Genomic DNA, 144,179 nt, shown 5'->3' with positions numbered 1-144,179 from the left:
TTTTTTTTTACTAATGTTTCGTTTCAAGCTTTGAATATTGTCAAGTTCCAACGTCGTGTACAATTGTAAATTACAACGACAAACCATATGGAAAAGTTGTTTCATTGATTCGCGCTTTTAAGGAGCGTTCTTTCTGTTGGTACAGATGTTCACGACTAGATAAAAGGTAGCGACATTCGAGACACCATGTCCTAACCATCGTGGGATATATATACATATATATAGATATAGAATTAAATTTATGTATATAAAAGCGACAAGTTACAACAGTGTTAAATTACTATTGAATTCCAAAAATTTTATCAACATTCGAAAAATTGTACTTCTAGGATAATAAAAAAATTTCTACATTTTTTGTAATTTTTAGGGGATTTCTTACACTCAAAGGATTTGTATTATTTATGATTAATTATTAAACATGATGGGTACGATGGAATTTGTTAAATAATTTATTGCCCCCCGCCCTTTTGTTCATTTATCGAAGTTCCAATACGGGACGTACGCTTATTCCCCCCTATGCTTCCAAGAAGTCCGTTTCATTAATCGGTGAATTAATCTACTGCGACCGTAAAAAAAACCCCTTTGAGATTTTGAAAAAGGAGTTCTCACTTTTCACTTTTGACCTTTTTAACGCAATTTATTTGACGACGCCTCTTTCATTTTTTTTTTGTATCGAAGAAGAGGAAAAAAATAGAAGAGGATTTATAATGGAGGGAAATATAGTTGAAGATGATGATCATGATGGTGGAAGAAAAGCTGGATATCCGGACTTGCAAGTATGCGTATATATGCTAAAGTAATAAAAAGAGAAAGTTTACATCGGCTGTGAATGCAACTTACCAGTTTGTACACTCTTTTATAATTGCGAAGGTGAATTTAACGAGGAATTCTTTTTGAGTAATTTTAGAATTAAAATTTTTCAAAAAACGCTAATTGAGCAGCAGCAGATTGTAACTCAGCAAAATCAACAACAACAACAAAGTGTAAATTCTCAAAATCAATAACTTTACCAATTTTTGAAACCTTAAAATTAACAGTAACAAAATAATAAATCCGCACAATCAAAATCAACAATCTGTAAATCCTTAAAATTAAAATCAACAATCTGTAAGCCTTAAAAATCAAAATCAACAACAATCTGTAAAACCTCCAAATCAAAATCAACAATTTTGTAAATTCTTCAAATAAAAATTCAAATTAACAATTTTTAAATCCACAAAATCAACGGCAACAATTTTCAAACCCTCAAAATCGTCATCAACAATTTGTAAACCCTCAAAACTAAAAATTTGTAAAATCTCAAAATCTATTAACTATAAACCTACATTTGACCTAGTTTTACCTACATTGGACCTACCTTGAACCTAAATAAAAAACCCTCTTTGACTCTCTACACAAAATTTACTTCAACGCAAAAGCAGTCTGACAAACAAACGGATAGAAAAAAAAATTATTACTGAACAACGAGAAAAATTTATAAATTTTCTTTCTTAATATTCTTTTCAAAGACATCACATTGAATTAATTTTCAAATCGATTTTGAACTTGGACACACGATCAATTTATTATAAAGACGAAATTTATTCTCAAGGTCATGCACGAGAATCGATCCACACCTCTTGGGGGTTCTCGATCTAAATGAAATTGGTACCATACATCATATAGCCAAAGGCGTGTAATCAAGCAAGAAACCTCCTGCGGTGTCAAATCGCTACTGCGTAGTAGCTTCCAATTAATTTATACTTTTTAAGGTCGTCTCCAATCTCAAAACAACAAAAATATAAAACATGAATTTATGTTATCGAGACCAACGTTTTTTTTAATCTTTTATTTTTTTTTTTTTGTAAGCAAACAAACAAAATTTATAGGATGAAATTTATAGGCTATTTTTAATTAAATATTCATGATTTTTGTTTATTTATTTTGTATTTGCATTAAAGTGTTTTTTATTTTAGATTTAAGTTTTCTTCAGTTTTTAGAAGTTTTAAATGTTATAAACAAAAAGACTTTCTGCTCTTTCTCATTTGTAATTAAAAATAAATTCAATATTTGAAAATATCTTGCTGTTCCAGTAGGTTCTAAGTCCTCGGGGTAAAAATGACCGAGTCTAGGGTTTATAGCTCAAAATTCTAAAAATAGCTTCTTTCTGCTTCTTCTCATCGCAAAATCTTCAAGTAAAAAATAACTAAAATATTTGAAAAGATTCTATAGCTTCAGTAGGTTCTAAATCTATAGGTCAAAATCACCTAGTCTAGGGTTTATGCCCCAATATTCTAAAAAACAGTTTTTTTTTGCTCATTCTTCTAGCAAAATCCTCTCATTCAAAGTACAAATTGTATTTCAATATTTCCTACAATTTTTTTTGGGGGGGGGGTTTAAAACTTGCGGTCAAAATGACCTAGTCTAGGGTTTATGGAACAAATTTTTCAAAAAATTCTAAAAAAAACCATCAAGATAGAAGAAATTGCATCGAAACCATTTTTAAACGTACTTTCTCAAACTAAAATAATTCTAGTTTTACGGACTTATCTATATTTTTTTGTATTTCAATCAGTAATTTTTGAAAAACTGGATCTCAATAAAAAAGCATAGTCTCTCTATTTCTCCTAATGCATTATATTTCCCCATAGTTTGTAAAGTGGAGACACTAAGTGCTATAGTACTTACAACTATAAACTACTATCACGTAATCTGGAGACAATGTTTAACGATAATCATTTTTCTCTCTTTCTCTCTCTCTCTCTCTCTCTCTCTCTCTCTCTCTCTCTCTCTCTCTCTCTCTCTCTCTCTAACTCTCTCTCTCTCTCAGTGTAAGGAATATCCAAACGACAGTTTACGCGTAGTCCGGTATGTCCAATCGTTGTATATATACGTATTTATTTCTGTCGCATTCACGACAGCTTAATAAATTCGTTTGGATATTATACACTATATGGTTCATGGTTTGAGAATTTTCACGCTTCGATGATCTCGAGCTTATTGTGTTTTATATCTACAAATACACATATACAAACACGTGCGCTTGATTCCTTTGTGCGTACACATATATGATCCAAAAAACAGGACTACCGTCTTGATTTCAATTTTTTTTTTTTTTTTTTTTTTTTTTTTTTGCTTTACAACTAAAACGCGATCCTCATGATTCAGTTCAATGTCTTTCATAAATTAAACTAACAATAGAGAGCAAGAGAGAGAGAGAGATGGAATTTATTTTAACAAATTTAATATCCCTTCATAAAAACAAAGTGCATTTAATGTTATGTTATAAATATTGATTCATTGCGAAGCAAGATAGAACATATTGGATAAGTGCAGATGAAGAATTTAAGGTTAGAAAAAGGTTATGATTTTTAAATAAAAAAAAAAATATTTAAACAAATAAAATACTAAAGAGAAAAAACTTTTTTAGGAAAAAATAATTCGCTCTTATACATGTAAAATTTAAAAAAAAAAAATATCCTACAGTTTCGGGAGCTTGGTTATCAAATCCACAGCATAGGGTCAAAAAGACCTAGTCTAGGGTTTATGGCTATAAATTTAAAAATAACTGTTTTTGCGGCTAATTCTTATTGCAAATTTCTATAATTAAAATTATTCACAAAGTTTAAAAATATCCCACAGTATCATGAGGTTCTATATATTAGGGTCCAAACGACCGAGTCTAGGGATTACGGCTCAAGATTGTAAAAATTGTTCGTTTCAGCTCATTATTGTCGAAAAATCCTCTAATTAAATGCAAACAATACACTTGAATATGTACTACACTTCCCGGAGGTTCAGACACTTAGGGTCAAAATGATCTATTCTAGGGTTTATGGACGAAAATAGAAAATCAGTTTTTTGGTTAATTGTAACTGCAAAATTTTGTAATAAATAGTATAGAAAATATTTTAAAACATTCTACAGTTTCGAGAGGTTCTAAAACTACGGGTCAAAAAGACCTAGTTTAGGGATAATGGCTTAATATTAAATAAACCCTGTATACAGTATATTCTGATTGTAAAATCCTGTAATTAAAAATACAAAAAGTATTTCAAAGTATCCTACAGTTTCACCGCAGGTTCTAAATCTAAGGGTCAAAATGACCTAGTCTAGAGTTTATGTCTCAAAATTCAAAAACAGTTTTTTTCCAGCTTCTATTATTTTTTTTTGCAAAATTCTCTACTTAAAAGTAAACGTAAATGTTGACAAACGGCCGATTTAAGTAAATAATAAGGAAAACATATTCTGCTATTTTTTTCGGCAACGAATTTTGTCAGGAAACGCAAGGAAGAGGGTTTTAACCTTGAAAGTGTGGGTCGTCGAACTACTGGACTTACAAGGGACCACTGTGCCGGGCACTTTAAAGTATTAAGATAGAGAGAGAGAGAGAGAGTCCCCTGCCCCCTTGAAACCTCTCTTTAAAGACTGGATTCACCAACTTGTTGAAGTGACTCTTCCATCTCTCGTTATACGTCTTGTAAAAAGTCAACTCTCAAAGTAAAAGAATTATTTAGATCAAGATAATCCAAGAAAAAAGATCAATAATTCTATTGAATTCTCCATATAGGGTCAAAAAGACCGAGTCTAGGGTTTATGGCTCAAAATTCAAAAACGTATTTTATTTTTGCCTATTCTCCTCTTTTCAATTGAATGTAGACACAATTTTCGAAACTATCTTACAGTTTCGAAAGTTTCTAAATCTTAGGGTCAATATGACCTAATCTAGGATTTATGGTTCGCAATTCAATAGCGGGTTCTATTTTTCCTTATTCTACTCGCAAAATTCTTCTAATTGAAAGTAGAAGCAATATTCGAAAATATCCTACAGTTGCGGGAATTGCTAAACCTCAGTGTCAAAATGACCTAGTCTAGGGTTTACGTTCCAAAATTCCCCAATCAAGAAGAAAGTTTCACAAGCTCCAAATGCACATGAAAATAAATTCTAATCCAGTCCAAATGGACAAAATTGAATATTTATTTTCTAGCATTGAATAAAATATATGAAAAAAGCCGGGAGTCAATCTGATAATTGGAAATGTTTTTGAAGATATTTGCTCACGAGTTGCGCGTTTTATATATATATATATATATATATATATATATATACACAGAATGAGATTGTATTTGCAATTGAATGTTGTGAGAGCCGGTTTCAAGCATTGCTACTGTACTAAAATATTGTTCACCGTGGGTGGTTTTATGGCCTTGGCTGATCTAAGACCCTTTTCCGATTCCTTCCCCTTGTCAGATAGGAACTTATCGATAGTCGTTCAGTCTCAACTCTTTTCAACTTGTTGGCTCTATAGCATGACTATTGCGGGTCCTGGGGTTTCGTTTCGCGATACCACCTCACATATAAAGAGAGATTCGATTCGACTCACGAATGGAACTGAATTTATCTCTCCCGCCATATGGTTTAGAAGAGAAGGAAAAAGAAGAAGAAGAAGAAGCCAAGTCGCGAAACCCGTCAAGGTGACTAGAATCGACTTCTTCTTCGTCGTTTTCTTCTTCTTCTTCTTCTTCTTCTTCTAAACTACGTCGTTCACTTGTGGGTATAAATGAATTCACATTATCTAATCTCGTCTTGACTGTCATTGATCTCTCTCGTTCTCTCTCTCTCTCTCTCTCTCTCTCTCTCTCTCTCTCTCTCTCTCTCTCTCTCGTTCTCTCTCTCTCTCTCTCTCCTTCTGATCTATGATGATAGTCGTAATTAGCATAGAACACTGATTCATGAATCATAGATGATGGGATACAATCTTTGAACCTACCACACGGTACTTAGGGGGTTTTATCTGAATTATTATAAAAGAAGAAAACTAATGACCTCATTACGTTATTTCCCCGCGGGAGAAATAACCAAAAAAAAAAAAATCAGAAATTTAATTTCCGGGATTATTTTTTTATTATAATGAGTTTATAATGATCGGTATATCAGTTTTTCCAGCTTGGCAAAAATATATTTTTATATTTAAAAAAAAAAATTGTTATTCCACAAGAGAGTGAGAGAGAGAAAGCTTCATAAATCAATGAAGTATCCCCCAGGAGCGAATTGAAGACTTATGTCATTTGGTCCCTTGTGCGCTCAGCTGCATACCACCGTCGAAAGTGAGAGTTTCTGGCGTAGGCGATTCTTGCGTAACTATATATATATATATATTTATTTATAACAGGATCGTTAAGCAAAAAGAAAGAATTTAAAAAACAGAAAAAATATATCTTTACAGTGCATATAATCAAGCCGCAGGGTAAACAAGATTGAAATCACCTTCTTTTATTTTCGACATCTAAAGTTGGCACATGCAGAAAAATAGGGAGCAATTAAATTAAATTATCCAATCATTTTCCCCAAAGTTGGTTTTGTTTTTAGTTCTCTAATTAAACAAGTTGGAGTCAAGAGAAAGAGTACATTAATTAATGAGATTACTATTTATGGTTTTTGTGTTAATTTGCAAACTCGAGGACCACAAATAGTATTATTAGATTAGTATTTAATAGTAATATAATCAAAAAAAAAAAACAATAAAAATTCGCATTTATTAATAGCAAATAACTTAACAATTGGATAAAAACAGTTTTGTGAAGTTTAAATTCAAATCCACAGCAAAAGTTCCAAAAGACCGAGTCTAGGGTTTATGACACAAAATTTAAAAAGTAGTTTTTCTTTTGACCTCAACATCGCTAAATTTTCAAATAAAAAATAGACATACTACAATTTCAGGAAGTTCCAAATCTTAGGGTCAAAATGACCGAATCTAGGGTTTATGTTCCAAAAAACTAAAACAGTTTTTTTCCTCCTTCTCATTGAAAAATCGTCTAATTAGAAGTACTGACAATATTTAAAAACATCCGCCAGCTTCCTGCGGTTCTAAATATTAGGATCAAAATGACCTAATTTAGGGTTTATGGCACAAAATTATAAAAATAGTATTTTTTGGCTCCTCGTCGCAAAATTTGTAAATCAAAAATAAACGTAATATTTGTAATAATACAACAGTTTTAGGAGGTTCCAAATCTAAGGGTTAAAATTACCGAATCTAGGGTTTATGTTCCAAAAAAAACGAAAACAGTTTTTTTTTCCTCCTTCTCATTGAAAAATCGTCTAATTAGAAGTACTGAAAATATTTAAAAAGCTTCCGTCAGCTTTCTGCGGTTCTAAATATTAGGATCAAAATGACCTAATTTAGGGTTTATGGCACAAAATTATAAAAATAGTATTTTTTGGCTCCTCGTCGCAAATTTTGTAAATTAAAAATAAACGTAATATTTGTAATAATACAAAAGTTTTAGGAGGTTCCAAATCTAAGGGTTAAAATGACTGAGTCTAGGGTTTATGGCTATAAATTATAAAAATTCTATTCAAATACCCTCTTATCGCTCTAATTACATACATCCTACAGTTTCGGGAGATCTAATTTCAAATCCACGGCATAGGATCTAAAAGACCTAATTTAGGATTTATGTCCCAAAATTCAAAAACGGGTTCTATTCTCATGGCAAAATCCTTCTAACTGAATGTTGACAATATTTAAAAATAACCTACAGTTTTGGGAGGTTCTAAATTTCAGGGTCAAAATGACCTAGTCTAGGATTTATGGCACAAAATTCTAAAAAACCCATTTTTTTGCGATTTATTCACATCGCGGAATCCTTTTAATTAAAACTACTCACAAATCCGAATGAACGACAAAAAGCATTAATTAATGAGAGTAATACGATACAGATTGATTTCCTAACTGTGTAAAACAAGAACTATTTACGGTTTTATTGCAATGTATCGCATGAAGAAAACTATTTGCATTACGTCTCCTGCACATATATATATATATATATATTGAACGTGTTTGCATTCACACACAACGAAGATTCCCATATCAGATATTCATCTATTTTTCTTTCTCCCTCTCTCTCTTTCTCTGTCTCTTTTGCCTTGTGACAACTTTTGCCCATCGAAACACGACACACCATTGTTGCTATTACCATTGTTGTTTATAACTTCGTGGGACCGTTTATTACGAAATGGTAACAGCTTGGCATACTCGACATTCTTTTCAAAAAAAAAAAAAAAAGAAACATTTCTAAACAGGAAGAAATCAATTTTTTTCATCCAAAACGACGTTATATATATATATAACTTATGATGATGATACTCTAATCGTAAAACTGTGTGAAAATTCTTTTTCCCTTTCACATATCGAGATTCTTTTACTTTTTTTTACATATAGTGAAAGTATTCTTCTCTCTCTAAAAAAAAAAATATTTAATTTTAATTTAATTTTTAAAAATTTTTCAAAATGAAAAACGGTAAACATTTTCCCGTAATCTTTCAGTAGTAGTAGTAGTAGTAGTAGTAGTATTTAGTATTCCATAAAAAATTCTAGTTCTAAAGTGTTAATTACAAAATGAATTCTCCTCACATAATGTAGGGGAAAATTATGATTAGGAAGTTGATCGATTCTTGAAGATTTTTTTTTTCTCATTTTGCAAAATCGACCTTTAACATTTATGACCTTGACATTGGCCTTATGTCTCAGGAAAAGAGATGTGCAACATTCGCATGTCTTTCAAAAAGCAAATGCAAGGGAGAGAGAGGAAGAGAGAGAGAGAGAGAGAGAGAGAGAGGGGTATCTATCGATATTAATGTTACCCGAACACGCGACGGTAGTTAGTGCGATCTCAAGTTACCGTTAACGATATGAAACCTGCAAATAAATGAAATTTATCCAACGATATACATTGTACATTTATACATATAGATATATATACGTTGTAGAATTTACAATTTTAGAAAATTTTTTTTATTTTTTTATCTTTATTTTTTTTTTTTTTACTTTTAATGTATAGAAAAAACTTTTTCATATTTTTACATTTTTCAAAAAATATTTTTTACAAAAAAAAATTTTAAGTTCTAAAAAAATTTTTTTTTATATTCAAACAAAGAGAAGAAAAATCTTTACATCCAGAACAAAGACGATACAAGAAATTGGAATAATGAGGGAAAATTCAACTTTTTTTTTCATCATATCAAGTTAATGACCAAGTTTCATAAATTACTTGACATCATTACAACACTTCCATAGTATATATTTTCATGAAATAAATGCCGCGAGAAACTTTCACGGGTCTAAACAATAAAAATGAATTGCAATTCTCGTGAAATTAGATAGAGAGAGAGAGAGAGAGAGAGAGAGAGAATCTTCTCTCTTATGCAATGTATACACACTTTTCGTTGCAAATAATAATAATAAAAGAAATAATGATTATCATAATAATATCAAAAAGGTTCTGCGTAAAATCGCGTTAGTTTTACGAGAACAATAAATGTAGGTCCAATATAGGTAAAATGTAGGTTCAAAAGTAAATCAAATATAGATTCAGTGAAGGTTGAAAGTAGGTCTATTTTGGTCTAAAGTAGGTTCAAAATAGGTATAATATTGTTTTAAAATAAATCCAAATTAGGTTTAAAGTAGGTTAAAAATATGTTAAAAATATGTCTAATATAGGTCCAAACTAGGTCCAAAGTTGTTCAAAATTGGTCTAATATAGGTCTAAAGTAGGTCCAAAGTAGGTCTGAAATAGGTCCGAACTATGATCCAAAAGGATCTAAAATAAGCCTAAAGTAGGTGTTTAATATAGTTCAAAACAAGTCCTAAAGTAGGTTCAAAGTAGGTCAAATATAGGTCTAAACTAGGCCCAATAAAGATTTAAAGTAGGTCTAATATAGTTACTAACTAGGTTTTAACTAAGTTTAAAGTAGGTTCAAAATATGTTTAAAATAGGTCTAATGTAGGTCCAAAGTAGGTCTAAAGTTGTTTAAAATTGGTCTAATAAAGGTCTAAAGTAGGTCCAAAGTTGTTTAAAATTGGTCTAATATAGGTCAAAAAAGTCCAAAGTAGGTCTAATGTAGGTCCAAAGTAGGTCCAAAGTTGTTTAAAATAGGTCTAAAGTAGGTTCAAAGTAGATCAAATATAGGTCAAAAAAGGTCCAAATTAGGTCTAATGTAGGTCTGAAATAGGTCCAAACTATGATCCAAAAGGATTTAAAATAAGCCTAAAGTAGGTGTTTAATATAGTTCGAAACAAGTTCTAAAGTAGGTTCAAAGTAGGTCAAATATAGGTCTAAACTAGGCCCAATAAGGATTTAAAGTAGGTCTAATATAGTTACTAACTAGGTTTCAACTAAGTTTAAAGTAGGTTCAAAATATGTTTAAAATAGGTCTAATATAGGTCCAAAGTAGGTCTAAAGTTGTTTAAAATTGGTCTAATAAAGGTCTAAAGTAGGTCCAAAGTTGTTTAAAACTGGTCTAATATAGGTCAAAAAAGTCCAAAGTAGGTCTAATGTAGGTCTGAAATAGGTCCGAACTATGATCCAAAAGGATTTAAAATAAGCCTAAAGTATTTAATATAGTTCGAAACAAGTTCTAAAGTAGGTTCAAAGTAGGTCAAATATAGGTCTAAACTAGACCCGATAAGGATATAAAGTAGGTCTAATATAGTTACTAACTAGGTTTCAACTAGGTTTAAAGTAGGTATAACATAGTTGCTAACTAGGTTTAAACTTGATCCAAAGTAGGTCCAACGTAGGTACAATATTGTCCCAAATTAGGTTCAAAAAGGGTTTAAAACGATGAAATGTAGGTCCAAACTATATCAAAATTAGATCTACAGTAGGTTTAAATTAGGTCTAATATAGTTCTAAATTAGGTGAAAATTAGGTCAAATATAGGTCTACTATAGGTTTAATATAGGTCAAAAGAAGGTTCAATTAGATTAAATATAGGTCCACGGTAGGTTGAAAGTATGTCCGCAAAGTAGATTGAAATTAGTATCAAAATTATAGTCTAATCAAAAGTAGGTTTAGATATAGGTCTTCAATGTCGTTCTCTACGAGATTAAAAAAAATCCAAAATGTCAGAAGGTATAACAAAGAGAAAAAAAAAACTGAAAATTTCTCCAAATGGAACTTAATAAATAAAGACAGGAAAACCAATGATTGCGAATATAAGAAGAGAATTCCTGACAATATGTCTTTGTCATGGCACACGTTACAGGTATATATATATATACGATATTTCCCCTATGTAATATGCGAACACTCATAATAAACTTTTTATTTCTATTAAAATCGCAATAAATCATATATATATATATATATATATATATATATATATATATATATATATATATATATATATACATCCAGGTATACTTGTATATGCAATTCCTGACAGTATGTCACTGTAGTCTAAACATTATGATCTTAATGTGTCCTACAGAAGGGATCAGAATGTATATATATATATGTATACACATCATCATAAGAATCTTTTTGCGTCTACGATACGCATATCCACACCCACACGACAAAATACTACATTTACTTTATACAAATCAACTGTTATGTCATTTTCTAATGTCTAGTTTCCCACGCGAGTTTATGAGTTTTTTTTCCTCTTTTTTTTTTTAATCAGACAAGGACATTAATTTTTGCCATCTAAACAAAATTTTATTAAAAATAAATATATATATATATATATATATATATATATATATATATTTTCAATTCTTAAGTTTGCAAAACTTGAACATAACCTTACTATTGTTTTTCATTGTCCTAACATAACCTATAGTAAATTACAAAAATATTCGCATAGAACCATAACAATCTAACTTAAAAAAAATCTTGTATATAATAATTTTTGTCCTAAAGCTACATTGAAAAGAAATTTATTATTGAATAAATATTTATTTTTAGCAAAATAATTATTAGTTTATATATATATATATATATATATATAATTCAAGTAAATATTTATTTGATAATAGTCAAGTAATCGATTATTTAAGTTAAATAAAGTTTTTTTCAGTGTATATTTTGGGAGGGCAAACATATAACCTCAATATAAAGTAAATATAAATCTCTGTGTGTGAGAGATGTAGGAGAGGGCACTAGAGAGTTTTCGAATCGTGCGATCTCGCCAACGAAGTGGCTTGTCCAACTCGATTCAAGCTACGTCTCTTCATTAGTTTCATGCAAACAATCGGAGGGAGCATCGGGCATCGGGCCGTTCCAGTGCCGATGTAACCTTCAATTACGTCAGTCAAGTTCAATCGATGGGTTTTCCTTAAGCCTTTCAAGGGCTATGGTTTAACGAACCGTTTACGAGATAGGCAAAAGGCAAACGTATATTTGTTAGGGTTTATATACACCTACATATATATATATATATATATATATATATATATAAGTATGTATATAGGTATATATGTAAGAGTATAAATATATATATATATATATACCACAAGTTCAATCGTGATGGAGGAAGCTTAACAGTAGCCAGCTGCAAACGCCATCAGTGAGCCTTTAACTCTCGTAACAGTCTAACTGGTATATATATATACACATACCTGTGATGCTGCAGCTTCTTCTTCTTCTTCTTCATCTCCTCCTTCTTCCTCTCTATCCGGGATCAGACGGGCAGGAAGAAGCTAACAGTACTACTCACTCTCCTGGTCTAGCTGGCCGTATAAATCTCAGGGTGCGAGCAAATTGTCCGGCCTGAAAATAGAACACAACAAACATCAACAACAACGGTAGAGAAAACCGAGGCAATAGAAAAAAACGAAACCCACAACTAACAGGAAACGTTGTAGTTTCCTCCTATAGGTTGTATCTGTTTCTCTCCCTCTCTCTCTCTCTCTCTCTCTCTTTGCTTTTCCAATCCTACACATCCATTCAGAAAAACAAAAAAAACTCAATTTTTTCTATCAAAATTAAGTTAATGACAAACTTTAGATTGTACAATGCGATCTTATTCTGTCGGACAGAAAAGTGTCACAATCAAAAATTTACTAATGGCGCAGTACTTGCACCCAATATTAGCGCCAGAGTTGGCGTAACTTTGGGATGATAACATTTTACCAGTATTGGCTACCAAAGTGGTCACCAGTATTGGTAACCACTACTGCTTCAGTACTGGCCGAGTACTGGCAGTTTTGTAATTTATTGTATACGAAAAGAAAACTTTAACTGTAACAGAGAGATAAGTTTCACTCCAGGTAATACTTTTTTTTTTGGTATACTTAGGAAAAAGTGTCTGAAATTTTTAGTAACCCAACATAAATTAAATATTAATTAAATTAGTCAACTATAACTAATTAATATTTTATTATATAAAATCGAAAACACAAATAATTTTCATTCCTTCTTCACTGCAAAAATAAGTGACATACTTGGTATTTTACAATAAGATGTAATATGGAAAAATGGTAATATTTCATCTTTTAAAAAAAGATATTTTGTAAAGTCTCTTATTAATATTTAAGATGCTTTTTGCGTTTTAACAAGAATTAAAATATTTCTTCCATTTTAAAATGTATGTTACGTCAATAAGTTTCTATAAGTAACTTGAATTAAGATATTTGTGGAGTCATAAGATATTTAGAAAAAAGATGATTGTAAATTCTAAGATAAGTCAAAATTTGAAGTTACTAAAATATATAAAATATACATTATAAGCATCTTACATAAGAGGCCATAGTTAACCTCAAAATTTTTTTCATCAAAAATATGTGAAGCACTTTGGTAAAGATACTATTAACATTATAAACTAAGATATTTCAAATAACTAAAAAGTTACTACTAAAACATCTTCAAAATTACTACCAAAACATCTTATATTATGATACTTCTTTTTGCAGTGTTATAATATATATTTCAAATTATTATTTTAAAACAATCAAAAAATAAATATAAAAATATTTTTTATTATAAAACCAAAGTTTTTATAATATATAAAAAAACAGTTTAGTAAAAATAAAAATGTTTATAAAATAATTATATAATGTATATAATTATGCAATTAACTATTTAATTATTTTATTATTCACTTTAATTAATATATTAATTATTATATCAAATATAAATAAATTAACATTGAATTCAATTGAAACATAAAACAAAATTAGTTTACAAATTAACTCATCACAAATATATAATGATTTAATAAATAATGAATAATAAATTCCTGAAATTAGGTAATAATTATTAAAAAAATTATCTAAATTATTTTTAAATTAACATGAAATTTTTGTTTATAATTCACTTTTGGTAAAAATCTGAAGAATAACATTCAGAAATAAATTACAATAATTTTATTGACCATTGAAATATATAAGTTTGTAGGTTTAACTATATTTTTTATAATTTCTATTAAGAAAGGTTAATTATATATTTTATATTATTCACTGTAAAAAGAAAGGTATTAATTTAATACCGACTTCAGGTATTAAATTGTCATTTGGTACATAAAATCGGTATACTGTTTTAGTACTTTTCGGTACTGTTTTAGTATTTTCTTTTTACAGTGTTGATAATATAACATTTGTGCAATTTTACTTGCGATTGTATTTAATTTTTTATAAACAAATTTATTTATTTTTAGTTTGATCGTTTAAATTTTTTTTTTTTTTTTTGATTTATTGCATATCTGAAAACGAAAACAAAAAGAAAATCTTGCAAAATGTTTTAGATTTGGTCTCAGGAAACTTTTTTTGTTTAAATAATTTTACCCACAGAAAAGCAAAATAAAGTACATTTTAATTTTGAAAAATAAAATCAATTTGAAAAAATTTTAATGAACAAAATATTTAAACAAAAAAATTCATCAGGGTTCAATCTAGAACTTTTTTTAAACTCGTATTAATCAAAAAGAAAAGCCAGTACTGGCTCAATATCGGCTCAGTACTGATTTGTCAGTACCGGTGGTACTGCACCAGTACGGATACAATGAAAATACCAGTACTGGGTCAGTACAGACTGACCAACCTCGGCAGCCAATATTGAACCAGTACTGCGCCAGTAGTCAACTGTGGTATAATACTGGAATTTTTGGTTGTGGTATTTTCTGTCTGGCAGAAAATGAATTAAATCTATTTTCCGCCCGACAGAATAAGGTTTTATTTATTAAATAAAACCGAAAAAAGGCAGAACTTTTATTGGACGGAAATATGATATTATTGAAATTATAAATACTATTTTCAATAATTTTTACTAGTTCTGTGCGTCCAATGAAATTTCTGCTCTACTCGGTATAATGGTAATATAGGAGTATGTATATATGTATAGGAGTATGCTTGGACAGAACTATAGGAGATTGTTGAAAAGTCATTTATTGGAAAAAATTAAAAAAAATACCGTAATGAGTAATATTAAAAAAAAAAAAGTTATAACTTATAACGGACTTGTAATTCCACGAATTAGAAAAAAACAAAGTCTTATACAATATACATATTGTTTATTATGTATATATATATACGGAATGACTGAGAAGAAGTATTTTTATTAAGAGTTCTTCAGTATTAAAAACAGGTAGGCTGATGATGATGATGAAAAGGCAGAAATTCTTTTTTGAGAAGGGAGCAGAGGGGGGCTTGATTGCTATTTCGTAGAATGATGATCATTACTAATCGATTGATTTTGATGATGTAATGTATATTATCACAAGAAATGTTTTAAACACACTAATGAGTTACAATGGCAAAACATAATTCTCTCTCTCTCTTTCTCTAAATAGCTGGTTGGTTTCTTTTGTAATTTTTCCGGTCATTCCGCCTACACGGGATGAACTTCAAGGATGTACGTATATGGGGTTCTGTAATTGTCTCCGTAGGTGCTTCGAGAAGAGGAGGACCATGGGACGTGTTCGGTGAACGTAGGACGTCCTCGCGCATTGGTCTCTCTCTCTCTCTCTCTCTTTTTCTACTTTATATTCCTCTTCCTTGATCTTCGCCCTCTTCATTCTCTGTTATCATATCTTGTTATATTCCCCTCTCTCCCTCTCTATCGTCGCCGAAAAGAAATATTCTTGTTTTTGAGAGGATTTCTCTTATTTCAAATTGAAAGAGATATAGAAAGAATAAGCAGCAAATATTGATAGAGACAGAAAAAAAATTGAAACAGACAGAAATAGTTAGAGACAGAAAGTGATAGGAAGAATAAAAAAAAATAGAAAGAGACAAAAAAAATTGAATGAGACAGAAACAGGCAGAAAGCGACCAAAAAAGACAGAAAAAAATTGAAAGAGACAGAAAGTCATATAAAAAAGGGACAGAAAGAGATAAAAAGGGATATTAAGAGACAGAAAGTTATAGAAAGACAGAAAATTATAGAAAGAAAGAAAGAAAATTGAAAGTGAAAAATGACGTTTAGGGCGTTAACATTTTTTTTCATTTTTTCCTAACCTAAAAATTATCAACTGAATTTAAAAAAAAAACGGTGTCCAGAACCAAATAATCAAGAAAAAAGCTAACAATTGCTACCGTTCGATAGTTACACCTAAAGTTGATAAAAAGCACCGTTTTTCGAGAATCTTGATAATCCTTAGGAAACATGTATTTATCGAAAAGGGGAAGTATTAAAGTATGTTAGAAATAAAAACATTCTAATCAGGTTGAGAGGGAGAGAGAGAAAGAGAGAGAGAGAGAGAGAGAGAGAGAGAGAGGAAAAATAGCGTTCCTTTGGCAAAGTGAAAACGTGATTGGCTCCCACGATCCTAACCTCCTCGTCAAACAGATCACCGCGCAAGAGGGAAGACATACACCCAACTACATTATTACCCATACAGTAGTAGGAGACTTGCTAATCAGTATACCATCGGTTGCGTAAATAGATCCACTATATAGTCGTGTATATAAGATATATCCTCACAATATATGCGATGCACTTAAATCTATCTTACAACTTGGAAATCTGTAAGTCCCACATGGAAAATGTGAAAGCTATATATATATATATATATATATATATATATATATATATATTTCTTCTTAATTGTAGGTGTTGCCAATCACCGTCACTTATATTCAAAGATATAAACAAATTTTTTTTATGCTTACTACTAAATGCAAAAAAATTTAGAATTTAGTTAAAAAAAATTTTCGGAACGTATAATAATAGAAATTCCAAATCTTAAAAATTTACCAAAATTTAAATCTTATTCAAAGGAAAAAAAAATTAAAATATGATTTATTGATTTTTTATATTATAAAAAAGACTTTTTTTTTTAAATTGAACAACTGAGTCCACAAAAAATTAATGAAATATTTTAATATAAATAGATAGTTAATTTAATATTTATTAGCGACAAATGGTAATTAATTTCATTAAATATTCTAATAATACAAATACATCAAGATAATTATAGAAAAAAAAATGTGATGTTAATAATGAATTGAAAATTTATGTAAATATTTCACTTTTCTAATATATATATATATATATATATATATATATAAATTTTCATTTTACTTATTTTACTTGCAGACAAATGTGAGGCGATTGTTTATAAGGTAATATGTGCTATTTAATTTGGGATTTAAAAAACATTTCTGCTAAAACTAAAGAGAGAGTTAGAATTATGGGGTAAGAAAGAAAGTAATTTTAATGCAGGGAATTAAAAGAGATAGAAAAAAAAATAGAAACAGACGGAAAAAGATAGAAACAGATAGAAAGAGATAGAAAGAAACAGAAAGAGAGAGAAAAAATTGAAAGAGACAGTAACAGACAGAAAGAGACAGAAAACGATAGAAAGAAACAGAAAGAGATAAAGAAGAAGAATCAGAAAAATTAGAAAGAAATAGAAAGAGACAGAAAATGACAGAAACAATAGAAAGAGACAAAAAATTAGCAAGAGACACAAAGAAAGAAAAAAATTAAAGAGACAGAAATAAACAGAAAGAGACAGTAATAGACGGAAAGAGGCAGAAATATACAGAAAGTGGTAAAGAGAGTCAGTAAGACGTAGGCAGAAAGAGTCAGAAAAAAATTGAAAGAGACAGAAAACGATAGAAAGAAACAGAAAGAGATAAAGAAGAAGAATCAGAAAAACTAGAAAGAGACAGAAAATGACAGAAACAAATAGAAAGAGACAAAAAATTAGCAAGAGACACAAAGAAACAAAAAAAATTAAAGAGACAGAAATAAACAGAAAGAGACAGTAATAGACGGAAAGAGGCAGAAATAGACAGAAAGTGGTAAAGAGAGTCAGTAAGACGTAGGCAGAAAGAGTCAGAAAAAAATTGAAAGAGACAGTAACAGACAGAAAGAGACAGAAAACGATAGAAAGAAACAGAAAGAGATAAAGAAGAAGAATCAGAAAAACTAGAAAGAAAGAGACAGAAAATGACAGAAACAATAGAAAGAGACAAAAAACTAGCAAGAGACACAAAGAAACAAAAAAAATTAAAGAGACAGAAATAAACAGAAAGAGGCAGTAATAGACGGAAAGAGGTAGAAATAGACAGAAAGTGGTAAAGAGAATCAGTAAGACGTAGGCAGAAAGAGTCAGAAAAAAATTTGAAAGAGACAGAAGGATATAGGCAGTATGAGGCAGAAAAGGATAGAAAGAGACAGAAAGAAGAGATAAAGTATGACAAAAAAAGATAGGAAGAATTCGAAAAACTAAAAAGAGACAGAAAAAGGCAGTAATAGGCTGAAAAAAGCAGAAAGATAAAAAGAATCAATAGGCAGAAAGAGTCAGAAAAAAAATTGTAAGAGACAGAAAGAGACCGAATTTTATTATTTCGTTAAATATAAAATAAAACAAAAATTTTACTATTTTCAGATTCGATGCCTCAAAATCTAAATTCAAAATACCACTCAAAATGGACAACACAATTTTAGCTCAACATTCACAAAATTTTCAATTTCTCACCGTTTGTCACTACATCACAGCATTTGGTATTTTTTTTCACAATAAAAATTTAATTACTCTAAACGAACGAAATCAATCTGTAATTGTAATCAACACACTCTTTGAATATCTTGAAAAATCCAACAACGAATACGAGACAAAACTTGATCTACTTAAAAATGTACTAAAAGGAAGTGATCTCTACGGTGGTAACTCTAATGAAACACTCGATGCAAAATACATCAATGAAACATATCAGTACATCATTAGCAATGCTCTATTTTCCCATTATATTAATATTAACGGATATTTAGCAAAAATAATCAATAATACAGAAAATATAACATATTTTGCCCTCAAAAAAAGTGTATTACAACATCTCGCGATGAATTACACAACAAACGATTATTGTTCCTCGGGAAATAAAAATGTGAAACTAACACAATTCACGATTGAAAAAATTTTTCACGAAAATATTTGGCCAATATTTCCCGCACCCGAGAAGGATATAAGTATAATTGACATTGATTATATATATGCAATGGTTGGTTTAAAAATTTTACGAACACTTCGTGGAAATGAAAATAATTCCTCGTTTCATGATTATATTCAATTATCACGAGAAATTGATTTACAAAAAATTTATACAAATGAAACATATAATATTGTTTTGCATTTTTATTCAATGCCTGCATTATTTGTTTACGTTCATAAGAAAAAATTGTCAAATATCGAAATTATACAAACCAATGATTTTTGGATTGAAGCGTATGAAAATTTATTTTCACACATTAATTCAACATTTAATAAAATTTCCCAGGAAATTTTTTTTAATCCATATTACAAATTTGAGCAAGAAATGGAAAAATTAAAAGATCGAACACATTTGGCAAGGGAATTACTTTTGAAATATTGTAATTTTCGCAAAAAAATAGTTCCTGAGCATTTTTTGACAGTATACATGTCCTACTATTATTGGTATGTAAAAAGGGCACTTAGAATTTGTCACAATCTTCCCGATTTGGAAACAATCTACGTGGATCAATTTACAAATATTGGAAATATATATCAAAAAATTGAGGAATCAAGACTTGAAAAAATTCTAACTGATAAATTAATCAATAGAATGAATTCAAATTCTGTTGTTAAATTGGCAAAACTTCCTGATTATCCAATGTATATGTCGACAATTCCACCAATGGCAAGAAAACAAAATTCGAATGTTTATTTAATTTTTGCCATTGTGGATAGAAGAACTGATTTTTATGCCTTTCGACAAAATAATGGTGTTTTGGATTTATTTACAGAAAGTGGTGAAAATTTTTCAAGAGCAATTGGAAATGATTCGTCATTAAAAATGGAAATTAATGAAATAGCCGAGAATCTTAAAAATGCTAATGAAAATTCAGAAGATTTTATCAAAAGAATTGCTAAGATTCGAACAAAACATTTTGTGGGTAGTTTAATGACTACCCTTAGGAATACAACTACAGTGGAAAAAATCTTTAATATTGTCAAAGGATTTATTCCATTTTACGCTTGCATTGAAAGTGTAAGAGCAGATGATAAAATAGGTGCCACAATTAGTTGTTCTCTAGAAGTTCTAAATTTTCTTCCACTAACAGGTTTAGCTGCAAAATATTCAGGAAAATTTAGCGCAATTTTTGGAAAATTAACCGAAAATTACTTTATTTATGCTTCTAGATATTCTGGTGGTTCCTTGTACCACATTTCAAAAATTATCTTCCATACCGTGGCAAGGGAAATCAACAGAGATTTACTGAAAGATATCTTATTCACCTCCCTACGTATCGTGGATCCTGGATTTGAATTAACTTTTCAATTAAGTCGATACGGTTATGAATCATTTGGAAAAATATATCGTAATCTGCTTCGAAATATTCCAAATACTGAGAACAGCCTTTCAATGCTACTAAAATCAATTACAAAGACTCTAGAAATAAAAGTTTCGAGCATCTATAAAGGATTGGTGGAAAAATTTTTTGATAAAGGAAATTATCAAATGGTCCGATACTATTATCCAGGTGGGGAAACTTTTTTTGGACCCATTTGTGTGGAATCTTTTGGAGCAGTTGCAGAAATGAGAAGCGTTAAGGGAAAATTATTTCCGGTTCCAGTTGTTTTTGGAGGTGACATGAAATATCGAAAATTAAGTTTAAAAACCGGAGAAACGAGGGAGAAATTCCAAATGGGTGACAATGGAATTTTGGAAAGAATTGCCGACTATATTGATTTAGCAGTAGGTGAGGGAAGAAGTATGGAAGTGATACGGAATTACAATGTTTATCATAATACAATTGAATGGAAGAAAACAAAAATGAAAAATGAAAATCAGAATTTGCCATTGGAATCCGATACTCCTGGAACATCACAAGGAAGTGAAAATTCTGAAGAAAGTAGCAAAATCATTAGCAGTGGCAGCATCAGTAGCATCAGCAACAGTTACAGAATTATTTTTCCAGAAACCTACAATCAGTTTTTAGAGAATTTACAAAAATTCCACCAAAACGGAATATCAGTTCTAAAACAGGATAAACAAAACCTACTTCGAAGCAATTTGGAAAAATTATCCAATTACCAAACTAAAAATACTTTATTTAATCAACCAAAAGAATTATGGTTCATTCAAACACTAAACAGACCATCTTTTGTTACAGCTTTGGCCAACCTTAAGGGAAAAGATTTCTATTTTAACGATCTTACCTTTTTGTCCAAAGAACCACCGCCTGAAATCACCATCCGAAAATCTCCAAAAATTGCCCTAAAAACCGAAATTCGTTACCAAATAAAAATCACTTCTCAATATGGTCTTATCGATCTCAGTGAATTGGATTTAAAAAATCACTACCTCGTTTTTCCAGAAGCGGAATTTTTCACAATTGACACAAAATACATTAATGGAAAAGAAATTTTACTTTTACAACTGGAACAAAAAGCAGTGAGTAAAGAAAAATGGTTGGAAATTAGAGAAAGGAGAGAAGACGAAAAAGGAGGAAATGAACGATTCAAAAGTATTGAAAATGCTGCCTATTTGATAAACACCCCTCTAAATAGATTTAGTGACTCAAAAAAATTTTTACAAGAATATATTCTAGGTACCAAAACAGATACTGTACCTACCTATGATATGCTCGCACAAGATTTTCTCCTAAAGGAAAAGTACGTTTCATGGAAAATAAAAAATCACGCCTTCATCAACGATATAATCTTTCAAAATCAGGTTCACCGTATTCAAAATTTACCCCAAGCTCAAGAAACAATTGACAAAATTTTTGGAATTTATCTTCAGGATGTAAAACCAGTTTTTGAAAATTATGAAAAACTTCCTAATAGCATCAGATTTGAAGATTACTATGTTTTACACTCACATTTTTCAAATACCCTCCTTGCTAATGTACACGCACAAAGACGAATTGTTTCATCAGTATACAGATTGGCTCTAAAACAATGTGATGAAAATTTCCCTAAAAATACACTAACCCTCTATACTGCTTTTAATTTACCTCCATTTGCTTTCAGCAAATTATTGTCATTGCAGAATGGTGCAAATGTCAGATTTCATGAACTAGTTTCAAGTTTTACAAATCGTGATAAATTGATAAAAGATTGGCCTGCCAGTCATCCTACACAAAAATTGGTACTCTATCAAATGGAAATTAAAAATCCAAATGGAATAGCTGATATTGGTCGTATTTTTAATAGTCCAAATGCATTTTATGGTATTCCGGAAAATATGGATTTTGTCAAATGTAGCATGAGAATGGAACAAATTGAAGGGCGAGATGTTTTTATAGTGGTAATTCAGGATATGGAGGTATCAACGGAACGACGTATGGTGAAAATTGTTCATTCGCTAAATCGTTTATATTCAACAAATACTAATTTTTACATTAATATTGTCTAAATTCTAAATAAAATTCTGATAAAAATTTTTCTAGAAATTGTTGTTCTTTCAATTTACAATAATCTAAGATTTACTAGTAGTAAAACGGTAGCAGGTCTTAATCGATCAGTAATAGTTTTTTGCAGAACTATAATCTTATCGTTGAGATCGAATTCTACATTTCCTATATGTATATACCGATAAAGGGGGACAAGGGTGTTTCTCATGGTAGCGATGTGAATCTCGAGATGGATATCCAAGAAGTTGCAGGTGTGTCGATTGGTCGAATATGTCACTTTAACTTATAGGAAGGGGGAAAAACCCTTCGTAGTAACATTTCTAGCGCCTATCTATAGAAGAAACGGGCCCATTATCGCTATTAGTGTAATACATATACACACACCAGAGAGGCCCCCTAATGTCGTCGTCGTCGTCGCTCTGGTCTCCCTCTCGAAGCAAACTCGATTTTACCGTTTCATCTCTCACGACGCCGCGACCTTATCTAACTTTTTCAGAGAGAGAGAGAGAGAATTCCAACGTATACGATCTTAGATCATTAAACACATGCCAGATCTTCACATAGTACACACACAAAAATCCTGAATGTGTCGGGAGAAATCGTTATTGCATCACTCGATAATAATTAGAGATTATTCAATGTTATCTCACTTATTACAATATATACCAATTACAGTTTTAAACTTATTCTGAACTTTAAGTGGTCAACATCAATTTTTATTATTATTATTGAGACTTTAAATTTTAATTATTAATGTTAACGAAATTATTTAGAAATAAAAAAATTCACTATTATAGTCCAAAATCGTCTTTAAGTAATTAATTGCTTTGATTGGTCCTGCGGATGCTGAGCAAGACAAGAAAACTTTGGGAATTCTTAAAACTTCGAGATAATCGGCCCGGAATACCACCAAAGTCTTAAAACGGAAGTTGTCTACAAAAAATGTATGGGGCACTATTTTATTGATACAGCGCATTCCGAGCTAGGTTAAAATGAAATTTGTGATTTTTTTAAATTTCAAATTAATCGATCCGGAACGATTTCTAAAGTTTTAAGCCGGAAATTGACTACCAAAAATGTATGGAGCACTTTTTGATTGGTCCAGCGGATCCTGAGCTACACTCAAAAAGATTTTGGAAAAATTTTCAAAAAATTAAATTTGCGAGATAATTGATCGGGAATAACGACAAATTCTTTAGCAAAAAGTAGCGAACAAAAAATGTATGGCGCACTTTTTGATTGGTCCAGCAGATGCTGAGCTATACTCAGATAAATTTTTTAAAAAATTATAAAAAATTAAATTTGCGAGATAATTGATCGGGAATCCCTCTAAAGTCTTAACCCGGGAGTCTCGAACAAAAAATGTATGGCGCACTTCTTGATTGGTCCAGCGGATCCTGAGCTACACTCAAAAAGATTTTGGAAAAATTTTCGAAAAATTAAATTTGCGAGATAATTGATCGGGAATAACGACAAATTCTTTAGCAAAAAGTAGCGAACAAAAAATGTATGGCGCACTTTTTGATTGGTCCAGCGGATGCTGAGCTATACTCAGATAAATTTTTTAAAAAATTATAAAAAATTAAATTTGCGAGATAATTGATCGGGAATAACGACAAATTCTTTAGCAAAAAGTAGCGAACAAAAAATGTATGGCGCACTTTTTGATTGGTCCAGCGGATGCTGAGCTATACTCAGATAAATTTTTTAAAAAATTATAAAAAATTAAATTTGCGAGATAATTGATCGGGAATCCCTCTAAAGTCTTAACCCGGGAGTCTCGAACAAAAAATGTATGGCGCACTTCTTGATTGGTCCAGCGGATCCTAAGCTACACTCAAAAAGATTTTGGAAAAATTTTCGAAAAATTAAATTTGCGAGATAATTGATCGGGAATAACGACAAATTCTTTAGCAAAAAGTAGCGAACAAAAAATGTATGGCGCACTTCTTGATTGGTCCAGCGGATCCTGAGCTACACTCAAAAAGATTTTGGAAAAATTTTCGAAAAATTAAATTTGCGAGATAATTGATTGGGAATAACGACAAATTCTTTAGCAAAAAGTAGCGAACAAAAAATGTATGGCGCACTTTTTGATTGGTCCAGCGGATGCTGAGCTATACTCAGATAAATTTTTTAAAAAATTATAAAAAATTAAATTTGCGAGATAATTGATCGGGAATCCCTCTAAAGTCTTAACCCGGGAGTCTCGAACAAAAAATGTATGGCGCACTTCTTGATTGGTCCAGCGGATGCTGAGCTACACTCAGATAAATTTTTTAAAAAATTACAAAAAATTAAATTTGCGAGATAATTGATCGGGAATACCAACAAAGTCATTAGAAGAAAGTTCTGAACAAAAAATGTAGGGCGCACTTTTTGATTGGTCCAGCGGATGCTGAGCTACACTCAGATAAATTTTTTAAAAAATTTCGAAAAATTAAATTTGCGATATAATTGATCGGGAATACCAACAAAGTCATTAGAAGAAAGTTCTGAACAAAAAATGTATGGCGCACTTCTTGATTGGTCCAGCGGATGCTGAGCTAAACTAGAAAACAAATTCGGAAAAATTTTAGAAAAATTAAATTTGCGAGATAACTGCTCCGGAATACCAACAAAAAAATAGTCAAAAAGTTCCGAACAAAAAATGTATGGCGCACTTTTTGATTGGTCCAGCGGATGCTGAGCTAAACCAGAAAACAAATTCGGAAAAATTTTGGGAAAATTAAATTTGCGAGATAATTGATCAGGAATACCGCCAAAGTCTTAACCCGGGAGTCTCGAACAAAAAATGTATGGCGCACTTTTTGATTGGTCCAGCGGATGCTGAGCTAAACTAGAAAACAAATTCGGAAAAATTTTCGAAAAATTAAATTTGCGAGATAATTGATCAAGAATACCATCAAAGTCTTAACCCGGGAGTCTCGAACAAAAAATGTATGGCGCACTTTTTGATTGGTCCAGCGGATGCTGAGCTACACTCAGATAAATTTTTTAAAAAATTATAAAAAATTAAATTTGCGAGATAATTGATCGGGAATACCAACAAAAAAATAGTCAAAAAGGTCCGAACAAAAAATGTATGGCGCACTTTTTGATTGGTCCAGCGGATGCTGAGCTAAACTAGAAAACAAATTCGGAAAAATTTTGGGAAAATTAAATTTGCGACATAACTGTTCCGGAATACCGCCAAAGTCTTAACCCGGAAGTCTCGAACAAAAAAAGTATGGCGCACTTTTTGATTGGTCTAGCGGATGCTGAGCTACACTCAGATAAATTTTTTAAAAAATTTCGAAAAATTAAATTTGCGAGATAATTGATCGGGAATACCGTCAAAGTCTTAACCCGGGAGTCTCGAACAAAAAATGTATGGCGCACTTCTTGATTGGTCCAGCGGATGCTGAGCTACACTCAGATAAATTTTTTAAAAAATTACAAAAAATTAAATTTGCGAGATAATTGATCGGGAATACCAACAAAAAAATAGTCAAAAAGTTCCGAACAAAAAATGTATGGCGCACTTTTTGATTGGTCCAGCGGATGCTGAGCTAAACTAGAAAACAAATTCGGAAAAATTTTGGGAAAATTAAATTTGCGAGATAATTGATCGGGAATACCATCAAAGTCTTAACCCGGGAGTCAAGAACAAAAAATGTATGGCGCACTTTTTTGATTGGTCCAGCGGATGCTGAGCTACACTCAGATAAATTTTTTAAAAAATTACAAAAAATTAAATTTGCGAGATAATTGATCGGGAATACTAACAAAGTCATTAGAAGAAAGTTCTGAACAAAAAATGTATGGCGCACTTTTTGATTGGTCCAGCGGATGCTGAGCTAAACTAGAAAACAAATTCGGAAAAATTTTCGAAAAATTAAATTTGCGAGATAATTGATCAAGAATACCATCAAAGTCTTAACCCGGGAATCTCGAACAAAAAATGTATGGCGCACTTTTTGATTGGTCCAGCGGATGCTGAGCTACACTCAGATAAATTTTTTAAAAAATTACAAAAAATTAAATTTGCGAGATAATTGATCGGGAATACCAACAAAAAAATAGTCAAAAAGTTCCGAACAAAAAATGTATGGCGCACTTTTTGATTGGTCCAGCGGATGCTGAGCTAAACTAGAAAACAAATTCGGAAAAATTTTGGGAAAATTAAATTTGCGAGATAACTGCTCCGGAATACCGCCAAAGTCTTAACCCGGGAGTCTCGAACAAAAAATGTATGGCGCACTTCTTGATTGGTCCAGCGGATGCTGAGCTACACACAGATAAATTTTTTAAAAAATTACAAAAAATAACGACAAATTCTTTAGCAAAAAGTAGCGAACAAAAAATGTATGGCGCACTTTTTGATTGGTCCAGCAGATGCTGAGCTATACTCAGATAAATTTTTTAAAAAATTATAAAAAATTAAATTTGCGAGATAATTGATCGGGAATCCCTCTAAAGTCTTAACCCGGGAGTCTCGAACAAAAAATGTATGGCGCACTTCTTGATTGGTCCAGCGGATCCTGAGCTACACTCAAAAAGATTTTGGAAAAATTTTCGAAAAATTAAATTTGCGAGATAATTGATCGGGAATAACAACAAATTCTTTAGCAAAAAGTAGCGAACAAAAAATGTATGGCGCACTTTTTGATTGGTCCAGCGGATGCTGAGCTATACTCAGATAAATTTTTTAAAAAATTATAAAAAATTAAATTTGCGAGATAATTGATCGGGAATAACGACAAATTCTTTAGCAAAAAGTAGCGAACAAAAAATGTATGGCGCACTTTTTGATTGGTCCAGCGGATGCTGAGCTATACTCAGATAAATTTTTTAAAAAATTATAAAAAATTAAATTTGCGAGATAATTGATCGGGAATCCCTCTAAAGTCTTAACCCGGGAGTCTCGAACAAAAAATGTATGGCGCACTTCTTGATTGGTCCAGCGGATCCTAAGCTACACTCAAAAAGATTTTGGAAAAATTTTCGAAAAATTAAATTTGCGAGATAGTTGATCGGGAATAACGACAAATTCTTTAGCAAAAAGTAGCGAACAAAAAATGTATGGCGCACTTCTTGATTGGTCCAGCGGATCCTGAGCTACACTCAAAAAGATTTTGGAAAAATTTTCGAAAAATTAAATTTGCGAGATAATTGATTGGGAATAACGACAAATTCTTTAGCAAAAAGTAGCGAACAAAAAATGTATGGCGCACTTTTTGATTGGTCCAGCGGATGCTGAGCTAAACTAGAAAACAAATTCGGAAAAATTATGGGTAAATTAAATTTGCGAGATAATTGATCGGGAATACCAACAAAAAAATAGTCAAAAAGTTCCGAACAAAAAATGTATGGCGCACTTTTTGATTGGTCCAGCGGATGCTGAGCTAAACTAGAAAACAAATTCGGAAAAATTTTGGGAAAATTAAATTTGCGAGATAACTGCTCCGGAATACCGCCAAAGTCTTAACCCGGGAGTCTCGAACAAAAAATGTATGGCGCACTTCTTGATTGGTCCAGCGGATGCTGAGCTACACTCAGATAAATTTTTTAAAAAATTACAAAAAATTAAATTTGCGAGATAATTGATCGGGAATACCAACAAAGTCATTAGAAGAAAGTTCTGAACAAAAAATGTATGGCGCACTTTTTGATTGGTCCAGCGGATGCTGAGCTAAACTAGAAAACAAATTCGGAAAAATTATGGGAAAATTAAATTTGCGAGATAATTGATCGGGAATACCATCAAAGTCTTAACCCGGGAGTCTCGAACAAAAAATGTATGGCGCACTTTTTGATTGGTCCAGCGGATGCTGAGCTACACTCAGATAAATTTTTTAAAAAATTACAAAAAATTAAATTTGCGAGATAATGATCGGGAATACCAACAAAAAAATAGTCAAAAAGTTCCGAACAAAAAATGTATGGCGCACTTTTTGATTGGTCCAGCGGATGCTGAGCTACACTCAGATAAATTTTTTAAAAAATTACAAAAAATTAAATTTGCGAGATAACTGCTCCGGAATACCAACAAAAAAATAGTCAAAAAGTTCCGAACAAAAAATGTATGGCGCACTTTTCGATTGTTCCAGCGGATGCTGAGCTAAACTAGAAAACAAATTCGGAAAAATTTTCGAAAAATTAAATTTGCGAGATAATTGATCGGGAATACCAACAAAGTCATTAGAAGAAAATTCTGAACAAAAAATGTATGGCACACTTTTTGATTGGTCCAGCGGATGCTGAGCTAAACTAGAAAACGAATTCGGAAAAATTTTCGAAAAATTAAATTTGCGAGATAATTGATCGGGAATACCATCAAAGTCTTAACCCGGGAGTCTCGAACAAAAAATGTATGGCGCACTTTTTGATTGGTCCAGCGGATGCTGAGCTACACTCAGATAAATTTTTTAAAAAATTACAAAAAATTAAATTTGCGAGATAATTGATCGGGAATACCAACAAAAAAATAGTCAAAAAGTTCCGAACAAAAAATGTATGGCGCACTTTTTGATTGGTCCAGCGGATGCTGAGCTAAACTAGAAAACAAATTCGGAAAAATTTTGGGAAAATTAAATTTGCGAGATAACTGCTCCGGAATACCGCCAAAGTCTTAACCCGGGAGTCTCGAACAAAAAATGTATGGCGCACTTCTTGATTGGTCCAGCGGATGCTGAGCTACACTCAGATAAATTTTTTAAAAAATTACAAAAAATTAAATTTGCGAGATAATTGATCGGGAATACCAACAAAGTCATTAGAAGAAAGTTCTGAACAAAAAATGTATGGCGCACTTTTTGATTGGTCCAGCGGATGCTGAGCTAAACTAGAAAACAAATTCGGAAAAATTATGGGAAAATTAAATTTGCGAGATAATTGATCGGGAATACCATCAAAGTCTTAACCCGGGAGTCTCGAACAAAAAATGTATGGCGCACTTTTTGATTGGTCCAGCGGATGCTGAGCTACACTCAGATAAATTTTTTAAAAAATTACAAAAAATTAAATTTGCGAGATAATTGATCGGGAATACCAACAAAAAAATAGTCAAAAAGTTCCGAACAAAAAATGTATGGCGCACTTTTTGATTGGTCCAGCGGATGCTGAGCTACACTCAGATAAATTTTTTAAAAAATTACAAAAAATTAAATTTGCGAGATAACTGCTCCGGAATACCAACAAAAAAATAGTCAAAAAGTTCCGAACAAAAAATGTATGGCGCACTTTTCGATTGTTCCAGCGGATGCTGAGCTAAACTAGAAAACAAATTCGGAAAAATTTTCGAAAAATTAAATTTGCGAGATAATTGATCGGGAATACCAACAAAGTCATTAGAAGAAAGTTCTGAACAAAAAATGTATGGCGCACTTTTTGATTGGTCCAGCGGATGCTGAGCTACACTCAGATAAATTTTTTAAAAAATTATAAAAAATTAAATTTGCGAGATAATTGATCGGGAATACCAACAAAAAAATAGTCAAAAAGGTCCGAACAAAAAATGTATGGCGCACTTTTTGATTGGTCCAGCGGATGCTGAGCTAAACTAGAAAACAAATTCGGAAAAATTTTCGAAAAATTAAATTTGCGAGATAATTGATCAAGAATACCATCAAAGTCTTAACCCGGGAGTCTCGAACAAAAAATGTATGGCGCACTTTTTGATTGGTCCAGCGGATGCTGAGCTAAACTAGAAAACAAATTCGGAAAAATTTTGGGAAAATTAAATTTGCGAGATAACTGCTCCGGAATACCGCCAAAGTCTTAACCCGGGAGTCTCGAACAAAAAATGTATGGCGCACTTCTTGATTGGTCCAGCGGATGCTGAGCTACACTCAGATAAATTTTTTAAAAAATTACAAAAAATTAAATTTGCGAGATAATTGATCGGGAATACCAACAAAGTCATTAGAAGAAAGTTCTGAACAAAAAATGTATGGCGCACTTTTTGATTGGTCCAGCGGATGCTGAGCTAAACTAGAAAACAAATTCGGAAAAATTATGGGAAAATTAAATTTGCGAGATAATTGATCGGGAATACCATCAAAGTCTTAACCCGGGAGTCTCGAACAAAAAATGTATGGCGCACTTTTTGATTGGTCCAGCGGATGCTGAGCTACACTCAGATAAATTTTTTAAAAAATTACAAAAAATTAAATTTGCGAGATAATTGATCGGGAATACCAACAAAAAAATAGTCAAAAAGTTCCGAACAAAAAATGTATGGCGCACTTTTTGATTGGTCCAGCGGATGCTGAGCTACACTCAGATAAATTTTTTAAAAAATTACAAAAAATTAAATTTGCGAGATAACTGCTCCGGAATACCAACAAAAAAATAGTCAAAAAGTTCCGAACAAAAAATGTATGGCGCACTTTTCGATTGTTCCAGCGGATGCTGAGCTAAACTAGAAAACAAATTCGGAAAAATTTTCGAAAAATTAAATTTGCGAGATAATTGATCGGGAATACCAACAAAGTCATTAGAAGAAAGTTCTGAACAAAAAATGTATGGCGCACTTTTTGATTGGTCCAGCGGATGCTGAGCTACACTCAGATAAATTTTTTAAAAAATTATAAAAAATTAAATTTGCGAGATAATTGATCGGGAATACCAACAAAAAAATAGTCAAAAAGGTCCGAACAAAAAATGTATGGCGCACTTTTTGATTGGTCCAGCGGATGCTGAGCTAAACTAGAAAACAAATTCGGAAAAATTTTCGAAAAATTAAATTTGCGAGATAATTGATCAAGAATACCATCAAAGTCTTAACCCGGGAGTCTCGAACAAAAAATGTATGGCGCACTTTTTGATTGGTCCAGCGGATGCTGAGCTACACTCAGATAAATTTTTTAAAAAATTACAAAAAATTAAATTTGCGAGATAATTGATCGGGAATACCAACAAAAAAATAGTCAAAAAGTTCCGAACAAAAAATGTATGGCGCACTTTTTGATTGGTCCAGCGGATGCTGAGCTACACTCAGATAAATTTTTTAAAAAATTACAAAAAATTAAATTTGCGAGATAATTGATCGGGAATACCAACAAAGTCATTAGAAGAAAGTTCTGAACAAAAAATGTATGGCGCACTTTTTGATTGGTCCAGCGGATGCTGAGCTAAACTAGAAAACAAATTCGGAAAAATTTTGGGAAAATTAAATTTGCGAGATAACTGTTCCGGAATACCGCCAAAGTCTTAACCCGGAAGTCTCGAACAAAAAATGTATGGCGCACTTTTTGATTGGTCCAGCGGATGCTGAGCTGCACTCAGATAAATTTTTTAAAAAATTTCGAAAAATTAAATTTGAGAGATAATTGATCGGGAATACCGTCAAAGTCTTAACCCGGGAGTCTCGAACAAAAAATGTATGGCGCACTTCTTGATTGGTCCAGCGGATGCTGAGCTACACTCAGATAAATTTTTTAAAAAATTACAAAAAATTAAATTTGCGAGATAATTGATCGGGAATACCAACAAAGTCATTAGAAGAAAGTTCTGAACAAAAAAAGGATAGCGCACTTTTTGATTGGTCCAGCGGATGCTGAGCTAAACTAGAAAACAAATTCGGAAAAATTTTCGAAAAATTAAATTTGCGAGATAATTGATCAAGAATACCATCAAAGTCTTAACCCGGGAGTCTCGAACAAAAAATGTATGGCGCACTTTTTGATTGGTCCAGCGGATGCTGAGCTACACTCAGATAAATTTTTTAAAAAATTACAAAAAATTAAATTTGCGAGATAATTGATCGGGAATACCAACAAAAAAATAGTCAAAAAGTTCCGAACAAAAAATGTATGGCGCACTTTTTGATTGGTCCAGCGGATGCTGAGCTACACTCAGATAAATTTTTTAAAAAATTACAAAAAATTAAATTTGCGAGATAATTGATCGGGAATACCAACAAAGTCATTAGAAGAAAGTTCTGAACAAAAAATGTATGGCGCACTTTTTGATTGGTCCAGCGGATGCTGAGCTAAACTAGAAAACAAATTCGGAAAAATTTTGGAAAAATTAATTTTGCGAGATAACTGCTCCGGAATACCAACAAAAAAATAGTCAAAAAGTTCCGAACAAAAAATGTATGGCGCACTTTTTGATTGGTCCAGCGGATGCTGAGCTAAACCAGAAAACAAATTCGGAAAAATTTTGGGAAAATTAAATTTGCGAGATAATTGATCAGGAATACCGCCAAAGTCTTAACCCGGGAGTCTCGAACAAAAAATGTATGGCGCACTTTTTGATTGGTCCAGCGGATGCTGAGCTAAACTAGAAAACAAATTCGGAAAAATTTTGAAAAAATTAAATTTGCGAGATAACTGCTCCGGAATACCAACAAAAAAATAGTCAAAAAGTTCCGAACAAAAAATGTATGGCGCACTTTTCGATTGGTCCAGCGGATGCTGAGCTAAACTAGAAAACAAATTCTGAAAAATTTTCGAAAAATTAAATTTCGAGATAATTGATCGGGAATACCAACAAAGTCATTAGAAGAAAGTTCTGAACAAAAAATGTATGGCGCACTTTTTGATTGGTCCAGCGGATGCTGAGCTACACTCAGATTAATTTTTTAAAAAATTATAAAAAATTAAATTTGCGAGATAATTGATCGGGAATACCAACAAAAAAATAGTCAAAAAGGTCCGAACAAAAAATGTATGGCGCACTTTTTGATTGGTCCAGCGGATGCTGAGCTAAACTAGAAAACAAATTCGGAAAAATTTTGGGAAAATTAAATTTGCGAGATAACTGTTCCGGAATACCGCCAAAGTCTTAACCCGGAAGTCTCGAACAAAAAATGTATGGCGCACTTTTTGATTGGTCCAGCGGATGCTGAGCTGCACTCAGATAAATTTTTTAAAAAATTTCGAAAAATTAAATTTGAGAGATAATTGATCGGGAATACCGTCAAAGTCTTAACCCGGGAGTCTCGAACAAAAAATGTATGGCGCACTTCTTGATTGGTCCAGCGGATGCTGAGCTACACTCAGATAAATTTTTTAAAAAATTACAAAAAATTAAATTTGCGAGATAATTGATCGGGAATACCAACAAAAAAATAGTCAAAAAGTTCCGAACAAAAAATGTATGGCGCACTTTTTGATTGGTCCAGCGGATGCTGAGCTAAACTAGAAAACAAATTCGGAAAAATTTTGGGAAAATTAAATTTGCGAGATAATTGATCGGGAATACCATCAAAGTCTTAACCCGGGAGTCTCGAACAAAAAATGTATGGCGCACTTTTTGATTGGTCCAGCGGATGCTGAGCTACACTCAGATAAATTTTTTAAAAAATTACAAAAAATTAAATTTGCGAGATAATTGATCGGGAATACTAACAAAGTCATTAGAAGAAAGTTCTGAACAAAAAATGTATGGCGCACTTTTTGATTGGTCCAGCGGATGCTGAGCTAAACTAGAAAACAAATTCGGAAAAATTTTCGAAAAATTAAATTTGCGAGATAATTGATCAAGAATACCATCAAAGTCTTAACCCGGGAATCTCGAACAAAAAATGTATGGCGCACTTTTTGATTGGTCCAGCGGATGCTGAGCTACACTCAGATAAATTTTTTAAAAAATTACAAAAAATTAAATTTGCGAGATAATTGATCGGGAATACCAACAAAAAAATAGTCAAAAAGTTCCGAACAAAAAATGTATGGCGCACTTTTTGATTGGTCCAGCGGATGCTGAGCTAAACTAGAAAACAAATTCGGAAAAATTATGGGAAAATTAAATTTGCGAGATAATTGATCGGGAATACCATCAAAGTCTTAACCCGGGAGTCTCGAACAAAAAATGTATGGCGCACTTTTTGATTGGTCCAGCGGATGCTGAGCTACACTCAGATAAATTTTTTAAAAAATTACAAAAAATTAAATTTGCGAGATAATTGATAGGGAATACCAACAAAAAAATAGTCAAAAAGTTCCGAACAAAAAATGTATGGCGCACTTTTTGATTGGTCCAGCGGATGCTGAGCTACACTCAGATAAATTTTTTAAAAAATTACAAAAAATTAAATTTGCGAGATAACTGCTCCGGAATACCAACAAAAAAATAGTCAAAAAGTTCCGAACAAAAAATGTATGGCGCACTTTTCGATTGTTCCAGCGGATGCTGAGCTAAACTAGAAAACAAATTCGGAAAAATTTTCGAAAAATTAAATTTGCGAGATAATTGATCGGGAATACCAACAAAGTCATTAGAAGAAAGTTCTGAACAAAAAATGTATGGCACACTTTTTGATTGGTCCAGCGGATGCTGAGCTAAACTAGAAAACGAATTCGGAAAAATTTTCGAAAAATTAAATTTGCGAGATAATTGATCGGGAATACCATCAAAGTCTTAACCCGGGAGTCTCGAACAAAAAATGTATAGCGCACTTTTTGATTGGTCCAGCGGATGCTGAGCTACACTCAGATAAATTTTTTAAAAAATTACAAAAAATTAAATTTGCGAGATAATTGATCGGGAATACCAACAAAAAAATAGTCAAAAAGTTCCGAACAAAAAATGTATGGCGCACTTTTTGATTGGTCCAGCGGATGCTGAGCTAAACTAGAAAACAAATTCGGAAAAATTATGGGAAAATTAAATTTGCGAGATAATTGATCGGGAATACCATCAAAGTCTTAACCCGGGAGTCTCGAACAAAAAATGTATGGCGCACTTTTTGATTGGTCCAGCGGATGCTGAGCTACACTCAGATAAATTTTTTAAAAAATTACAAAAAATTAAATTTGCGAGATAATTGATCGGGAATACCAACAAAAAAATAGTCAAAAAGTTCCGAACAAAAAATGTATGGCGCACTTTTTGATTGGTCCAGCGGATGCTGAGCTACACTCAGATAAATTTTTTAAAAAATTACAAAAAATTAAATTTGCGAGATAACTGCTCCGGAATACCAACAAAAAAATAGTCAAAAAGTTCCGAACAAAAAATGTATGGCGCACTTTTCGATTGTTCCAGCGGATGCTGAGCTAAACTAGAAAACAAATTCGGAAAAATTTTCGAAAAATTAAATTTGCGAGATAATTGATCGGGAATACCAACAAAGTCATTAGAAGAAAGTTCTGAACAAAAAATGTATGGCACACTTTTTGATTGGTCCAGCGGATGCTGAGCTAAACTAGAAAACGAATTCGGAAAAATTTTCGAAAAATTAAATTTGCGAGATAATTGATCGGGAATACCATCAAAGTCTTAACCCGGGAGTCTCGAACAAAAAATGTATGGCGCACTTTTTGATTGGTCCAGCGGATGCTGAGCTACACTCAGATAAATTTTTTAAAAAATTACAAAAAATTAAATTTGCGAGATAATTGATCGGGAATACCAACAAAAAAATAGTCAAAAAGTTCCGAACAAAAAATGTATGGCGCACTTTTTGATTGGTCCAGCGGATGCTGAGCTAAACTAGAAAACAAATTCGGAAAAATTTTGGGAAAATTAAATTTGCGAGATAACTGCTCCGGAATACCGCCAAAGTCTTAACCCGGGAGTCTCGAACAAAAAATGTATGGCGCACTTCTTGATTGGTCCAGCGGATGCTGAGCTACACTCAGATAAATTTTTTAAAAAATTACAAAAAATTAAATTTGCGAGATAATTGATCGGGAATACCAACAAAGTCATTAGAAGAAAGTTCTGAACAAAAAATGTATGGCGCACTTTTTGATTGGTCCAGCGGATGCTGAGCTAAACTAGAAAACAAATTCGGAAAAATTATGGGAAAATTAAATTTGCGAGATAATTGATCGGGAATACCATCAAAGTCTTAACCCGGGAGTCTCGAACAAAAAATGTATGGCGCACTTTTTGATTGGTCCAGCGGATGCTGAGCTACACTCAGATAAATTTTTTAAAAAATTACAAAAAATTAAATTTGCGAGATAATTGATCGGGAATACCAACAAAAAAATAGTCAAAAAGTTCCGAACAAAAAATGTATGGCGCACTTTTTGATTGGTCCAGCGGATGCTGAGCTACACTCAGATAAATTTTTTAAAAAATTACAAAAAATTAAATTTGCGAGATAACTGCTCCGGAATACCAACAAAAAAATAGACAAAAAGTTCCGAACAAAAAATGTATGGCGCACTTTTCGATTGTTCCAGCGGATGCTGAGCTAAACTAGAAAACAAATTCGGAAAAATTTTCGAAAAATTAAATTTGCGAGATAATTGATCGGGAATACCAACAAAGTCATTAGAAGAAAGTTCTGAACAAAAAATGTATGGCGCACTTTTTGATTGGTCCAGCTGATGCTGAGCTACACTCAGATAAATTTTTTAAAAAATTATAAAAAATTAAATTTGCGAGATAATTGATCGGGAATACCAACAAAAAAATAGTCAAAAAGGTCCGAACCAAAAATGTATGGCGCACTTTTTGATTGGTCCAGCGGATGCTGAGCTAAACTAGAAAACAAATTCGGAAAAATTTTCGAAAAATTAAATTTGCGAGATAATTGATCAAGAATACCATCAAAGTCTTAACCCGGGAGTCTCGAACAAAAAATGTATGGCGCACTTTTTGATTGGTCCAGCGGATGCTGAGCTACACTCAGATAAATTTTTTAAAAAATTACAAAAAATTAAATTTGCGAGATAATTGATCGGGAATACCAACAAAAAAATAGTCAAAAAGTTCCGAACAAAAAATGTATGGCGCACTTTTTGATTGGTCCAGCGGATGCTGAGCTACACTCAGATAAATTTTTTAAAAAATTACAAAAAATTAAATTTGCGAGATAATTGATCGGGAATACCAACAAAGTCATTAGAAGAAAGTTCTGAACAAAAAATGTATGGCGCACTTTTTGATTGGTCCAGCGGATGCTGAGCTAAACTAGAAAACAAATTCGGAAAAATTTTGGGAAAATTAAATTTGCGAGATAACTGTTCCGGAATACCGCCAAAGTCTTAACCCGGAAGTCTCGAACAAAAAATGTATGGCGCACTTTTTGATTGGTCCAGCGGATGCTGAGCTGCACTCAGATAAATTTTTTAAAAAATTTCGAAAAATTAAATTTGAGAGATAATTGATCGGGAATACCGTCAAAGTCTTAACCCGGGAGTCTCGAACAAAAAATGTATGGCGCACTTCTTGATTGGTCCAGCGGATGCTGAGCTACACTCAGATAAATTTTTTAAAAAATTACAAAAAATTAAATTTGCGAGATAATTGATCGGGAATACCAACAAAGTCATTAGAAGAAAGTTCTGAACAAAAAATGTATGACGCACTTTTTGATTTGTCCAGCGGATGCTGAGCTAAACTAGAAAACAAATTCGGAAAAATTTTCGAAAAATTAAATTTGCGAGATAATTGATCAAGAATACCATCAAAGTCTTAACCCGGGAGTCTCGAACAAAAAATGTATGGCGCACTTCTTGATTGGTCCAGCGGATGCTGAGCTACACTCAGATAAATTTTTTAAAAAATTACAAAAAATTAAATTTGCGAGATAATTGATCGGGAATACCAACAAAGTCATTAGAAGAAAGTTCTGAACAAAAAATGTATGGCGCACTTTTTGATTGGTCCAGCGGATGCTGAGCTAAACTAGAAAACAAATTCGGAAAAATTATGGGAAAATTAAATTTGCGAGATAATTGATCGGGAATACCATCAAAGTCTTAACCCGGGAGTCTCGAACAAAAAATGTATGGCGCACTTTTTGATTGGTCCAGCGGATGCTGAGCTACACTCAGATAAATTTTTTAAAAAATTACAAAAAATTAAATTTGCGAGATAATTGATCGGGAATACCAACAAAAAAATAGTCAAAAAGTTCCGAACAAAAAATGTATGGCGCACTTTTTGATTGGTCCAGCGGATGCTGAGCTACACTCAGATAAATTTTTTAAAAAATTACAAAAAATTAAATTTGCGAGATAACTGCTCCGGAATACCAACAAAAAAATAGACAAAAAGTTCCGAACAAAAAATGTATGGCGCACTTTTCGATTGTTCCAGCGGATGCTGAGCTAAACTAGAAAACAAATTCGGAAAAATTTTCGAAAAATTAAATTTGCGAGATAATTGATCGGGAATACCAACAAAGTCATTAGAAGAAAGTTCTGAACAAAAAATGTATGGCGCACTGTTTGATTGGTCCAGCGGATGCTGAGCTACACTCAGATTAATTTTTTAAAAAATTATAAAAAATTAAATTTGCGAGATAATTGATCGGGAATACCAACAAAAAAATAGTCAAAAAGGTCCGAACAAAAAATGTATGGCGCACTTTTTGATTGGTCCAGCGGATGCTGAGCTAAACTAGAAAACAAATTCGGAAAAATTTTGGGAAAATTAAATTTGCGAGATAACTGTTCCGGAATACCGCCAAAGTCTTAACCCGGAAGTCTCGAACAAAAAATGTATGGCGCACTTTTTGATTGGTCCAGCGGATGCTGAGCTGCACTCAGATAAATTTTTTAAAAAATTTCGAAAAATTAAATTTGAGAGATAATTGATCGGGAATACCGTCAAAGTCTTAACCCGGGAGTCTCGAACAAAAAATGTATGGCGCACTTTTTGATTGGTCCAGCGGATGCTGAGCTACACTCAGATAAATTTTTTAAAAAATTACAAAAAATTAAATTTGCGAGATAATTGATCGGGAATACCAACAAAGTCTTAACCCGGGAGTCTCGAACAAAAAATGTATGGCGCACTTTTTGATTGATCCAGCGGATGCTGAGCTACACTCAGATAAATTTTTTAAAAAATTACAAAAAATTAAATTTGCGAGATAATTGATCGGGAATACCAACAAAGTCATTAGAAGAAAGTTCTGAACAAAAAATGTATGGCGCACTTTTTGATTGGTCCAGCGGATGCTGAGCTAAACTAGAAAACAAATTCGGAAAAATTTTCGAAAAATTAAATTTGCGAGATAATTGATCTGAATACCATCAAAGTCTTAACCCGGGAGTCTCGAACAAAAAATGTATGGCGCACTTTTTGATTGGTCCAGCGGATGCTGAGCTACACTCAGATAAATTTTTTAAAAAATTACAAAAAATTAAATTTGCGAGATAATTGATCGGGAATACCAACAAAAAAATAGTCAAAAAGTTCCGAACAAAAAATGTATGGCGCACTTTTTGATTGGTCCAGCGGATGCTGAGCTAAACTAGAAAACAAATTCGGAAAAATTTTGGGAAAATTAAATTTGCGAGATAACTGCTCCGGAATACCGCCAAAGTCTTAACCCGGGAGTCTCGAACAAAAAATGTATGGCGCACTTCTTGATTGGTCCAGCGGATGCTGAGCTACACTCAGATAAATTTTTTAAAAAATTACAAAAAATTAAATTTGCGAGATAATTGATCGGGAATACCAACAAAGTCATTAGAAGAAAGTTCTGAACAAAAAATGTATGGCGCACTTTTTGATTGGTCCAGCGGATGCTGAGCTAAACTAGAAAACAAATTCGGAAAAATTATGGGAAAATTAAATTTGCGAGATAATTGATCGGGAATACCATCAAAGTCTTAACCCGGGAGTCTCGAACAAAAAATGTATGGCGCACTTTTTGATTGGTCCAGCGGATGCTGAGCTACACTCAGATAAATTTTTTAAAAAATTACAAAAAATTAAATTTGCGAGATAATTGATCGGGAATACCAACAAAAAAATAGTCAAAAAGTTCCGAACAAAAAATGTATGGCGCACTTTTTGATTGGTCCAGCGGATGCTGAGCTACACTCAGATAAATTTTTTAAAAAATTACAAAAAATTAAATTTGCGAGATAACTGCTCCGGAATACCAACAAAAAAATAGTCAAAAAGTTCCGAACAAAAAATGTATGGCGCACTTTTCGATTGTTCCAGCGGATGCTGAGCTAAACTAGAAAACAAATTCGGAAAAATTTTCGAAAAATTAAATTTGCGAGATAATTGATCGGGAATACCAACAAAGTCATTAGAAGAAAGTTCTGAACAAAAAATGTATGGCGCACTTTTTGATTGGTCCAGCGGATGCTGAGCTACACTCAGATAAATTTTTTAAAAAATTATAAAAAATTAAATTTGCGAGATAATTGATCGGGAATACCAACAAAAAATAGTCAAAAAGGTCCGAACAAAAAATGTATGGCGCACTTTTTGATTGGTCCAGCGGATGCTGAGCTAAACTAGAAAACAAATTCGGAAAAATTTTCGAAAAATTAAATTTGCGAGATAATTGATCAAGAATACCATCAAAGTCTTAACCCGGGAGTCTCGAACAAAAAATGTATGGCGCACTTTTTGATTGGTCCAGCGGATGCTGAGCTACACTCAGATAAATTTTTTAAAAAATTACAAAAAATTAAATTTGCGAGATAATTGATCGGGAATACCAACAAAAAAATAGTCAAAAAGTTCCGAACAAAAAATGTATGGCGCACTTTTTGATTGGTCCAGCGGATGCTGAGCTACACTCAGATAAATTTTTTAAAAAATTACAAAAAATTAAATTTGCGAGATAATTGATCGGGAATACCAACAAAGTCATTAGAAGAAAGTTCTGAACAAAAAATGTATGGCGCACTTTTTGATTGGTCCAGCGGATGCTGAGCTAAACTAGAAAACAAATTCGGAAAAATTTTGGGAAAATTAAATTTGCGAGATAACTGTTCCGGAATACCGCCAAAGTCTTAACCCGGAAGTCTCGAACAAAAAATGTATGGCGCACTTTTTGATTGGTCCAGCGGATGCTGAGCTGCACTCAGATAAATTTTTTAAAAAATTTCGAAAAATTAAATTTGAGAGATAATTGATCGGGAATACCGTCAAAGTCTTAACCCGGGAGTCTCGAACAAAAAATGTATGGCGCACTTCTTGATTGGTCCAGCGGATGCTGAGCTACACTCAGATAAATTTTTTAAAAAATTACAAAAAATTAAATTTGCGAGATAATTGATCGGGAATACCAACAAAGTCATTAGAAGAAAGTTCTGAACAAAAAATGTATGGCGCACTTTTTGATTGGTCCAGCGGATGCTGAGCTAAACTAGAAAACAAATTCGGAAAAATTTTCGAAAAATTAAATTTGCGAGATAATTGATCAAGAATACCATCAAAGTCTTAACCCGGGAGTCTCGAACAAAAAATGTATGGCGCACTTTTTGATTGGTCCAGCGGATGCTGAGCTACACTCAGATAAATTTTTTAAAAAATTACAAAAAATTAAATTTGCGAGATAATTGATCGGGAATACCAACAAAAAAATAGTCAAAAAGTTCCGAACAAAAAATGTATGGCGCACTTTTTGATTGGTCCAGCGGATGCTGAGCTACACTCAGATAAATTTTTTAAAAAATTACAAAAAATTAAATTTGCGAGATAATTGATCGGGAATACCAACAAAGTCATTAGAAGAAAGTTCTGAACAAAAAATGTATGGCGCACTTTTTGATTGGTCCAGCGGATGCTGAGCTAAACTAGAAAACAAATTCGGAAAAATTTTGGAAAAATTAATTTTGCGAGATAACTGCTCCGGAATACCAACAAAAAAATAGTCAAAAAGTTCCGAACAAAAAATGTATGGCGCACTTTTTGATTGGTCCAGCGGATGCTGAGCTAAACCAGAAAACAAATTCGGAAAAATTTTGGGAAAATTAAATTTGCGAAATAATTGATCAGGAATACCGCCAAAGTCTTAACCCGGGAGTCTCGAACAAAAAATGTATGGCGCACTTTTTGATTGGTCCAGCGGATGCTGAGCTAAACTAGAAAACAAATTCGGAAAAATTTTGAAAAAATTAAATTTGCGAGATAACTGATCCGGAATACCAACAAAAAAATAGTCAAAAAGTTCCGAACAAAAAATGTATGGCGCACTTTTCGATTGGTCCAGCGGATGCTGAGCTAAACTAGAAAACAAATTCTGAAAAATTTTCGAAAAATTAAATTTCGAGATAATTGATCGGGAATACCAACAAAGTCATTAGAAGAAAGTTCTGAACAAAAAATGTATGGCGCACTTTTTGATTGGTCCAGCGGATGCTGAGCTACACTCAGATTAATTTTTTAAAAAATTATAAAAAATTAAATTTGCGAGATAATTGATCGGGAATACCAACAAAAAAATAGTCAAAAAGGTCCGAACAAAAAATGTATGGCGCACTTTTTGATTGGTCCAGCGGATGCTGAGCTAAACTAGAAAACAAATTCGGAAAAATTTTGGGAAAATTAAATTTGCGAGATAACTGTTCCGGAATACCGCCAAAGTCTTAACCCGGAAGTCTCGAACAAAAAATGTATGGCGCACTTTTTGATTGGTCCAGCGGATGCTGAGCTGCACTCAGATAAATTTTTTAAAAAATTTCGAAAAATTAAATTTGAGAGATAATTGATCGGGAATACCGTCAAAGTCTTAACCCGGGAGTCTCGAACAAAAAATGTATGGCGCACTTCTTGATTGGTCCAGCGGATGCTGAGCTACACTCAGATAAATTTTTTAAAAAATTACAAAAAATTAAATTTGCGAGATAATTGATCGGGAATACCAACAAAAAAATAGTCAAAAAGTTCCGAACAAAAAATGTATGGCGCACTTTTTGATTGGTCCAGCGGATGCTGAGCTAAACTAGAAAACAAATTCGGAAAAATTTTGGGAAAATTAAATTTGCGAGATAATTGATCGGGAATACCATCAAAGTCTTAACCCGGGAGTCTCGAACAAAAAATGTATGGCGCACTTTTTTGATTGGTCCAGCGGATGCTGAGCTACACTCAGATAAATTTTTTAAAAAATTACAAAAAATTAAATTTGCGAGATAATTGATCGGGAATACTAACAAAGTCATTAGAAGAAAGTTCTGAACAAAAAATGTATGGCGCACTTTTTGATTGGTCCAGCGGATGCTGAGCTAAACTAGAAAACAAATTCGGAAAAATTTTCGAAAAATTAAATTTGCGAGATAATTGATCAAGAATACCATCAAAGTCTTAACCCGGGAATCTCGAACAAAAAATGTATGGCGCACTTTTTGATTGGTCCAGCGGATGCTGAGCTACACTCAGATAAATTTTTTAAAAAATTACAAAAAATTAAATTTGCGAGATAATTGATCGGGAATACCAACAAAAAAATAGTCAAAAAGTTCCGAACAAAAAATGTATGGCGCACTTTTTGATTGGTCCAGCGGATGCTGAGCTAAACTAGAAAACAAATTCGGAAAAATTATGGGAAAATTAAATTTGCGAGATAATTGATCGGGAATACCATCAAAGTCTTAACCCGGGAGTCTCGAACAAAAAATGTATGGCGCACTTTTTGATTGGTCCAGCGGATGCTGAGCTACACTCAGATAAATTTTTTAAAAAATTACAAAAAATTAAATTTGCGAGATAATTGATAGGGAATACCAACAAAAAAATAGTCAAAAAGTTCCGAACAAAAAATGTATGGCGCACTTTTTGATTGGTCCAGCGGATGCTGAGCTACACTCAGATAAATTTTTTAAAAAATTACAAAAAATTAAATTTGCGAGATAACTGCTCCGGAATACCAACAAAAAAATAGTCAAAAAGTTCCGAACAAAAAATGTATGGCGCACTTTTCGATTGTTCCAGCGGATGCTGAGCTAAACTAGAAAACAAATTCGGAAAAATTTTCGAAAAATTAAATTTGCGAGATAATTGATCGGGAATACCAACAAAGTCATTAGAAGAAAGTTCTGAACAAAAAATGTATGGCACACTTTTTGATTGGTCCAGCGGATGCTGAGCTAAACTAGAAAACGAATTCGGAAAAATTTTCGAAAAATTAAATTTGCGAGATAATTGATCGGGAATACCATCAAAGTCTTAACCCGGGAGTCTCGAACAAAAAATGTATAGCGCACTTTTTGATTGGTCCAGCGGATGCTGAGCTACACTCAGATAAATTTTTTAAAAAATTACAAAAAATTAAATTTGCGAGATAATTGATCGGGAATACCAACAAAAAAATAGTCAAAAAGTTCCGAACAAAAAATGTATGGCGCACTTTTTGATTGGTCCAGCGGATGCTGAGCTAAACTAGAAAACAAATTCGGAAAAATTTTGGGAAAATTAAATTTGCGAGATAACTGCTCCGGAATACCGCCAAAGTCTTAACCCGGGAGTCTCGAACAAAAAATGTATGGCGCACTTCTTGATTGGTCCAGCGGATGCTGAGCTACACTCAGATAAATTTTTTAAAAAATTACAAAAAATTAAATTTGCGAGATAATTGATCGGGAATACCAACAAAGTCATTAGAAGAAAGTTCTGAACAAAAAATGTATGGCGCACTTTTTGATTGGTCCAGCGGATGCTGAGCTAAACTAGAAAACAAATTCGGAAAAATTATGGGAAAATTAAATTTGCGAGATAATTGATCGGGAATACCATCAAAGTCTTAACCCGGGAGTCTCGAACAAAAAATGTATGGCGCACTTTTTGATTGGTCCAGCGGATGCTGAGCTACACTCAGATAAATTTTTTAAAAAATTACAAAAAATTAAATTTGCGAGATAATTGATCGGGAATACCAACAAAAAAATAGTCAAAAAGTTCCGAACAAAAAATGTATGGCGCACTTTTCGATTGTTCCAGCGGATGCTGAGCTAAACTAGAAAACAAATTCGGAAAAATTTTCGAAAAATTAAATTTGCGAGATAATTGATCGGGAATACCAACAAAGTCATTAGAAGAAAGTTCTGAACAAAAAATGTATGGCACACTTTTTGATTGGTCCAGCGGATGCTGAGCTAAACTAGAAAACGAATTCGGAAAAATTTTCGAAAAATTAAATTTGCGAGATAATTGATCGGGAATACCATCAAAGTCTTAACCCGGGAGTCTCGAACAAAAAATGTATGGCGCACTTTTTGATTGGTCCAGCGGATGCTGAGCTACACTCAGATAAATTTTTTAAAAAATTACAAAAAATTAAATTTGCGAGATAATTGATCGGGAATACCAACAAAAAAATAGTCAAAAAGTTCCGAACAAAAAATGTATGGCGCACTTTTTGATTGGTCCAGCGGATGCTGAGCTAAACTAGAAAACAAATTCGGAAAAATTTTGGGAAAATTAAATTTGCGAGATAACTGCTCCGGAATACCGCCAAAGTCTTAACCCGGGAGTCTCGAACAAAAAATGTATGGCGCACTTCTTGATTGGTCCAGCGGATGCTGAGCTACACTCAGATAAATTTTTTAAAAAATTACAAAAAATTAAATTTGCGAGATAATTGATCGGGAATACCAACAAAAAAATAGTCAAAAAGTTCCGAACAAAAAATGTATGGCGCACTTTTTGATTGGTCCAGCGGATGCTGAGCTAAACTAGAAAACAAATTCGGAAAAATTTTCGAAAAATTAAATTTGCGAGATAATTGATCGGGAATACCAACAAAGTCATTAGAAGAAAGTTCTGAACAAAAAATGTATGGCGCACTTTTTGATTGGTCCAGCTGATGCTGAGCTACACTCAGATAAATTTTTTAAAAAATTACAAAAAATTAAATTTGCGAGATAATTGATCGGGAATACCAACAAAAAAATAGTCAAAAAGTTCCGAACAAAAAATGTATGGCGCACTTTTTGATTGGTCCAGCGGATGCTGAGCTACACTCAGATAAATTTTTTAAAAAATTACAAAAAATTAAATTTGCGAGATAATTGATCGGGAATACCAACAAAGTCATTAGAAGAAAGTTCTGAACAAAAAATGTATGGCGCACTTTTTGATTGGTCCAGCGGATGCTGAGCTAAACTAGAAAACAAATTCGGAAAAATTTTGGGAAAATTAAATTTGCGAGATAACTGTTCCGGAATACCGCCAAAGTCTTAACCCGGAAGTCTCGAACAAAAAATGTATGGCGCACTTTTTGATTGGTCCAGCGGATGCTGAGCTGCACTCAGATAAATTTTTTAAAAAATTTCGAAAAATTAAATTTGAGAGATAATTGATCGGGAATACCGTCAAAGTCTTAACCCGGGAGTCTCGAACAAAAAATGTATGGCGCACTTCTTGATTGGTCCAGCGGATGCTGAGCTACACTCAGATAAATTTTTTAAAAAATTACAAAAAATTAAATTTGCGAGATAATTGATCGGGAATACCAACAAAGTCATTAGAAGAAAGTTCTGAACAAAAAATGTATGGCGCACTTTTTGATTTGTCCAGCGGATGCTGAGCTAAACTAGAAAACAAATTCGGAAAAATTTTCGAAAAATTAAATTTGCGAGATAATTGATCAAGAATACCATCAAAGTCTTAACCCGGGAGTCTCGAACAAAAAATGTATGGCGCACTTCTTGATTGGTCCAGCGGATGCTGAGCTACACTCAGATAAATTTTTTAAAAAATTACAAAAAATTAAATTTGCGAGATAATTGATCGGGAATACCAACAAAGTCATTAGAAGAAAGTTCTGAACAAAAAATGTATGGCGCACTTTTTGATTGGTCCAGCGGATGCTGAGCTAAACTAGAAAACAAATTCGGAAAAATTATGGGAAAATTAAATTTGCGAGATAATTGATCGGGAATACCATCAAAGTCTTAACCCGGGAGTCTCGAACAAAAAATGTATGGCGCACTTTTTGATTGGTCCAGCGGATGCTGAGCTACACTCAGATAAATTTTTTAAAAAATTACAAAAAATTAAATTTGCGAGATAATTGATCGGGAATACCAACAAAAAAATAGTCAAAAAGTTCCGAACAAAAAATGTATGGCGCACTTTTTGATTGGTCCAGCGGATGCTGAGCTACACTCAGATAAATTTTTTAAAAAATTACAAAAAATTAAATTTGCGAGATAACTGCTCCGGAATACCAACAAAAAAATAGACAAAAAGTTCCGAACAAAAAATGTATGGCGCACTTTTCGATTGTTCCAGCGGATGCTGAGCTAAACTAGAAAACAAATTCGGAAAAATTTTCGAAAAATTAAATTTGCGAGATAATTGATCGGGAATACCAACAAAGTCATTAGAAGAAAGTTCTGAACAAAAAATGTATGGCGCACTGTTTGATTGGTCCAGCGGATGCTGAGCTACACTCAGATTAATTTTTTAAAAAATTATAAAAAATTAAATTTGCGAGATAATTGATCGGGAATACCAACAAAAAAATAGTCAAAAAGGTCCGAACAAAAAATGTATGGCGCACTTTTTGATTGGTCCAGCGGATGCTGAGCTAAACTAGAAAACAAATTCGGAAAAATTTTGGGAAAATTAAATTTGCGAGATAACTGTTCCGGAATACCGCCAAAGTCTTAACCCGGAAGTCTCGAACAAAAAATGTATGGCGCACTTTTTGATTGGTCCAGCGGATGCTGAGCTGCACTCAGATAAATTTTTTAAAAAATTTCGAAAAATTAAATTTGAGAGATAATTGATCGGGAATACCGTCAAAGTCTTAACCCGGGAGTCTCGAACAAAAAATGTATGGCGCACTTCTTGATTGGTCCAGCGGATGCTGAGCTACACTCAGATAAATTTTTTAAAAAATTACAAAAAATTAAATTTGCGAGATAATTGATCGGGAATACCAACAAAGTCTTAACCCGGGAGTCTCGAACAAAAAATGTATGGCGCACTTTTTGATTGATCCAGCGGATGCTGAGCTACACTCAGATAAATTTTTTAAAAAATTACAAAAAATTAAATTTGCGAGATAATTGATCGGGAATACCAACAAAGTCATTAGAAGAAAGTTCTGAACAAAAAATGTATGGCGCACTTTTTGATTGGTCCAGCGGATGCTGAGCTAAACTAGAAAACAAATTCGGAAAAATTTTCGAAAAATTAAATTTGCGAGATAATTGATCTGAATACCATCAAAGTCTTAACCCGGGAGTCTCGAACAAAAAATGTATGGCGCACTTTTTGATTGGTCCAGCGGATGCTGAGCTACACTCAGATAAATTTTTTAAAAAATTACAAAAAATTAAATTTGCATGATAATTGATCGGGAATACCAACAAAAAAATAGTCAAAAAGTTCCGAACAAAAAATGTATGGCGCACTTTTTGATTGGTCCAGCGGATGCTGAGCTAAACTAGAAAACAAATTTGAAAAATTTTGGGAAAATTAAATTTGCGAGATAACTGTTCCGGAATACCGCCAAAGTCTTAACCCGGGAGTCTCGAACAAAAAATGTATGGCGCACTTTTTGATTGGTCCAGCGGATGCTGAGCTACACTCAGATAAATTTTTTAAAAAATTTCAAAAATTAAATTTGCGAGATAATTGATCGGGAATACCGTCAAAGTCTTAACCCGGGAGTCTCGAACAAAAAATGTATGGCGCACTTCTTGATTGGTCCAGCGGATGCTGAGCTACACTCAGATAAATTTTTTTAAAAATTACAAAAAATTAAATTTGCGAGATAATTGATCGGGAATACCAACAAAGTCATTAGAAGAAAGTTCTGAACAAAAAATGTATGGCGCACTTCTTGATTGGTCCAGCGGATGCTGAGCTACACTCAGATAAATTTTTTAAAAAATTATAAAAAATTAAATTTGCGAGATAATTGATCGGGAATACCAACAAAAAAAAAAAGTCAAAAAGTTCCGAACAAAAAATGTATGGCGCACTTTTTGATTGGTCCAGCGGATGATGAGCTAAACTAGAAAACAAATTCGGAAAAATTTTGGAAAAATTAAATTTGCGAGATAACTGCTCCGGAATACCACCAAAAAAATAGTCAAAAAGTTCCGAACTAAAAATGTATGGCGCACTTTTTGATTGGTCCAGCGGATGCTGAGGTAGAAAATATAAATAAATAATAAATATTTTTTTTAAAATTCGAATTGTGGATTTAGAAAAATTGTATTTATTTATTGTTATTATAAAATAGAAAATTTATCCCGTGCTCTTAGTACCACCTGAGTCTCGTGATTTATCGGTCAACGATTGATGGGATGAAATTCATCAGACATTAGTGATCTATGCGCATAGATTCTCACATTACTAATGAGCTCTGAACTTGAACCAAGCACACTCTCTGCACGTGTGAACTGCTTCTGGATAAGTGCCTTATGATTACACTTTCCAACTGCACTTTAATTTGCATTTATATGTGTGTTTGAATTTAGGTTTTTTTTTCTTTTTTTTTAGTCTGGCGAAAAAGACTCATGATTTATGCACACGCTTCTTATATATATATATATATATACACACACACATATTTTTTTTCCTTTTCTCTGTGTATATATTATAGCAGAAAAACCGAAAGAGAGAGAGAGAAATGACTGGAAAAGCATATATATACACTCTAATGAACTGGGAATGATTGTGATATATCCCAGGTAACATTTTATTATAATCATCATCTGTCAACATTTACAACTTGACACTCTAAGACCGGAATTAGTTATTTTTTTACTTAATTTATTTTTTTCGAAGGAAAAAAATATTTCTTCCGCAATGTATGGACCTAATAATCCTGATATTAGGCCACATGTTGTATACCTAACTGTAAGATTTACTATATTTATAGGCAAAAATTATTTTCTCAACGTAAATCATTATGTTTAACTATTTTATGTATTTAGATGTATTTTTACCGTTTTATCGACAGATGTTTGCACATATAGCGAACTACTGTAATTTCACCTGACCTAACCCAAGATAATTTAGAAGAAAAAATTATTTTATCTTGTATCTTTAATCTCAAACGATGGGAAAAAAGGATGGGCGGTAAAGACTTGTCAACATGTTTTATATACGAGTATAACTATAATCTAAACCCTAATCTAATTTGATGTATTAAAGGTAACTTTAACCTAACCTAATTTGGAACTTATTTATAATTTCATATTATCTAAGTTATAGGAAAATTTTGATTATATTAAAAATCAGTACGGATGAGCAAGAAAAATGACATTTGAAATTTCCTAATCACACAGGTAAAGAGAACGCTTAAAGCCAATAACAAATCGTATTATTAGAAACAATAATGTTTTTGCAAGAAAAAAAAAATAATGACATGACGTTTCATTTGGATGAAGTTAATTTATCACCAGGAAGTGAAAAAGGAGGACCCTGATTAATGAAGGTCAAATGCGGTATTGGAGAGTCTTTTTCCAAACCGTTCAATGGGGGTCTAGACCTTTCGATCGAACAACGTTCGCAACTCGCTCTGATGAAGAGAGTCGTGCGGACCTCGTACTAGTAACCAACACTATCTTCATATTCTCGCAACTCCTTCACTTGAGAGCCATACCACACGATAATATCCTTTAAGTTCATTTCATACATATAATAACGTTATTTCAATGACCCCTAGAAGAGACCAAACCGGGCGTTGGCTTTTATAAAACGTGTCCATCTTCAAAGAGAGTTACTCTCTCTCTCTCTCTCTTGCGCCTGTCCTGTAGCGGTTTCAAGTTCACGGGTGTGTGTATTTAATTTCCCCTCAGGGTGGTGCCATTCCACAAGGCTTGCCACACCGCCTTCGGCAAAGGCCGCGTGGGACAGTTATTTACCATAGATAACTCTAACGGATTCATCTTAACCTTCGCGCAAGAGAGCGCTCACAAACAAAAGTGGTTATAGCAATTTTCATTATTCAACATTAGGTTGAATGTATCTCTTGACTCTGGTGGTGTGTTCATTCCACTTAACACACTTATACAAGTTCTGATATTGCGCCTTGAATTATGTAATATGCGCGGCAAAAGCTTCTCTTAATGTGAAGGGGGGAGGGAGAGAAAAATTTCTGACACACCTTTATATAGCTGAGAGCAAAGCTTTTTTTCGATGAAAATTAAAAATAATAAGATAAGTTGACCTTAATCCTTTTTGACCTAGTGTACACGAATTTGGAACAAAGTGAATTGTATTCGTTCTATAATCTAAGTCAAGTTAACGTAATCAGGATAAGTTAACTTGAATTAACCCGAATCAATCTGCTATAGGTACTTACACTAACTTCACCGAAAAAAAAAATATTCTTGTATTCAGAGGAAAATTCCTCTTACAGAATCCTCTTTGAATTTTATTCTTAAAACAAGAGTATTATTACTCTTTAAATGAGAATATTTTCCTCTAATTTCAAGAGAATCGAAACAAAAGGACTATTCTAGAGCATTCCTCTTATATTCAGAATAATCTTTTTAGAATAAAAATATAATACTCTTAGAATTTAGAATAATCTTCTATGTTTAAGAATATTTCTCTAAATTCTAAGAGGATTTCCCATAGAAAGTTGCTCATGCGCAAAGATGATTGCGTCATATCATTTACGTCGCGTCATAAATTGCATATATCATACGTGAAAAAGTTTTAGTTTCTGTGTGAAAAAAGGGGGGGAATAAACAAAAATGGATAATAATCTTTTAAATATCTTGATAGAGTTGCAACTTACACAATACATGCCTATTTTTATAGGTAAAAGAAATTTTTAAAAGTAATTTTTAAGAAAATTTAAATAATTTTGAGGTTATGCTATTTTAAAATTTATTTTATTACGATTTTTATTTATTTTAATTTTATTCCTTTTAATTTTATAGATTATATCTATGACATACAAATTAGAAGATTGCATTTTTATTATTTTAGAGTTCTTTTTAAGATGATATTTTCCTCTTAAAATAAGAGTATATCCTCTTAAATTAAGAGGAATAATTTTACATAGAGGACAATCCTCTTAAACCTAGAGGACATCTTTTTGCAGCATATACTAGAGGAAAATATGCATTGAAATAAGAGGAATCCTCTTGAAACAAGAGGATTTTTTTTTCGGTGTTAACTTCAAACTATAACTTGAAAGTAACATTACCTAAACTAACATAACCTAACCTATTTTATTAACTTGTGGTAACATTTTCAACCATCACCTGAGATTGGAAATTTTATTCCGTACTAAATCCCCCGAGTTACATAACCTCAAAATATTCACTTATACATAATTAGAAAAAGCAAGCACGGAATTAGTGAAAAAAAAAAATCAAAAACCAATCATCTGGGAAAAATTGATTATGTACAATACAAATTGCCCGAGGATATAAATGTACATAATGATTATTATTATTATTATTGTTTTGTGCGACGCAAAGAAGTAATTATCTTTGGACTAAGAATGAAACCACAACAACACTAGGCGTGTCCATGTGTACATATATATATATATACAATAAACGAAGAGCACTTTGCAGAGTCAGAGGTTTAACGAAGCTAGCCATAATTTTTACGTATTATTTTTGCTTATTATTATTATTATTCGCGAGCGCAAGGTTTGCAAATATTGTGCGCCTATAACACCTACGTGAATGGCACGCATAAAACAAAACCTCTTGAAGAGACATTAGCATAAAGCTTTCGTGTAATAAGCTTAACAGCTCACTTCTTTTTTTTTTATTTTCTACCCTCGAGACCTGCGCAATGGGAATTCTGCGCTGAGGCTATTAACAACTAATCTAGTATAAATGTACCCTAACGAAGTAAAATGCAACGCCTACTAATAATTTTTTTTTTTTATTTTCCATTATAAAATCACTATTTATTTAATTAGGGAAAAAAATTTATCTGGAACAGAGATATACGTTTCTTTAGAATAGGTAAAGTATTCCTGTTTTAGTAAAACATATCGCTATTCCAGTGAAATGTTTTTTTTTTATTAAAACCGTATTTGACATTTTTACAAATAGTTTTTGTAAATATTGTCAAATATTAAAAGCCTTGGCTAATTAAATTGTCTATAAACTATTCTTCTTTTTTTTTTTCCTTTGCTTTTTTCTTATTAAAAGAAAACAGTATTTTCACGGTTATTTTATGTTACACGGAACGAAAACGCAAAGTCAATTTGATAAACGAATATATATTTCGCAGGCATGACAGTAGAAAATTTTCATTGTCCAAATTTCTTTTGCTACTCGGCGCGTATCTAATCACCTGTGAAGAAGCTGAGCAAACGAAATTGCATCACGCGATTTCGAACTTGCGGAAATCTTTACTTATCATTAGAGAGAAAGAGAGAGAGAGAGAGAGAGAGAGAGAAATTAGAAAAAAAAAATTTCAACAAGAAACGGGGCATTAATCGTTCCTTTGAAAATAAAGATAACAGTTATTTTCCTGTTATCATTATTATTATTATTATTATTATTATTATTACTGAATGTTGTATTTTTAATCATTAGCAACAATTTACGTTTAGGTCTTTTTTTTCCGAAAAAAAAATTTCCAACGGTTTTTATTTTTTTTTTTATGTAATACATCTTCGTGTGCGATTTTCCTTATACAATAAAATCCAAAGTTATAAAAATGGCAAAATTATTGAGAAAAGAATATAAAATCGAATGAAAAAATTGAATTTAAAAATAATTTGTAATTTAAAAATTTTGGTAATTTAAAAAAATGGAATTTTTGTTAAAATTAAATTTAAAAATTTTGCAATCAGAATGAACTGAAGAAACTGTTTTTTTTTAATTTGGAGCCATAGTCTGTAAATATTTTCTGCACTTTTGATTAGAGGATTTGGCTATCAAAATGTGAGAAAAAAAAAATATTTTTTTAAATTTTCAGCCACAAACCATAGACTTGGTCATTTGGACCCTGAGATTCAGAACCTCCTGAAACTGTATAAATGTTTAAAAATATTTTTTCTACTGTTTATTATACATAAACCCTAGACTAGGTCATTTTGACCCTAAGTGTCTGAACCTCCGGAAACTGTAGTATACATTTAAGTGCATTGTTTGTATTTATTTAAGAAAACTTTAAGAACAATAATTAGCCGTAATAAATTGTTTTTTACAATTTTGGTCCGCAATCCCTAGACTCGGTCTTTTGGACCCTAAGTGTCTGAACCTCCGGAAACTGTAGTATACATTTAAGTGCATTGTTTGTATTTAATTAGAAAACTTTAAGAACAATAATTAGCCGTAATAAACTGTTTTTTACAATTTTGGTCCGTAATCCCTAGACTCGGTCTTTTGGACCCCCATTGCGAATTTACATTCAGACTTTCCTAAACTTTGAATATTTTAGTAAAAATCGTTACTAAAGCATTTTCTTTTTCTTCTTGAGAATTTTTACACAAATTCGAAGTAAAAATTATTAATTTCTCTATAAATTTTTCGCAAAAATTCTCCGCGACGTGTATATATATATATATTTATACGGGATACGATATATAAATTACATGTCTGATCCCTGAGGGCCTTGAGGAAGTAACGGGACAACGCGGACCTCTCGTATAGTCACCGATCTTGGCCGGGCAGGATCGATCTTGACTGCCTCCTCTCGTGACAGTAAAAAGGAGTAAGAGAGAAAGAGAGAGAAAGAGAGAGTCGATCGGCAGCTAAGATTGGTCAGCATCTTATTGGTGCGTATATATATATATATGATGCGGTCGATGAAAGGGACGCGACCTATAAGGGACAACTCGTTTAATGGTTGCATCAATAAATCCTCGAGAATAATCAGAAAAGCTCCCCAAAAACGGGAATCAATCGAAACTGCCCTCCCCCCCCCTACTTTTCAGAAAAAGAGGTGGGGTTTTTTTTTTTTATAATACATTACTACTACACTATACCATAGCAGACCGGTCATCTCCCAAGAGACCACTGATGGCATTTCTGCTTCCTCTTCCGCGTGAAATAAACGCAATACAGAAGCTAATTAAATGATGTCCCAAGGAGCTCATATACGCGTGCCGCATACGTATTGATTTTATCTTCAAATTAATGAGCATTTCAATTCAATTACATTCTCTCACATGAAAACTAATTGCCATAAATTATTATTATTATTATCATTATTATAAAATTTTTCCTTCTCGTCAAAAATCAATGTAAATGAATTTTGTTAGTGGATTTTTTTTTTGAAAGAATAGAAAAGAAAAGTGATAATTTGGACGAGAGGAATGAGAGCGAAAAAAGTTGGCAATTTTTTTTTTTTTTGAAAAAGGATAAAGACAAGTGGTAACTTTGGGAAAATTTGGAAAAAAAGAAAGACAACTGACAACTCTATATTTTGATAGGAAGAAAAAAAAGACAATTGACAACTCTGCTTTTATAGAAAGAAAACAATGTAATATCAATAAAGAAAAATAATAAAATCAGACCAGATTAAGAAACTGACGTCGGATTTTAAAAATTCAAAATGGCGGATTCAATATGGCAGAAACATTTTTCAAAAATCGATCCAACTTGTCTGAAACAGGTTACTTGGGGGTTTTCGGGTTCCCTGATTACGAATCCGAAGTCAGATTTTTGAAATTCAAAATGGCGGATCCAAAAATGGCAGACGACTTTTTTAAAAATTGTTCCAATTTGCCTGAAACTCGTTAGTCGGGGGTTTTCGGGGTCGCTGATTATAAATTTGTCATCGGTTTTTAAAAATACAAAATGGCGAATCCAATATGGTGGAAACTTTTTTTTAAAATTGATCCAATTTGCCTGAAACTATAGTTACTCGGAGGTTTTCAGGGTCGCTGATTACGAATCCAGAGTCAGATTTTAAAAATTCAAAATGGCGAATCCAATATGGTGGAAACTTTTTTTTAAAAATTGATCCAATTTGCCTGAAAGTAGTTACTCGGAGGTTTTCAGGGTCGCTGATTACGAATCCAGAGTCAGATTTTAAAAATTCAAAATGGCGGATCCAATATAGGGGATTTTTATTTTGAAAATTGATTGGAGTTGCCTAAAATTATTATTTTACACTAATTGTAAAGAGAAAGAAAATAAAAATCGATTTTTTTTGAACGTAGGTCCTTTTTAAGTATACATCCAAGGTATATATATATATATACGTAAACATATGTATATATAAATGAATACACATGAGAGCTATAAAGCAAATGACAAGTGGAATAATAACTTTATTCATCTGTTATGACGACCTATATGATTACAGCACGTAAAATGTTTCTCTCTCTCTCTCGTTCTCTCACTCGGTATAAGACCGCAAAACCCGCCAGCTCGTCTGTCTTCTTTTTCAGCGCGATTCATAAACATCGTCGTTTACGACACTATTGCCCTTGCCGACGCTTCTTTAAAAGGTGGATGCCGCGGAATATACATATATATATATATATATATGCCGGCTAGTGCGCGCGGTCGTTAATTCGGAATCGTTATAATTACAATGGATCGAGGGAAGGAAACCAAGCGCGACGGTGGGTAATGGGAGGGAGGAAAGGTACATTTATATATATATATATATAAATGTAACTCTCTGCTAATAAGGTACGCGACTCTTTCCTGCAATTATCATATTGCGTAGGGTAATTATTTTATTAACTGATGATCACAGAGAGAGAGAGAGAGAGAGAAGAGAGTGTATTTGGTTTATAGACCAGAATATGCGTTTAATACATTTCCGTGCGTTATACCAATGAAAGGGGGATTTAACCCGAGGAATGCCAACAACTATAAAATGAATTTCAATTAAGGAAAAATTATCAATTTTTTAAATTATATTTTATTTCAAAATTGTATTTTTAAATTATAAATAATAAATTATTATAAAATTCAAATTAATTTTGATAGAAGAAAATTAAGTACTACTACTATATTTTTTATAATTTTTTCCTATAAAACCAAAAATTGAAAAAATTTTTTAATCAACTTTCTTTTATTTTAAAAAAGATATAGTTGTCCAAAAAAAAAATTTCAACTTCCTTTATGAATTTACTAAAAAAAAATTACTTCTACGTTGGAGATCTTATATATATATGTGTATACTTGACTGCTGTCTGTCTGAGAGTTTGAGCGCGCGAAAAATTACAGAATCGCGTGTTCACACAATATAATTACCCATCAAAATTTGCCGTTATCCATATATGTTTCGATATAAAAACGGCAATAATCTTTTGAGTAAATATCACCTTTCCAGAGATTGGATAAGCCTTTTTTTTTTTAACGAAAATAATAATAATCATCATTTCTTTTACAAATATAAATAGATAAAAAAATATCTCGTTAAAATACAATAACTTAGTCTCTTTTGACCCTAAGATTATAAGAAACTTCCGAAACTGTAGGATGTTTTTAAATATTTTTTTTTTCACTTTTAGTTACAAAATTTTGCGATGGAGACAAAAAAATTGTTTTTTTGAATTTTGGAGCCATAAACCCTAGACTAGGTCATTTTTACCCCATGAATTAGAACCTTCAGAAACTGATGGATAATTTTTAATATTTTCTATACTTTTAGCTATACTAGATTTTGCAATCAGAATAAACCGAAAAAACTCTTTTTTTGTATTTGGAGCCATAATCCCTAGACTAGGTCATTGAATTAGAACCTTCCGAAACTAATGGATGTTTTTAAATATTTTTTTTTTTACTTTTAAATACAGAATTTTACGATATGAGGAGGCAAAAACAGTTTTTTTTGAATTTTGAGCCATAAACCCTAGACTAGGTCATTTTGACCTTAACATTTAGAACTTCCTCAAAATAATTCTAACTATATTGTTACAAGTTTCAGCTAAAATATTTATTAACCTTAAAAATGGAATTTTTAAGAGTTTAAAAAAATGCCAATGATAAATGATGCGTGAAAAATGTATTTCACGCAACAGAAATAATGGACATATTCTGAGAGTGAATTTTCCGAGTGAGGTTACATTGGCGAATCAACTTAAAGGTGTTTTTGTGTCTGTGTGTGTGTGTGTGTGTGTGTGCACTAAGTGCCGGAGGGTCTTGTGAAGCTTTTATATACGTCGCCATACCCCGTATAAGTTGGAACCACAAAGTCTAAAACTTCCATGGCTTAAGAGGTAGAGCATATATACAGCGCGCGCGCACGTAACGGACAATTTATGCCCGTACGTCTTAAGATGGCATGCCAAGGTTGCAAAAAAAACTTCTTTTCAAAAAAGTCCACTTTTTATTACTTTCGCGTATAACCCTCTCTCTCTCTCTCTCTTTTCATGCTTCTCTTTTGTTCAACGCCTTCAGCTTTGTTCCTTCGGGAGAGATTTACTCATAATTGGTGTATAAATCTTCCATATGTGTGTTAGTTGTGTATAGTATATAGAAAATTCTACTTGAAGGGCGAAAAGAAAATCATAAAAAAAAAGAAATGAAGAATGCTGTTCATTCTCTTTTTGAGACATTGATCCATAAATGTCAAGATACAAAAATTGCTGTGTGTGTGTGACTGGGTTACAATGTATAACTTATATATATATACTACATATCTGCTACTTTTACCCTTCATATAAAGTGAATACTCGATTACTAAAATTATTGTATGTTGCAAAATCGTTAAATAAAAATTATTTTTAAAAAAAATATATGTAAGCTCGCTACAAATAAAAATTATACAAAATAGTTAGGGGACGCCACCGCTAGATGGCGCCAAAAATTATCAGAAAGGAGCGCTAACTTTTGAAATAGTCTGCATCAGTTCAATTATACAAACGAGTAAATTTTGCAGTGTAAGCTTATTCCACAGACAAAAAATTGTGCCCAAATAGTTAGGGGACGCCACCACTAGATGGCACTGTTTTCAAAAAAAGCGCGCGTATTTTTGTAATTCAAAATCTACATTAATTTTATCAGTTTAATTTCTAATTAAAAAAATTTCTCCCTCTTTCTCTCTCTCTCTCTCTCTCTCTCTCTCTCTCTTTTCTTTCTCTCCAATGGATGCGGGTCAATTTTTAAAAATTCTACCTCGACAATTAAATGTTATTAGTGAAACATATAGATAATGGAGAGAAGAATTTTATGTAGTGCAATGTAGTAAAATTTATTATAACATATTGCTATTTTATACGCATAACTTACACTTACAAAGTAGCGTTTGTAAGAGCCTATCTTTTGCATCATTTTTGTCTCTCTCTCTCTTTCTCTCTTTTGCGGGTAGAAAAATTATAACCCGGTGAGTATGAGGCGATAAAAGTTTCACGCGCGGCCCTGCGCACCGCATATATATATATATATATATATATATATATATATATATATGTATAAGAGAGAAGAAGAAGAGTACCGAGAGAACGCGCAGCATACTTTTGGACCAGGCTATTAAAGTTAAGAATTTGCAACGCCCACTGCAATCATAGTGATTATCCTTGCGTATTACAATGCAAATGCTGGTTAATTCTTAAGGGCTCGCGTATAGGTCGTCCTCCCTCTTTCCGACATTTATGATCCAAAGCCCTTCTTCTTCTTCTTTGCCTCTTTCTCCTGTTTTTCGTCAGAGATTTTTTTTCTCCTTTCTTGCCTACCTTCGTTACTTATTTCGTCCATTATTCTTTATTCAAAAAAAAAAAAAATATATTTTAATTATAATTTTTTAAAAAATACACTTATTTTAACTATCGAAATGTTTTGACTTAAAAAAAAAATGTTTTTAACGTCTTAACCATTCGTTTAACGTTCGCTGAGAAGATAACGTGGACATTTTAAGATTTTTGTTCTTACGTTTTCTCTAAAGGTTGTGACAGCTTTTACGGGAGACGAGAAAGAGAGAGAGAGAGAGAGAGAAGTTAGAGATAGGCCCACCAGGATACCATATAATTTTACCTCAGATAGTCGCGGGAAATGTAGGAAGTAAAATAAACCCCGTGGGTCTCATAAAGTCTATCAAACACACATCTCTCTTTCTCATTGCCGTATATAAGTATCCCCCATCCCCCCTCCCTCTCTCTAAAGAGACAGAGAAAGAGATTACTCTTTTTTTTTTTGGTTGGGAAAAAAAATTTTCTTTTACAACTTTAGAGAAATGTTTATTTAAACTTTAATAGTTCCTATTTTGAAGAGGTATTAAATAAAACTTTTTTTTGCATTTGTAATGTTTTAAAAACTCCCACGTATTTTTCTTTAGAGGCTATAATAATATAAAATAAATTCTAAAAATTTTGATAAAAAAAAAAGTATTTAATTATTATTATTATTACACGAAAGAAATGTTTATCTGGAGCAGCAATAAGTTTTACTGCAATAGCGATATATGTTTCTTTAAAATAGAGAAAGTTTTAGCTATATTCTAGAGAAATATATCGCTGTTCCAGATAAAGTTTTTTTTATCCGTGCGCCAAAAATATGTGAGAAAAAGGGCACCAAATTTTATAATAGTCTGCATTAGTTTAGTATAAGTAAATTTTGCTCGCCATAAACAAAAATTATAAAAAAAAACTAGTTAGGCGACGCCACCGCTGGATGTCGCTAAAAATTCTAAGAAAAGCGCGCCAACTTTTTAAATACAGCCTAAATTAGTTAGTTTAGTACAAACTAGTAAATTTTGCAGTATAAGCATGCCACAAACAAAAAATTGTACCCAGATAGTTAAGGGACGCCACCAACAGATGGCGCTAATGCAAATGTTTAAAGAAAAGCGCACGTTTTTTTTTGAAATTCGAAACCTGCAATAATTTTGTCATTTAAATTTCATTTAATAATAATAATAATAATATATTATTATTATTTTATTGTTATTATTATTATTTAGTTATAGCCCTAAACTGTAGGGGGCAAAAACGCTTTTCCAAATTAAAAACGACAAAATTAACTAAAAATAATTTTTAAAGAATTATGAAGAAAAGACAAGGTTTTGCAATATTTTCCAATGAAAAGACAGTAGTGATTTTTCAAAAATGAGAATGATTCGTCTTGAAACATGCTTTACGCCTGATTACGCCGCATCGCATTGGCGTGACTGAATTCAGGATTAATTCTGTAACCGGCAATCAAGTTTTCCTGGTAACGCCTTCTCATACCCCCTCCTCTCATCAATAACCTATTACAATAGTGTCATACATGATGCATACTTCTCTTATGTCATAATTTTTTAATTAAAAAAAAAAAATTGGCAAAATTTGCCCCACAGCGATTAATATATATTTTTTTTTAATAAAAATAAATTAAAAATAAAAATTTTGCAAAAAAAAAGACGAAAATTTGAATGCACGGGGTAAAAGTGACATACAAAATTGCGCCATACGTTGACGAGAACTTTTTTTCAAAATCAAAAAGTATTATTAAAAAAAAAATCGAAATTGACAAAGAGAACTATTTTCCAAGTCATTCTATACATTAAAACCGTCTTTGAAAACAGAAAAAAAACGAAATTAGATTTTAGATTCTGAACTGTCTCTGCGTCGCAAACAGTTAGGTCACGAGTCATTTGAAAAGAGAGCCTTTATATATATACAATTTGCAATGGAACGTGGTCAGTTCGATAAAGTTTGACACACGAGAGAGAAGAGATCGTCGATGACCTGCAATTTATTACACACTATACCAGTATATACCATTCCTGAACTGAGAGCGCGCGAGCATAAGCTGAGAATATAACTATATATATATATATATATATATATATATATATATATATATATATATATATATATATATTAGAGGCACAAAGTATGCATGCAAATGCGCGTGTGCGGTGCTGATGCGACCACGTCCATTAGGATTGATCGGCAACATTAATACAAGTTAGTGCCGACATGCTTGGGACTCGAAACCCAAACGATCTCCGATCAACGATCCTATCCACAAGAAAAGAAAAAGTCCCCATCCCATAGACGTTATTTCGAGTCATACACATACACACACACAGTTGGCTATATCTTCAATCTTAAGTCTGCTTCCGACAAGTCCAAGATAGCATTTTCTCCACCGAAGAACAGCCTAATCAATGCTTTCAAAAATCATAGCTCATAAATAATTAAATGATCAATTCGATTCTATTTTATTGTCAAAAAGAAAAAAAAAATTTTTCCCAAAATATCAATAATGTGACTAAACAGTCGATACCTAAATGTAAGGGAGATTCAATAGCTAAAACTTTGGAAAAAGTAGTTAGGGGACGCCACCGCTAGATGGCGCAGAAAGTTGTCAGAAAAGTGCGCGAATTTCGAAATAGTCTATGCATTAGTTCAATATAAGACAATAAATTTATTTAAAAATAGACGAATTTGGCAGTGTAAGCTCGCCATAAACAAAAATTATACAAAATAGTTAGAGACGCCACCGCTAGATGGCGCCAATAATTCTGAGAAAAGCGCGCTCACATTCGAAATATAATCTGCATTAGTTACTTTTTTATAGAGTAGTAAATTTTGTAGTGTAAGCTCGGCACAAACAAAAATTATTTTAAAAAAATAGTTAGAGACGCCACCGCTAGATGGCGCAAATAATTCTGAGAAAAGCGCGCTCACATTCGAAATATAATCTGCATTAGTTACTTTTTTATAGAGTAGTAAATTTTGTAGTGTAAGATCGGTACAAACAAAAATTATTTTAAAAAAATAGTTAGGGGACGCCACCGCTAGATGGCGCCAATGTAAATCATCGAAATAGCGCGCGTATTTTTAAAATTTAAAAATTTGTGTACTAATCTACTAATTTTTCGAAATTACAATTGTTTAAATAAATATGGGAACGTATTTTTAAAAAAATAGAACAGAACTTTTAATTTCAAAATTGAGCGCACTTTTTCAGTTATCAGCGCCATCTGACGGTAGCGTCCCCTAACTATTTCAACTTTTGTTTTACAACGTAGATGAACTTTTTTGACAAAAGGAGATAATTTTTTTTTTATATTATATATTGTTTGGATAAGAATTTTTTTTCCCCTCCTTTTTCGTTGAAGTGTAGGCTGACCAGTTTTTACAGAACGAGTATAGGAGACAGGCAAACGAGATGCTTTTTCTTTTTCTTCGCATTCTCTCAATTTTTCTCTCGCTTCACCGCACCGCGGTTAGGGTTCATTGGCAGGTAGATGAGAATGAGGAATGTTTTTTTTTTTTAAAAAAAGATTTCGTTAAAAATTTTTGAAAATAGGCGCTTTTTTATTAACGCCACCTGGTGGTAGCGTCCTCTAACTAATCTGCAAAATTAAAAAAAATGACTATTCTCACGATAGATTCACGGCACAAAAAAAGACTATATCGTAGAAAATATTATATCTTATCATGTTCCCTTGATTAGTGCGTGTGTCATAAAAAATATCAATGTTGGATAAACTGAATGATTACCTAATCAAAATAAGTGAATACAAGTTTTGTAAAATGAACAAGATAAAAGCAAACAACTTCTGGTTGTGTTCATATTTTCTCGATACAAATTAAAACAATAAGAAAAGTGCAATAAGAACTATATATATATATATATATAGTATATAAGCGAAGAAGAATGTATAAAGAAGGCAGAATAACCGTTTGGAATGAAATAGACACTCAACACATTCAGAGAAAATGGATTAGATTGCTTGCATTATATATACACTCTATACCTTCAACTATGAGTCACTTACATTCAAAGGAATGAGATTCTAAAACAAACTGAAATGGGCGACCTTTACTAAAGAGGAGAGGCTCGTTTTCCTGGGTTAAGGTTATCTTTATTGAGAAAAGATTTTCTTTTTTCTCCCCCTAAAAAAAAAAAATAAATAAATAAATAAAATCTTTACCAGTCTCATATAGGCGCTACCAAGACACTTTTGCAGTACCGTTTTCTTCCACATTTGCATGAACGTCCGCATAGACTCAGATAAGGTACATTTCAACGATCGAATCCCCCCTCATCCGCGAAAAAAAAGAACAGAAGATTCCCGAGAATTTTGCTATAGAGAACCGTAAGATGCAATTATTTCTCTTATTTGGTTTTTCATGTATGGATATATAATTATTTTACAACTCGCAGGCCATGTTGAGGGGGAAAAAAAAAGAAAATCACCGAGGGGACGAGATTTTACTTTCGTTTATGTCAGAAGAACATGATGTAAAAGGACGCACTTAATCTTGTTGGTTATTTTCTGGAAACATGACATCCAACAAACTTTTTTTTTTTTTATTATTAATTGAATACTAACCATTAATTTAATACTAATTTATAGAGACGATAATTTAATCACCATAAAAATATTTTTATTTTTCTTTCCAAAAAAAAAGATGTAAATAATGACTTTTCTATGAAAAAATTCATTTGTTTTCTTAATTTCTTTCTTTCTTAACCTTTTTTCCAACTTAACTTCTTTCCAAATTATAGGAGTTTAAAGTTAATAAATTTTTGTATTTTTTAAAATTTTTATTCAATTTTTTTTTTTATTTCGATCTCTTATAGCAAAAAACCGTTAGGTCTAAAAATTCTCGGACTTGAAAAAAAAGCGTTAAGCACTATAAAAAAAAAAAGTTGGGTTTCTCGTTAGGATGTGATCTTCGTTCAGGTGGAGAATAAACAATTCTTTTTTTTCGTTTTGAACCAAAGACACTTAGCACCTTGCGAATTCTTGTCGTCTTCTTTAAACAAAAAATCAACTTACGCCTATATTATTATGGGACATATATTTTTGTTCCTCATCTATTTCTCTGCAGAGAATATATTTTCCCGATTTTTTTTTTTGGTATACAATATATCAAAATGATAAAAAAATTAAAAAAAAAAACACAAAAAAATAAATAAATTAATAAAAAATAATTTTCTTTAAATAAAATATTAGAAAATATTTTTTTATCTAAAATAAAAAGCGATTGGAATGTAAATTACATTTTCATAATTTTATGCTAATTACAAAAGTCGTTTGTGTCGACAATTTTAATAGGTTATGCTTTTTAATGAATCTATTGTTTAAAGTAAATGATAAATGGGATATTTAAGGAAATATCTCAATTTGCAGATAAATGTGCGTATTTTAATTTTTTAAGATTTGTTGTTTGTAGCGTTACGTTTTGTAGCTAGTTTCTATATAGTTCGAGTATATACAAACTAGATAGTTTCCTTATAGTTCGAGTATCTTCAAACTAGATAGTTTCCATATTGCTTTCACTATCTAAAAACTGAATAGTTTTTACACAGTTTGCCTATTAAGAACCTCGAAAATTTCTGTATAGTTTGCCTGTCTAGAACCTAAATAGTGTCCATACAGTTTGCCTATGTAGAAACTAGATATTTTCTATATAGTTATAGTATCTAAAAACTATACACCTTATATACAGTTGGCCTATCTAGAACCTATCTTATTCCAATATAGTTTGCCTATATAGTAACTAAATAGTTTCTATATAGTTTCAGTATTTTAATACTTAAATAGTTTCCATAAATTTCTTCTACATAAAAACTAGATAATTTCTACTTAGTTCGCATATCCAAAAACTGTATAGTTTCCATACAGTTTGCCTACTTAGGACCTAGATAGTGTTCATACAGTTTGCCTATGTAAAAACTAGATAGTTTCCATACAGTTTGCCTATGTAAAAACTACATAGTTTCCATACAGTTTGCCTATCTAGAAACTAGATAGTTTTCATACACTTTGCCTATCTAAATCTAGATAATTTCTATACAGTTTTCCTATATGGAAACTATAGTTTCTATAAAGGACGCATATGTAGAACCTAGATTTACATATAGTTTCCATGAAGTTCGCCTGCATAGAACCTAGATAATTTCTACTGAGTTTGCCTATCGAAAAACTGTATAGTTTCCATTTAGTTTACCTACCTAGCATATAAATGGTTCGCATACACTTTGACTACCTACAAACTAGATTGTTTCCATACAGGTTTCCTACGTACAAACTAGATAGTTTTCGTACAGTTTGCCTATTTAGAAACTAGATAGATTCCATACAGTTTCTGCAAAGTTCGACTGTATAGAACCTAGATTTACATATACTTGGCCTATTTAAAAATTGTATAGTTTTCATACAGTTTTCCTATATAGAATCTAAATAGTTGCCGTACAGTTATCTAGAAATTAGATAGTTTCCGTTCAAGTTGCGTATTTTGAAACTACATAGTTTCCGTACAATTTCCCTATATAGCAACTAGATAGTTTCCGTACAGTTTACTTATTAAAAACTAGATAGTTTCCGTACGGTTTGCCTAATCCACGGCTATATAGAAAATAGGATAACTTGTACGCAATAATATTATTTAAAATACTGAAATATTTCCACATTGGAACATGATTCTAATTTGAAAAAAATGTTAATTAATTAATTTACATAATTTTTTTAACTATATTTATAAGGCGACGCTTTTGGTCATAAATATCGTGTAAAACTTTAAGAAAACGTGAAATAACATAAAATACACATTTGATCATTGAAACTCAATATCTATATATATATATATACGAGAAGAGTTGAGCTTTTTGCTGCGCAAACACTTTCCTTTAACAGACATCACAATGGGCATCGCGAAGTCGCCTTCTTTTGCCAAGTGCTCAACTTCTGTCAGAGGGAGTTGCTTGAGGAAAAATAAAAAGAGAGAGAGAGAGAGATAGAAAAAAAAGGAAAAGTTGCTCGGTAGCACCTGCTGCATTGCCTTACTTAACTTCATTTACTTGTTCGTTATTCTACTAAGTACTTGCCCGGACTACCTCTCTACCACACCATAGTGCCACTCAGAATGGAAATAAGAAATGGAAAAAAAAGAAAAATATGGAAATGGAGATCTACTATATATATATACACACTCAAGAGAGTAAAAGAGAGAGAGAGAGAGAGAGAGAGAGAGAGAGAGAGAGAGAGAGAGAGAGAGAGAGAGAGAGAGAGAGAGAGAGAGAGAGAGAGATTGTCGATAAGAGTTATTGGCCTAAGAGATTTTGCTTCATATTGAAACGTTTGCTTGGGTAATAAATAACTTGTTAATTTATTACTTCTTTAGCCGGCGGATTTTTAAAAAATCTAAAATACTCTTCCTTTATAACACTTTCATCATCGCATTCTAAAAAGACTTTGTATTCTTTTTACACACAAATAAACAAATTTATATATACATACAATTATTTATATATATATATATATATATATATATATACATTTATTTATTTGTATATTTATATATAGCGCGATAAATTCATCACAATTAGATAGAAATTATCAAATGATTTGCACCGGAGATATATAAGAAGTAATAAATAGATGACATTTGTTATACTAATAAAATGTATACATATATATAAGGCAAAAGAAATTTATTTATGGCAAAGAAGAGGGGAATGTTCGCGCCTCTGAACAACCTAGGCTTGAGTATACATATATATATATATATACAAACGCGATAGGATTCGTCCTAGCCGAGAATGGATCGCTTGGCCAATTAGGACGCACGCGCAGAGCATTTTTTATTCAACGCGTTACATTACGAGGCTCATTAGCGTCAGTTTCCAAGTGACGATTGCACTTTAAGATGACAAGGACGATTAGAGCAACGCTGCTGCTGTTGCTCCTTCTGCTACCTATAAACGATGATGATAATATCCTATATACTAATGAGTTTTGACAAAAAAAAAAAATCCTCTCTTTTTCGGTTGAGATATTCGAGAGTTGTGAAACTAGATATATATATATGTATTTACATATATATAGAGATATGAGAAAACAAATATCTAAGAAATCGAAAGCTACAATTTCTAGATACCAAAAAAAAATATATTCTTGTTTTGAGAGTATTCTTCTTATTTTGATGCATGTTTTTATGTATAGAATATTGCTCTAAAGGATTTCCTCTTAAATTAAGAGGACTATCTTCATAAGACTATATAGTACTCTTAATATAAAACGAATACTCTTAATATACAAGGAGTACTCTTAATATAAGAGGAATACTCTTTAAACTATACGAATACTATTAAATCAAAAAAAAAATATTCTAAAATTGAGAATATAAACTTGGTAGCTATTTAGTTTCTTCATAGGCAAACTGTACGGCAACTATCTAGTTTGCAGATAGGCAAACTCTATGGTAACTATCTATATTCTGTATAGGAATACTGTAGGGCAACTATCTAGATTCTATATATAGGAGAACTGTAGGGAAACTATTCAGTTTTTGAATAAACAAAGTATATTAGAATATTTTATAATTAAATTCAGTATATAATATTCTTAAAATTAGAATATAATCTTATGGTACTTAGTATATATATTCTAATTTTAAGATTCTACTGAATTTGAGTATAAAATATTCTAAAATAGCTGCCAAGTATTCAGAATATTTTTTTTCGCTTTATAATAAAAGAGATTATTCTAAATTCTAAAAATATTATTCTCAATGTGAGAGGAAGGTGCAAATAGTCCACACTTAATATATACAATCCATTTCAAATAATTTAGAGAAAAATATTCTCTGTTATTTATTATTTATTTATCTATTATTATACTCTTCCTTCAAGAGTATAAAATTTAAAACTATTTTTGAAGCGGAATTTTCCTCTCAAAACAAGAATATTTTTTTTTTATCAAAAATTTTCCAAAAAAAAATTCAAATCCAAAACGTATTTGCTGACTTCTCTCGCAGCTTGAAGCTCGCGTACACACAAACACATGGCTCTATATGTATATATATATATATATCAGTGTAGATGTAATTGCAAGGTACTTGGAATTTTTATCGTCGCCACTGCCACTTTAAACGAACGAACACTCTTCATCTTATTGTTGTCTGGTCTTCTCGCTTTATGGTTTGAAGAAAAAAAAAAAAAAAGAAAAAAAAAAGAAACATCAGAGAAAAAAAAAAAAGAAAAGAACAACGACTTTTACGAATGCCCAAGAAGAGGAAAATATGGGCAAAAGTGTATATCATACAATACAACACCTGCGAAGACCAGTTTTACGCAATTTAATCGCGTCAATTGAAGCTATGAATTGACTTCTTTATTTTTGAGAGAGAGAGAGAGAGAGAGAGTATCGATTCTCTTGCGCAAAAGATATATATATTTCTTATATGGATGAATGACTCTTCCGCGGCTCGCGAGCGAAAGTTGCTTCCACCACTTGGTATATATATATATATATATATATATATATATATAAACTCGAATACAACAAACCTCGATCGTAAAAGACCTTTTTCATTTACAACTCGTCCCGATATATGTGTGTATGTGTGTGTGTGTGCGAGAGAGGAAGTAACACTCTCTTCATTATAACTGAGATTAACTGCATTCAAATCGAGTCGTTATCTCTCTGTTGCAAGAGAGGAGAAAATAACATAAGGAAAAAAATGAATATATATATATATATATATATATATATATATATATATATATATATATAAGGGGCCAGTTTTCTTGTCTTCGAAACCTGTCTTATTAAAATTCATATACGATTTTATTATCTGGTAATAAATAATAGTTGAATAATATATATATATGTACATGTTTTATTGTATATAATATAGAAAGCACGCTCAATATGTCTGATTTGAAAATGATAAAAGCAATATTAGATGTTCATTAACGTTTATGGTAGATCTTACATTAGAGGGGCACGAATAAGACCTTGCGGATTTTTTTTTTTTTTAAAAACGAAATCTAGATATTTATATATAGAAAAAAGAAGAAGAGGGAAAAAGAAAAAAAAAGTAGAAGAACAAGAAAAAGAAAAGGCCGAGAAGAAGAAGAAGAAGAAGAAGAAGAAGAAGAAGGAGAAGAAAGAACGAAGAAAAGGCGTAAAAAAAGAAAATGCGTAGAAGAGAAAAGACGTAGAAAAAGAAGTACAAGATGAAGAAAAGAAGAAAAAAAGAAAAAGAAAAGAAGAAGTGAAAAAAAAAGGATAAAAGTTCCATAAAAGTGGTAAAAGTTTAAAAAATAGTGTAAAAGTGATTTTTTATACAATAAACCCATACAGAAGATGACGGATGAAGAAAGAAGTATTCCGAGAAAAGTACTAAACGACAATTTATTTGAAAAATACTCGTTATATATATATCTAGTAAGAAACTGCGAAAGACAAAGGGGAAGGGGAGAGAAAAATATTTTTGCAATCTAAAATCTGTAGCACAAAATATATATATATATTCTCTCTTTTGCTATATAGCGCACAAATGGAATTTCAAATATTTAGTGTGTGCCCACTGCGCGCACTGTATATATAGTTTGACTGCGCGTCTGTGTCGAAGAGAGCGCGCAGAACCGCAATCCAACGCTAATGATAAACATCAGCATTTATTCTATCTAAAACGGTGAGTTTCGTCCTTGCAAGGTTACGTTCTGGCGTCATTTTCCAAGATCTCGTCTTCGCGCACACCGTGGGAAGATGATTGCCTTCTCACTTTTTATTCTATTTCTCTCTCTTTCTCTCTTTCTCTTTCTCTCCCTCTCTTTAGAATGCTACATAGCCAAGAGGTGCTTATGATGAATACAGAATATGAAATCAAATGGGGCGAATCATTACTAGTGACTGCATATAATAAACATAATGTCTTGGATAATTTATCACGTCACGAAAAAGGGATATTCTCTTTTCCTTCTTTCTTCTTTTTTCTTCCTGCGGAAACTCATCGCGATATTTATTTTTCAAATAGTTATATCAAACAAAAGTTATATTTATTTCAATTCGCGGAAAAAAGAGTGTAGATTTATTGATTCTGGCTGATAAACTTATTCTCAAACTATTCTAAAACTATCTAGTTTCTAGATAGGCAAACTATGTGAAAAATATTTAGGTTCTACATCGGCAAACTATATGGAAATTATCTAGGTTCTAGATAGGCAAACTGTATGCAAACTATCTAGCAACTAGATTATTTCTGTGTAGAGCAAATATATTTAAAAAATTAGATAGTTTGCCTAAGTAGAAACAAGATAATTTCCATAGAGTTTGCCTATCTAGAACCTAGATAGTTTCCATACAGTTTGCCTATTTAAATCCTAGATAGTTTCTGTACAGTTTTCCTATCTATAACCTATGTAGTTTCCATACAGTTTACCTATTTAGAACCTAGATAGTTTTTTTTCGGTTTGCCTATCTAGAACGTAGTTTGTTTTTATTCAGCTTGCCTAACTAAAATCTAAATTGTTTTTTTACAGTTTGCCTATACAGAACTTAATTAGTTTCCGCACAGTTTGCCGAACGAAAAACTAGATAGTTTCCATACAGTTTGCCTATTAAAAACCTAGATAGTTTTTGTACAGTTTGCCTATCTATAACCTATGTAGTTTCCATACAGTTTACCTATTTAGAACCTAGATAGTTATTTTTCCGGTTTGCCTATCTAGAACCTAGATAGTTTCCATACAGTTTGCCTATTTAAATCCTAGATAGTTTCTGTACAGTTTTCCTATCTATAACCTATGTAGTTTCCATACAGTTTACCTATTTAGAACCTAGATAGTTTTTTTTCGGTTTGCCTATCTAGAACGTAGTTTGTTTTTATTCAGCTTGCCTAACTAAAATCTAAATTGTTTTTTTACAGTTTGCCTATACAGAACTTAATTAGTTTCCGCACAGTTTGCCGAACGAAAAACTAGATAGTTTCCATACAGTTTGCCTATTAAAAACCTAGATAGTTTTTGTACAGTTTGCCTATCTATAACCTATGTAGTTTCCCTACAGTTTACCTATTTAGAACCTAGATAGTTATTTTTCCGGTTTGCCTATCTAGAACCTAGATAGTTTCCATACAGTTTGCCTATTTAAATCCTAGATAGTTTCTGTACAGTTTTCCTATCTATAACCTATGTAGTTTCCATACAGTTTACCTATTTAGAACCTAGATAGTTTTTTTTCGGTTTGCCTATCTAGAACGTAGTTTGTTTTTATTCAGCTTGCCTAACTAAAACCTAAATTGTTTTTTTACAGTTTGCCTATACAGAACTTAATTAGTTTCCGCACAGTTTGCCTATCGAAAAACTAGATAGTTTCTATATAGTTTGACTATCTAGAAACTTATTGGTCGTAAAGTTTAATTTTTGAAGAAGGTAAGTTAAGAAAAATTGAAGTTGGAGATAACTTAATTTGGAAAAAAGTGAATTAAAAAAAAAACAGAGTGAATTTGAAAAGTAAACAATGTTACAGCTACCATTTTTACCCTATAATAAAATCAATTTAACCCCAATTTTTAAACAAATACAACTAATGTATTTCAAAAAAGAAAATAAAAAAAAAGAAGAAATAACTTGACAGTGCACAGATACTTCGTGTATGTTTACAGACACTATTAATGATAATGCACGATTACAAATTCCATTGCAAACTATTTAAAAGCGCCTGTCCGCCCTTGTGGAGTTTACATTTGCAGTCTTTTTCTCAACACAATAGAATTCTGAGTGAGTAAAGCCCCAGAGAGAAAGAGAGAGAGAGAGAGAACGGTGAATATATATATATATATATATATGTAACCACGTTATTTGCCCTCTGTTGACTACATATATATATATATGCGTCGCGGATATCCCATTGGTATTTGTTATATACACACACACAGGTATATTCCCGTGATACCAACCTCTTACACTCCACTCACTTCGTTCCAAGCGTCAGTGACTTCGCGTCCGCCGGTTCGTTCGGACCTACTCGAAAAAAGTACTCAAAACATTTTTTCTCTCTATTTCTTTTATTTATCAAAAATTTTAAAGAGTAATTTTTAACTCTTTCGAAAAATTCAATTACTCGTCAAAATGAAAATTGTGAGATTTCTTGAGTTTCAGTTCTTTTTTATTGAATGTGTAACACAATTGGGAATAGAGTGAATTTTGTTTCTATAAATGAAGTGAAGTTTATTTTATAAGGATCGCTAAACAAGTTTTCTTTTTTTTTGGTATTTTGTGAAAGAGTTTTGAAATTATTTCATTCGATGTGAGAATTGCACTATTTTTTAAAAATTAACTTTTTTTCTAAACTTTAGTTTAATTTTATTTATGTTATTCAAACTTGTCAAATTTATTCGGAACGTATAACATTTATCCAATAGAACTGTTTTAGATTTATTAAACTAAAGTTAGGGTTCTTTAAACTCAACTTTTTTCCAACTTAACTTCTTTCCATTTTTTTCAAATTATTTCAAACTCAACTTCTTTTTGACATATAACTTTCTTTCGAGTTTACTTTTTCAAAACTTAACTTTTTTCCAAGTTAAGTTCTTTACAACTTAACTTATACTTAACTAATTCAAACTTAACTTCCTTATTCAAGTTAATTTTCTGTAAAGTTAACTTTTTCCAAGTTATTTTTATCCAAGTTAACTTTTTTTACAACTTTACTTGTTGTGACTTAACTTTTTTTTGACATAACTTTTTTTCCAAATTAACTTATTTACAACTTAACTTTGTTTTGACTTAACTTACTGAAACTTAACAACCTTCCAACTTAATTGTTTTAAACTTAACTTTTTGCTGAATAAACTTCTTTCCAACTTTTGACGTAACCTTAAACTTATTTAAACTTAACTTTCAATCAATGAAACTTTGTTCCAACAAAATTTTTTACCAAATTAACTTTTACCAACTTAACTTTCTGCCAAGTTAATTTTGTTCCAACTTAACTTTCTGCCACGTTAATTTCGCTTCAACTTAACTTTCTGCTAAGTTAATTTTGTTCCAACTTAACTTTCTGCCAAGTTAATTTTGCTCCAACTTAACTTTCTGCCTATAGTTAACTTGGTTCCAATAACGCAACTTTCTGCCAAGTTAACTTATTCATTTCAAACTTAAGTTCTTCGAACTTAACTACTTTCATGTTAACTTGGTTCCAACTTAACTTTCTGCCAAGTTAATTTTGTTCCAACTTAACTTTCTGACTAGTTAACTTGGTTCCAACGTAACTTTCTGCCTATAGTTAACTTGGTTCCAACTTAACTTTCTGTCAAGTTAACTTGGTTCCAATAACGCAACTTTCTGCCAAGTTAAGTTATTCATTTCAAACTTAAGTTCTTCGAACTTAACTACTTTCAAGTTAACTTGGTTCCAACTTAACTTTCTGTCAAGTTAATTTTGTTTTAACTTAACTTTCTGCCAAGTTAACTTGGTTCCAATAACGCAACTTTCTGCCAAGTTAACTTGGTTCCAACTTAACTTTCCGACAAGTTAACTTGGTTCCAATAACGCAACTTTCTGCCAAATTAACTTATTCATTTCAAACTTAAGTTCTTCGAACTTAACTACTTCCAAGTTAACTTGATTCCAACTTAACTTTCTGCCAAGTTAATTTTGTTCCAACTTAACTTTCTGCCTAGTTAACTTGGTTTCAACGTAACTTTCTCCTAAGTTAACTTGCTTTTAATTTAACTTTCTGCCAAGTTAACTTCGTTTCAAACTTAACATGCCTTCCAAGTTAATTTGGTTCCAACTTAATTTATTTTGACTCAACATTTTCAAACTTCGCTTCTTTCCAAGTTAACTTCTTTAAACTTAAATTTTTCATACTTAACTTCTTTTCCACTTAACGTCTTCTCTAATTTTTCCCTAAATTAAAAAATCCCCCCCCCCCCAAAAAAAGATTCCTAAATTTTTTAAATTTCTCTTTTTTTTATATAGGTTTAGTCGATAATTTCTTTTTTTTTTGTCGGCAATTTTTTTCTATTAATGTTATATTTATATATACATGAATGTAAATTCACCCCAACGTGAGCATAAACCTTGAGACGATTGACCCCTACGGCAAACTCTATATATACGAGAGTTGGTACACTCTAAGCATGTCAGAGTAAGAGAGAGAGAGAGAGAGAGAGAGAGAAACTTTAACATAGAAAGGTTTACGAACTTGTTCAGAATTCGAGAGAGGCGAATATCGGTAACTCGTTCGAATCTACATAAATAATAGTCGAGAAAGAAGAGAAGAAAAGAAAAGTCGTCTGTTCTCTTTCAACCGCAAGTCAATTCCCGACGGGGTGGATATACATACATACACATATATATATAGATAGATAGAGGAAACAAGAAGAAGAAGGGGTATTCCAACAATTTGTCGAGAGACGATTTACGATGGATAATTTATTGCCCCGGCCAATCGAAGGCCTATCGCTATATATATATATATATATATACGTGTATTGGAATAAAGGCCCCCACAACTATACATATATGAGACTTGTGTATAGTCATCAGAGTATATACTCCATTTACCAACAACACATAAGGGGGGGGGAAGAAGGGGAATTTATAGTAACGATAAAAACTTCATTTTATTTTTAGATGTTTGCAATATTTAGTTCACTTTTGCTCTTGTGTTGCTTGGAAAAGAGGTGGGGGGGAGAGGAAGGGGTATTAAGGAATCTTGTTCTTTGTAAAGTGCGTTTTCAATCTTTGGATAGATATATACAGGTACTACCAATTTGTGATAATATACACAAATCATAAATTGGTAGTACCGCACCTTGTGTGGAAATATTTCACAGTTCTGTATACAGTTACTGTTCCGAGTTATATTATTTTCTATATATAGGCACTGGATAGGTGAACTGTACCGAAACTAGCTAGAAATGTTACGCTACGACTTGCAAGTTTCTATATACTAAAAAATATGTGTCAAACTTTATGGAAACTATCTAGTTTCTAAATACGGAAACTGTATGGAAACTATATAATTTGTAGATAGAAAAACTGTATGGAAAGTATACAATTACTAAATAGGCAAACTATATGGAAATTATCTAGGTTTTAGATAGGCGAAGTGTATAGGAACTATCTAGTTTTTAGATAATTAAACTATATGGAAACTATCTAGTTTCTTGATAGGTAAACTGCATGGAAACTATCTAGTTTCTAGATATTAAAACTATAAAGTAACTATCTAGTTTATAAATACTAAAACTATATTTTTTTCTTCATAGGCAATAACTGTATAAAACCAATCTAGTCTTCAGATACTTAAACTATATGGAAATTATCTAGTTTCTAAATAATTAAACTGTATAGAAACTATAGAGATTATACAGAAATGCTAGAACAGTTATACGATCTAGACTAGTAAAAGCAGTTTAACTATCAAGTTTCTAAATACTGAAACTATTTGGAAACTATCTAGGTTCTAGATAGGCAAACTGTATAAAAACTATCTAGTTTCTAGATACTTAAACTATATGGAAAGTACTTAGACTATTCAGAAAGGTTAGGTCCATTATTCTATCCAGTTTCTAATTAGTTAAACTATTTGGAAATTATCTAGTTTATTTGGAAATTGTCAAGACAGATATACTATCCAGTTTCTGGATACTTGAACTATATGGAAACAATCTAGTGCATCTGCATATTATTTAGAATAGATTTAGAATAGTTTTAGGATAGTTTTTGAACAGGTTTCAAATTGGTTTAGAATAGATTGAGAATAGATTTAAAATAGTATTAGAATAGTTTTAGAGTAGGTTTTGAATAGGCTTAAAATAGGTTTTCTAGATAGAACCTAGTTTCTCAATAAAAAAAAAAGTTAATGACGTTACAAATTACCAAGAAATTTTCCCACACAGGTATATATATTAATTTTTGTATTTTACGATTGATCAAACATCGCATTTGAGAAAAGAAACAAGTTTTATATATAATATTCAAACTCAAGAAATCTACAATTTTTTTTCTCCTTTCTTGTTAACAAGTTTTAATATATATGTAGATGTGATTTCATATTTTAAATCTTTAAAATCAACTCTTAAAATTTAAAATCAATTTCCTGTTTCTTAGGTTATGCCATAAATCTCTCAAAATGGGAATGTGGAAATATTTGCAAAAATTTGGAAACAAGTGATTTTGGATCAATATAACAGTTTAGAACACAGTTTTATAAAAAAAAAGGGGAGTTTTCTAAAGGTACACAAACTCCCTCTTCTCACTGTTTCGAAGGATATAAATCGACTTTAGATATTGCTCGTTTTCATCTGATGATGATCTTGAGTATAGGAAACGAACTGTAAATCATAAACGCCAAGGGGGTTCGAACTCAGGAGGTATATATATATATATATATATATATATACAGAAGAGATATAAGTGCCTTTTGCGTCGTTGATAGTTGGTCGCGCGCTCGCGATATTCTTATATTGAGAGAGAGAGAGAGAAAAAGAGAAAGAGAGTGTGGCCAATCGAGTAATGATCCATCCTCCAACTGTCCATCTTAAATCACCCACGAGTGCTTGATAATCGAAAAAACAAAAAATGGTAATAGAAATAAACCATATTTTTGTTTGCTATTGTTTTTACTGGCAAAAGAATCAAGTAACAGGAATGATAAACATCTACCAATAATAATAATAATAATAATAATAATAATAATTGATCGCAAAAATGAATGTAAATAATGATCAAATGTGGATCCTAATGATCAAATATGAATTAAAATGAACAAACTGAAACTTAATTTTAACTTGATCATGATGATTACATGATAATAATAATAATAATAATAATAATAATATAATAATAATAAAAGTAGACTAAAAATTGATTTCCGATTTCTTTTTCTTTTCAACTGAAAGATATTATCTCACCGACTCGAACTATAGTGACATAATTGAAAATCAAGTGCCGTTCAAAACTTATTATTAAGCGGTAAACCACTGTCGAGTTGTGAGAGCAATGGTTTGAGACAAATGTTATCCTCAAGACTTTGAAATCAGTGAAGTGTTAATAATTTTTAAGAATTGTTTCTTTCCTCGCTGTGAAATAAAAAAAGAAAGTTTCTCCTCTTTTAAATTTTGTTCTATTATTTCAACAAAGGATAATTTTCACTTCTATAATATATGTATATCATTTTCAATAAAATGTAAACAAGTTTTAAAAAAAAATTAGAAACAAGTTAAGTTTGAAAAAGTTGAGTCAAAACAAGTTAAGTCGGAACCAAGTTATGTTGGAACCAAATTAACTTGGAAGGAAGTTAAGTTCGAAGAAGTTGAGTTTGAAACGAAGTTAACTTGGCAAAAAGTTAAGTTAGAATGAAATTAACGAGGCAGAAAGTTAAGTTGGTACAAACATAACTTGGCAGAAAGTTAAGTTGGTACAAAATTAACTTGGAAGGAAGTTAAGTTCAAAGAAGTTGAGTTTGAAACAAAGTTAACTTGGCAAAAAGTTAAGTTAGAATGAAATTAACGAGGCAGAAAGTTAAGTTGGTACAAAATTAACGTGGCAGAAAGTTAAGTTGGTACAAAGTTAACTTGGAAGGAAGTTAAGTTGGTACAAAATTAACTTGGAAGGAAGTTAAGTTCAAAGAAGTTGAGTTTGAAACAAAGTTAACTTGGCAAAAAGTTAAGTCAGAATGAAATTAACGAGGCAGAAAGTTAAGTTGGTACAAAATTAACTTGGAAGGAAGTTAAGTTGGTACAAAGTTAACTTGGAAGGAAGTTAAGTTGGTACAAAATTAACTTGGAAGGAAGTTAAGTTCAAAGAAGTTGAGTTTGAAACAAAGTTAACTTGGCAAAAAGTTAAGTCAGAATGAAATTAACGAGGCAGAAAGTTAAGTTGGTACAAAATTAACTTGGAAGGAAGTTAAGTTGGTACAAAATTAACTTGGAAGGAAGTTAAGTTGGAACGAAATTAACGTGGCAGAAAGTTAAGTTGGAACTAATTAACTTGTCAGAAAGTTAAGTTGGTACAAAAATAACGTGGAAAACAGTTAAGTTGGTACAAAATTAACTTGGAAGGAAGTTAAGTTGGAACGAAATTAACGTGGCAGAAAGTTAAGTTGGAACTAATTAACTTGTCAGAAAGTTAAGTTGGAACTAATTAACTTGTCAGAAAGTTAAGTTGGTACAAAAATAACGTGGAAAACAGTTAAGTTGGTACAAAATTAACTTGGAAGGAAGTTAAGTTGGTACAAAATTAACGTGGCAGAAAGTTAAGTTGGAACGAAATTAAAGTGGCAGAAATTAAAGTTGGAACTAATGAACTTGTCAGAAAGTTAACTTGGAACGAAATTAACGTGGCAGAAAGTTAAGTTGGAACCAAATTAACTTTATTGGCAGTTAAATTCGAAGAATTTAAGTTTGAAACGATGTTAACTTGGCAGAAATTTAAGTTAGAACGTAATTAACGTGGACAAAAGTTAAGTTGAGACGAAATTAACGTGGCAGAAAGTTAAGTTGATACAAAATTAACTTGAAAGGAAGTTAAGTTCGAGCAAAATTAACATTGAAAAAAGTTAATTTGAAAAAAAAGTTAACTTAGAAGATGTTAAATTTCAAGAAGTGAAATCAGAAAATGTTAATTTTGATATAAAACCAATTTAGAAACAAAGTTGGAATGTAGTTAAGTTAAAAAATTAGAAAAAAATTTTCAAAATCAATTTAATAAAAAACTGAAGTTAAAAAAGAAGTTAATTTAAAAAAAATAGTGCCGCCAGTTACTTTTTTTCCGACAATTTAATTTATTTCTCTTTAAAATAAAAAGTGTCGTGCTTTTCAGTGACTTTTTCTCTTTTTTGTCAAAAAAAAAAAAAATTTCTAAATATTTATATTTTTAATATTATAAAATATTAAATTTGAATATATTGAAATTAAAAAAACATTATTTAAGTTCTAAATGAAAAGGAAAAATGTCATCAAATGGAGAATTTTCAACGATATCAAGTGGGGAGATACCATCGTTGCCAAAATCATTGCCTAGTTCAAGGGAGGCAACAGCCGAGGGTAATTCAAGTACAGGTGGAGGCAGTTTTTCACCGTTGAGAGAATTTCTCGATAGATTCTCACTGCCAAGAGTTGTTAGATTGGAGGGTACAGCGGGACGGCCAATTTTACTCTATAAACAACAGCAACGTTCATTGAGAGTGACAGCAACATTATTGATGCATCGCTATCGTCATGACGTTAAAGTTGGACCCGAAATTGTTATTCCCGAAGGATATCCGGGTAAGATATATATGAAAAAAATTTCAATTAATTTATTGATTTCTTTACTTTTATGCAGGTATTATTATCAAAAGAAAACAAAATTTTAACTTCGTCCATATACTAAATTGACTTTTATTTTTCAAGCAATTTAATTTCTAAAGCCATATAATAAATTTTAGAAATATACCAATTTTAATTTAAGTGCTCAAAATAAGCGGGCGCTATTAAAAAAAATTGACCTTTCGTTTTTTAAAAAAAAACGCCTCTAAATTAGTTTAATAAAATGAAAATTTTCACGCATCTCGAAAAATATTTCTCCTCTTTTTTTGTTTCTGCTTTTAGTATAAGAAAAAGAATCAATTTTCAATTCTATCTACTCTATACAGAAAGTAATAGACAATTTCTATATACATAGTTCAGTATCTAGAAACTAGATAGTTTCCATATAGTTTGCCTATCTAGCAAATAGATAGTTTCCATATAGTTTGCCTATATAGCAAATAGATAGTTTCCATATAGTTTGCCTATATAGCAACTAGATTATTTTTGTATAGAGCAAATATCTAGAAATTAGATAGTTTCTACATAGTTTTTCTATTTAGAAACTTTTTAGAATAACATACCTAACCTTTCTAAATAATCTCAATAGTTTCCATACAGTTTAAGTATCTAGAAACTAGATAGAATAACATGCCTAACATTTTTAAATAATCTAAATAGTTTCCACTCAGTTTGCCTATCTAGAAACTAGATAGTTTCCTCACAGTCTGTCTATCTAGAACCTACATAATTTTAATATAGTTTGCCTATCTAGTAACTAGATAGTTTCCATAAAGTTAGCCTGCATAGAACCTAGATAATTAATATATCGTTCACCTATCCAAAAACTGTATAGTTTCCATACAGCTTGCCTACCTAGTAAGTAAATCGTTTTCATACAGTTTGCCTGTGTAGAAACTAGATAATTTCCATAGTTTTCCTATATGGAAACTAGAGAGTTTCTATAAAATTTGCCTATATAGAACCTAGATTTACATATACTTGACCTATTCAAAAACTATATAGTTTCCATACAGTTTTCCTATCTAGAAATAAAATAGTTTCCATATAGTTTTTCTAACTAGAAACTACATTATTTTCATATGGTTCAAGTATATAAAAACTGGATAGTTTCCCTACAGTTTGTCTATTTAAAACCTAGTAGTTTTATATAGTTTCCATTCAGTTTTTCTATCTGGAAACTAGATAGTTTCCATTTAGTTTGGCTATCTAGAAACTAATTAGCCGTAGCGTTAAATTTGGAACAAATTAAGTGAAGAAGCATTGAAGTAGGAAAAAAGTTAAGTTGGAAAATGTTAATATAAAAAACAGTGAATTTAAATAAAAACCGTCTCTAAATTAAATGAAAAATTTTCCCATATTTTGAAAAATATTTCCCTTCTCTTTTTTTTTTGTTTTCTTGTTTTTTGTTATTGAAAATGTTTATAGTAGGAAAAAGAATCAATGTTTTTAACTCTTTTCTGCTGCTCTATGCTGAATAGTACGCGCGCCTATCCTTTTAATGGAGAATCGTGTGAGGAATTCCTTTTATATGCCGAAGAAGTTTCTTAATAGCTTTAAGGAAAAGAAATGATAGGATTTTCTTGCCTTAAATAATTTTCCTCGAAGTGATATATATCCACGGGCGACGACTCTCTGAACTTATATATATATATATATATATACTCGAACGGTAACTGTTGTACAAAATGATTGTTGTTGATCATTGCACTACTACTACTATTTCTATTCGGATTGGTATCATTAGAGAGAGCTACTGAGAAAAACGCGCATCTAAAAGAGAAAAAGAGAGTAGCTCACGATACGAAACTGCGTATATATATCTTTTCCCGGTTCAAGGAAAAAAAATATATTCGACTCGAGAATTACGAAAGCCTTTGAGAGAGTTTTAGAGCCACACTGTTGTGTTGGTATATACACCCAATGGTTTACTAGAGTTTGCTGGTGGTTATAAGCGTTGGTTATTAGCTAATTAGAAATTATGGGTTGTAACCTAGAGAGAGAGAAAGAAAGAAAGAGAGAGACAGAGAGAAAGTATAGCAGCTGGAATATTAGATCAAAATATACTTAAATGGTTGTTTCGAATCAATTTCTCCAACGGGGGGTCATATTTAGTATAACAAAGGTAATTTCTAAGTTTTTGATTATTTTTATTTAAAACTGTATACAGATGTTATGACAATATGTTACCTTAAAAAGGTATGGAAAATAGTTAACTTAAAAGAAAGTTAAATCGGAAGAAGTTAAGTCAAAACAAGTTAATTTGGAAGGAAGTTAAGTTGAAAAGTTATTAACGTCTATCCAAATTAACTTGTTTTGACTTAACTTCTTCCGACTTAATTTTCTTTCAAGTTAACTACTTTCCAACTTAACTTTCTTCCAAATTAACTTGTTTTGACTTAACTTTCTTTCAAGTTAAGTTGGAAAGTAATTAACTTGAAAGAAAGTTAAGTTAGTACAAGGTAAGTCAAAATAAGTTAAGTTAGTATAAGTTAAGTCAAAATAAATAACACCTCACAAAATAAGTTAAGTTAGAAGAAGTTAAGTCGAAAATAGTTAAGTTAGAAAGAAAATAAGTTGGAAGAATGCTAAGTTTGTATTATAGTTAAGCTAAAAAAAATTAAGTTTTGAAGAAGTTGAGTTAAAAAAACATTAACTTGGAAGGATGTTAAGTTAAAAAAACCTAATTTCGAAAAAAGTTAAATTTAAATAAGTCAATTTAAAAAAAATTAAGTTAAAATCAAGCCCAAAGTAAAATTGCCCCATCCAAAAACCTTGTATTCCAAAAAATAGTAATTTCTAAACACCTAAACCTAATTTTTACCACCAAGAGCCAAAAATTCTTTTTCTTTCGTATAAAAATAAAATTATCGCATATAAACTCAAAAAAGCCATATGTTTCCAAGAAATATTCTGGAATCATATATATATATATATATATATATATAGAAATTAAAAAACAAAGAAAAAGAAAATAAAGTAGACTAATGATAATAATTTTCATTTTGTATATTCCTTGAAGCTAGTCTCGGTAGCAGTCTGCAAAAGGCGTTAAGTGTAGTGGCTTGGCAAACCTATTAACGCGTTCACCACTGTGCAAAGACCCTTGGGGCTTTACCGCATGCAGTGACTTATATAAATTTTCTTATATATCTACATATATATATACTACGATTAGCAAAAAGAAATTTTATATTCAAATATCCTCTCACAATATTTGTATATTATTAAAAATTATTCTTAAAACGATTAAAATTTAATTTTAATTATATTATTATTATAATATTTTTTTGTCCTGTCATGTCGTTATATATGTATATATATAGAGAGAGAGTATAAAATTAAGTCATCGATCTTTGTAAAGAGAGTTTGTTGACTCAAAAGAGGTGAGTTGCGAGCAAAATGAGTCGATGGATGACAAGAAGGATATAACGTTGTCTTTCTCTGTCTCTCTTATTGAGAAAATGGAATTCCATGATGACGCAAAGTAAAGAGGCAAAGAATGCCACAAGGAGTAAATGTCCACTCGGGAATCTACCGTAGGAGACAAATGAAACGGTACACACCGCAAGTCTATATATATATATATATATGTGTGTGCAATTCTTTGGTGACGCTTTCAACTAACACCTCAACATTTCTTGGTTTATTTCAACTTTTATATACGTATATATAATAAAACTTTGAAATCATCTATATAAACTCATCTAGAATTCGTAGGCGTTAAATAATGTTTTCCTACTCAATTTACTGTTACGCCCCTGATAACCTGTTCTTTCAAGTTCGAATTTACGATCAGTGTGCGAATATTTGATGCATAATAAAATAAACTCTAAATTTTCAAATTTCGAAAAAAAGCCCTCTGTTATATTGCATGTATACTCTTCAGGAATGATTTAGAACGGGACAGTCACCCTGGGGTACTAATACGCACGAACAAATTTAACTTGAAAGGATGTTATGTTTGAAGAAGTTAAGTTGAAAAAAGTTTAATTCAAACGAAATTTAATTGGAAGTAAGTTTTAAAAAGTTAAGTTGGAAAGAAGTTAACTTGGCAGAAATTTAAGTTAGAGCAAAATTAACTTGGAAGAAAGTAAAGTTGGAACAAAATTAAATTGGCAGAAAGTTAAGTTGGAACGAAGTTAACTTAGAAGAACGTGAAGTTCGAAAAAGTTAAGTTTGAAACAAAGTTAAGTTAGAACCATGTTAACTTGGAAGGTAGTTAGGTTCGAAGAAGTTGAGTTTGAAACGAAGTTAACTTGGAACGAAATTAACGCGGCAGAAAGTTAAGTTGGAACCAAGTTAACTTGGAAGGTAGTTTAGGTTCAAAGAAGGTAAGTTTGAAACGAAGTTAACTTGGAACGAAGTTAACGTGGCAGAAAGTTAAGTTGGAACCAAGTTAACTTGGCAGAAATTTAAGTTTAAACAAAATTAACTTAAAAAAAAGTTAAGTCTGAAAGTGTTAACATAAAGGCAAAACAAGTTAAGAACTTAAATGAAAAAAAGTTCAGTTTGAATTAAAAACTTAACTTCAATGGATGTATATATACTTTCAAAACCCGGAAAAAAAGAAGGAAACAGTAATTTTTAATATTATTTTATATACATCCGCCAAATTGTATAATTACGACATTTTATTATGGAATGAAAAAAAATTGTGTTGAGAAATATCTTACTAGAAGCGAGAGTGTCTTGTGAAATAGAAGCAAAAATTTTTTTTTTCATCAATGACGTCAGAGATGCAAAAGATATATAAAAAAAAGGAATGAATATAATTTAATTACAAAATAGAGGTCGATTTTCGCCTTTTAGTTGTGAATATTGATTAAATCTCTATTTATGCGTCAATATATATATATATATAGAGTTGTCGAAGTGTTCTCGAATCGAGGACAGATGAGGTGGCGTTGGAATTCCACATCAGTGAAAGGAAATACGCTACGAAAAGAAGGAAAGTAACTAGCAGATGATCTAAACGTAACTCGTAGGACGATGGCAAGGTCACAAAAGATTAATTACCTCAATATTTATATATAGTTTTTTTTTGTTTCCCTGGGCGCAATTTCGTTTAAAATTTACAAATATAAGATTAAAATAATAATCTCTAATGTATCATTTAAATGTTTGCCATCGGAAGAAAATTTATTTATATAAAAACAAGTTTCAAAATAATTTGTTTTTTTCAAAAATAAAAAAAAAAAGATGAGCAAGACGACTTTCAATTATATTGAAATTCACGTTTTTTAATTGAAATATTAATATATTTATATATGATTACGAATCCGTGGGTCGGTTATATTAAAAATTTAGTGTCAGATTCAAAAAAAAATTTAAATTTGAGTTTAAAACAAGTTAAGTTTGAAGAAATTATATCAAAACAAATTAAATTTGAATAAGTTATATCAAAACAAATTAAGTTGTAAGAAAGTTAAGTTTGAAACCAAGTTAACTTGGCAGAAAGTTAAGTTGGAACCATGTTAACTTGGCAGAAAGTTAAGTTTGAAACGAAAATCACTTGGCAGAAAGATAAGTTAGAAACAATTTAAGTTGAAACCAAGTTAACTTGGCAGAAATTTAAGTTTGAAACGAAGTTAACTTGGCAGAAAGTTAAATTAGAAAAAAATTAACTTGACAGAAAGTTAAGTTAGAACCAATTTAAGTTGAAACCAAGTTAACTTGGCAGAAATTTAAGTTTGAAACGAAGTTAACTTGTCAGAAAGTTAAGTTAGAACCATGTTAACTTGGCAGAAAGTTAAGTTAGAAAAAAATTAACTTGACAGAAAGTTAAGTTAGAACCAATTTAAGTTGAAACCAAGTTAACTTGGCAGAAATTTAAGTTTGAAACGAAGTTAACTTGTCAGAAAGTTAAGTTAGAACCATGTTAACTTGGCAGAAAGTTAAGTTAGAAAAAAATTAACTTGACAGAAAGTTAAGTTAGAACCAATTTAAGTTGAAACCAAGTTAACTTGGCAGAAAATTTAGTTTGAAGAAGTTATGTTAAAAAAATTACAATTTAAAGAAGTTAAGTGAAAACAAATTAAGTTGGAAGTAAGTTAAGTTTAAAAGACTATGTTAAGTCTGATTCAGTTAATCCAAAATAACTTAACTTAGAACTAACTTAATAAGTTAGTTGACAAAAGCTCATGCTCTCGCTTCCATTGGAAACTATATATATATATATATTTTCAAAGAGAGCTGGATTCCAACGATTCTGTAATAAACCCGATTCGATCTCTCGCGCGAGCGCGCGGTTCTTTTCTTAGTGTATTTCAATCGCAAAAAGGAACAAGTCGAACAAGTAGCACACTGCCTAGAAATAAGAGGAGGAGGACGGCCACAAAACGTAACGCAACGCGCCTCGAACTCATGAGCGCTCTTTGCGATGGCAAAATGGAATCTAGAGAGAGAGAGAGAGAGAGAGAGAGCAATTCGAACCTTCAACCGGGATAAAATTACCAAGAGAGAGAGAAAGATTTAACCGAGCATCCGATTCCAAGGACTGATAGCACGAATGTGTACGATATCGCACAAATCACCGAGCCCCCCCCCACCTTATATGCTTTTAACTACCATTCGTGTATAAACCCCTGTGTGTGGAAAACGACGACTTGGATCCAGTTTATACAGTAATTTATTAGGCGCGTAAACCAGGGTCGACGTTCTCCATGGGTCATGAGAGCTGTTTTATTTATTTATATAAAACCACGCGCAACGAAAACCTACATATTTGATAAGACTTTATGACCCTTTTATAAAGATAAAATTACCGAAAGAATTTTATAGTAGCGAAAGTTTGTTGATAAAAGAACTTTACGAGTGCATGAGAAAAAGTTACAGGCAGATAAGAAGGACACGGCTCTTATCGTTTCTGTATATATATATGTATATATATATATATATGTATTTTAAAACATAAAGGTATTCTAAACCGTTTTCTTTCATCACATCTGGAGCATCTTCTGTGTGTTTTAAGGTTTTAACGTTTACTATATAATGACCTATAAAAAATTTTTAAAAAAGTTACTCTAATCTTAATAGAGGTCTAATATTCTGAAATATCATTTTTTTATTGAAAAAACACGAATTCGAATGGCGGATACAGGGATTAATATACAAGTTATTACAGTTAGAATATTTTACCCCATCACGTTAGGATTTTGACATAACCTCAAAAATGCGAAAAATAATTCAAACTAATATTATTATACGTTTTTAGGGTCGCTGAAACCAAATCCGCTGTTCATTTTACCCCAAAAACGTCAGGATTTTGACATAACCTCAAAAAAAAAAACCTTAAAAAGAACGTTCTTTTCAGCTTTAGTGTTTCTGTGAATTTTTGGGGTTATGTCAATATCCTGACATAACGGGGTAAAATCGACAACGGATTTATTATTAATACAAACTATATTTTCCCTAGAGGGAGTTGTAGTTGGGCGCGAATTTTTGAATCTAAAAAAAATTCCCCACGTGAAATACAATTTTTTAGTTATTTTTCCGTCTACTATTTCCTTTATATATTGAAATATACATAATATAAAATTGAATATAAACCACACAAACTGTTTTATAAGGATAGATTTACATAAATGATAAATAATGTACGATTATATTTTTTCTGTCCTCATGTATGTACTTGAATCTAAAGGTGGATTTTAGTTTTTCCGTTTTTGCGATTACTCGATTACATCAGAGTTTATTGCTTCTGAATTCGCCCACATTGCTCATAAACATGAAAAAGGATGAAAGAAGAAATGATTTCGATATTTTCTGACTTGCTTTTACGAGTATATATATATATACAAATACCAGATGGCACGAAAGTAGTACCTCTTGTCGACCCCCTGCTTCATAACACTTATAACTTTCTATAGAAAACTAATCCCCCTGAAAAGATGTTACCTTTCGATTCTTTCTATACACACATATACTATACTTTGGAGGACAATGCCCTTCATCCTTGCGCGGCCACGGTCCAAAATTATTCTGATGGTATTTCTCTCTCTCTCTCTCGCTTTTTCTCGGAGGGTTCATTGAACTCGCAAAACTTTACACGAGGAACATTTACCTCTTCCCTGTCCGGTCTTCGTCGTACTCGTCGTCGTCGTCCCTCGTTTACTAAAGGCGGAAACCAGGACCGATTTCAAGATCCGGACATCGATAAATATCCTTGCGGAAACTTAAGGAATCTTCCTTTTAACGTTCTTCAAATTCTGCATCTTTAATTCCTTATATATATACATGAAAATGTATATATCTATAAGGAATTAAAGATTTAAAATTAAATCTCACGTCTTGACTAATTGCTCAAAAAAGGTAATAAAAATTCATTTTTTTTTTTTAGAAATAAGATACATTTCGTATCGAGTATAGAGAGAAAACTTATATTTATTTATTCAAAATGTTTTCGCGGAAAGATTTATTGAAGCGTTTTTTTTTTTTTTTTTTTATTTTCATTTCAAGTATATTATAAGCCTCGCACTCGCGATGAACTTTATACCGCATTCCTTCTGGCAAACGTGAACCTTTACATTTTCATTTTAAAATCGACGTACATATATATATATATATATATATATATATATATGTTATATACCTATACATAGTGATGGGCGTGGGAAAGATGCAGATTATTATTATTTCGCGAACCGCACATTTATATTCGGGACGAGTGTAAATCATGTTTTCTTGAGTATGTGTTTCTATATAGCAAATTTTTTTACCAAAGATTTAAGAAATTAAAAATCCTCGCACTCTATTATTTTATACTTCTATTTATAGTTCTAAAATTAAGACGAATCATTTCAAACGAAGAATATTATTTTTTCCTTTAAAAAAAAAAAACTATTATTTTTTTTTTATAAGCCTCTCGTAATTCGATCGCGTCAATGATGATTTATCATCGATGATGCGCGCATACGTGCAAAAAAAAAAATAAAGATTGCCCTCTGGAAGGTGCGAAAAGATGAAAATAACACCGAAGATATAATATAACGAGCGAAGAGACTTGCCGGAGGAAATAATAGCGAGTTCGTATATATATATATACAATATATAAGCATCTCGAGCAAAACCGAGAACTCGAATAAGGTTGTAAGTCACACTGAACATTGTGCATAAACCACACGCCACTGTCACGGTTCGATTCTTGCCAAGCTAATATTATATCAAAAGATATTGGTGATGTGTAGACGCGAAGGAATATATCTATAGAGGAATTTCAACGCGCGGCAGCAAAACGTAGACGCTGACCTAACCCCCCTCCCACCCCATTCTCCCTAAGCGATATAAATCATTGAGACTCTAAATCTGATGAATATATGTTTTTTTTTTTGTTAACCTCACAACATTAATGGGTAGCCGTAGGACAAAAAAAATAAAGGGCGCTGAAGTAGAGATGATCGTATTTCTAAATGCAAAATCGTGTATATACGATGTGCTTCGTCAAGTTGAAAATTTTTGCGATTTCTTTTCAAGACAAAAACTAAACTATATAAAATTTCAAAAATTCTTCCATCTATTTTAAGATATTTGTCACTATACGAAATTTTGATTAAAATTCTTTCTCTCTTTTTTTTTTTTATCTCCCGGTCCAAAATTATCTTTTTTTTCCCCCTCATAATGCAAAAACCATTTCACCAAAGGCAGTAAAAAAAAGGAATTACGATACAAACCATAAACGTTCGCGCTTATTGCATTCTATGAATAGTATGCGTATTTTCAAAATTTATGTCAATAGTTGTTTTTATATCAGATTTATTATACTCCTAAATCACTGTTTTTTTTTAAATATATATAAGTGTGTGTGTGTGTGTACGCTCTAAAATCTGTATTATACGACACAAAGTGCAATATATCTCGCGTATACTATTATATATACAGTTTTATCATTTTCTATATACATATAATAGAATATAATGCGATTGATTTAAAATTTTATCATACACGATTATCTTTAATACTTTAAACGACAAGGGTTACACATTTATTTTTTTATAGTGTTTTATGCACATCAAGAAATTATATGTGTTTTGTGTATATATAATAACATTCATTTCAAAACTGTAAATGTACATAAAAAAAAATTTTAAATTCGAAAACGGTGAAATATATTTTTGAAAAATTATTGTAGCTCTGTAAAAGCGATTTTAAAATTTGCAGATTTAAATAAAAACATAAGAAACTATTATACTAGGACTAAAATTAATGGAATTTAAAAAAATAGCACTGTATAGGTAAACTATACCGAAACTAGCTAGAAATATAACGCTAACACCAACAAGTTTGTAGATAGTCAATCTATATAGAAATTATCTAGTTTATAAATAGACAAACTATATGGAAACTATCTAGTTTATAAATAGACAAACTATATGGAAACTACCTAGTTTTAGATAGGAAAACTATGAAGAGACTAACTACTTTCTAGAGATGCAAATTATACAGAAACTAACTACTTTCTAGATGCGCAAACTATATAGAAACTAACTGGTTTCCAGACAGGCAAGCTATACGGTAACTACCAAGATTCTATATAGGAAAAATGTATGGAAACTACACACTTTTTGAGTAGGCGAAGTATATGTAAACCTAGGTTCTACATAGCCAACTTTATGGAAACTGTATGGAAACTATCTTGTTTCTAGATAGGCAAACTATATGGAAACTAGCTAGTTTCTACATAGGCAAACTGTATGTAAACTGTTTAGTTATTAGGTAGGCAAACTGTATGAAAACTATCTAGTTACTAGGTAGACAAACTGTATGGAAACTATAGTTTTTGGATAGACGAACTATATAGAAATTATCTAGGTACTATGCAGGCGAATTTTATGGAAACTATCTAATATTTGAATACTGAAACTATATAGAAACTATCTAGTTATTAGACGGGCAAACTATTTTGAAATTAGATAGGTTCTAGATAGGCCAACTGTATGTAAAGTATCTAGTTTTTAGATACTAAAGCTATATGGAAAATATCTAGTTTCTTGATAGTCAAACTCTGAAAACTATCTACTTTCTAGATAGGCAAACTATATAGAAACAAACTACTTTCTAGATATGCAAACTATATTAAACTTAACTACTTTCTAGATATGTAAACTATATAAAAACTAACTACTAACTACTGCTAAGTACTTTCTAGATAGCCGAACTATATGGAAACTAACTAGTTTATAAATATACAAACTATGTAGAAAACTATCTACTTTCTAGATACTTGAACTATATTAAAACTATCTAGTTTCTACATAGGCAAACTGGACGGATACTATTTAGTTTCTAAGTAGGCAAACTAGGCAAACTATATTAAAACTATCTTTACCTTCCCAACTTTAAATTTTTCAAAAATTTTCTTGCAACCTTTTAGCAATACTATTGCAAGTTTGCACTGCAACTTTGTAGCAAAATTACTGCAATATTGCACTGCAAACTTATACTCTTGCGAAAAACTAACAAGTTAATTGTGTATCAAAATTAAACAAACGCAGTAATTACTTTTTTCGCGGCAAAATTTATCAATTTCAAGAGAGTAAAAAATTTATTTATATATAGTACACCTATACGAGAACCTATTAAATTATGGACTATTATCACAGTACCACTCTCGAAGTTTATATCTTTCAATGAAGATACTATATTCTTTCGTATATATATAATTGGACACGTCTCAAAGCCTACATTACTATAAATTTATATTTATATACTTTATCGAATACTGAACGTGTGGTCAATATGAACAAAAGGCCAAGAAAGAGTTAGAGGGGAAGAAAAGACACTTTTTCTAAGTTGTCAAACAAAAAAAAAAAGCGAGAGAGAGAGAGATCCTAACTCAAGAATCACATCGTCAGAGGACTCTTCAACGCGCATCTGAAGAGCAAATGGAACAGAGGAGAGATGATCGAAGGTCGCCTGGTTCTTTTGGTGGCTTGCTAATTGATTTAAGAATGCCTCCAGTGTCCGAATGCCCGCAAAGCAAAGTCAAGACCGCGTCTCTTCGTCTTCTCTGCTTCGAAATCAACCCTCTAAAAAGCTGCAATCGTTCAACTTGGAATGCCTATATCCGATGCCGATCTCTTTCTCTCTCTTTTGCTATATGGTGCAACTTAAAGTTTCTTCTCAAGAGAGATTTCCAATAGCCAGCAAGCAAAAAAAAAAACCTATCCATATCTACACATTAATTCCCAAGGGATGTATGGGTTCGCCCTGAAAAAACGCGCAACTTCTATAAATGTGGAAAAGGAGGTCTTGATGGTATAAACAAAAGTGAAAGTGGATATATTCGAAATCCTTTTAAAGACACATATACCTATATATATATATATAGTGATAGACTTCGAAAAAAAAATGTTCGCAAATAAAGTTGGCATTAATTTTGCGAAATTTAAAAAATTAAATTATAGACTCGATATAAAACAAAACATTTTTTGTTTCTAAAGTTGTCTCCTCTTCTTCTAAACTTGTCTTTTTTGGAGTTAATGATTTTTTTTTACTATACTAATTGGCATTCGATGGCGCCAGTTGATTTCATCGAAGGATCCTTTATCTGATTCAAAGAAAAAAAAACAAACTTCACGGGGGCTATAAACGAACTCTTTAACGCAATTCGTGGGTTTCTTTCCCGAATGTTAAAAGTCCTTAACGGAACTAATTCCAGGATGACAAATAAATCCGAGTATGGAATATTAAATTTAATTGCCGCGCGTCAGTTGGCTTTTATTTAATTAATCTCCATTTCCCGGGTGTTTAATTATGTTTGTATATTATAAAAAAAAATGAAGGAGAACCATGTTTTCTCTCTATATAAGAGAAGAAGGATTAAGGATAAAAGCAAGTCATTGGATTACATGTGCGCGCGAGATGGTATTAAAGAAAAGTTATGCAGATGTTATCCATCGTTAACCGTCTGAATAACGTTAAATCTCAAAGAGCGTGTCTATGAATACGTTAACGCGCGTAACGGATGTTTGACCGTTTATAGAAAAGGGGGAGGGGGGGTGGCTCTTACGTGCCAACACGACATGGATTACCTATGCACGAATCCCAATGCTTAAATCTTATTAGAAGATTAGAAGGAAGGCGAGGAATATCGCTCAGAATTCCAGTGGAAAAGTTTCTTGAGGCGATTGGTAATTTGATTGCACGAGAAGAACGTCGTTCGGAAGTACGTTTATATATATACGCGTATATATATGTATATATACGAAGAGTTAACGATGCGTTACACACGTATAACCACACGAGGAAAACAGTATCATCTCAAATAATTACTTTACAAGCATCACGTGCTTAAACCTATAATCCTACAATCTTAAATCCTCTTACCCCCCTTTTCCCAACCTATAAATCAATCCCTACTTTATATCAATAGTAACTATATATCTGATTTACTTTATATATATTGAACATTACACACTTCGTGCCAGGATGAGGGATTCTTTCTCGGAACAATAATTTCTATTTTCGCGATATTTCATCTTAAAAACTCATCTTTGAAAACAACCTCAAAATACAATTTCTAATTGACAATTCGCAATGGATTAGAAGTAAAAAAAAACAGGCGTCGCGAAATTAAAACCAGAAGGCAATTTTATAGAAACAAGTTTTTCTCCTCTTCCCTCGCACACGGAATGGGGAGATTTGTAAGCCGAAGTGGAGGCTAATTGAGTCGTTTGCTCCATGGTGTTACGCTTCGCGAGTTTATTTGGCCTTATCGCGAAATTTCCAACTATATATATATATATATATATATAGATATGTGAATATTTGTGTGTACAAGAAAAGTTCAAACGATAATAAAATCCAATAAAAAGGAGAACAAACGTCGCGTGGATAAAGGTCATTTATTAATTAGCATTTCCAAGTGTACTATACGCTATTTCCCGCTCTTCTTCCTGATAAAGAGATTAAACGCAAGCGTAACTTATGTGCAAGCAACGACGAACAAGATCATCGTGGTTCATTAGCATAATCTTTATAAATCCTCCAAGATGTTATCGTCAATATATGTTAAGAGAGTTTTTAACTAAAAATGACATTGAAAAATGTGAGAATAAAATTATTCCAATTTTCCCGCTAATAATTTTGCCAAATAGAATTTTTTTTATTATATATTTAAAACTTTTTTTGATTAGGAGTTCAAACGTCGAGTTATGTTACACATAAAGCCAGAAAGTATCTCATAAAGTTAATGTACACATATATATTCACACAAAGGCTATATAAAAGAAAATATACAGAAGAAATTTAACGACGCGTTTCTAAATTGAAGTTAAACCGTAGTGATTGCCTCTCTTTTTGTATATAACAACGACGACCGATTACGGGATCTTCAATTAAGTCCTATTGTGAATTAATTACCCTTTTCCAACTAATTCTTATTTCAATTTAATTAACTTTCTTATTCACGAGTTTTACATTTACAAAATTTAAAAAAAAAATCTATGTAATTAACGACAATTTTAAATGGATTTTTTTTTCTTTTTCAGGATGGTTTTCTGTGATAAGTGGAAATAATTCTAGTGGCAATGCAAGGGTGTATCGAAGAGTCGAGTCTCTCGTAAGAGCTGGAGTTCCAGCTTTTCTCCTAACTGCGCCATTAAGGGCCTACACGCTAACACATTCAAAAATGGGTATGTTTCATTAATTAAAAATATATGAATATCGAAAAAAAATAATTTGCTAATGGGAAAAATATTTAACTCTAAAATGAGCGTTTGCCGGATTTTAAATGTCAGTGTGCAAACGTTCTTGACCCGAATTGAAACGAGACACACACACACACAACTCTCGCGAAAGTCATTGCACCATGAAAATCAAGTAAGCGTTTACTATTGAATAGAAAATCCCCCGCCAAATTGATTAGATACTACCACGATATACGATAAAAATTGAATGAACGCGCCCGTTTCAAAAACCGGTCATTATCGTTTTACAGTTCCGCATCTTTGACCTATTCGCACTCGTCGTTACACGCTCCGGTGTTCAATAAATATATATTATTATAAAATTGTTCAAGATTTGTCTCTAATTGTATTTTCATGGCAAAAAGTTAATTATATTTCAAATACTATCTATTTTTTTGCTAAACCCCAAATAATTTTTACCAACTTTTACGACATTGTAGATACTTTGAGTTTCTTTGTTTTACTTTATAATAAAGCCGATCTGGGATCGAAACGTTGGCAATATACCATTCTTCTTCATATGTGTTGCCTTAATAATAATTTTTCCAAACACTTTTATAAGATACTTTTATAAGAAAAACTCACCGAAGACTCCATTCGCCAATGTCCGATCTCCACTCCAGTTTCCAAATTGCGATTTTATAAAAAATTTCGAAAATACTCAATTAAGTTTATTAATAACTTCCCTAAAACGATCGCGATTTAAGATTAATTCGAACACTCCCGAAGTTATAACTATACAGAGAAAGGAATTCGAACACTCCTGAAGTTGAATCTGAAAAAATTGATTTATTATCACAAAGTGATTTAGTAAATTTTTAATTGCGCAGAAAATGAAGTGAAAAAATTTAAATATTTTGAATTAATTTAACGAGGATTGAGTATAGAGTGAAAGTGAGTAAGCGAAAGGTTGCTTTATGCCTCCTCTCTCTCTCTCTTTCTCATCATACTTCGGAGTCCAAATCACCCACGCAACTTTTACTGGATTAAAAATAAACTCAAAAATGCATTTTTAATTCTTACCGGTTATGACAAAAACAATAAATATCTTATAATAATTTATTTTATGAAATTAAATGTTCTTTTAATTAATCAACGTGAAACAATAATAATAAATTTCTTTTTTCAGAAAATGGAAACCTCAGAGCTCATTATACGAAAACAACGATAAGAGCGGGAGAGGTTCTTCGACTCGTGGCTGTTTTTCAAGATACGAAAAAGTACAGTTCGATGTCGTTCGCCATTTCCAGTAGTTGTTCTGAGAAGGACCAATACGCTCAATGTCTAGATCCACATGGCCGTGAAGTTTTTGCTCCCCTATCGGCAAGAGGAGAATTTTATGCCGTTTGCCAAAACGAAAATGTGGACTCTGGCAGTGATGCTGTTCTCTTTAAAGTCCACCATCTTGTCTCACGACAACTTCCACTTAGAGTAAGAATTATTTATCTCCCAAAAAAATATTGGAAATATAGAGAAATATTTTCAAATTTATCAATAGAATGAGAATGTAAAAAGGGATTTACTAAAATATTTGGTAAATAATTCTCGATTACGTGATTTTTTTAGGTTAGGTTAATAGCCGGCCCTCTACCAGTGCCTTTACCTCGGGAATATGGAGGTTTAATGCAATTGGAATCGTCGACACGTGGACCAATTGTTCTTGGATGTATTGTACCGGAAAGGCCAGTTTATAATCCGGAAATGCTTGAACTCATGGTCACTGGAAATGGAGCGCCAAGAGTGAGACGAGCACGTTTAGGTTATCCCTCCGAAGCGAGATTACTTGCCTCGCCAAAAATGCAGGGACTACTAACAGCGTGCAGGTAATTTTAAATTTCCCGCCTAAAAACCGATTTTGTAACATAATTATTTACAGATATTTACTTTATCGACGTATGTATTAATATTTCTATTAATAGATAAAATAAATATCAGCTTCAAAATAACCACCTAACAGGGGGAATGACGTAACATAAATACTTTTTTCTAAATTAAAATGACTTTATTCGGAATCTAAATGGAAACAATATTTTTCTATTCGACTGTAGAAAACACTTTTTTCTTGTTTGAAACAAGTTTTTAATGAAGTTATCAGACTAAAAAAATTTTTCCAACCTTCCAACAAGAAGGATTGACAAAATACTGAACATATAACGACAATGAGGATGAACTACGAAATCAGATAGGAAACTTCAAATCGACCAGGGTTGGGAAGCTCGATTAATAATTTCGATTAACGCGGTTCTTTATTGAATTCTTTTTTCACCTAATTCATATTATTTCAATAATTATTCTGGTGTTTTTTATCCTAACTTCTTGAAATTTCAGTCGTGCCGTTGGCGATCGAGCAACGGAACCACGAGTTGCACCGCTCAAGATGCACGACTCAAGTGAAAATCTCAAGGAGATGCATCTAAAGAAAATAAAACCGAAAACCGAGACAAAACCAATTCTCCAAAGTCTTCGCGATGGAATCGAACAATTAAAAAAGACAACAGTACGCGAACGAAGTGAAACCCGACAACAGGGCAATGGATTCCTTGATAGAATCACAAAATTAACACAAGCAAATCGAAGTCGAAATCCAGCGAAAAAATCCGCTTCCTTCACATTTGCCATTCGACCGGAACTCGCAATGAAAGCACAAGAACGCTACTCAAGTCTAGAGCCTGAAACATCACAAAATCATCATCATCATCATCATTCAAATAATTCCACAAAACAACCAGTTCAAAGATCCGTTTCAACAAGTGTCCTCGAAGTTTCAGCTGACATTGAAGTCCAACCGAATTATTCCCGTGTTCGTGATAGTCTGACACCCCTTCCTCTACCGCCAAAACAAACAAAATCAAAACCCGAAGATATTTACGCCGAAATATGCGAAGATCCAAAAATTGAAATCGAAACTACTGATCAACAAAAAGAAGGAAAACTCAAAACACAAATTCAACGACAATCGCGTGTACAAATCCGACCACAAATTCGTAAGGAAAGAATACGAAAAAGTACAAATTCAACAAAAAATGATAATCAACCACAAGTGTTACCTCGATTACGAATTAATACCGATAAAGAAACAGAAATACAAAAATATCCAGAAATACCACCACGAATTCGCAATGAATCACCAATTATTGATCATCCACAAATTTTACCACGATTTAAAATTGAAAATTCCCCAATAAAATCAATGAGAATACAAAATGAAAATCAACAAATTATTCCGAGATTAAAAAATGAAAATTTTCAAAAAGAACAACAATTTCAACCTGAAATTAAACCACGTTTTATTCAAAATGAAAATCAATTATCATTGAATAATGATGATATTGAAAGAATAGAGAATAAAAATTATTTACAACAAATACAACCACGTTATCAAATTGACACTGAACCACAAATACATCCACGATTTCAAATACATTCGGATTTTAAAAATACAACAAATCATCATGTTAAAGCGAGAATAAAAATAATTGTTAAAAGTAAAGAAACATATGAAAGTGAACAGGGAAAAAAAGAGGGACGTTATATTAATTCAGTAATGATAACGCACAGTGATCCAATTATTAATTCAAGTGATGATATTATATATAACTCGATTTATTAGCTCAATTTTGCAATTTTTTTTAATGTGTGTGTGTGTGTGTGAGAGAGAGAGAGAGAATTTTTTTGAGTCACGAAATTTAAAAAAGTCGAATTCGAATTTTCCCGCCATAATAAATTGAAATCGAATCGAACTTTTTGTATTTCTCGACAGAACTATCGATAGTAATCGAACTTTTGAATTTTCCCGCCAAATTTCAAAATTGATCCACCCGAGTCAAAATTTTCTGAATTATTTAAATTTTACAAAAAAAAAAATATTTATAAAAAAAATGAAAATTTAATAATTTCATTATCGAATGAAATAATTTAAATAATATCCAAATAATAATAATAATACTTATTTAATATAATTTGAAATTATTTTCAAAATATTTGAGTCTTTAAAATTTTTAAATTAGAGATATTCAATTATTATAATGAAATAATTGAAATTATCTCTAAAAAATGAATAAAATTATCTACAATTATTTAATTAAATAATTGAATTGATTTTTTTTTTAATTTCTGTTTGAAATAGATCTCAATAAATAAATAAATTAACTTTACCAAAACTTGAGAATAGTGTCTTTTATCATTTTTGAACTGATAAATATTCGATTGTGCGTTGGACTTTTTGATTTTTAACTCCTTCACTTTTTCGCCAAAAAAAAAATTCTGAAACACAAAAAAAATCTCAAATTTTAAAATATGAAATAAAAATATATTTTACCAAAAAAAAAACTATATAATTTCCATTTTAAAAATTTTTTAAAAAATTATTTTATTTATTTTAAACAAAAAAATTAATTTTCCAAGAAAAAAATATTAGGAAAAATATTCAGGAATTTTAAACTCAAAATGGCAATTTTGAATATTTTCCCCCCTGCCATAAAAAAATTCAAAAAATCGAATTTTGAAATTTTTTTGTAATTTAAAAAATGGAAAAAATTGATAATGAATAATTATTAATTATTTAAGAATAATTATTAATTAATTCAAAATAATTAATTATTATTCTTAATTAATTAATTTTAAAAAAAATTATATTGGGAAAAAATGTGTATAAATTGAAAAAAAATGTATAAACGAATTGAAGGGAGAGAAAAGAAAATAATAATAAAATCCATTGTAAATATCTACTCTAATAATTTTAAATAAATAAAAAAAGAATTTCTTCTATGAAAATAACTAGAATTGCGTATAGGAAAAAAAACGGCTCAATTTATAAGACAAACACAAACTTGTAGAAAATAGAAAACCTATGAGATTTTTTTTTTTATCAAGACTTGTATTAATAAATAAATAAAAAATAAAAAAAAACAAAAAAAAGATTTCTAATAAAAAAAAAGAAATAAATAAAAATTTCATAATTTCATAAAAAAAAAACATATGAATTTCATTTCAATTTACCATTCTGTTTTATTTTACAGGTTTGTTTTTCTTTCTCTTAAATTTCTTTGTTGACGACAATTTTTTGACAATTTTACCATTTTCATTTTTTTTCGTTGATTGTTGTTGTTTTATTTTTTTATTTTTAATTGCATTTTTCATTAATTCTATTGCCTTTTCTGGTTTTTCATTCATTTGTTTATGTAAATCCATATCTGGATATTTGCCGGAAAATCCTTTTGGAAACAGTGGCTTCGACAATAGATTCATTAATTGATTGCGTTTTGCTTTGAGGGCACGTTTTATATTTGCAATTTCTTCATTTTCTGTTGTTGAATTTCTAAATAAACAATTTATTTCTTTGATAATGCAAATTGTGAATTTTTAAACCAAATTATATATTTTTTTAAAATATTCAAATATATAAATTTACTGTATTTTATAAATTATTATTTTTTTATAATTATAAATTAAATTAGATATTTATTAATTGTTGTTATTATAAATAATTATTTTAACTAGCTATTATTATTTTTCAATAATTTTTTCTAACTATTATTATTTATTAATAATAAATATTGATTGATTAATTAAATTACTAATTTAATAATATGAATTAAAATTTTTAATTTATAATTGAATTTAAAATAGTGCAATTATAATTTTTTTTTCTTTTTTTAAATTTAAATTTGCAAATCAAGAAAAATGAAATTTTTTTTTTTATTGATAAGGAAAATTTTACTTACTCTCTGGCATCTTCGATTATCATGTCCATTTCCTGGGCCGCTTTACGAATCCAATCTTTCTGCAAATTATTTCTACGGGAACTTAATTCCAATTTGTCGATTTCCCTCGCAATATCGACTCTCTCTTTCACCGTTTGCAATAAACGTTCGACCACCGGAAACGTTGGAATATCATGTTCTAAAAAAATAACAAAATAAAGAAAAATACATACCAAATATTAAAATTTAAAAAATAAAACAATGAAAACCCAAGAAAAACTAAATAAATGATAGAAAAAATAGAAAAATTAAAAATTAATAATAAGAGAAATTAAAAAAAAAATAATAAAATTCTTACCACGACCGAGAGTTTTGCAAATTTTCATATACAAATCTTTTTCCGAAGGTTCCATCAACAAAACAGTGATTCCCTCTTTTTGTGCTCGTGCAGTTCGGCCACTTCTGTGAACGTAACTCTAAAAAAAAATATTCATATCAAATTTAATTAAAATTCCATATAAAATAGCTGCAAATAAATATTTTTTGGAAAATTTAAAAATAAATTTACCTCTGACGTTCGAGGAACTTGATAATGAATAACGTGCTCAACATTGGGAATATCCAAACCTCTCGCGGCAACATCCGTCGCAATTAGAAAACCATTTTCATTCGCTTGAAATCTAAAATTAAAATCAATTTTATTTCATTGGATTTTTTTTTTTCAAATGAAAACATTTTTTAAAACTATACTTTTCTTAATTTCGATTAAATAATTATTCAAAATTCTATAAAATTAAATTCTGTAAAATTCTAGAAAATAATGCATAGTTATAAATAAAGAATTAGAATTTTTTTTATTTACCTTTCGAGATTTTTGAGTCGTTGTTTTTGCACCATATTTGCATGTAGTGGCAATGGATTAAAATCCAAAATACCAAAAAGTGTCGCCAATCTTTTCACACAACCGATACTATTGCAAAAAACTAAAGTTCGTCCCTCGTGACGTTTTAGAAAATAATATAAATAATAATCCTTATAATCGATCGTACAAGCAATTCTCGATTCAGTGAGACTTCCAGCAGTTCCTTAAAAAAAAAAAAAAAATTTTTCCACATTATTTCATAAAATATTTCCCATTTATTATTTGTATATTATTTTTTCGTTTTTTGTAAAATAATAAATGTATTATAAAAGCAAACCTTTTTCTTTCGTAAGATCGACGATTTTTGGATTTTTCACTTTCAACATTTCAATGACTCGTTGCAATTTTTGTCCAGGTGTTAATTTAAATATTTTACTGCGTGAATTACGTTTCTTTTTCATTCGTAAATAATCCGGCAAATCGTGAACCATTGTTAATGTTGCGGAAAATACAAAATTTTGACGTTCCTTTACTTTTTTCTCATCAATATTTATTCTCTCAATAATTGAATGTAATTCTTGAAAATGTCCTTTTTCTAACATTCGATCTGTTTCGTCGATCGCCAAAAACCTATCACAAAAATAAGAAACAGAAAATTAAAAACTTTAAAATAAGTTTCATTAATAAATAAAAATAATTATTAAATAATACTTAAATAACAAATAATTAAATAGAAATTAATTTTAGCGAATAATTGAAAATTTTCCAAAAGAAAAAGATATTTCAACTTACTTTATTGAATCAAGTTGATTGAGATGTGGATTTCCCTCGCTTACAAGCTCCCAAAATCTTCCCGGTGTTGCAATAACAATTTCTGGACATTTTTTTAATATTCTCTCCTGTTTTACAGCTGCCATACCACCAAGAACAACAGCAATTTGAATATCCGTGTATTTTGCCGCTTTTGTCAAATGATTTTTTATTTGTATCGCCAATTCTCTCGTTGGCGTTAAAATTAATGCATACAATGGTTTTCTCATTGAATTTACATTGGATTTAATTTTTATATTATCTATCACTTTTACACAACCCATTTGCATTTCATTTTTTAAATTGAAATTTTCTTCAATCTCGGAATTTTCATCTTCCGAATCCTCTGAATTTTCATTGTCAAAATTTTCTTCATTTTCAGAATTTTCATCATCCGATACTTCAGAATTTTCATTATCGAAATTTTCATCCTCCGAATCCATGGAATTTTCATTATCGGAATTTTCAATTTCCGAATTTATAGAATTTTCATTCTTCGTTTCTATGAATTTTCCACTTTTGCTGGCAATAAATTTATTATTATTATTATTATTTTTTTCATTATCGGCCTCGTTTTGTTGTTTTTTCTTTAATTCGAGAATTCCATGAATTATTGGAATACCAAAGGCAAGAGTTTTGCCACTTCCAGTTTCAGCGGCGCCAAGAATATCGCGTCTTCCTAAAATTGCCGGTGCCAATGTTAATGATTGAATTTGCGTTGGTGTTTCGAAATTTTGTTCGCGCAATGATTTTAAAATAATCTCAGGCACTCCAAGCGATGTCCACTCTACTGAATTGAAATTTAATTCATTTTTTTCAATTAAATTTTCACAATTTTCCACATTATTTTCCTCTTTGTCGTCGTCGTCGTCGTTGTCGATTTTTTCTTCTTTCTTTTTCTTTTTTTTTGATTTTAAATTTAATTCCTTTTTCTTTCTCTTCGTTGAACGATCGATTTCCACATTTCTCGATCTTTTATTCGACTTTAAAAAATTTTTAATTATAAATTTCAATGAAAATATTTAAACGAATTAAATTTTTCGTATAAAATTTAATTGCAAAAAAAAACTTCGAGAAAAAATAAAAATATGTAAAAAGAAATAAAATTTATTGAAAACACATTAGAAATTAAAATTTTTATTAGAAAAAAGTATTTTAAGAAACCAATTTTTACTAAAATAAATTATAGTGATAAATAATAATAATAATAATAATATTAATAATAGTAATAATAAATTTAAATAAAGTTTTTATGGTAAATAAATTATATCTAAAAATTATTTAAAATAAAAGTTTTTATTTACCTTTTTCTCCTCAATTGTTAAAGGCACAATTTTTTCATCTTCGATTTTATAATTAGTCAATTCTTCAATTCCAATTAAATCTCCAATTTCTGAATTAAAAACAGTTCCTTCTAAATTCACCGATTTCCAACCACTGCAATTATTGTTTTTCTTTCTTTTTGGAAAAACCATTTTTCCACTTTCGTTTTGTTTCCTATTGCAATAAATTTTTTTTTACCAAAATATAATTGCAATTTTATTAAATTCTTTTAACCAAAAATTCTTTCAATTATTAAAAAAATTGGTAAATTTGCAAAACTAACAAAATTTTTGTATTACTAAAGAGAAAACAATTTTTACTATAAAGAAACGAAACATGTGTTCATTGTCAAAATTTTTGAGGTTATGTCACGTGTATAAGAAACGAGGGAATGGATGAAAAAATCCGCACGGGGAAAAATATAATGTACAACAAATAATTCAAACAGATATTAACTAAAAAATCAATAATTCATTTAATTTCTTACCTCTTACATTAAAGAAATTTAATTAAATCTTCCGATTAACTTTTTTTTATTTTTGCACAAAATTTTCTTGTTCACCCGTTATAAAATTGTCCGCCATCTTTAATTTTAAATATGGCGTCACTCTAACACACTACTCTAGTCAAAACACAAGTGCGCCTATAATTTCTTTTTTAAACTACACGTAAATTTAATTTCCACTTACAACAAAAACAATTTATTAACTTTCTTGCAATGATTATTAACTATTTGAATTAATTTTTTCTCTACTTTACAATATAAATCTTTTACAAATTAACATTTCCTCTTATAAATTTCAAATTTTTGACTCAAGTTGTCATTTCGAGACGATGTAAAGACGCCATCAATTTTTATTCAATAGAAAAAACGTCATATTTATGTGAATTAAATATATAATTAAAAGTTTATATTGAAAATTAAAAGTAATCAATAGCAAAAAAAAAGTGCATTCTCCATTGCTTCCGGTATTGATAATTTTGTTTTCGACAAGTGTGTGTGAAAATTGACACGAAAAATTTCATTTTGTTATGACGTCACGTCATTTTAAACGTCTTTCTTTTTTCATTAAAAAAAAGTTAACAATTTTATTGTTATTATAATTGTTAATTATTGAATGGTGATTATAAATAAACAATCGTGAATTTGTGATAAACTTTGTAGTGAATGTGCATGATATTTATATATAAATAAACAAATATTCTTTGCGAGCAGAAATGTCGCTTTAATAATTGTCCAAAAGAAGAAAAAATTGCAATAAAAATGCAAAGCTGCTCTATTCGTGGTTGTCAGAGCTACAAAAGTATTCAGTGGAAGCCAGTGGCTTATTTCAAGTAAGTTATTTACATTAATTTCAGTCAGAAATTTCAAAATTATTAATTTTTTCTTTTTTGAGGTTAGGTTCGTATTGTTTCATGAAATAAGAAAAAGAAACAAAAAAAAACAGGAGAAAATTTGAAAAATTGTTACAAAAATTGGCAATTTTCGATTTATAATAATTGTTTTCCTGTTAATTTTATTTCTAAATAAGTAAATTTCGAATATTTTTGCGAAACTTTTTTTTGAGGTTAGATTCGTAAATCTATTATTTTTCCGATTTTTTTTTAAATTAAAATTTAAAATGTTTTACGAAACTAGTAACATTTAGATAGAAAAAATAGGTTGTAAATTAAAATAATATTGATTGCAAAAGATTAGAATTTTTATTTAGAATTTCTAAATTTCTAAATTTCTAAATTTAAAAAATTAAATAAATCAAATAAAAAAAATTGTTTTTCAGATTCCCGTTTAACAACAATGAATTAATGAACTCATGGTTATCACAAATTGATCAAAAAAATTTTTCACCAACAATTCAGGATCAAATATGTAGTACACATTTTTTAATTGAAGACATTGAACCATCGTCAATTGGTCGTTATCCAATATTAAAACCCGATGCTGTACCAAGTGTATTTCCTGATGAGGAACGAAAAATTAATGAACCAATAGTAACAATAAAAGAGAAAAAAACTTCTGAAATAACAGAAATTAAAAATATTATTCAATCACCAAAATTTGAAACAATTTTAATACCCGATTATTCAAATAATAAACAAATTCCAATATTACCAAAACCAACAAATTTTCCTTCAAATTTAATGCAAATTTCACCGGGTAAATTATTAACATCATCAATTCAATTACAAACACCATCAATACTTCCGGTTCAAACAACAACAACGACAACAACAACAAATCCAGTTCAAATTCAACGAATACAATTTCCCTCGCAATTGGTAAAAGTTCAAACATCACCGATTCTTAATAAATTAACGCCAATTCAACCAAAATTATCACCAATTGTTGCAAAAAAATCAACATCATCATCGAAACAAATTTCAAAAAAATCATCGACAACAAATGGAAAAATTATGGCAACTAAACAAATTTCACAATTACAAGAGATACTTGAGAATAAAAAAAATTTACAAACAAAATCAAATTTAAATCAACAGCAAAAAAATGATACAACAACAACAACGACGACGACGATAACAGCAACAAAATCGAATTCACCATCAGTCGATGCAAGGCGACCAATTTTGAAAATTTCGATAAATAAATTAAATGACGAGCCTGTTGGTAAAAAAGAGGAAGCAAAAAAAGTAATTAAACAAAAAGCAGAGGAGGTTTTAGTAAAAAGTTTAAATAAATCCGTAATATTTCGTTTAAATCCATCGGGTGAAATTGTCGTTGAAACGATAGAGAATAAAAAAAAATCAACGCCAAAATCAAAAACAAAACCAAAATTAATAAAAACAAATTCAACATTGGATACAATTTCAAGTCAAGTGACAAGTCCAATTGTTGAGAGGGAAAAATCAACTAGAAAAAGGTAATTTTCTTTTTATATTCACTTTTATTATTTATTAATTTTATTATTTGTAATTTCTTTTTTTTTTTTTTTGCAGCCTCGATCCAAAATTAACGAATCTCAAGACCCTTTACAACAAAGCACAAGAGGATTGTGAGAAATTAAGTAAAAAATTAGCAACACTTAAAAAACGTCATCAAGAGGAACAGGAGCAAATACTCAAACTTCAAGGTTTAATGACAATGCCAAAAAAAATAGAAACAACATTTAATGACGATTCAAAAATAAAGAATTCAATATCAACGAAAAAACGAAAACTCATTAATACAGAAGACACAAATGAAGATGAATATGAAAAATTATTACGCGAAGTGAGAAAAATGAAAACTGAACATAATAATAAAAAAGCAACTGTGACAAAAATTATTACTAAAGATAATGTTAATGTAAAAGCCGAACAATTATCATTTGATTATCAACCAGAGGTAAATAATAAAGTGAAAGAAATTGAGAAATCAATTATTGTCACACAAGATGAGACAATAAATACAACAATGAGTAATCGCGAACATCAAAAGAAATTACAGAAAAAAGTCACATTTATGAAACAAGCATTACAACAGGAGCAGAAATTTATTTCAATTCCAAATGTAATGAAAAAAAATAAAAATATTCATAATTTGGAAAATGAAGGAAAAACGAAGAAAGAAGAGAAAAAAACTGAAATATTGAGAAAAAATGATGAGATTGTTGGTGTTATTGATGATGAGGAGGTTGAATTTGATTCGGATGATGAAATGAATTTTGAAGTGGAATATTTGGATCCAGAATTTGTAGATTGTTAGAGAAAAAAAAGAAAAAAAAACAATTTTTTTTTTTTATATAGAGTAAAACCTATTTTTTTCACAAGAAAAAGTTTTTTATAGAAAAAAAAAGAATTTTTTCTGGAAAGAAGGTTTTTTTTAACAAAAAAAATCATTTTTATAAAAAAGATAATAGAAAAATATTTTTAAAAAATTTTTCTAAAAAAAAATAATTTTTATAAAAATGATTTTTTTCGATAAGGAAGAACATTTTTTTGTTTTGTTTTTTTTGCAAAGAAAAGAAACCTATTAAAAGTTACTGAAAAGGAACATATTTTTTTTTTAAATAATGAAACGGTTGTAAATAATCATTATTCTTTTGTTTTCTTCGTATTTGAAAAAATAATGTTAAAAATGCAATTTAAAGAATTTTCTAATTTAATTTCATCATTTATATTTAAGAATAGTTTTGTGCTTTTTTTTTAGTCTATCTAACGATTTGTAAAGAGTTACAAATTACTGTACTAGTTATTAAGGTTTGCAGTCAAAGTTTGTAGAAGTTTCATTTTTATTCACACAAGCTCAATAAATAAAAACAGTCTCAAAATATCTAGAAAAAAAAACGTTTTGTCCTTTTTTTTGCAAATTTATCAAATTATTTCCTAATGAAATAGTTTTTTTTAAAAAAAAAAAATTGATAGTTTTCGTTTTGGAAATATTTAAAAAGAATCCAAAATCGTCGAATGAAATTTCCTTAAAGAAAAAGTAAATAAAATTGGAATTTTATTCTTTTTATTTACAAAATCTCAAAATTAGAGAAAAATCACAGAATAAAAATTAGATTTCATTCTCTTTTTCGGTCAATTGCATTGTATCTAATTTTAGAATTGACTCATTCGCCTCTATCGGTTGTAATAAAACTGACTCATTAATTGTACTCACGGGAATTGAAATTTCTTCTTTTTCTCTTTCTCTTTCCATTGAAATTGTTTTCAAATTTAAAACATCAACATTGGAAATTCTTTCATCGGGAATTTCACCTATTTTCTCACTACTAAAATCATTGACATTTTCAATATTCGAAATTTTTGGAATTAAATTTTCCGGCTCATTTGATTTGAATTTTTCGATGGCAACGGGAAATTCGTGAAGGAAAGAATCCTTTGGAATATCACGAATTGGAAGTAAACTTGCAAGTGGTTCGAGAATTAATTTTTCGTTTAAATAAGTCACGCTCTGTAAATAGAAAAAAAATTTAATTTAATTGAAACAAAAAAAGAAATGGTTTTTAATTTACAAAAAGAAAAATTATTTAATTTACGAAATATTGAAATTTTTATTTTATAATTTACCCCCTTTTTATTTTATTTTTTTTTTCTTACCTCTTTTTGCGATTGGACGGGAGAAATTTCAAGATGTGTCGATATTTGCTGAGAGGGAAAAAGTGCGTGAATGCAAAATTGAACATAGGGAATTAATTGTTCGCTGAGACATTCGACAAATTTTAACATATTTTCCCTTTCGTTGACGGTGAAAGCCTGCAAAAAATTTTCAAAAATAATTATGAATCTATATTAAATCAATGAATAAATCAATTTAGACAATAAAAATTTTTTTGAATTATTTCTTGAAATTTTTGACGAGAAAAAAAAAAGGAAAAATACCTGTTGTTCCTGTTTATAAAAAATAAGCATTGCCCTCGCAACACAAGAAAGTGATTCTTGCATGAGTTTTGTGAAATTTTGCGAAAGCGAAACTGGCGAACAAAGTCGAAAATCATTGAAAATTGCTATTAATCCATTACAATATTCAGCGAGCGGATAAAATTCCATCAATTGTTCCGGAGGATTTTCCTGTTAAAAAAAAAGAAAATATATCTTTTATTTTATTACTCAAAACACTTACTATTAAAAAAATTTTTTATTTTTTGTTTAAAACATTAGAAGTGAAATTAAATTAATTAAAAAAAATAGAAATAGTAAAATTAATTAAAATGCAAAAAATATATCTTACAGATGGAGCGACATTTTCGATTTTAACATCCGCACGTTGAACTTTATTAATAAGCGTAAATGTTTCCATGTCTTTCTCAAATTTTCTCGTTGTTTTCCAAATATTTGCCTCGACTTTATCGCCAATTATTTTAACAAAAATATCCGACATTCGCCCAGTAAAATCAGCGCCAACTCTTCCAAACGAAAGTGCAAAATACGTGCACTGCCCGAGAATTGAATCCAAGGAATTTACACCCGGTAAATCTTGTTCCAATGTTCCGAGAAATTGCGAAATCTGCAAATTTTATTTTTTCATTGTTAATAAAATTTATTTATTTTAAATAAATTCATAAAAATTTAATATAGTTTAAAAATTAAAAACTAATTTTTCTTTTTCCAAAGAATATTGTAATTGAAATATTAAAAAAGACAAATAATTGTTATTAAAAAAAAAAAAAAAGGAAAAAATTGTTTCCTCACTTTCTCTTCGAGCCAATGATAAAAAATCGCCGACTCGTTTATTGAAATATCACGTCCCAATGTGATGTGATCCTGATCGCTGAACATCGCACGATATTGAGTGATAATATTAAATAAATGAATCCTCGAGAGTTCGATTGTTTTTGTCAGATGAAAATTTGCTGCAATAAAAAATACTTTCTCATTATGAAAATATAAAAAATTTGTTTAGATTAAAAAAGAAATTGTAAATTATTTTTTTAAACTAAATAAATAAATAAAGGGAAAATCTTACGATCCTCATTTGGAATCGCCGAAAGTAATCCTTGAAGCCAACTGTCTCGCGCTTGAAGAAATTTAATTCGCAATTCTGATTCCGTGAATGCATCCATCGAACGCAATAAACCAACTAATTGAAGACATCGAGGTAATGGCAAATCACCACGAAGTGAACCGACAACTTGACCAACCATACTTGACCAACTATTTTCAATTTCCGCCACAACTGACTGAAATATCATTAAAAACATTTTTTTTTATTTAAATTTTAAAATTTCATTTTAGAAATAAAAGAAAATTAAATTAATTTTTATTTTATACGGAATTGATCGTAAAATTGAATAAATAAATAATTATTAATGAAATGAAATTTCTCACTGAAATAATAGGAATATCCCCATGTTTTGCGCCCAATTGTCGTGCGTATTGCGATATTTCCAATGCCTCATTGTATTGATTACTACGCAAACACGATTCCATAAGTTGGGGCATTTCAAGAATTTCCAAAAGTTCACCACTTCTATTTAATGTCAAACTATTGAGACGTCGATGTGAATTTATATCTTTTGATGCATCGCAAAATAATTGACATTTTTCAATGAAACGTGGAATATCTTTTGTTAAATTCTCCAATCTTTTTTCTGTTTCATTAAACTGGAAAAAAAATTTATTATTTTATTTTTAATACATAACGCACTTTTTTTTCACCTAAATACTATATAATTAAATTTTCATTTTCTTTTTGAGAAATTAAATTTTTTAAACATTTTAAAATTCTTTTGTAAATTAAATTGTTTAAAATTAATTTTATCTTTTGACCAGTGAAAAAATAAATAATTTTTGGTAAAAAAAAAAAAAAATGTACTTGTTTGAAAATTTCCCTTGAACTCTCAGCGGTTTGTATAAATGTTTTATAATTTGCAAAAACAAGATCCTGGGTATTTTGTAGAACTGCATTTTTTTCATCAATTAAATGATCGGGTTCTTTATCTGTAAAAAATTATTTTTATAAATCTAACAATAATTATTTTATCGCCTGTTAAACAATAAAACTCAATTGTTTTATTTCTATAAGGTAAAGCAATTGTCAATTATTATTTTTTTAGTTTTTTATATTTAATAATTATTAATGAAAAAAAAAAAAAAATTTACTCACTCAATTGATCGATGTCAAAACCTCCCAATTTTGATAAATATTGATAAAAATCGGGATTTTCCTTCCAAGATTCTGTAAAAAAAAAAGTTCCAAATTAATAATATACAATTTTTGAAAAGCGAGTTTATTATTATTTTAAATAAAAGAAAAGAGAAAGAAAAAAAAATTTGCAAATGAAGTAAATCATAACCTGGTATTCCTTCGGGAAATACTAATTCAATCACTTTTTCCGTTTCGATATCCATTATTTACAATTGTAGTTAATTATTTAAACATCATTTAATGATTTTACAATTAAATTATTTCGATAAAAATTGATTGAAACTGTTTTTTTCGCACACGAATTCATGTATATATATCAAAATATTTACGTCTGTCAAACTTTTGAGGTTATGTCGATCCTGACACGTGGCACCTGGCGGGAAAATTTCGAATTAATTCAAATTTTTTATTACAAATTATTGATATTAATTAGTAATTTAATAATAATAATATTAATAATAACAATAACAAAATAATATTATTTTATTTAATATTATTAAATTTACTGTAAATAAGTTAATAAATAAAAATATTTTTATAATAATTGAATATTACAGCAAAAAATTATTTCTTATTGTATTATTTTATATATAATAAATAAATAATACTATAATAAATAAACAATAGAAAATAAAAATAATTTCTAATTATTAATTTAACAAAAGAAAAAGTTCAACAATTTATCTACAAAATGGTAAATGAAAATACAAACAATAACTTTTTCAATCGTTTTATATTTGCAAAGTTAAAAAAAAATTTCAAAATTTTTTTTTCTAGCCTCTAGTGACTCTCTCTCTCTCTCACTTTTATTATTTTAAATATCTATTAAATAATTCCAAAAAATTCCAGATATACAAAAAAACATTTGTTTTTTTCTAAACTAAAAATCGAGTTTTCCTAACAAGAAAATTTAAATTATTTCGATGAAAGGAAAATTACATTTACATTCAATATGACTGTGGCTATATAAATTAAATAAATAACGAAAAATATATTTTAATCTACAAAATGTAAAAAATTAGAATTTTAATGTGACGAAAAATATTTTATGTGAATAATTTTTTTCATTTTTTTTTTTAGAGAAAAAAAAACTATGTAAATTAAGCTGTATAATTATTTATCATCGACTCGCGATTACTATAATAATAATAATATAAGTATGTATTTCTAAATTACATTTTCGTTATCTATGACGATCCCATTCTTGCCAATATTCCGTGGTTTGCATTTCAGATAATCGTGAGACTGTGCGATCAAATGCAAATAATTCCTCCTCGCCGGTGAAAATATTCGATTTATGATCTTCCTGTATTTTTGGAAAAAGGAAATTTTTTTTTTCTCTCTTTTTTTTAATACAAAATTTTATTTTTTATTTAATAAAAAAGAAACTAAAAACTAAAAAATGTAAATAAATAAATAAAATAAATTAAGAAAATAAATTATTAAAAATTTTATATTTAATTTAAAAATTATAAAAATACAAATTACGAAATTTACAAATATTTCTTTTAATTTGAGTGAAAAAGAAAATAAAAATTCCAATTTAAAGAAATAAATAATAAAAATAAAAAAAAAAGTTACTTACAGAGCCGTGAGAAATTTGCAAATCATCCATCAATGCTCTTTTTTCATCTGTATATTCTGCATCAGCTTCAGGTGCAAAAAGTTCCGTGTGAGGAGCCGCAGCAGAAACGACAATTCTTACCTGAAATAAATAGAAATAAAAAAAAAAAGAAAATTTTTTCACTAATTACAATTATTATTATTTATTTATTTATAAAAAATGGAATTTTTATTTCATATTTATAAAAAAAAATATTCTATATATTATTATAAAAAAAATTTTTTAAACAAATTTTTTTTTCGTTAATAAATTATTAATTTTTATTATAAAAATAAAGTCTCTTACCCGACTATCGTAGAGTGTATCAATGAGAGTGATAAATCTTCTCGCTTGTGATTTTATCTTTAAATTTAATTGTGGAACGTCCCTGATAATTACTGTGTGAAAAGCTTGGCAAATTTCAATGTAATCACTTGCACCAAGTGGCTTTAAACAAAAAAGAATCACAATTAAATTGTAAATTAGTTTTTAAAAATACTTTTTTTATAAAAATATTATAATAATATAATTATTATTTATAAATAAATATAAGAACAAAAAAAAATGATCAAATAATAAGAAATAACAAAATAAATATAATAGAAATATTAATTAATCAATAAATATAAAAATAATTTTTTTTAAATAAAATTATTCTGTTTTTCATACTCTATCGCACAATTCCTCAAATGTCGAATCCATAACTTGTCCGCAAGTTTTTTTAAACGTCACATTTCGTCCTCTTATCGTGAGAATTTTCGATCGAATCATATCATTTTCCATTGAGCACAAATACTTGAAAATTTTATCAATATCCTTATCGGAATCCTCGTTTTTTCTGTAATTAACAAGAAAAAATAAATAATATAATAATAGTGATAATTAACATAATAGATTTTCAATTTGTAAATAATAATTACAATTTACAAAATTTAAAATATCTATATTATAATCAAAAAAACAAATAAATTCAAATAACAAACACAAAATAATTCTTCTCCTTTCCGGATCCGGCTTTTGCACGATAATCAATTCCCGAATCTAAACAATGAATAGTGCAATGATCTTTTAATACTTGAATAAAAGGAACGAAATTACTCCTTTGTAATCCATTTTTATATAAATCATCAGGCGAACGATTACTCGTTGCAATCATTATCACACCATTATTAAATAATTCGGTGAATAATCTTTTTAATATCATTGCATCCGCCACGTCTGTTACCTAAAAAAAAGAAAGATAAATATTTTCTAAAAAATAAAAAACAATTTTTTCCCTGTTTTAATTAAATTAATGAATTAAAAATTTAATTAAATTAAATTTAAAAAAAAACATGAAAAATACCTGAAATTCATCGAAACAAAGTAGCCAAGCATTTTTAATAATTTCCTCAGCAACAGGAGGAATTGGATCATAAGGCTGTAATTTTGTACTACTTCTATCGCGAACGACATTTTTTTTAATTTCATGAATTTTACTATGGACATCCAACATAAACGAATGAAAATGAACTCTTCGTTTATTTTCCAACTGTAGGAAAAACAAATACAAACAAAAAATTTCTATTTATTAAAAGAAATTTCAAAATTACAAAATTAAATGAATTTTCTTTTATTTGGAAATGTATCCATAAAGAAGACACGAATCTCAATTGAAAAGTCTTTTTGAAAGAAGGGGGGAAAAAAAATTCTATCTCAACGAATATAACTAATTTATAATTATAACAAATAATATAATAAATAAATAAATAACAATAATTTTTTTTTTTATTTACTACTGTAAATAAATAGTATTTATAAATTATATTTTAATAAATAGAAAAAATAAATAGAAAAATAAATAGAAAAATAAATAGAAAAATAAATAGAAAAATTAAATAATTAATTAGTGTAAATAATTAATAAAAATAAAAATTAAAAATTGTTTTTTACTTTATTTTTTGAGTGAGGGAGAATTTAAAAAAATTTTTTGTTTCATTTTATTTCTACTTTTTTTTTTAAATCGTTTTTTTTTTTAATATTTTTTTCCGACTTTCCAAATGAGATTCATGAGATTCGAGATTTGTGTCGAAACTGCGAGATACCTGACAACAATTATAGAATAGGTCCATCAACATTGTTTTACCTCCACCCACTGCTCCATAAAGATATAATCCTTTGGGTGTTTTTTTCTTTTTTTTACTATTTCCCTTATTTCCAATCCATTTACTAAATAATCCATGTCTCGTTGGCGGTTGATAATTTTCAATTTGATGATAAACATTTTCTAATGCCTCAATAACTTTTCTTTGATGTTCATCGTTCATTAATTCACCGTTTGCAATTTTATTGTCGAGTATTTTTATTGGACCATTTGTCATTTCACCATAATTAGCATAATGCAATTGCATTGGTGTTGTAATTGGCAATAATAATGATCGACAGAAAAATTGTTGATTTGTATTTAAAGCACGTTTTACAAAAAATGCGGCCATTGTTTCTTTTTTGCTGAAAATTTAACAGTTAAAAGAAAAATAATTTTTAAATTTAATTAAAAAAATAAATAAAGAAAAATAATTAAAATAAATAATTTATCAAAAAAATTCAATCACATTTTTTTGCTGCAAAAATTAATAATAAAAAGAATTGTTTCGAAATTAAATAAAATAAATTAACAAAAATTATATAATAATAATTTAATGTCAGAGAAAAAAAATTTTTTTTTACCAATAAAAATTCAGGTTTTTATTAAAATAAACTTTTCTAAATAAATAAAAATAAAAATAATAGGTAATAATAATAATGATAATATTAATAATAATAATATAAAAATAATAATAATAAATATCAGACAAAAACGAAACAGAAAAGTCTCGATTTTTTGTTTATTTTTTGAGGTTAGTATAAAAATCAAAAAAAAAAAAAATGGTAATAAATTCAAAATTTCTAAAAATAGAATAAAATTTAGGAAAATGATGACTAAGGAAAATGAGAGAAAGAGAGAGAGAATAAATAATAACTTAAATGTAATATAAAAACGATGAAAGAAAATTGATAAATAGAAATAAAATCTATATGGAAAATTGATTTATTTTAATAAAAAATATATGTAAAAATAATGTTAATTAAATAAACTCACCGCTTGCGAAAATCACGAAGAAATCTGATCAAGAAAATATGTAGCCAAGGTGATTTATTTTCACTCACGTCGTTTGTCACAAGGTTTTTTTAAAAATATATATATACAACACGCCTATGTACATATATATATATATATATATATATTACAAACGCAATTATCAAAATGTAATTAAAAAAAACAAAATTCAATGTTTTTTTTGAATTTTTCACAGAAAAAAATAAAATAACGTCACCCTTTCACTATTAAGCGCGTGTATCAATTAATTTCGATTTTTCGCAAAAATATTACGTATTTAATAAGAGTATAAATTTAAATTGAAAATTCTCGGAAAAGTGAAAGTATTAAAACATAACCTCTAAATTTTGGAAAAATTTGCAAATTTAATCCGTAAAGGGAAGGGAAAATTAAGTACCGCGAAATATTTTTATTATAAAAGAAAACTATTTCTTTATCAAGTAATAATATATTTATATATGTATATACAAACGTCAAAGCACATGTGTTTTTTGATGAAAAACAAGAAATTGAATTTATCAATTTTTTACACACCGATTCCTGAATTATCATTATTTATTGTTGGTAAGTAATGAAGTTATCTACTTTAACTATTTTTTTCCGAAAAAAAAATCACATTTGAGAGATTTCTGTTTATTGTACTTCTCATCCCTGGCGAGGCGTAAAAAAGTGTCACATTTCAGACGTTGTTCATTGTAAACTATCCTTTTTGCTTTAATTTTTACTTGTGTGTAAAGCCTTAATGTTAAAAATGGCCGCCCCGTCACTATTTTGTTGAGAAAAAAAGAAAAATAAAGTCGATTTTCTTGTCATAAATAACAACAACTGTTTTGTTGTAAATAACAAATTTGTGCATGTTTTGCTGCGGGATGGCATGTGAATCTTGTTCAACAAAATTTTCTCTCTTCAAGAGAAAAGTAAGTTATTAAATATAATTATAATGTTTATTTGAAAAAAAAATAAATTTCTATTTTTGTCTCTCTGATAAAAAATGATCAAATTGCGTCAAAAATTAATATTGAATCGATTTTTTTAACCTTTCCTTTTTTTTCTACATGAAATATAAACTAGTTAATCAAAATTAACGAATTAATTTTTCGTATTTTAAAATATAAAATAATTTTTAAAATAAATATAAAATAAAAATTTGAAGTAAATATAGAAAAATAGAAAATTGATAGAAAATAATCTAATCAATGAATCATGTTTTTATCAATTGATTTTTTTTTTTTTTTTTTTATTGGGATTGTAATAAAAATTGTTCGTAATCTAAATTGAGAAAGATATTTTCTCTTATTAATAATTAATTGTTTTTATAACCTAAAAATTGTTTTTTTCTCTGTCTTTTGTTTTTTTTTTTTAGAAACAATGCATGGATTGTCTACGATTTTTTTGTACAGATTGTCTTATTAGAAGGGTAGACAGAGTATTATGTTGTGACAATTGCAGTATGCTTTCACGTAGACCTGTTATTCGTAGTCAAATTCAACAAATGCGATCACGTGATTTACGACAATATCTCGTCGCAAAGAAAGTTTCTGTTCGCGGTTGTGTAGGTGAGAAAAAAAAATGAAAATTGTCTTTGTTTTCCTTTTTTTTTTTAATGGAAATTTTATTTTTTTATTTTATTTTACTGAAATTTTTTTTTTATTATTTATTTATCGATTTATTATTTATTTATTTATATTTATTTACTGATATAATTATTATTTATTAACTGTATTTATTTTTATTCCATTTTATAATTATTATTTATTTACTTTGTTATTTATTTAATATTTATTTATTTCTATTTTACTGGAGTTATTTTATTCTAATTTTTTGTAAATTACAAATGTTTCAACATTTAAAATATTTTAATTTAAAATTAACAATTATATTTCAAATTATATCATTCTAATTAATTAATTAATTTAATTAAATTTAATTTTTATTTATTAGAAAAAGAAGATTTAGTAAATTTACTCATAGTATTTGCAAATGAAGGCGATTGTCACACAAATAATGGTGGATTTGAAAGTGGACCATTCGACAGAAGCAGAAAGTAAGAAAATTCATTTTGAAAAATCAATTTAAAAAACTTTATTTTTTCTAATTTTGCAAAAAAAAATATTTTAAATTAATTTATTTATTTTCAAAATAAACGATACAAGCACTTTTGTACAAAAATACTAATAATAATAATTATTATTATAATTTTAATAATTAATATATTATTTATTTTCCGGTTTATTTTTAAATAAATTTTGTTTATTATTAATTTTAAGAGAAAATTATTTTTTTGCAATTAAAAAAAAAAAAAAATCGATAAACAGTTTTTTAGAGAGAAATCAAAACGATTTATCATCGAGACGTTCAAGAAGTCCACCAAGTAATATTGAAAGGCCAATAATAACAGAAGAGCCAAGACCGGAGAGAATTCCAGAACCGGAAATAATTGATGAACAAAGGCGAAATGAGAGTCAAGTTGAAATTGAAGAATTATCAGGAAGCGATGAAATTATTAATGAAACAGAAGCACAGCCTGTGATAATTGAAAATGATGAAATCTCCGAAACATCAGTTATCAGAGATACTGATTCATTTTCTGATTCTCATTCGGTAAATATTTATTTTTTTTTATTATTTAATAATTATTATATTGTCTAATATTTTTTTCCCCCCTTTAAAAACAGAGGACAAAAATAGTGGAATTATCGGATATAAAAGAAATCTCAGATTTAGAATATTTAACAGTGAAACAATTGAAAGATTTATTAAGTATGAATCGTGTTGATTTTAAAGGTTGCGTTGAAAGATGTGAATTATTGGATAGAGCGAGTAGATTATGGGAGGAACATCGAAAAACAAGAGAAAGTGAGTTAATTTCTTTTTTTTTCTATAGAAAAATAAGGAATTTTTAATTTTTATTGATAAATTAATAAAAATTTCTCTTTCAGCAAATATAGAAACAATGGATGACGAAACATTGTGTAAAGTATGTTTGGATGCACCAATTGAATGCGTTATTTTAGAATGTGGTCATATGGCATGCTGTATAAATTGTGGTAAACAAATGTCAGAATGTCCAATATGTCGGCAATATGTTGTGCGAGTCGTAAGATTTTTTAAAGCCTGATTATCTTCATAATTTTTATAAACATAGTTATATTTTATTTCTTAAACGGTTGACCATATGGCAAAAAAAAAAAAAAAATGTATATAGGCTTAAAAAAGGTGAAAAATTTGATCAAATCTATTTTATTCACTATAATTACAATTTTCATTAAAAAAAAAAAACTGTACATAGCCGTAAATTTTAGGCATAATTATTATTTTTCTTATATTTGGTAGAAAAAAGGTTTTTCTAAAGTTAGTAATTTCATTGCATCTTATATTTTTTTCTAATATAAAAGACTGGTTCTTTTACACTGTTTTTTTTCGAAACTACGATATAATTGTCTCGTAGAAAAAAAGGATTTTTGTTAATTTTTCTGTAATTGTAATTAATAAACCAAATCAAAGATTTAAATGAATTTAATATTAAAATATTTCTTTTTACAATAATTATATCTTACTATCACGTTTTATTATTAACATTTTTTTGTTTTCAACAATATTTTCTAACTAAAGAAATACGTTGATAATTCAACATTCTTAATGTCATATTTTCCTTTTGGTGGTACTTGTGCCAAGACTTTGTTAAAATTTTCATAGTTTTTCACAAATCTTGAGAGTTTACAATTTTTTATTTCCCTGGAAAAAAAAGAGAGAGAAACTTTTAAAATTTGTTAAAATTATTACTGTTACTATTATTCTAATAAATTATTCATTATTACTCTTTAGAATATTTGAATTTATTCAACATATATTCGGAAAGATTTTCCAAAATTGGCTCCGAATGAAGGGCAATAAATTGCTTTCGACAAATCTGAAATTGAAAAAAAGAAAATACAGTCAAAAATTATGAAAATATTAATTATTCTATTATTATTATCTAGTTTCTTACTTCGTTCATTTTAGTAACAGTTGATGGATGAGTCCAAAAACAATCATGTACTGACATAAATGAAATTCCCGCCTGTTCGGAATATAAACTCGTGAGCATCATATGCGTTGAATCCAAAGAATGAATGAAATTTGGCGGAAATGCATTTTTTTGTTTTAATGTATTTGGACTTTTGCTGTGAAAAAAAAGGAAACAAAAAATTATCAGAGCTAATTTAGAAAGTTTTTAAAAAATAATTAAAAAAAAACGATAATTTTAAGAAGAAAATAATTACGTAATTTTCGCATCAAATTTAATATAAGGTTGAAGAACAGGTAATCCTAATGGAGTTTCCCATTCAACTGGCGCTCCTCTAAATGTACAAATTAATCTCGCACATTCAGTGAACCAATCTTGAATTTCTCTTGCGCTTGTGAACATTGTTCGTAAACAGTGAAATGTCTGATCAGCTAAATATGAACTTGCCTCTTGAATTTTATCTTCGGGAAAATTATCCAAATCTAGAACAAAACAAAAAAAAAATCGAATATTAATTAAATATTAATTAAAGAAAATTTAAAAACAAAAATTACTTTAAAAAAGAAGACAAAATACCTTTCAATTGTTTTAATATTTGTAATTTAGCGCCGTATCTTGTGACACCATAAACGGTCGTCATAATTGTTTGCTTAATCACTTTCCTTTCAATAAAATCTTTTAAAATTTTTGCAATTTCCACATTTTTCTCAGCATCCAATCGACGAGCTTCCTCTACCTTTAAATAGAAAGGATTTTTTTTTTTAAAATTAAATTAGAATAATATACATAAAAATTTAATGATAATTTAATTTATTAAATAAATTTTTGTTTTTCGACGAGAAAGAAAAAAAATACTTACACGAACAACAATGTCACTATAAACGTCGCGCGGTGTTTCAAATGGAAACAAATTAACACTCTCGGCTCCAATTTGATCGCGTCCAAGTGCCGCATAATGTTGCAATCCATTACAACTTCCATCCTGATGAACTGGAAATCCAGTCATATATTTACTTGGATTTGGTGACATTAAAGCTTTTGATATTTCCATGCAAGCCGCCAATGTTTGCCAAGGCTCATCGGATGTTGTCCACCACATTTCACCCTTAAATTTATTTTTTTTAAATTTTCATAATTTGATTTAATTAAAAAAAAAAAAAAAAAAAAAAAAAAAAAAACAAAGAGAAGAAAATATTACCGTTAGTGGATTATTTGCACTGTCGAGAATTTTATCAAGAATTTCATTAGCATAAAGAAGTCTATTTTTAATAGATTCCTTCTTCTTGAAACCAGTTAAATTAATCGTATGAATTTTCAGCCAATCGAGACCTTTTGGCCCAAGGGGCTTTTTTAATGCAAACACTAACATTGATCGTGAAAAATCCGAACCAATGTGACTTAAATGTGGTGGAATTGGATAAACTCTTCCTCTAAAATCCATATTGTGTGGAAGCCAAAATATTTCGTCTTTGTACTGTTTTTTTTTTTTTTTTTTTTGAAAAGAAAAAAGCAAATATTAAAATTTTCTCTATTTAAATTTAAACGTAATTTTAATAATTTTTATAAAACTTACATGATTTGCCAACGATAATTTGTACAAAGCATCGCACCACAATGAGTGCATTTCATTTTTCTTCTTTCTTAAAGAAGCGGCATTTTTTGCATTTTCACGTCTTTCCTTCTCAGATGTTAATTTATTGTTAACAGGCGGATCAGGTAAAATAGAAGGTGATTCAGGTACATTTAATTCTTTCGAACCACCGTTTTGAAAAACCTATTTTCAAAAATAAATAACTAACTAAATATAAATAACTCAATAATTAACTAAAAAAATAAATTAATTAATAAATAGATTAGCAATTTGCAATTTAAGTAAAATTTATTTTTTTGTACCTTCATTGCTATGTCAAGAATTGCCGTATTCACTCTCCATGGAATTGATCCCAATTGATTTAAACTATCTAATAATGGATAAATTTGTTCTTTTGGTTTCGATTTTATTAGATTAAAATGTTCCGCCTATTGACAAAAAATTTTGTTTTTAAGTTGTTAAACCAAAACAAACAATATACAATTTTGAAATAAATAAAATTTCCAATTTTTATCCAAATAAAAATATTAAATAAATATTACTCACGAAACTAAAGGGAAGACGAATTATCGACGTTTTATTAATCAAATATCCTCCTCTGTCAATACTAAACCATGGTCTCGGTGGCGATAAAGAAGGCAATGTATCGTAGCTAAACTTTAATTTTCCTGTATTACACCCTTGATTCATTTTCGTCAATAATGGATGAGGTTGTATCTGTAATATTTTTATTTCAATTTTTTTTTTTTTTAATTTCCACAAAGAATAATTTCAAAATATTCATTATTATTTTCTTCCAATCAAATAATTATTCTTAATAAATTTTATATATTACAAAATAAAAACTAATTATTATATAATAATAAAATGCTTGGTCTGTCCTTCTGTCCTAACTTGAAGTTAATCTTTTATTGATTTCACGTGTTTTTTGAATAGTAATCTTATGACGTGTCAAATTAAACTTGAAAATTTTAGAAATAATTAAATTTCAAAAGATATTGTTAATTTTCAAAAAAATAATAAAATTTTACAGAACTAAAAATAGTTTATCAAAAAATTTTTTGGAAAACATTTTTTAAATTTAATTGAATTTTCAAAAAATTTAAAATTGAGATTTTTGAAATTAATTGAACTTCAAGTGATTTTAATTAAAATTTTATATGATTTCACTAAAAAATTTATTAGAAATTACAGACAAAATACAATAATTTGATATAATCATTTTTAATTGAAAAATGGTTTCAGATAGTTGAATTTTCAAAGAATATTATAAAAATATTTAAAAATAATTGAATTCCCTTAGAGTTATAATTGAAATTATTAAATTTCAAAAAATTTTCGATGGAAAATTTTAAAAATAATTAAATTTTAAATGCTTTTAAATTCAAATTATTGAAAATTCAATTAATTTTGAATTCAAATTTTTTAGAATAATTAAATTTTCTTTAATTTTGATTTCAAATTTCTGAAAATAATTAAATTTCAATTAAAATTTTGGATAATAATTCATTTTTAGTTGATTTTTTATTGAAAATTTTGATAATTAATTTTGAATTGAAATTTTAGAAAATAATTAAATTTTCTTTGATTTTGAATTGAAATTTTGGGAAATAATTGAATTTTAGTTGATTTTGGAATTGAAATTTTGAAAAATAATTTAATTTTTGTTAATTTTCAATAGAAAAATTTGAAAAGTATTTGAATTTTTGTTAATTTTAAAAAGAAAAATTTGTAAATTATTGAATTTTAGTTTATTTTTGATTGAAAATATTGATAATAATTAATTTTGAATTGAAATTTTGGATAATTATTGAATTTAAATTTTTGAGAATAATTCAATTTTAGTTGATGTTTAATTGAAAATTTGAAAAATAATTTAATTTTAGTTGATTTTCAATTAAAATTTCGAATAATAATTGAATTTTATGTGATTTTAAATTGAAAATTTGGAAAATAATTGAATTTTAAAAGATTTTGAATTAAAAATTTGGAAAATAATTGAATTGTCTTGGATTTTGAATTGAAATTTTGGAAAATAATTAAATTTTAATTACAATTTTAAATAATAATTCAATTTTAGTTGATTTTTGATAATTAATTTTGAAATGAAATTTTAGAAAATAATTTTATTTTATTTGAATTTAAATTGAAAATTTGGAATATAAGTGAATTTTAGTTGATTTTGAATGGAAATTTTGGGTAATAATTGAATTTCATTTGATTTTAAATTGAAAATTTGGAAAATAATTGAATTTTAAAAGACTTTGAATTTAAAATTTAATAATTTAATAATTAATAATCTGAAGCCTATAAACATATAATTTTTATTTTTATCATTTAATATGGAATAATATTCTAATAAATTTAAATAATTATTGATAATATTAATTTTTAATTTCTCTATAACAAATAATTAAATACTCAATTTGACGCGCTTGCGCGCGTTTAATATTGCTAGTTAATAAAATAATTTATTATTTAAATACGTGTATAAATAGAAAATAAATTTTGTTCCCGTTGGAAAAATGCAAAAAAAAAAAGGAATTTCTTACCTCCTCTTTCATTACTTTAAATTTACTTCGAAAAATCACATAAAATGCAGGGACTGCAATTTTATTCCCATCTCTCATTGTGATATTAACTTTTAAATCTTTTAATATAATATCATACAAAAATCTTCCAACTTCTTTTAATACATCTGATGGCCATTGTAAAATTGGATAATGTGAACATTGACCTTCTTTTTTTAATTGATATTCCAAATGTAACCATTTTATACGACCATTTTCAGCGTTTCCATTATATAAAAACCATTTACAATAATCTTCATAACATTTTAAAATATTGTCGTGTAATTTTTCCTCATGTTGAATTTTATACTATTCAAAATGCAAAAAAAAATATTAAATTATTATTTCTAGTAATAATAATTTTTGTACGTCTATTTTTATAGATGAATAATAATAATAATAATAATAATAATAATAATAATAATAATAATTAAATACCTCATATTTTTTAAATATACTTAAAGCCAAATCTTTCGCTAAATAAGTAATCGGTTGACTAAATGATTCAGTTGATTGTATGAGAATTTTAACTTCTCTCAATATAGCATTAACATAAATTTCAGGCTCAAAAACAGTGAGATATGGATTTAAATCAGAAATTCTTAAATCTTTTTCCCTTAATTTTAGTGTTGACAAATTTCTCTTAAATGCATTACTTATATCAATTCGCCATTTTTCATGTAATTCATTTAATTCCTCCTTCTGAAAATTTTTTTTTTTACAAATAAAGAAATATTAACTAAAAAAAAAAAAATAATTTTAAACTCACATTTTGTAGAATTTTCTTCGTTGGTTCCAATTGTTTATCAATACTTTGAATTTCAACTTCACCAATTGATTCAATGTCAAATTGTTTTTTTGCCCTCGCTTTCAAATCGTCAAGTTTAAATAAATTCTTTGCTGGACTTTCATAATTACGTTCATTGAAAATATTATCCAGTAAATGATTATTATATTTTATTGTTTTTAATTGAAAATGTGGTGTAAAATTTTCGTCTAACAATTTAATCATTTCTAAAATTTTTTCTAATTGATCTTTAACAAATAATGGCGATGTTACTATTGAATTTAAACTTATATTATTTTCAATCATTTCAGTTTTAATTGTTTTGAGAAATTCTGCAATTGAAAAATTTTATTTAAATTAAATAATAATTTTTTGTTTTTGTTTTTAATTTAAATTAATTATACAAACCAAGTTTTTTTGTATTATCACTTCTAGCGAGACATTCAAATATAAATGCATAAGATTCGGCGTTCATTAAAATAGAATGTTTTTTCATTAAATTTTTTAGCAATAAAACATTTTTAAAATCTCCCATTGACGCTAAATAGCGAAAAAATAAATTATAAAATTTCACATTTTTAAAATGTATTTGCCTTTGTGGTTGTGAACTTTTTTCAAAATGAAGTAAAAGATTCAATGCTTGCTTTCCTTTTCCACAATTAATGCATGTTTGAAAAAATGAATATAAATTAGATTGTTTTGCTTCTAAATAATTATCTACTGTTGATGAAGTTTTTTCTGTTTTCATTACTTTTTCTTCAACAACAGGCTTTGAATTTTTCGTTTTACCTTCTTCCACTTTTGATTTTTTTTGATTTGTAAATAATTTAATTTCTTCTATTACCTAGAGAAAATATTTAATTAAATTTTTTTATAGTAAATTATATTTAAAAAAAAAAATTTTTTTTCTCACCTTTGAAATATCTTTCTGTTTAAATTTTTTCTTTGCTACATTTTTATCTTTAATTTTTTCCATTTCGACCTTAAAAAATATTAAAATTTAATAAATTAAATAAATAGAAATTGGTTTTTTTTTTTTTTTTTTTTTAATTTATTTATAAAGATTTTTTTTAGAATAATATTTAGAAAGAAACTTACATTATTTGGTTCGACAAATTTTGACAAATTTTCAGCATTTAATTTTTTAACTTTAGTCCTTCTGTTTGTGGCTGCAGCTTCAGTAACTGATAAATAATAAAAAATTTTAGAAAATAAAATTTTTAAATAACAAAAATTCTATTTTTGAAAAATAAAGCCTTACCTTCCAATATTTCGAGAAATTTTCCACTTTTACGTTTTATTTTCTTTGGAATTGGAATGCTTATTTCTGATATTTTCGCAGTTGTTGAATAATTTTTTAATTGTTGACATTTTAGAACTAGATTTTTATTTTTAAAATAAATTAATATTTTTTTTTTTATTTACAAATTATTTTGATAATTAATTATTAATTAATGATTAAAATTATTTAAAATTAAAATTTAATTACAATAATTATTGTGAAATTAATAATAATATTTTGTCAACGATATATTTTTTTGCAAAAAAAATACACATGTTAAACATAACCTTAAAAATAGTTTGAAGGTTTATAATTTACATTTTTAAACGTTAAATAATATTAAAAAATTTTTAAACACTACAAATAGAAGGAAAATTACATTAAACAATTGTTTAATTAGTGAATCAAGCAACAAAACTAAAAAAAAATGCAAAATAAGATTAAAAACATAACCTTAAAAAAAACACGGGGAAAAAAAGAATATTTGGTAAGAAGCTTTGTATTAGAATATAATATTAGACATTTAATTTTTTTCGGAAATAATAGTTATTTACTCACATTTTAAAGTTTGTTGATGATAAAATTTGCAAAAAGAACACAAGTAAAAATTTTGCACTAAATTGTCAACCGGTTTTGCATTAACTAAATGAAAATTACGAACTTTTAAAAGTCCGTACATTATGTAAAAGACATTTATTATTATCTATCTATTTTGTATAATGGAAATTAATTACAAAATTATATTATAATTAGTTTATTTAAAAACACAATCCATTTTTCGGTTTTTATAACAAGGGTTGTGTAATTACGCTTTCTTCGGTAAATTACAATGGTAAATACGTAAAATACGATTTTTTTTACTACATACATTTTAGGGCATATTTACAATTTACCTATATTGGAACCTCCGAAATATGACACTTTTGAGAAAATAAAAAATATTAAAAAAAAAACATTTCTAGTATCTATCCCGGTGGTGGAATAATAAATAACTAAATTTTTAAATAATTCCTTTGAAAATTTGAATTTATAATTGTTAATAAATAAAAATAATTAATATTAATGCAATTATGATTTGAAAATTCCCGCTGCATTGTTGCGCCATCAATCGGCGTTTTGAATCAATCTCAAATTATTCCGCTTGTCTCATATCTATATCAATTCAGTTTGTTCGTGTTCTTTTTTCTTTTCACGTCAAGCACAATGGGTGAGTGTCGTTATTTTTTCCACATGTTTATAAAATCAATCAACATCCTATTTATTTATTGTTAATATTGAAAAAATTTAATTCGCAAACGAATCTATTGTTTATTATAAACAAGTGTTGTGTATTATTTGTGTTGTTTTTTTGTTGTGAAAAATTATAATGTTGAAAGAAAATGAATCAACGCCGAGTCTCGTACATTTGACATTATTGTCAATATTTCAGGTTTTTTTTAAAATAACTAATATAAAAATTGTATGTTTTTCTTTTTATTTTCTAATAAATTGTAATCGATAATTGTTTTTCCGTTTATTTTGAAATAATGAAAATGTATTGTTTTTTCAATTGTTGCTTTGATGACGCGAAAAGTGAGGTTATGTTCGTGTAAAGGAAATCGTAATTTTTTTTCGCTCTTGGAAATTTTACAAAAATTTCTTCTCAGAATTTGAAAATTCGGTTATTCTGTTTATGGAAAAAATATAATTTCCGGTTTCTTCTGTTTTTAATTGAGAAGTCAATTTGTTTTTAAAAATTTTTTTTAATTACATTTATTTATATTTAAATTAATTCAGTGAAACATTTTTCTTTAAATTTTACTGTTTCCTTAATTTAAAAAAATATATTTGCGTATTGAATAAATTTTTATTGTGATTTAGTGATAGAAAGGAAATAATTTAGATTACTTGGAATTTTTTTTCGTAATATTTTTTTCAAAAAAAGAGAAAGTTTTTCATTATAATAAAATTTGTGTTTGCGTATTGAAATTTTTGTAAGAAAAATTTTTTTGTTTTATTAATTTTATTATTAAAAAATTTTTAATTTTCTTTTTTTAATTTAATTTAATTTTTTTTTTGAACCAAATATGATGAGTACCCTTACCTACTCAGAACGAGAGGTGTTGAAATTTTTCCCACAGCGTACTGAAGTTTTTTTTTTTTGCTACAAAATAAAAAGCAAAAAAAAAATTATTTTTCAAAAAAAAAAAAAAACGTAGTACAAATATTTTACTAATTAGAAAAAAATCGAAACATTTTTTTTAAGGTATTTCCCGTGATCACTGGCATAAAAGGCGTGCAACCGGTGGCAAAAGAAAGCCACTCAGAAAGAAGAGGAAGTTCGAATTGGGACGTCCTGCTGCCAATACAAAACTTGGTCCTCAACGTATTCACACCGTAAGATAAAAATGTTTATTTCTCTTTTTTATAAATTCAAAAAAAAAAATTTTAAATATAATTTTTGTACATTTTTTTCCGTCTTAATTGAAAAACTGCAATTTTTTTTTCACATTTTAATAGTGTGGAAAAAAATTTATTTGATTCAAATAATTGGTTTCTTGACTATTATCAAATAAATATTTATTTGATGCAAATAAATATTTATTTGATACAAACAAATATTTATTTGATACAAATACAAATTTATTTCTATTAAATAATTATTTGTTTCAAGTACCAGAAATTATTGGTTGAAATAAATAAAAAATTTTGTTGTTTAAACTAACGAAGCTGAAGTATGTAAACGTTTATGATAAACGATTTTTTAAAAAAATAATTTTTTTAAAATGAAAAATTCTATAATTTTTTGTCTAAAAAAATATTTTTTCTAATTTGTTGATTAATGAAAACTACAAGAAATATTTTTTAGTCAAAATATTAAAGAATTTTTCATTTTAAAAAATTATTTCTTTAAAAATCGTTTATCATAAACGTTGCGTATACTTCAGCTTTGTTTCAACTAAATATTTATTCACTCCGAGTCACGAAAAAAGAACACAAAAAAAAACGAAATTCTAAATTTAAGATTGGTTCTAAAATTTAAAAAATTCTTTATTATTTTAAAAATATTATATTCTAATTGTAAGAATAAAAAACTTGGAAAAACATTCTTAACCCTCGGAGCACATACTGGGTCACACAGACTCTGTCATTAATTTCAATGAAGTGTAATTTGAAAAGTCGGCAATACAACACGAACCTAAGGCCATATAGTGGTAACTAACTAATAAGGAATAATAAGTAACATGATAATCCAAAGAAAATAATAAAATACTAGTAAATATGTTATTAAAAAAGTATAGTTTTAAAAAGTTGTGTCGAAAATCACATTTTTATCGTCTTAAAAGTTACCCTCGTTAAACTACAAAATAAATACCTTTTTTAAAAAATAAAATAAGGTGGTATTTTTTCCCTTATTCTAACACACTTCGAGAATATAAATCCCAATTTTTAGCTTAAAATATTAAAAATTACAAAAGTTACATTTTTTTTTTTAAATTCAATTTTTTCTTTTTAATTAGTTAACTTCACGAATTTTTTTTCAATATGCAAATAATTTAATAATATTTCTAAACTGCATATTCTTATTTTACAAGGTTCAATGAATAAAAAAATATTTTTTTTTGTGTTGATCAGTCCAATAGTTCAAAAATGGGGGAGTTTTGTAAAGTAAACAGGGTCACAGCGACCCAGACTGTGCTACTTGTTCGAAAAAAGAGGTGTGTGCTCCGAGGGTTAAAAAACCCACCAAGAAGTTATTTTTAAATTTAGTTTCCTTTCTTTACAGTGAAGAAAGAAGGAAATAAAAAAAATTTTTGATTATTTAAATATTATACGGAAAAAAAATTTGTATAAAAAAATTGTAATTTTTGTTTTAAATGATGATTACCCTTACCTACTCAGAATTGAGAGATGTTGATATTTTTCCCACAGCGTTCTGAAGAAAAACAAAAATTTCCTATTTTTTTTTTTTTTTTTGTAAAAGAGAAAAAGATATAATTTTTAATCATTTTTTTCTTTTCTGTTTTTTTTTCTCGCCAATTTTGGAAAAAAAAAGGTTCGTACACGCGGTGGCAACAAGAAATACAGAGCACTTCGTCTCGACACAGGAAATTTTGCCTGGGGTTCAGAGGGTCGTGCACGTAAAACACGTATCATCGATGTTGTTTACAATGCCTCAAATAACGAATTGGTGAGAACCAAAACTCTCGTTAAAAATGCAATTGTCACCATTGACGCAACTCCATTTAGACAATGGTACGAGGCACATTATGCCCTTCCTCTTGGACGCAAACGTGGCGCAAAATTGGTAAGAATCTTTTTCAAATTTTTCTATTTTATTTTAATTACAATAAAGAAAGGTATTCTTTTTTTCTATAATTTAGTACTTTTCTCTTTACCTGCAAAAAAAAAAATTCTAATCGTGGAATTTTAATTTACTAAAAAAAATTTTTAAACTTGCGAAATTCTTTGTTTTTTGACCGAAATTGAAAATATCCGAACAAAGAATTAATTTATTAGTATATATGTAGAAAAAAAAAAAAAAAAAACATTTCTTGTCCCTTAGACGGAAGCTGAGGAGGAAACTTTGAATAAGAAAAGGTCGAAGAAATGCGAAGCTAAATACAAGTCAAGGCAAAAGTTTGCTAAAGTTGAACAAGCTCTCGAGGATCAATTTGCAACGGGAAGAGTTCTCGGTAAGAAAAAAAAATTATTTAAAATTTTTTTAGATATTTAAAAAAGAAAATTTATTCTGTAAATAAAATACAATTAACAGAGTAGATAAAAATGAAAGAACGATTTTTTTTTTATTTAAGACTGAAGACAGATTTTTTGTTATTTAAATATAAAAATTGTAAATAAAAATTTTTTCCTTTTTTTTTAATCAGCTTGCGTTGCCAGTCGACCCGGACAATGCGGAAGAGCTGACGGTTATATTTTGGAAGGAAAAGAACTCGAATTCTACATGAGAAAGATTAAGAGCAAAAAAGCGAAGTAGATTTGTATACTTCAAAAATGAATAAATTTAAATTTAATGAAAAACCCTCCCCCTTTTTATTTCAAAATTCTCCTGATTTCCTTTTTTTCCTATCATTTTTCTCTCCTCTTTAATTTTTTTTTTTTTCCCTTTAATTTACAGAAAATTCTTCCCCTTTTGCAAGGTAAGTTGTATTTTTCCTTCTCTGTTTTTTTTTGTCAAAATTTGTTTCTTCTCGCTTTTTTTTCTCTGTTTGCAGGAAATGTTTTTCAGACAAGGATTTTTCATCATTGAGGCGAATTGGGTTTTTTTAAACAGGTTTCTTATACATGGAAAAAATTTTACCTGGAACAGCGAAAAAGTTTCACTAGAATAGCAAAAGTTTTAGTTGTTTCAAGTTAAATCTTTCACTATTCTAGTGAAACTTTTCTCTGTTTCAGATAAAGTTTTTTTTCTGTGATATTATTTTGTTTTTAAATGTTTTTTGTTTTGTCTTGCATGTTTTTTTGGGGTGAAGGTGTACACAGAAAATTATAAGGTATTAAAATAAGCTGCAACGCTTATTATTTTAATCCAATTTTGCTTATTTTAATCCATTTTGGTATTAAAATAAGTAAAATTGGATTAAAATAATAAGCGTTGCAGCTTATTTTAATGCCTTTTAATTTTCTGTGTAGAGATAAAAAAAAATAGAAATTTTAAAATAAAATTGCTTTTATTTTCTTGTAAGTTAATATTATTTGCCAGTTTAGTAGTTGCTTTTAGTAGAAATAGTACTTTCATATAGGACAACAATTTACCAAAGTATCAAGCCAATCCAATAAATTGCAGAAATTGCAATTTTTTAGTTTTTTTAAAATAAAATATGGTAGGCTCATTTATCATATTAATATCTCAAATCTGACTAAAGGATTTTGAAAAATACCCCAAAAAAAAAAATTTTATCGTCTTTTTTCCAAAAATTTTTTTTTAATCGAAAAAATTTTTAAATAGAAAAATTTAAGGTTATATATAATAAAATCGTATTCCTTACGTCAAGATGAATCGATAGATATATATAAAGTATACATTTGAGGTAAATTTAAAAAATTAATAAAAGTTAAAAAATCAAAAATTCACATTTTGGTAATAAAATTTTGCTTTCTCCACGAGGAAGCAAATTTTTTTTGCTGATCGTAAAAAGGAAGCAAAATGTTCATGTAATGAACATCTGAATTTACAACTTTTTTTTTTTTTTTTATTTTATCCTATTATAAAAAGGTCATACCAAAACCTTATGCGTTACGTGCGTAACGTTTTTAGTAAAACTAATAAAATCAATTAGTCGAATATAATATCAACATAAAATATCTTATATGAAACATATATATCATTATACTACTGTTTTATTAATAAATTATAATTTAATGATTAAAAAACAATAATCAATGTGCAAAGATCTCGTTGATATAAATTGAACAGTCACAGACCAAATGATCCAATTTTTCTGAAAAAAAAATTCATTAGTGATAAATCTGAAATAGTCGCAAAGGAAATGAAATTATGTTTTTTTAAAAGTATAAATTAGTCATAGATAAGGTAACAATACATAGCAAAGTGATCGCCTGCTAAGTCGTATCAACAATCCTTATTTTTAGCTCTCTATGTCGGCCAATGAAAATGCTTGCGGCAAAAGTTACACGTATATACACGTGACTAAAAACACATGGCAATTGACTGATCGATGATTCACATTCGAAAAACATGAAAATGCGGGTTTTTTGATAAAAAAAAAAAAAAGAAAAAAATTTACTTTTTTTAAATTTACATTTTAATAACGGTAAAATTATTCCCCCTATGTAACGTTTTTAAAAAGGCGGCAAAAATAATTACAAAGATATAAAATAATATAAAGAAAGAGAAAAAAATAATTGGCAAAATTAAAGATAAAATAAATAAATTATATACATGTATGTATAGGCAATTTGTGTGGATTAAAGCCAAAAGACGTAAATCAGTTGACGAAAGTAACTATAAATTTCATTCTAATCTTAAATGTTTTTGATTTTTGATGAAAATTGCATAAAACGTGTTTATACGTATAGTATATAGCAAAATTATAATTATAGATTTTTCGAGTCTATTAATGGGAGAACTAGATCATTAGATATTTCTAAACAAACATATTATATTTAGAAACAATTTTTATTTTAAAGTAAAAATTTTATTTAAATGTAAATTAATAATGAATGTTTTAATATATCTTTATAAAGAAAAGAATATCAGAATTACAGAAACAAACAAAAAATCACTTCTTAGTAAATGTATTGTTTTTTTTTCTCATTATTCTTCTGTTCTTGGAAAATAAATAAAATAACGAATATAATAATTGTAGGACAAATTTTATTTGTTTCTAATTACCTATAATTAACCGCGCATGTAAATTGTCAAGAAAGCAATTTTTTTTGTTTAATTCTAAACTTGTTTCTTTTTTTTTAAATTAGTATAAAATTGCTTGTAAAATAGTGTCAATTTTAAGTCTTGTAAGAATATAATTTTTAAATGTAAATATATAAAATAACATATTCTATTTGTAGAATGACCTTTTCAAACGAAAATAGCAAATAGAATGTTTACCGTTTACAAAAGTTTTATAAAAATATATTTTAAAAAACCAACATATTTACAGTTAGCTATAAATTAAATAATTTTTTTTAAAAAGTATTACGAAATTATGATTCATTATAAAAGAATATCAATTTTAATTTCGATTGATATCTTTTTGAAATGATGATGATGATGAAATTTGTTACAGGAATTAAGATAACATATAATATCCTTTTGAAACGACTTTTGTTGTAATTATGACCAATTTTTTTTTTCGTGGAATATATCAAACAATGAAAGTGATGTATGAGCGCAATGAGAATTAAAATTGAGATTAAGATATATATATATAAAAGAAGAATGAATGAAAAAAGAATACATTTTTAATTGAATTAAAGTGTGAAATAGTTGGGAAAAATAATTTTATTGTTACATATGCATTGATTTTTTAAAGATTTTATTTACGAAATAAGCGCGAAAGTTCGTCATTTTGTTTTGTTACAATTCTCAAATTGAACTGTAAAATTTTATCTAAAAAAATGTAAAACAAAAGACAAATTATTTTAAATTTTCTATTGTTAGTGACAATAATGAAAGAAACAAATCTCCAAAAGAAATTTTTCTCAATTAAATTTTAGTGTCACTGTAATTATAATTTTTTTTAAACTTTCTTTTGAGAACAAAAAAGAAATTTGCATTTTTATTTTCTGGGAACTTAAAAAGAGTTTAAAAAAACAAAATTCTTATAAAAATTAGATCTAATTTTTTTTTTGGTCGCGTATCATATAGGAACCATTTGATCTTGAACTATTACAAAAGAAACAGGTTTCGTCAAGTTAAAAAGAAATAGCAATTTATAATCGTCTGCAAACAAAAAGAAATTTAGGTTATAATAGTGAAAAATAGACGCGCACCGAAAAAAAAGTAGAAAAAAATTTCTTTTTCTTCTATCATCGTGATTTTAAATAGAAAAAATAAGGTCAACAGAAATAGATGAAAGAAGAGCAATTTTTCTTTATAAAACCCCAGGAAAAAAATATATTTCTCTCTATCAATTCTAGATAAATATTTATTTGATTAAACGAAAAATTTTATTTGGATTAAAAATTTAGTTAAAATAAGAATTTTATTTAATTCAAAAATTTTAATTGTTCAAATTTTTTAGTATTCATAAATTTTGTTTTCAAAAAAAGTACTTTCAATGGAAAGTACAAGGTTTTAGTTAGAGGAATTTGAAACATTCATTATTATTTGAGTACGTCCTTGAAATTTATATTCCACACATGTGTCTATACATATACATATATAATCTTAACTGATTTTCTAGCTTTGAGTCCTGAAGAATGACGATCACTGGTCACTATGACCAGTCACGCATATATATATATATATATATATAAACCCAAGTAAATCTCGTTTCAATTGCGACATAGAAAATAAAATACAGTAATTGCAAAGTCTCTCTTTCTGTATGTATAAAATCCACACAGGAGTCAATCGTGTTCCCAGGGTCTCTAGTTCCGCTCACTTTTTCAAGTTTCCCAGGGGTCCCCATGACGATTTCCGGCTCGCAATGTCGACTCCAACTCACTTCCGGTATCGCAAAGTCAGTGCTTTAATTTTTTCATCTGTTCTAAATTTTAAGTCCTGTTGAATATTAAAAAAAAAAAATTCTCTCAAGTCCCATTGATTAAAATAAAAAAAAAATTCTCTAAACTTCCACTGATCAAAAAGAAAAAAATTCTCTCACTTCGAAATAATCAAAATTTGAAACAATCTACTCCAAATAAATGTCCCAAGTGCAACGATACCATATCAGTCAAGCATCTTCTTGTTGACTGCCTGGAATATCAAAAGGACAGAGAAGATGTTTCATTGACCAATGATCTAAAACAAACTCTCAACTCTACCAAAGGAATAACACAAGCTCTACAATTTTTTATGAACATTAACTTAATTAATAACATTTAACTCTACTGCATTCTTCCAAAATGTGCTTATTACTGCAGTATAATGAATACCGGGAAAATAATCAAGAAGTCGATTATTTAAAAAAAAACTGTCTTTCTACATTGCCTTTTAAATTTTTTATAAATTAATTTTTTTGAATACTAATAATAAATGAACTATAATGATAAATTACATGCTACAAATAATATTTTTAATAAAAAAAAAAAAATCGGGTTTATAGACCTTCGGGAAAAAGGTTTTCGGAAAATTTTACATTCAGAAATTTGGACTTTCGGGAATATGTCCGGATACCCCTATAACGACCTTAAATAAATAAATTTAAAAAAAAAATTGAAACTAAAAGGAATTTAAACTATACGGAAATATTTAGAAAAAAATTTAATTTAATTTTTTAACGAAGAGGGTAATTTAGAACACGTGATATTCGTGGTTTTTTTTTCAAATTAACACTAATAGTGGTGTAAAAAAAGTTAATTAAGGTGAAAATTAGAGAGAGGGCTTTTAAGCTGATTTTTTCTAGGATAAGAGAGAGAAATAGAGGCAATTTTCCGGATAGATGATACGAATAAAAAATTATGAATGAAAAAGAGACAGGTGTTTTGAAACGAACGGTTATAGTATAGGCACGCAGGTATCCGTCTGCAACCTGCAACATGATCAAAAACCGGAAGTTCCGCTTTCTGCTCTGCTGACCACAAACAATGAGATCGGACAATTCAGGAGGGGCACGAGCGATCAAAGAGAGCTGGGGTCTAACTATACATTAGCAATTGTGTCCACTGCCTTCGAATACACATACATGTATATATATATATATATATAGCTTTGAAGATTTCCCGCCTAAAAGTTATCTGAAAAAATTTTCCATATAATAATAATTATGAAATATTATTTCGAAAATTAGTTTCAAATTTTAGATTCTATTTAAATTTTAAAAATTTTATTTTTATAAATAGATGATAGTTTTTGTGCCTCGTGCATTTCTAAATGGATTAATTCTTCATTAACAAGGCTCGTACATGCATTTTCTGGGGTACTTTAATTTATACATATAGTTCGTTAAAAAAAATGATGAATTAAATTCATCCGTCATTGCACTTCAAATTGTGCAACAATATTGCTAAGATTACCTCTCAAAATTTTAATTTTATTTTTGTTTTTTTATTACTATTTTTTTTGTAGGAAGAGGATCTTGCAGAATTATTTTATAAAAGTGTTTGGAAAATGTTACACTAAAAAAGAAATTTTAACACCCAATGGGATTCTATAAAAGTCATTCTATTTTTCATTCTATTGAAAGTCACCGTTTTGAAGTTGACTTTTAACTCCAAAAATTATATTACTCACAAGTACAGTTGTCATTATAACTTCCTAAATTTTTAACGTAGTATGTAAGGTAGCGTATAAAAAAAAACTATATTAAATGTTTCATTACAAAATGTTATTAAAGATATTTTTCAATTAATGAAATTTTTTTATTCAGAATCGATAATATTTATTATTAATAAATAATTTTAATTTTAGTAAAATTTTTTTGAAGAACGTAAAAAATATTTTCAACTGTTCCCGTTGGTTCGAAAATTATTTTTCGAAATTAGGTCACTGTAAATTGGTGGCTCAATTTTTTTTTTAAACAGGAAACATTTTTTAAAGAGGAAGTAATGAAAAAAAAACCACTTCTTTTCTTTTGCGTAAAATGCGTAACGAGACTATTATTTGTGAGTTAAAAGTCAAAAGATCCCCCCTGGTCTCTTTCTTCTTTTTTTCTATATATATATATATAAATAATATTGTGAGGCTCTCTCGCACGCATGAGAAATTCACGAAAGTGCGATCTTGCTCGCCAAGCGTGACGTTTGAGTTGTTAAACCTTGCGAGGCAAAAGAGAATAAAGATAGAGAAGAAGCAAAAGGGGTCGTCGTGTCTGCGTGAAGAAGGGAAAGAAAAAAAAATCTTAAATAAAGAAGGACGTCATTCCTTGCAAACTTACAATGCCAATTAACGCTAATTTATTCCCCCATGCTATCATCTAATTACTCGGCTCGAAATCTCGGCATCTAATTCCATACATATTTTGTATATATAATAATTCTCCATCAGGAATGGAGTATTACACGCGCAGGAAATAGGGAAAAAAAAATTTCAAAGGAAACGAATAAAGGAAGGAAGGGCGAGTAAAAGAAAACAGCCGGAAGTAGATAAGAAAAAATTATTATTAATCAAAAAAGGTCTTTGAAAAAACCGAAAATGTATAATTTTTTCTGGAGGAGGAAGAATTTTTGTTTTTGAATATAAAAATACAAAATTTTTTTTTAAAGAAATTATTTTAGTTTAAAAAAAAAAATGATAGTAATTGATAAAAATTAACGAAAAATTGAAAATAGGGGCGATTGGAAATAGAGAAAAGTCACACGTGGCTTGGTTGTTGTGTGTGTGTTTCATTTTAAAAGCCAACAGGTGTTGCGCAACAAGTGCCTATTCACAGAGACTGAGCCACATTACAAAATTTATCACATTCTACAAACACTATCGATTTACCTTTTGTTTCTACCTCTTTGACATCTTCACGACTGCACTAGATTTCCTTGGAAAAAAAACATTGTGAGGCAATACAATTATTTTATTTCAAATCAATTTGTTTTTAAAAAACAACACAATGCACTCTTTGTGCGATTTTACTTACCAAAACGTTGCAGAAAATATAATATAATATAATAAATTTTTTAATAAAAAGGCCTTGTACGGTTATTTTTGGTTTAATAATTATTATTATTTAAAACCAAAAATTATTTTTAAAAAACGGTTCTAAGAAAAAATCAAAATAAAATACATTTATACATATAATTATATACACATAAAGTGTATATATAAAAAATATAAGAAGCATATAAAATCAAAAATTTTCATGCTTCCTGTTTCGATTTAAATGAACTTTTCTTTGGCCATTAACTTCAACGGAATGACACGTATATTATCTTTTTTTTTTTTTTTCTTAATCTTTTCATTCCAAGATGATGTGACGTTCGCAAACAGCATGTGCCGCGAGTTGTTCCGCGTCAGGTGTCTTGCGCCTCATAACTTTTGTGACCCGTTATAAACTTGCTTCTGTATATAATAGAGAGAATTATAAAGAAACAATATTTGGCATTTCATCTTTTTTTCAGAATTCTTTGAGAGTTTATAAAAAGAAGCCACCAAAAGAAATTAACACTTTAGAAAAAAAGATAAAATTATTTGGTATTTTTCCTTCAAAAGAGAAAATTTATAATTATTATTTTTTTATATTATATGGTATAAAATAATAATTGTTGATTCGATATTTTTTTTGATTAAATTCAATAAACGATATAAAGAACACTGAAAATTAAGAAAATAGACAAAATATTGAACGTCGAATAGATGTGAATAAATCTGGTCAATTTTTATGGAAAATTTCAAAAAAAAAACAATTATTTTATAGACAAAATATTGAACGTCGAATAGATGTGAATAAATCTGGTCAATTTTTATGGAAAATTTCAAGAAAAAAATATTTTTAGAAAGTTTTCCGATAACTTTTTTACGTGGGATGATATTATTATTATTATTATTATTATCATTTTCCTGAAGAAATGCGAAAGCGGATTTTTTTATACATAAAAAAATGCGTACATTTAGAGGTTATGTTTCGTGTTTTGGACGCATAAATTAGACATTTAGAAAACACACTCGTTTTTGCAATATTTTTTTTAAGAACAACCAATGGTACGTCAACCCTCGACATGGGTATGTGAACTCATTATTGAATTAAAATAAAAAGTGAAAAAAAAAATTGATAAGATCAAAAAATGTTATTTCACCTGTTTAGTACATATATATTGAAAGTAACCATTAATGTGAAATTCACCTGAGGATTAGTTTTCTTTCCCCTCTTATTTATATATATATATATATATATATATATATATATTGGAACTGTATAGCCTTTTCTAATGAGTTGCTGCACCTGTTGCTGCTCGGTCGTCGTCGTCGTCGTCGTGCGGAATGAAGATACTGTACAACATATGTACATTTCACTCCGCGCTTCTTAGAAATGAGCGAGCATTGAACCTCGCGCAGTTATAACAATATTCGGTTATATTAAAGACGTCACGAATATTTATTTTTTACTCAGTTTTTGTATATATTATATAAAATCCTTTCTCTTCTCGATACGTCCTTGCCCCTTTTATTTTCTTGACTTCTTAAATATCCTTCAATGAATTCTTGATAACACTGTGTGTCATTATTCATTTCAATCGATTTTCACATCACTTCCTCCGATGGATAATTGTATACATATATATATACAAAAACACCTTGATCTAATTTTTGTTGAGTTCCGAATGCTTTAATCATGAATCATCTATATTGCAGAATTGCGATTGTTTTATGCAATTACAAGTTGCGCATTCCCGCAATGGCAACTCCTTGATAGTGTTAATACTCTTTTATAATATTTATTATTCATATAAGATATATTGTGTTATACATTTTTAATTATTTTACTCTTTGGTAAAAATTTCTTCAATATATAATAATAGTAATATAATAATAATAATAATAATATTAATTCAATTATAATAAGAAACGAAAGGTGTAATTAGAAAAAAAACGGAAAAATACTCATCTAAAATCGTAACGGACTATTGAGTCTTTAATGCAACATTAACTCGAATACCTGGAACGCAGAAATTATATTTTAGACATTAGTTGTACTTGATGAATTTTCCCATCGTTAGTGTATTGATTTTTATTCAGTTATTATAATTATAAAACTACAATTGAATCGCAATTCCATGATATACAATTTCTTAGGTAATTTATGAGGTCAATAATTTTTCAAAAAAATTACAATTCAGATTGTTGAAAGTACAAAAGTATCTTCGTTTTTATTTTTTTATTATATCTCATGTTTTTAGAAATAGTAAACAATTTTTATTGGTAAAACGGAAAAACTCGGCCTAGGAATTGATTTCTCTCTCTCTTTCTCTATATACGTACCTAGTTTTCTGGTTCCCTTATAGCTTAACGACCTTATCGAGATATTCATTTTATAACTGGCTGTTTTTATATATATATATAGGTAAATATATGTATATGTTTGTTGCAGGGCCGGACGCTGTGTATGACACGGGAGTTCCACGGGACTGTTGCTTAAAACCCCCGTGAATTCTTCCAGTGCCATTTACAGAGTCCAAGCCAAAAGAAGTTTCAATCTTGTATCTCTTGAAAAGTATTTCCTCTTCGTCCTTTCATCTTCATGGGATCTTCTTTTGCGGTTATATTCCGAGAGTCTCATCTCTCTCTCATTGGTTCAAGAAACCACCATCTGCAACTTATTTCCGGATCAGTGAACACTGAAATAGTTCTCTATATATATATAAAAGTTCAAATGTTAAAACTAATGGCAAAGAGAAAATAATTTACAGTGGCCATTTTGAAAAATATATATTATAAAGAGGTCGGGAAGAGGCACGGCGAAAGTAACGGTCACTCGACAAAGAGTTAACGGATCACTGTTTGTGATATATATATATATATACAAGAAAAATGTTTCCCAATTTTTTTTTTTTTTTGGGAATTAGCATTTTTTTAAACCTATTTTAGCTATAAAAAAAACTGAGGGTGAGTTTATCAGCGGAAACTGTGGTTCTCATGCGGGCAGATAGAACAAAAAAAAATTTACATACTTGACAACCTCGAAAGAGGTTTTTGATGGGGGAAGAAAATAAAACATTTTTTAAAAATAAAATAACCGTTTTACATGTGCGTGAATCGTTAAAAATCAAACTCGTTATAGTAACATTTTTCAATGGTTATTTAATAGTAAACTTCAAAAATATATTTCTTAGAGAAGAATATATTTTCTCTTTCTCGATTTAGTTGACAATTTGCGAGCAATTTTTAAATTAATTAAGTAATTCTGAAAAAAACATATTTAAAATTTTAATTTTTCAACAACGTTGGGGGAATTTATATATTTTATTTTTCGCAATTCTTTTGTTCTGGATCATCGACTTTCCCGGAAATGAGCAAAGCTCTCCTAAGAAAATCCCTAATGCCGAGAGCGCGTTCTCTTTCTTTCGTATCTTTTTTTCTACATCTCTCTCTCTCTCTCTCTTTCTCTCAATTTATTCGCCTCAAGCCCTCACGGTTATATTCCCACCATTCATCAGTTTCAAATCGACGGCTCTCGTTCTTTAATACTCTTTTACGGTTGTTCTCTCCACCCCTCCCTTTTGTTTCTTCTCACACTCCCCGCGAACAATTCCCGCTTAGCTTCCCACGTTCAAATTTCCGCGTTTTAAAAATCTGCCACATCGAATTGATTTTAAATCGAGTGTTTTTTTTTTTTTTATTTTGAGATCTAACGTTAAAATTTCGCAATTGTAAATTTTTTTTTTTTGTAATTTGACAACTGCTGTTTTTTTTTTTTATCTTTCGTTGAAAAAGAGGAATTTATATTCGAGCGGACACGTGTAATGTGAAGGTTAATTAGTGGATTACAGAGGATCAAGATAGGGCATCTGCGACTATATATAAACGCAATTATTATACTTTTGAGTCTGCGAATTAAAAATGTAAATTGCAAAATGTTATTTTCTCACGAGAGGGAATTTTTCACTTCTTATACTGCCGTTAGGTTTTAAGATATAGGCGCGTTCACCATAGTGACACCTGTTTGTCAATGCACAACGAGTAATTGAAAATCATGAGAATTAATGATATTACATCAGGAAAATAAGTAGATATAAAATAAGGATTTCCAAAGTTTTTAGGGGAAAAAAAACAGTTATTAAGGGAAAATAACAGGTGTATTGAAATTGTCATAAATTATATAGTGAACACATAAAATGTTTACGAAATATTCTCAAACTCTTTTGTAATATTATGACAATGTTTTTTTTTTTTTTTTTTAAGCAACAAGTATAGTTTTAAGAATTAAAAAAGACAAAGTGATCCGGAAAGAGATTTTTAAATCGAGTAGTAATGTCGTTTCCGGTGTATTCGCGCGCACTTGGAAAGAAGCGGCGGAGCGCAACGAAGCGAAATTTATTTATTTTTTTTTTTTTACGTGTTACAATCTCACGGCACTTGTTTCGCGCGAGGCGGAAGCGAATAACCAACGCCGCAAAAGAATGGCAAATAGGGGGAGGAAAAATGTCGCTTCGACGCGCCAAAGTGTGAATCCTGCTCAAAAGGTTTGCTACAATAGAAAAAAAAGAGAGAATGAAAAAAAAAATCGGGCTCTCGTCATTGCTAATTTTTTTTTTTTAACGATTTCTTATATTTATAAATCCCTCTTTTCTTTTCTGAGTAACTTGGCAAAGTTTTCTATAATGATTGACGAACGGATCGAAAGTTAAATTTCACGGTGACGCAATAAGCGCCGCGCCGTGCCGCATTCTCCTAAAAGATATAAACAGAGAGAAAATATATAATAGAAGAATCAACGCCAAAGTTGAGTAGGTGGCGAGGGAAAAAGACATAGAAAGAAAGAAAGAGAAACTGAAAACAATAAAATACCAAGTGGTTCTCGAGAGATATCCTATAGTATATACATATATACATATATAGAGAGGCAACGTGACTTTCGAAATCTTCCTGGGAAGCACGATACGATATTATTGCTGCCGGAATCGTGAGCGGGCCCCCAAGTCAATGAATATAAGGATCAGAATTTTCTGAAAAGAAAAAATTACCTTTTCCATCAGCGCACGAACGCCCAACATGTAATACGAGAACGTTATTTTGTTTGCAAAAAGATTTCAAAATTTTTTCCCCCTCCACATTATGACGATATCGAAATTTTATCGAAAAATATCGATGTATCGATACTGTGGCGATATATCAAAAAGTATCGATGTATCGATACTATTGTGATATATCGAATAACATCGATGCATCGAAAAATATCGATGTAACGATACTATGGCGATATATCGAAAAATATGGATGTATCGATACTCTGTCGTGATATATCTAAAAACATTGATGCATCGAAAAATATCGATGTAACGATACTATGGCGATATATCGAAAAATATCGATGTATCGATACTCTGTCGTGATATATCTAAAAACATCGATTTATCGATACTATATCGATATATCGAAAAAATATCAATCTATTCTGTTGTAATATATGAAAACAAATATCTATACTTCAATAATCGTTGATATTTTTTTTTAAAGTTAATTATTATGTTTATTATTTTTTTTTTAAACTGAAATGTTTAAAATTTTAAATTACAAAAACTTTTATGTGCCTTTTCAAAAGACATCTAATAATTTTCAAGTCGTTAAAAAAAAAATAAGAGATTTTAAAACCGATCATTTCGAGGTAAATTCCTTAAAAATTTTATTTCTCACTTTATTGTAGATGTATATATATTTTTTTTCTTTAGTAAATGGTTCCAGGTAAAAATGTCAAATAAAACGCGAACCGTTCTTTTCTCTCTCTCTCTCTCTCTTTGTTTATATATATAATTAACAATAACACCGGAAGTGTTAAATGCAATTGTTTTTAATAATCGTGCGCGGTTCAATTTTTAACTGCGTTTGGCTTGTGAAAAATTGCGTTGTGATTTTTAATGTACAC

General features: G+C 29.4%; 8 protein-coding genes across 13 annotated transcripts; 4 read left to right on the top strand and 4 right to left on the bottom strand.

The window, feature by feature from the left end:
- Positions 1-72,771: 72,771 nt before the first annotated feature.
- On the top strand, positions 72,772-98,774 carry LOC127289159 (uncharacterized). Of its 4 annotated transcripts, none has more exons than XM_051316948.1 (6): positions 72,772-73,039; positions 79,590-80,050; positions 94,582-94,725; positions 95,909-96,210; positions 96,346-96,602; positions 97,108-98,774. In XM_051316948.1, the coding sequence occupies exons 2-6, from the start codon at positions 79,735-79,737 to the stop codon at positions 98,387-98,389; spliced, it is 2,301 nt and encodes a 766-aa protein (XP_051172905.1). In that variant the 5' UTR covers positions 72,772-73,039; positions 79,590-79,734; the 3' UTR covers positions 98,390-98,774. The 4 variants fall into 4 exon arrangements, with proteins under 4 accessions (XP_051172905.1, XP_051172903.1, XP_051172904.1 ...); XM_051316946.1 differs by having other exon boundaries at positions 72,772-73,077; positions 79,605-80,050; XM_051316947.1 differs by having other exon boundaries at positions 72,772-73,077.
- Positions 98,775-99,757: 983 nt separating this feature from the next.
- LOC127289158 (ATP-dependent RNA helicase DDX24) lies at positions 99,758-104,103 on the bottom strand. Its single transcript, XM_051316945.1, has 9 exons — positions 103,964-104,103; positions 103,458-103,650; positions 102,136-103,136; positions 101,681-101,973; positions 101,344-101,566; positions 101,050-101,161; positions 100,840-100,957; positions 100,503-100,680; positions 99,758-100,096 (listed from the first exon to the last, which is right to left on the bottom strand). Exons 2-9 carry the CDS (start codon positions 103,626-103,628, stop codon positions 99,787-99,789), a joined length of 2,406 nt encoding a protein of 801 aa, XP_051172902.1. The 5' UTR covers positions 103,629-103,650; positions 103,964-104,103; the 3' UTR covers positions 99,758-99,786.
- A 184-nt stretch (positions 104,104-104,287) lies between these two features.
- LOC127289161 (kinesin-related protein 4-like) lies at positions 104,288-107,737 on the top strand. The gene is made up of 3 exons (XM_051316952.1): positions 104,288-104,811; positions 105,258-106,355; positions 106,432-107,737. The coding sequence occupies exons 1-3, from the start codon at positions 104,741-104,743 to the stop codon at positions 107,177-107,179; spliced, it is 1,917 nt and encodes a 638-aa protein (XP_051172909.1). The 5' UTR covers positions 104,288-104,740; the 3' UTR covers positions 107,180-107,737.
- On the bottom strand, positions 107,360-111,364 carry LOC127289160 (conserved oligomeric Golgi complex subunit 8). Its single transcript, XM_051316951.1, has 10 exons — positions 111,216-111,364; positions 111,026-111,097; positions 110,735-110,859; positions 110,248-110,523; positions 109,886-110,099; positions 109,612-109,772; positions 109,151-109,426; positions 108,802-108,990; positions 108,520-108,675; positions 107,360-108,373 (listed from the first exon to the last, which is right to left on the bottom strand). The coding sequence occupies exons 1-10, from the start codon at positions 111,268-111,270 to the stop codon at positions 107,975-107,977; spliced, it is 1,923 nt and encodes a 640-aa protein (XP_051172908.1). The 5' UTR covers positions 111,271-111,364; the 3' UTR covers positions 107,360-107,974.
- On the bottom strand, positions 111,307-116,260 carry LOC127289162 (putative ATPase N2B). 2 transcript variants are annotated; one of them, XM_051316954.1, is made up of 9 exons: positions 115,789-116,260; positions 114,755-115,157; positions 114,016-114,201; positions 113,654-113,895; positions 113,340-113,508; positions 112,977-113,117; positions 112,653-112,772; positions 112,244-112,373; positions 111,307-111,440 (listed from the first exon to the last, which is right to left on the bottom strand). In XM_051316954.1, the coding sequence occupies exons 2-8, from the start codon at positions 115,142-115,144 to the stop codon at positions 112,251-112,253; spliced, it is 1,371 nt and encodes a 456-aa protein (XP_051172911.1). In that variant the 5' UTR covers positions 115,145-115,157; positions 115,789-116,260; the 3' UTR covers positions 111,307-111,440; positions 112,244-112,250. The 2 variants fall into 2 exon arrangements, with proteins under 2 accessions (XP_051172911.1, XP_051172910.1); XM_051316953.1 differs by lacking the exon at positions 111,307-111,440 and having other exon boundaries at positions 112,164-112,373; positions 115,789-116,259.
- Positions 116,261-116,528: 268 nt separating this feature from the next.
- Positions 116,529-119,321, top strand: LOC127289157 (E3 ubiquitin-protein ligase RNF34). 2 transcript variants are annotated; one of them, XM_051316944.1, is made up of 6 exons: positions 116,529-116,723; positions 117,207-117,362; positions 117,748-117,850; positions 118,122-118,407; positions 118,482-118,662; positions 118,746-119,321. In XM_051316944.1, the coding sequence occupies exons 2-6, from the start codon at positions 117,257-117,259 to the stop codon at positions 118,922-118,924; spliced, it is 855 nt and encodes a 284-aa protein (XP_051172901.1). In that variant the 5' UTR covers positions 116,529-116,723; positions 117,207-117,256; the 3' UTR covers positions 118,925-119,321. The 2 variants fall into 2 exon arrangements, with proteins under 2 accessions (XP_051172901.1, XP_051172900.1); XM_051316943.1 differs by having other exon boundaries at positions 117,170-117,362.
- On the bottom strand, positions 119,307-126,854 carry LOC127289156 (DNA-directed RNA polymerase, mitochondrial). Its single transcript, XM_051316942.1, has 18 exons — positions 126,601-126,854; positions 126,022-126,138; positions 125,859-125,944; positions 125,674-125,742; positions 125,169-125,604; positions 124,743-125,092; positions 124,412-124,675; positions 123,956-124,282; positions 121,950-122,120; positions 121,706-121,831; positions 121,386-121,586; positions 121,011-121,286; positions 120,672-120,917; positions 120,389-120,548; positions 120,069-120,294; positions 119,795-119,969; positions 119,625-119,716; positions 119,307-119,541 (listed from the first exon to the last, which is right to left on the bottom strand). Exons 1-18 carry the CDS (start codon positions 126,719-126,721, stop codon positions 119,409-119,411), a joined length of 3,576 nt encoding a protein of 1,191 aa, XP_051172899.1. The 5' UTR covers positions 126,722-126,854; the 3' UTR covers positions 119,307-119,408.
- Positions 126,855-127,116: 262 nt separating this feature from the next.
- Positions 127,117-131,064, top strand: LOC127289144 (40S ribosomal protein S8). The gene is made up of 5 exons (XM_051316924.1): positions 127,117-127,249; positions 128,288-128,418; positions 130,079-130,330; positions 130,589-130,718; positions 130,911-131,064. Exons 1-5 carry the CDS (start codon positions 127,246-127,248, stop codon positions 131,018-131,020), a joined length of 627 nt encoding a protein of 208 aa, XP_051172881.1. The 5' UTR covers positions 127,117-127,245; the 3' UTR covers positions 131,021-131,064.
- The last annotated feature ends 13,115 nt before the right edge of the window (positions 131,065-144,179 follow it).

The sequence above is a fragment of the Leptopilina boulardi genome, unplaced genomic scaffold (genome assembly GCF_019393585.1).
Source record: "Leptopilina boulardi isolate dan_hultmark-lab unplaced genomic scaffold, ZJU_Lbou_2.1 LbouV2_4, whole genome shotgun sequence".
NCBI lineage: Eukaryota > Metazoa > Arthropoda > Insecta > Hymenoptera > Figitidae > Leptopilina > Leptopilina boulardi.
The sequence above is the reverse complement of the archived record's forward strand: the minus strand, read 5'-3'. Positions and strand labels throughout refer to the sequence as shown.

Excerpts from the sequence above, each read along its gene's own strand:
- LOC127289161 (XM_051316952.1), top strand. The coding sequence starts at position 104,741 with ATGCAAAGCTGCTCTATTCGTGGTTGTCAGAGCTACAAAAGTATTCAG. Across the intron at positions 104,812-105,257 it reads AAGCCAGTGGCTTATTTCAA|ATTCCCGTTTAACAACAATG; the intron begins GTAAGTTATTTA and ends ATTGTTTTTCAG. Across the intron at positions 106,356-106,431 it reads GAAAAATCAACTAGAAAAAG|CCTCGATCCAAAATTAACGA; the intron begins GTAATTTTCTTT and ends TTTTTTTTGCAG.
- LOC127289144 (XM_051316924.1), top strand. Across the intron at positions 130,331-130,588 it reads GCAAACGTGGCGCAAAATTG|ACGGAAGCTGAGGAGGAAAC; the intron begins GTAAGAATCTTT and ends CTTGTCCCTTAG. Across the intron at positions 130,719-130,910 it reads TGCAACGGGAAGAGTTCTCG|CTTGCGTTGCCAGTCGACCC; the intron begins GTAAGAAAAAAA and ends TTTTTTAATCAG.
- LOC127289158 (XM_051316945.1), bottom strand. The coding sequence starts at position 103,628 with ATGGTTTTTCCAAAAAGAAAGAAAAACAATAATTGCAGTGGTTGGAAA. Across the intron at positions 100,958-101,049 it reads AAGTTCCTCGAACGTCAGAG|AGTTACGTTCACAGAAGTGG; the intron begins GTAAATTTATTT and ends ATTTTTTTTTAG. Across the intron at positions 100,681-100,839 it reads TTGCAAAACTCTCGGTCGTG|AACATGATATTCCAACGTTT; the intron begins GTAAGAATTTTA and ends TTATTTTTTTAG.
- LOC127289160 (XM_051316951.1), bottom strand. The coding sequence starts at position 111,270 with ATGGATATCGAAACGGAAAAAGTGATTGAATTAGTATTTCCCGAAGGA. Across the intron at positions 109,427-109,611 it reads ATCATTGGCTCGAAGAGAAA|ATTTCGCAATTTCTCGGAAC; the intron begins GTGAGGAAACAA and ends TAAAATTTGCAG. Across the intron at positions 108,374-108,519 it reads CCGTCCAATCGCAAAAAGAG|AGCGTGACTTATTTAAACGA; the intron begins GTAAGAAAAAAA and ends TTCTATTTACAG.
- LOC127289162 (XM_051316954.1), bottom strand. The coding sequence starts at position 115,144 with ATGGCCGCATTTTTTGTAAAACGTGCTTTAAATACAAATCAACAATTT. Across the intron at positions 112,773-112,976 it reads ATACACTCTACGATAGTCGG|GTAAGAATTGTCGTTTCTGC; the intron begins GTAAGAGACTTT and ends TATTTATTTCAG. Across the intron at positions 112,374-112,652 it reads TGCAAATTTCTCACGGCTCT|GAAGATCATAAATCGAATAT; the intron begins GTAAGTAACTTT and ends CCAAAAATACAG.
- LOC127289157 (XM_051316943.1), top strand. The coding sequence starts at position 116,661 with ATGTTTTGCTGCGGGATGGCATGTGAATCTTGTTCAACAAAATTTTCT. Across the intron at positions 116,724-117,169 it reads TTTCTCTCTTCAAGAGAAAA|AAACAATGCATGGATTGTCT; the intron begins GTAAGTTATTAA and ends TTTTTTTTTTAG. Across the intron at positions 118,408-118,481 it reads CATTTTCTGATTCTCATTCG|AGGACAAAAATAGTGGAATT; the intron begins GTAAATATTTAT and ends CTTTAAAAACAG.
- LOC127289156 (XM_051316942.1), bottom strand. The coding sequence starts at position 126,721 with ATGTACGGACTTTTAAAAGTTCGTAATTTTCATTTAGTTAATGCAAAA. Across the intron at positions 121,832-121,949 it reads TTCGTCTTCCCTTTAGTTTC|GCGGAACATTTTAATCTAAT; the intron begins GTGAGTAATATT and ends TTTTGTCAATAG. Across the intron at positions 119,542-119,624 it reads AAATTCAAATATTCTAAAGA|GGAAATAAAAAATTGTAAAC; the intron begins GTAATAATGAAT and ends TTTTTTTTCCAG.
- LOC127289159 (XM_051316948.1), top strand. The coding sequence starts at position 79,735 with ATGTCATCAAATGGAGAATTTTCAACGATATCAAGTGGGGAGATACCA. Across the intron at positions 80,051-94,581 it reads TATTCCCGAAGGATATCCGG|GATGGTTTTCTGTGATAAGT; the intron begins GTAAGATATATA and ends TTTCTTTTTCAG. Across the intron at positions 94,726-95,908 it reads GCTAACACATTCAAAAATGG|AAAATGGAAACCTCAGAGCT; the intron begins GTATGTTTCATT and ends TTCTTTTTTCAG.